At 39.7% G+C, this 144179-nt stretch overlaps 1 protein-coding gene across 2 annotated transcripts; it reads left to right on the top strand.

Moving 5' to 3' along the window:
• Positions 1-7024: 7024 nt before the first annotated feature.
• LOC106093197 (limbic system-associated membrane protein) lies at positions 7025-108385 on the top strand. 2 transcript variants are annotated; one of them, XM_013260213.2, is made up of 8 exons: positions 7025-7184; positions 14112-14196; positions 44342-44680; positions 67538-67807; positions 67884-67981; positions 106186-106488; positions 106559-106729; positions 106889-108385. In XM_013260213.2, exons 2-8 carry the CDS (start codon positions 14112-14114, stop codon positions 107054-107056), a joined length of 1434 nt encoding a protein of 477 aa, XP_013115667.1. In that variant the 5' UTR covers positions 7025-7184; the 3' UTR covers positions 107057-108385. The 2 variants fall into 2 exon arrangements, with proteins under 2 accessions (XP_013115667.1, XP_059216840.1); XM_059360857.1 differs by lacking the exon at positions 7025-7184 and adding an exon at positions 7270-7288.
• Positions 108386-144179: the final 35794 nt, after the last annotated feature.

Here is a 144179-nt window from a genome sequence, read left to right on the forward strand (position 1 = left end):
ATCTATATTCTGTTTACATGATGTCGTACCCTGATACGATTCAATGTTCGTCTCAAAAAGACATGATTCTACCTTTGCACAGCTCACTAATTAGTGAGTAGGTGGAAGCATGTAATATTTTCGGGCAAAATGGACTGATGATGAATATTGGTTGGCCTGCCCAATCGAATAATAGCAACTACATTTTGCCTAAAACTTTGTAAAAAGGGTTTTTATTTAGCTTTCTATTCTAAATAGAAACAAAAGAATCCTTTTGGTTTCAGCCGGACAAAAAAATCAACGGAAAAGATGAAAATTGCTTCCAACTATTGCTTTATATGCTTTTAATTTACATCATGGGATTATAAGTCCTCAAATATCCCTAATTTATTGAAGATAAAATAGGAAAAGGCGGTAGAACTAAATTTCAGAAATATGAAGAGATTTCTACGTTATTACAGTTGTAAACTTTATACTTTCTTTTTCAATTTTATTTGCGAAAGCAAATTATTTTCAAATATATTCTCAAACAGCAAATTCTCTAAAAGCAGCTCGCCCAAGATGCCTTAATTGATGTTAAATGTCCTAGCGGCAAATGTAAGTGTAACATAGAACTTACTCTCACAGAAAAAAGTCTGCAATAGTAGTTAGAATATGTATACCACTTAAGGAAATCATTATTCGCAAAATCTTTTCATTGTAAACAGTTTTTCTTGGAAGAAAATTCAAAGCGTAAACGTTGACCAATTTTTAAAAAATATTTCACTGAGGTAATTCTACAGTCAAAGAGGCTACAGAACTAATAAATACTAGAATCGACGCTGCTTCTATTGACTGACAGGTTTCGGCCCTTAATCATTATGAACACCGTACTAATCTCTTAAATACTGAATTGTGAATTATGGAAATCCAAGAAAATATCGAAAATGTTTCATTTGAAGTAATTATTTTAAAATGTAAATTAATCAGGGTGATCATTTCGGGTGTTTTGAATTTTTGTTTCTAAGTCTTAAAATTTTTCATTTCATTGATGATATACTTCAAATAAATTATAATTAAATATTATTAATAAATTTTAGGAAACCATATTTATTAATACCTAAAGTTTTTCAGATGAACAAGCAAACATATTTTATTTAAAGACAATTTTTAAATAATATTTTTCTGCAGATAAAATTCAATTAAACTAATAAAACTATAATTAAGAGAAAATGCATGTAGAATTATGTGTTAGAGAAATATTTGTTAAATGTTTGTCTTTCGGAACAATTTTTATTGAAAAATTCCATGAAGATTCTGGCGTTAAGAAAATTTTAACAAATTTTTATCTAAAAAATGTCATCTTTTGAAAAAATAATAAATTTCATGAAAATTTTGTCTATAAAAATTTGTATTGAAATTTGTCTTTAGAAAAATGTTGTTGAATGGAAAGATGATATTGAAATATATTGAAATCTTTCTTTTAGAGCAAATAATTAAGAGGAGGCCAAGGCCTGAGCAACATTTTGTCTTTAGACAATATTTCATAAAATTTTGTCTTTAGAAAAAAACTTTTTGACATTTTGAAAAAAAAGGTATTAAAACTATGTTTTCAGAAAATTTTATTGAAAAGTCTTTAGCAAACATTTCATGAAAATTTTGTCTTAAAAAAATTGTCTATAAAGTTTTATCTTAACATAGAAAACATTTAATTTTTTTATTGAAATTGTGTCCAGATTAGACCAATTGGTTTGGTTTTCGTTTCTATTTATAATAGAAAAGCAAAATAAAATGACTTCAAAAAGTTTAAACAAAATGCAGTGTAGTAAAATGCATTGAGCAGGCACACAAAATTTCATTGAAATGTTGGCGTTTAAAAAAAAATTTGAGTTATGCACAGGAGTGGCATAATCTTGTCTTTGGAATTTTCGCCTCCTCTCCTTTATCTGACGCGTTGCTACTGATTGCAGGGTTGCTCTAAATGCCGCATTCTTGGCTTCAGTAGCATCTCGGCACTCTTGGTCGTACCATAGGTTTCTTGGGGGAGGCTTGCGGTACCCATGTACGGAATTCGCTGCATTTTCCATGGAGTGGGCAACGGTTTGCCACTGCGCCATTATATTATCGGAACAATGAGTGCTTTCATCAAGCTGTTGAGTCAGTTGAGTGGAGTATGCCCCTACCATCATTTGTGTTTGCAGCTTTTCAATGTCGAGCTTCGTGCAGTGCTAGATCGTTCTTTCCTCGCCATGTGCGGGTGCGATCCTTTGCTGCAACAAGGTAATGATCCGAATCTATATTCGCTCCACGGATCGATCGTACATCTAAAACGCTGGGTGAATGCCTTCCATCGATCACAACGTGATCAATTTGGTTCGTGGTGTTTTGATCGGGTGACAGCCATGTGGGTTTGTGAATGTTTTTATGTTGAAATCTGGTGCTACTAACACCATGTATTTTGCCACGGTGAAGTCTATCAGCCTCAACCCATTACTAGACGTTATCTCGTTGGACCAAATATGTCTCCCTTTCCTATATCCGTTTTTACTACTAATTTGTTTCTCATAGTTTTCCTGGGGCGGGTTACTGGACCAGCGCCCCATCCATATGGGTTTTGTGGGATTGCACATGTATCCCTCGTTGTGACGAGCCGCTTGGTCCATGATCCGACGCTCACCTCGCCTTGGAATTGACGCTTATGTTGGCCATTGGTTATTTGTAGGGAAATAACTCGCCTTGTCATCTCGAATATCATTGGCACTCAGTATTAAATTAAGAGCCAGTGCCACCGGACTCCTCACTGAGACTTTCCTCTCGAAAATCGCTGACTGCCCGCTGCCGCATTTGCAGCTACTCCGCATAAAAACAGAGCTTTCCACCATCCGCCAACCTGTGGACGCTTTAAGTATATGATAAATTTTTACTACATTATACCATACCCTATTTTTCAGTGAAATTGTTCAAAAGAACTTGCGAGATTATATGTACATAATTAACGGAAGTGAGTAAATTTCATGTCAGAGCAATTAAACAAGAGCGTGGTTTTAAACTACAATATGTTTAAGTTGCCGAGTTCTTTCAGCGTTTGCGCAACACAAGAATGTAACTCGCTGCTTTTCAGTATTTTTCTGCCAGGAGCTGTTTTTTCTAATGAAGACATGTATGTCTTTTGTGGTAACAGTTTTCAAACATTTCGGATTTGTTAACGTTATAGATCTGATCATTGACTAATCCAAGCTCTTAAATTTTCATCTTAAGCTTCATTTTGAAAGGATCCACTAACTGGGGCTGCGAGAAAGTTTTTCTTCAGATATTTTAAGTAAGTGTACGCCTTGTCTCTTTTTGAAGTTTTGAAGCCATGCATTGCTGTCATTGAATTCCAAATATTTTCTTTAATACAATGCACTCGCGATAATATAAACTAATTAAAGGCAAGTCAGTTAACTTTTGTAAGATTGTTCACATTTGCAAATGGCTTTTAATTCCTCTTTAAAAACTATTTTCCCATAAAAATACGAGTGTTTTATTTATTTATTTTTTTTAGTAGAAAATTTAGAAGTAAGCATTTATTTTTGAACAAAAGGTTATTATGGGACAATTTTGTGATTTTTCGTGACAAAAAAAAGTGTTCCTATTTTAAAGCTATTCTGTACTGAGTTCGTATCTTAGAGTAGTCAATGGAAGAAAAAGTGCACTATTCCTTTAACATAAGTCCGCAAAAAGGAACCTTTTTTAGTATAATGCATTTTTGGGTAATCGGAAGCTCGCACAGTTTTTCTTCTTCAAGGTCTTATAAACGTATTTTTAATACATTAAATAATAACTTTCTTATTATCTTTTATATATTTGCTAAATGTGTAACACCTATTTTTAAATGCCCTAAAATATCTGATTTTTCTTTCAGAAGTTTTAGAATTAAAAGCTAATCTTTTTATAGTAAATGTTCAACTTATTAGAACTCCTCGTAGACTTCTAAGGAATATAACTACTTCTGGTGTTTAATCGCCACTGTATTTCTAAATTACTTGATTATGGAAGCTGTTTTTACGCGAAATATTTAAATAGTATTGAATTGAATTCCCAAGTCTTGACTTTTTAATGGATGCCAAATCTTTTTTTCGAGGTCATATCGCAGAACTAGGTCAACTGGTTCTATTTCGAAATACGAAAGATTGCGGGGTCCAGACCGAATAACCAAACAAGAAACCTATGTTCCAATGTAAATGTATTCTGCTGATAGAATTGTAAATGAATCAGTGAAAGTGCCATAGATTGTAATAATGGTCAAATGGATTTTCTGGGCTTTATGAATGCTCGGAAGTTAAAATTAAAATAAATTTAATTGGCAGGTCCTACTTCTTCAAATTTTCAATTGAGAATCGAAAAAATTTAAATTGGAAAATTAATTGTATGTATTGAAAATTTTGTATATCTATGGCAACATAACAAGCACTGAAACAAATAGTTTTCATAGAAACAAAAAAATTCAACACAAGGTTTCTGTTTTTGTGAACTACTAGGACCATCATAGTTTCTTGGACCCAATTTTGTATATCATGCTCGCTCGCATTATACTCTCCAATACTTTTCATTTGATACCCATATTGTCCCGATCCGTCAACCTTGATTTTAGGTGGTGTTCTTGTTTCTCCCGTTGCCAGTACTATTTTTTTATATTTTCACCCTCATCCTTTGGCACCAGATGTAGTTTAAGTTAAATTTCAAAATTCTGCCTATATCCATCCGCCCTGCATAAATTTCACCCATTTCGTACCTTTTTGGTACATTTTTTAAAGTACAAATTTCCAAAAACTGTTATACGGTTGCCATAGAGTACAAAAGTTCGAAAATTCAGAGTTCTAGTTTAATTTACAATGAAAGTACCAATTGCGGTACTAAAGTACTATTTCTCCCACTTCCGGTGCGATTTTCCAATTTTTTTGCCAAACTTTCTGTTCGCGCCTTATCCAGCCTTATCCCGTGCTTATGACCCAAGACCAACATTCATGCAAAATTTCATGATTATAGCTTTGTAGCTTGGGCTGGGCGATGATCAGTCAGTCACACAACTCTTTGATATATATATACAAGCTGAACCGGTCCCGCTCCGCTGCGCCTCCTTTTACTTTATATGGATCAAAATTATCCTTAGAATATTTATTTTCGACAATAAAATAGTTTTTAGTGAAATACCATGCTACGAAAATAATATATGTATATCGCAAAAGCATAACAATATAAACGCCTTTATCTGAATCCCATATGATCTTTACTGGTCTATGAATTCGCTCGCAGGGTTTAGGGTCATTAACGTCTGGGGTGTTAAATATACTCCATTATTTAAAGTCTTTATTTCAGCTCGATATTGTCATGATGTCCGATTTAGGGGTGTTTTCGAGGGTTAGGTGGTCCCTTTGGCCATTTGGCCCCAACATTTGTACTCTTTGGGGGGTGTTTTGGAAAAAGGCGGTGCCCCAAATACATGGTCCCACATTTGAATACCAGATTCGTATTCTACTACCAAATACCTTTATTTGAGGCCCATATTGCGATGGTCAGTAAATAATTGTTGTTTGTGGGGCGTTTTAGGGAAGGGGTAGACCCCCAATACCTTTCATTTGAGCCCCACATTGACATGGTTGGTATATATGCCCGATTTAGGGGTGTTTTGGGGAGTGGGGTAGTCACTTAAACATTTAGCCCTATAAATATATCCGCATATATACCCCATATTGCCATTGGCTTCAAAATTGGATATCAAATTCGTTTTCTAATCTCAAATACCTTTCATTTAAACCCCTAATTGCAAAAGTCAGCAAATATGTCTGATTTAGAGTATGGGCCCTAAAAACTATCATATCGAGATCCACTCCCTTTAAGACCCAAAATTGTCATTGATATTTGGGCGTTGTTATGGGGGTGGGACGTCCCCTAGGGAGTTGGTCCTGAATGTTGATATCAGATTCGTTGTCTACTCCCAAATACCTTTCATTTGAGCCCCATATTTCCATAGTCGGCAAACATGACAGGTTTCGGGGGTGTTTTCGGGGATGGGGCGGCCACTTAGTGACTTGGCTTAATGACTTGGCTTTAGGGGTTTTTGGGGGTTGGGGTGGTCCCCCAAACACTTAGTCCGACAATTGGATAGTAGATACATTTTCTACTATTAAATACCTTTCATTTGAGGCCCATATTGTCATGATTGGTCTATATATATATTTGGTAGGTTTTGGTGGGTGGGGTTGCCCCCTTAGGTACCCCATCCGAAATTTGGATACCAAATTTTTATTTTCAGATTACTTTAAGAGAGGACACAAAATTTTGCTTAAATCGCACCACCCATCACCGAGATCTGGCGTTTCTGAAAATTAGGGTAAGGAGAGGGTCCGCCCCCCCCTCCCTTATTTTCACCACGGTATCATTATACATCATCTGTGAAAATTTCAAGAAAATAGGTTCAGCCGTTGTTGAGCCTATATGGAACACACAAACAAACAAACACAAATTGATTTTTATATATAAGAGGATAATGAGGATATGATACAGTGGCAATGGCAGCTCCCTAAACTGAGAGTCACGTAATTAGGATATGATATAACCATATAAAATTTTGCGAACAATAACGGTGGTGGCCATGGAGAACAATTTAGCAATATTCGATAGTTGGCGGCAAAACTTTTTCGTATATAAATTTCGCTTTATAAAAAGCATATTGTGAGTGGGGAATGTAGACTTTTCTATATATTATAACAATACATCTACAATGTAATTATAAGATCATCATCTTGTGGTGTAGACAATAAATCCATTAATGAATAAAAAATGCCTGTTCTTTATAACAATGTTGAAATGGCTCAAAGTCCAAAACATTCTTCAAGTACCTCGCTTCGAGTGAATTCAACGATAACATTTAATTCGACCAGCCGACTCTGTGTGGTAAATGTTCAATGGTTTTTGTATTTACCATACTATATGTCATAGCAGAGCAAATGTTCCTTATATAGGGGTTGTATATTCAAACTATATGTCTGAATATTCGAAGCTTTTTCGAGCATGCGCAATTAACAGCATGGCAAATTTTAGGACATTATCGTGAATGTCTACTCAAAGTCCTGTAGTTGTAATAAATAAATAGCTGTTTAAAATTTTCCGAGAAATATTCAAGTCTGAAATATATAACTAAATTTGTTTAAAGCCATATCGCTGTGCATATCAGTATTCTCAATGTAAGTGATTGAAGTGGTAGATTGTACAGAAATATTAATGAAGCAACATTCCTTCGTATGCGAGTATACATATTTTATTTCAATTTGCATTTGCATAGCAAATAGTAAGTAGTAGCTCGAAATCTGGTAGCAAGATTCTTTAAATTAAACGACAATAGACAAATTCCTTGAATTTATGAGATTTTTCCGGGACGCATTTGTTTTGGTATGATCCTACCCTCTAAACTTTGGTCAAATTGTTGGGCAACAACATCAGTTTGGTATTATATCAATATGAGAAAGTGAAAATTAATAAATTTGCAATCCAGAAAAGTGTTTTTTGCCCACTTTAGGCCATAATTGCTTCAACGGTGTTATCACTGAATGAAGATCTGTGTATGTGAATCCCTTAGAATCAAAATTAAAGTATGTTAAGGTAGAAATTAAAAAAACAACCAAAAGCACTAGTTGTACGTAGAAAGGTTTAGTTAGACAAGTGTAAAAAAAATATCAATGAAGGTCGCCACTTTAAGGCTTCCAATAGTGTTGTTTCGAATAATAAAGAAACATCGAGCAAACATTATCTTGTATTTTAGTCACTGTGTGCGGCGGTACTTGAATGATTTAAACATTTTCAAAAATTGATGTCGATGCACAGAGCGTCCCAAATTGAGGTGTCATTTTAAATTTTGACAAAAAACAAAACATTTTGGTGGGTATATAAACATTTTTATTTCCGGTTAAAAATAAAGAAGTATATCGATGTAGTGAGTAGAGGTACTTGCTCGACAGGCTCCGAATATTTTATCTAAATTATCATTCACTTGTTTGAAATCTTGAGAGTGCTTGGATATTTTAATTTCTACAGATTGGGTTGGTCTTTGATATATTTTCGGCTTAAGGTCTATATGAAGTAGCTAAAAGCCAAATTTATAAACGCAAACGCAAAATTTTGCATTTCTAGTTTCATTTACCTGTAAGTGCGAAGATCATTATTTCCTAATTTTTCGACGAAAGCGAGCTTGATGATAGATAATTTTTTTAAATGTATGGCGTTCTACGCATCCAAAGCTGTATTTTACAAGATTGTGAATGCTAGGATAGGCACAGATTCTAATATTGAGACATCAGGCAGTGTAGGGACAGGAGACTTAATACTGCCTAACGAACAGGGAGCCGATGACGAGGCCATCACCACTTTTCTCAAGATTGGGTAGATTAGGATAGGCAAAAATACTGACATTAAAACATCAAGAAGTGCTGCAATAGGAGATTTAAAAGAGCCCAACGAATAAATCCCATTTACTGGAGGACCAATGATGGAGGCCATCCAGATAAACCTTCACCGGCGCGAAACCGCTACACACGTTATGATTGAGAAAATCAGCGAAAGTGTAAATTATTTCTTCCCAAGGGTAGGTTAGGTTAGATTTAAGTGGCAGTCTGCCATCAGGCTCACATAGACGTTATCGTCTATTGTGATACCACAGGAACTGGAGAAGGAAGATGCCTTCTAGTTCCAACCGTTGAATCATCTAGATCGCTTTAAATAATCCAATAACTTGCGAATGTTCACATCAGCTAAATTAGACATGTTTTCAAAGAAATGAGAACCTCAAGTGGAACTCCTTCTGACTGCCAGTGCGGGACACACACACACGGACGTTCTGCAGAAGTCGTCAATTGCAAACTTCAGTCGGTCAGCATGTTTTCCGATCAGAAAGTGACCTGTCATGACGCCCATAATGACTGATACGTCTGTTTTAGTCTATGAGCAAAGCGGTAGACCTCTTCAAGCCTAGATTAGGCAGAATAATTTTGGTATGCTCACGGCCCCCCATTGTGACCATTTATTATTCGTTGCCCTTGGGGTCTGATACTGAAGAGTTAGCTTCCATATTGCTAGAGGCATACCCACTTCCCCGAGAATGTGTAAGGTAGTTTCTAGTCTGCTTTACAATTCCCTGGCATATTTCTGTGGCCCGGCACCCAGAACAGGTGAATATTGAACGGTTCAGCCATTTCGTTGAGAGATCTGCGACAGTCGAGGGTGGTGTTTGAATTCAGAAATACGTTCTCAAGGCATTTAATGGCTGACTGAATGTCTGAGAAGCGGTGTGTCAGGCAGAAGTCACTGCCTGGAACATCGGGCGTTGTATCAAGGATAACACAGTGTCCGTAGCTGCCGCATGACTAAAGAGAAAGCTCCCTTAGCCTCACGGCAGTGGTCGCAGCAATTTGTCTAGCCACAATGTCCATCTCGTTGAGAGATCTGCGACAGTCGAGGGTGGTGTTTGAATTCAGAAATACGTTCTCAAGGCATTTAATGGCTGATTGAATGTCTGAGAAGCGGTGTGTCAGGCAGAAGTCACTGCCTGGAACATCGGGCGTTGTATCAAGGATAACACAGTGTCCGTAGCTGCCGCATGACTAAAGAGAAAGCTCCCTTAGCCTCACGGCAGTGGTCGCAGCAATTTGTCTAGCCACAATGTCCAGAGGCATTAGATGTAGCAATGAATACAGTGCATCAGATGGCACCGTCCAACAGATGACAACACCATATAGCATTATAGGTCTAACAACTGCAGTATATACACAGTTCATCGGTTTAAACCCCAACTTTTGCCAATGGCTCTCTTGCAGGTGTATAGTGCAAGAGTTGCATTTCTTGCCCTTTCCATAATGTTTGATTTAAAGTTCAATTTCAGGTATTTTGAGCTCTAAGTAAATGGAGCATTCTCTCCTCCCAAGGAGATAGATGCCACTGTAAGTATAAGTAGCTTGTATCTCCTGCTGAAAAGAACTACTTCTGTCTTGCACGGATTTACGCCTAGTCAATTTTCGGTAGCCCACTTTGCTGTGGCACGGAGAGCTTCCTGGATTATATCTGTAAGAGTGCTGGGAAACTTTCCCTTAACCACAATGGCCACGTCATCCGCATAAGCTATAACTTTTAGATGTTTTTCTTCCAGAGACAATAATATATTGTTAATGGATATATTCCACCATGAGGTATTCTTCTGCTGACCCATCTCTTTAGATCCCCAGATCCCAAGCCTACCGTAATGCATCATTTAGTAAGTAAGTTATTTATAACCTTTCTTATGGTAGTGTTGATGCCTAGAAACTCCAGCCCCTTCATGATTGACGTTGGTTTTACAATATTGAAAGCACCTTCAACTTCATGAAATGATACCATTGTATATATCTTGACAGCGAGAGAACCTCTATGTAGCCGACTAGATCGTGAAGGACTGTTTCAGTGGACTTGTCCTTACTTTATGCATGCTGTTGACGAGACAGACGATCTACAGCGACCTTTGCTGTAAAATATGTTTCTATCAACCTCTTAAGAGTCTTCAGTATGAAGAACGACATGCTAACAGGGACCACGATATTCGACAATTGGACCTGGATATTCGACAGAATCAAGCAGATAAAAGTAAGAACACAACATACTGCTACAACAACAACAGCAAGTATTGTTCAAAATTGGACAAACATATGTATGGGAGCTAAATCCAAATGTGAGGAGCCAACGTGGAGCTAAGTTTTGCATGTCCGCTTGTGATCCTGAACACCTGGATTCGCACCCTGGCGAGAATATCAGAAACAATTCTTCACCAGTGGTTGCCCCTTCCCAATGCTGGCGACATTCGTGCAGTATTACCAACGGACAAAGTGGCGCCAAAAGAGGTTGTCATTGATATGCATTCGTCGCAGTTTGTTGGGAAATTGTGTCTGAGTCGAAAATCTATTGTGTGATTGAATGTGTAGACTCCTGTAAATCGTCAGGACCTGATGATGTATAACCGTTTGAATAACAATCTATGTCCGATAGACTGGCACCTTGGCTTAGCCACATATACTCTGTTTGTATCAGCATGTCGTTAATGCCTGTGGGATGGAAAATTACAAAGGTAATTTCATCCAATTAGTCTGTCTTCGTTTATACTGAAGACTGTAGAGAGATTGATAGAAACATATCTTAGAGTAGAGATCGCTGTAGATCGTCTGTCTTGGCAACATCATGCATATAGTGAGAGCAAGTCCACTGGAACAGCCCTTCAAGGAATACACAATGGTAGCATTTTTTGCCATTGAGGGTGCTTTTAGTTATGATAAACCGACGTCAACCATTTAGAGCTGGAGTTTATATGCATCATTGTTAACGTTAGAAAGTTTGTAAATAACTTTCTTACTAAAAGAAGAATTACGGAGGGTCTTTAGATCTAAAACAGATGGGTCAGCAGAGGAACACCTCAAGGAGGTGGACTGTCTCCCCTACTTTGGAATATAGCCATTCACAATATATTATTGTCTCTGGAAGTAAAACCTTGAAAGTGGCCGCGTATGCTGATGACGTGGCTATTGAGGTTAGGTGACAATTTTCCAGCACTCTTGGAGCTATACTTCAGGAAGCTCTAAGTGCGACAGCGAAATGGGCTACCGAAAGTGGTCTAGGCAAGAGTTAACGAACGAATTTGGCGTTGATGTTAAACAAGATCTCCTTTATTATTGATCAAGCATTGAGTATTTATACCCTTGCTTGGTCATAATTTTGCTTATGCTAAAATTCTTATTTCCTATGGAATTTGAGATTGCTCATTCTTGCACATTCGGCCATATAGAATTATATCATGTAATTTTATTGGTTTTCAATTGTTTTCGATGATCAGCCCTTCCAATACAAAGTTGCTTAGGCTGAGTCAAGATTGAAGACTATTTCATGCAAATGTTGACATTGACTGCGCCTCAAATGGTCCATACGTTAGTCCAATTCTTGTATACTCTTTCCAACATTTCTGCCGGTATCTCACGAATAAATGTTTCAATGTTGTCTTACAATGTGTCGATTAAAGCGGGCTTGTCTGCATAGACATAAGCTTTAATATAGCCCCACAACAAATAGTCTGTGTGGCTTGTGGCACCGTCTTGTTGAAACCACGTCTCACGCAAGTCGAGCTCTTGTATTTTAGGCAAAAGTAAGATATCATTTCACGGTAGCGCTCACGATTCACAGTTACGTTACAATTCGCATCATCTTTGAAGAAGTACGGTTCAATAATGCCACCATCCCATAAACCGCACCAAACTGTGACTTTTTCTTCTGGCTGATCTTCTCTCCAAAATCGACAATTCTGCTTATTAAGCGTACCTATTGAGCCAAAAATGAGCTTCGTCCATAAAATGGAAGAAGCGCGCGATGAACTTTCTTAACAGAGCCCGCATTTTGATGATAAAATTCATTAATTACAAAGCGTTGCTCGTTTGTAATACGATTCATGATTAAATTATAGACCAAGTTGAAAATGTTTGACAAGTTGAAATGTTGATGAAACAAAACACGAAATGTGCGTGAGCTGCTTAACGCAGTGTTGCCAAAATGATAATAGCTTAAAAATCACCCTTTATATTATGGTAAGTAAGCAATTTTTGAGGATTCGAATTACAAATTACAGTCAGTCAAGTGAAGTTTTGACTGAATAGTATATGGGACAATGCTTACGTTAAAGAGTCTATTTAATTTCATTTTCAAAGTCAATGTTACGTTGACTCAAGTCATTTTGTTGAACTACAACTGAAATAAAAGAAAAGTAAATAATGCTGACTTGAGTTTAATAGCCAGAATAAAGAATGTTGAAGGCACAAACAGTGAAGAGCAAAAGTGGGTACAGTCGTCAGAACTATAAAACCATATCGAGTTGTGGTTCGGTGGACGGCGCTTCAAAAGTCCACCTACTGCTCAATAATCAGCCGGGTCCAAAGGATGGCTTGTTTGTGCATCACAGCCGCAGTGAAGACGACACTATCTGATGCACTGAATTTTTACAACACCTAATGGCTCCGGACATTGTGGATACACAAATTGCTGCGACCACTGCTGCTAGGCTAAGAATGCTTTCTTTTTGGTCATGTGCCGGCTAGGGACACTGTGTTATTCTTGATAAAATGCCCGATGTTCCAGGCAGTGTGGGCTACACATTTCCTCAGCCGCTTCTTGATAAAAAGTATTGCACCACTATTCCTGACAGAAAGGATTGAAACATCCATATCCTGGACAAAATAAGTTCTAGATGTCATAGACTTCTATACGGATGAGTCCAAACTAGACGATTAGGGTTTGGGGTATACTTTGAAGAAGTAGGACTGGCCATATCGAGAAGGTTACCCGACAACTGTAGTGTGCATCAAGCGGAGATCTTGCTTAAATAAGTGGTGGAATGGCAAAGATATAAAGTCATAACGACAATTGGCAGAAATGTTTTCTCAGACCGCCAGGCAGCCATTAAATCTCGGGAGAACTTTTTTCTGGATTGCAAAATCGCCCTCCGCTTTTACAACCTCTCTCAGTCTTGATTTGAACTAGACTGAGCGAGGCTGGAACAAACTTCTCAGTCATTATGTCTGTCATAATAGGTCACTGTCTGATCGGAAAACATGCTGACAGACTGAGGTTTGCAATGTGTAGCAACTTCTGAAGAAGCTGTGAGGGCGGCGAGAAAGAAGAGACTTTGGAACATCTGCTGTGTGTGTGCCCGTATTGGCAGCCAGTAGGAGCTCCACTTTAGATTCTCATTTCTTTGAACACTTGTCTGAATTATGGGATGTGAACATTCGCAAGTTGTTGAATTATTTAGAGTGATCTTACTTCTTCCGTTCCCGTCTTATCTCAAAGGACGAAAACGTCTAAGTGAGTCTGAGGCCAGATTGCCACTTAAACCTATCCTAAATGTTCTAGCAACAAAAAATTTGTATTCGCCACAAATTCTTGCATGAATTTGTCATAAAGCATGTTGCAATTTTGTCGTAAACAAACTCCTAATTTTTTTTAAAAATTATGTTTATTTGTCGAGAATTTCATTTATTGCGTGTTTGATTGATATTTCGCACTAAAATAACTTGTACTTGCCGCAAATAATGCTAACATATATACATTCTTTTCAGATGAGAAATTCGTGGCTGTTTTGTCAATATTCAATATGCGGATTCCTATTGTCGCTCACAATGCTTATATATTTACCGCGAACAGGTAAGTACCACCACACTAGGGTGGTTTTATCTCGAAGGAAAAAAATTGTAAGGTTTTAAGATTCCCAAATTTTAAGTACAATTGGAGGATGTTCACACGTGCTGCTGGGGCCTCAAAGTTGTGAAAATCTCGATTTTTTTCGCTATTTGACGACTTTGATGACTTCGGCAACCCATATCACTCAAACGGCTTAAGCTGCCCGTACCATACATCAAATTAAAGGCTATACGCTTTTTAACATTTTATGTTCAATAACGAAGAACGTAAGTAGTACCAATGTCCTTAAAAACGTGATAGGTAGTCTGTCTGTTGTTTTCTGCCATTAAGATAGAGATCGCATTTATTATCCAATCATCACGAAAATTTGCATATATAACTTTCTAAGTCCAAAGACAAACGCTATGAATTTTGGGAAAAATAGGTTCAGATTTAGATATAGCTCCTATATATATAATTCGCTCGGTTTACACTTAAAAGGGCGTAGTTACAACAATTTTCGATGGATTTGCACGAAATTCGGTATGGAAAGCCTCAACCAATTTTTATCCAAATAGGTTTATGAAGGACAGCGGGGAAGGACAGAACTCAAAAAGGTACTTCGACAGCAGCAGCTAATGAAGCATCTGGGTTAGGTTAGGTTGAAGTGGCAGTCTGCCACTAGATTCACTTAGACGTTTTCGTTCATTGTGATACCACAGGAACAGAAGAAGGAAGATGCATTCTAGTTCCTACCATCCAGATCGCTTTAAAAAGCCCAACTACTTGCGAATGTTCACATCCGCTAAATCGGACAGGTTTTCAAAAAAATGAGAACCTAAAGTGGAACTCCTTCTGACTGCTAGTGCGGGACGCACACTAAGAAGTTGTTCTATAGTCTCTTCTTCTTCGATGTCCTCACAGCTACTGCAAAAGTCGTTACTGGCTACTATCAGTCTGTCAGCATGTTTTCGGATTTGACATTGTCCTGTCATTACGGATTGTGTCCGTGTCCGATTGAGGCGTCTGTTCTAGCCAGTGATAGCAAAGCGATAGAACTTATCAAGCCTAGATTAGGTCACAGTCCCTCTTTGTAACCATTCAGGAACGTTAAAGAAAATTCGACTCAAAGATAGCAAGAATCTATTTGACCATGAATAATTTAGTCAAAAACGTAATGTTTAGCATGGTTCTACGACTTTTTAATGTAGGAAGCTTTATAAGATTTAATCGGTACTCAAGGTCATACTGAAGATAACACTGTTCATGAGAGTCTCTCGTCGATCTGAAGATCTTGACATCATCTGCATACATCAAAATATTCGAGTGCTTTAAAGTTAAAGGGAGGTCGTTTATGAACAAACCAAACAGCACAGGGCCAAGATGACTACCCTGTGGAACACCTGAAGAGATAACAATTGATTTGGAAACTGCAGTACCAAATTTTCTCCTTGAGTACGTCCAGTCTGATATGATCTGATCCACTTTAGTAAAGAGGGACTGAAACCAATAAGGTATATTTTTCTTAACATGGCACTTAAATTTGTAAAAACTCAATTCGACATCAATGTTAATCTTTGATTTTATATAAAATAACATGTTTCAGCAGCGAATTTCGCTGCAAAAATAGCTTTCTTATTCGGGGCAACTTTTAGTGGTTAAGGAGTCGTAGCTTGTAGTTTGGGTGTAACTTGTGGAGTGTAAAATCTTGTTGTGCCAGGCGGTAAGTCAGAAGCACTATGAGCACTTGATGATGCAGCTGTGTTCGATGGAGTCAATGCGCCAGAAGGCGGCAGAGTGTAAAGTCTCGTGTAATCGGCGACTAAACTGGTTGATGGTTGCTGATCCATTGGAATTTAAATTTTAGACGGGACTGCGTTTATGGATTCAATGGTGTTTTTCGTTTACGCATTGAATCGATGGGTGAGTGCAGAAAATTCTCCAGGCATGATGCATTTTCGAAAACCGTTTTGTATCTTGCGAATTTTTCCATTAAGGCGATGAGTTCATTATAAATAGTTTCGAATTCACTGCGAGTATTCTTATAAAATGCATAAACTCAACATCAAATACTTTACACTTTGCACAACACCAACGAAGTCCTTTGTCTTCTCTTATGTTGTCGGCATTCCTTATAGAAAGTTTGACGCACTTTGCGTGATATCTCGTATAAGATACCATAGGTTCTTCGATTTTTTTAATTGAACATTTCGATTTCACACAGACCATGTTGAGATAAATGGTGGACAAATGATCCTATTGGGATACACTTTTATTTCAATTAATGTTAAAAAGTGAAGTATAGTTTTAGGGATAGATGGTAAATTTTGGGTCGCAATAAATGTTTACTGAAAAGCTCTATTCATTGAAATTACAACAAGGAAACTCTCTATTTATTTGTGAGAGAACTACGGCAGTTTCACTAGACACTCTTTTATTAGTGTTTTGTTGTTTTGTTTGTAGTCTTCTTTTTCCAACTTTGCAAATACTTTATATGAACTTTTATTATACCCTCCACCATAGAATGGGGGTATGCTAATTTCGTCATTCTGTTTGTAACTCCTCGAACTATTCGTCTAAGACCCCATAAAGTATATATATTTTTGATCGTCATGACATTTTAAGTCGAATTAGTCATGTCCGTCCGTCTGTCCGTCCGTCCGTCTGTCGAAAGCACGCTAACTTTCGAAGTAGTAAAGCTAGCCATTTGAAATTTTCCACACATACTTCTTATTAGTGTAGGTCGGTTGGGATTGTAAATGGGCTATATCTTGAGCCGCTTGGATGAGGTGTTTTATTATGACTTCCAACAACTGTGTTGAGTATGGTTTAAATCGGTCCATAATCTGATATAGCTGCCATATAACCCGATCTGGGGTCTTGACTTCTTGAGCCTCTACAGAGAGCAATTCCTATCCGATTTGGCTGAAATATTGCATGACGTATTTTGTTATGACATCCAACTAATATGCTTAGTATGGTTCAAATCTGTCCATAACCTGATATAGCTGCCATATAAACTGATCTGGGGTCTTGACTTCTTAAACAACTAGGAGGAGCAATTATTATCAGATTTAGCTGAAATTTTGTACAACGGCTTCTCTCATCACCTTTAACATACGTGTCGAAAACGGCATGAATCGGTTTATAGCCTAATGCACCTCCCCTATAAACCGATCTCCCTATTTTTCTTCTTCAGCCCCTAAAGTTTGCTATTCTTACTAGATTTGGCTGAAATTTTACACAATGACTTCTCTATGGTCCGAATATTAAGTTCAATTATGGTCCGAAATGAACCATAACTTGATATTGTTCCAATAACATAGCAATTGCTTTCTTGTATCCTTTGTTTGCCTTAAAAGAGATACCGTGGCAAGAGCTCGACAAATGCGATCCATGGTGGAGGGTATATAAGATTCGGCCCGGCCGAACGCTTTTACTTGTTTTTGATTTGTTATGTCATTTAATGCACTTTTCAATATATTGAACGGAAAAATTGTGTCACCAGATCGATTCAAACTTGTATTTTTATTGTTGGTCGTAGTAATCACAACTGGAACTATAAAAACTTGCGTTCTTAATGCCTGCTTTAAAAGAACACGTCCACTCTCTATGACAGCTTTCTAATGTTTGGTGATGGCAGTAGTCTACATGGGAGAAGAACAGGGCTGTATACCTAGGAATAATTGGCGTAGGGAAGTCAATGGACTGTCGTTAGTATACTCCGATGTTCTTGCGGAATTTCCTAGGTCTCCTGAAGTTTTTGACGATGCAGGCTGGTATCGGGGTCGATACAGACTATGTATCGTTGTGCGCTAAAAAGGATTGGTGAGATCTGGTCAGGTGCAGCACTAGATGTAGTCAAGAAGGAAGATATTACTTTTTGACCAAAGGCGCATACTTGGATACCAAGGATTCCCTCAGATCCTGAATCCATATTTGGAAGACTTAGGGAATGTAATCCCAATCTCTCAACCATCGACTGGAAGATTGGTAGATTGGATGAGGCTGATGGTGACCGGAGACATGCAGTATTCGTACTAAACTCCGGCTGTCTCGCAGATCACAACAAGTCTGAAGGAGTTGTATTCTACGGATTCCCTTCTCCTTCCCTTTTTCTTATTATCATCAACGAACTGTTGAGTCAGACATCGAATCCGATCGACTCATTTGCGGATGACAGAAATCTCTGTCATTCGTGCTCATTCAACCATAGGTCGAGACACTCTGCCGGGATTTACTGTCCATTTCTAAGTGGAGTCAAATGAATCGAGAAGATTATAATGCACGGAAGACTCAGCGCTGCTTGTTGTCACACAAACGATTCGCTGACCCATTACGATCATCTTTGCCTACCAACGGTATAAATGTTGAGCTATTGATGTCCTGAGCATGAAAATACAAAGTGATGTCCGTTAGGCTAAACATGTATTTGAAATGTCGAAAGAAGCATTCGTATTGGTGGAATTAACTTCCGGCTAATGTTTTTCCCACCCACTATGACATCCAGAGATTTAAGACAAATGTCAAAAAACAATACATCCATACTTACTTTACTTAAATCGGCTATGACAAAACATTTGTTCCACTAGCCGAACGTAGAATAGCGTTCCAAGCGCCTCGATCTTCTGTGCTCATTCTGAAATCTCTGACACCAAGTTTCAGATGTCTTCCACCACTTGATCTTTCCATCGGGCTTTTGGTCTTCCCGGTTTGAGTGTATCACCGTGTTTGCCTTCAAAAGACTTTTTTGCTGCAGCTTCTTCATCCATTCTGACAACATGACCTAGCCAATGCAGCCGTTGTATTTTGATACGCGTAACTATGCTATCGTCGTCATACAGCTCATAGAGCTCGTGGTACATAGGACGCCTATATTCTCCATTAACCCAAACTGGTTCATATATTTTACGAAGAATCTTTTTCTCAAATACTCCAAGCACTGCCTTCACAAGTACCCGTGCCTCAGAACCATATAACAACACTGGTGGTATCAGTGTCTTCTATAGAGTACTAGCTGACCAGGGCCCGCTCCGCTGAGCCTTCTTTTACTTTATATAGATCAAAAGTTTCCTTGGAATATTTATTGCCGACAATTAAAGAGCCTTTACTGAATTAACATGCCACGAAAATAGTATATCGCTCGACAAACAGTTTAACAATATAAGTGCCTTTATCTGAGTCCCATAAGATTTTTATTGGTCTACAAATTTAAGTTTGGATGTATGGTGTACTCCATTCTTAAAATACTTTATTTCAGCCCGATATTCTCATGATGTCTGCTGTAGGGGTGTTTTCGTAGGTGAGACACTTGGCCCTGAAAAAATATCAGCATCGTGCTCTTCTCTCAAATATCATTTATTTAAACCCCATATTGCCATTGGTTTAGGGGAGTTTACAGGATGAGGCGTCCCCCAAACACATGGCCCCAAAATAGGTTGTCAAATTTGTTTTCTAATCTCAAATGCCTTTCATTTGAGCCACATATTGGCATGGTCAAAAAATGTTTACCCTTTGGGGGGTGTTTTGGGGATGGGGTGATGCCTTAGATACATGGTCCTACATTTGGATATCAAATTTGTTTTCTACTCGTTTATTTGAGCCCCATATTGCGATGGTCAGTAACAAATTGCTGTTTGTGGGGTATTTTGTCCCGAAAGTGGGTATCAATTTTTGCTCTACCACCCAATACCTTTCATTTAAGCTCCATATTGACATGGTCGGTAATTATGCCCGGTTTAGGGGTGTTTTGGGGATTGGGGTGGTCCCCCAAGCACTAAGCCCGGAAAATATATCAGCAACGTGCTCTATTCTCATATAACTATATATCATTTATTTGAACCCCATATTGCCATTGGCCTCAAAATTGGATATCAAATTCGTTTTCTAATCTCATTTAAACTCCTTATTTGGCCCTAAAAACTATAAATATTTACTTCCACTCTCTTTAAGACCCAAATTGTCTTGGTGTGCAAATACGTCGAATGGGGGTTTGTTATGGTGGTGGGACGTCCCCTGGACAGTTGGCCCCTAATGTTGATATCAGATACGTGGTCTACTCCCAAATACCTTTAATTTGAGCCCCATATTTCCATAGTCAGCAGACATTACCGGCTTGGGGGTGTTTTGGAGGATGGACGGCCGATACATATATCGGATTAGTGTTCTACTCTAAAAACCCTCTTATTTGAGCCTCATATTGCTATAGTCAGCAAATACTTCCTATTTGAGCGGTGTTGTGGGGTTGGTGTGGCCCCATAAACACTTTTCCCGAATATTGATATCAAATTCGTGCTTTACTCCCAAAGACCTTTCATTTGAGCCCCATATTGCTATGGTCGTTAATTTGTCACCTTTGGGGGATGTTTTTGGTGTGAGGCGGCCCCCCAAACACTTGGTCCCATATTTTGATATCAGATTCGTATTCTACATTCAAATACCTTTTATTTAAGCCCAACATTCCCATGGTCAGTAAATAAGTCCTGTTTGGGAGGTGTTTTGGGAAAGGGGTGGACCCCCAGAAACGTGGCCCCACATTTGAATATCAGATTCGTATTCCACTCGCAAATACCTTTCATTTGAGTCCCATATTGCCATGGTCGGTAAATATGTCCGATGTAGGGGCGTTTTGGGGCTTGGGGTGGTCCCCCTAGCACTTGGTACGACAATTGGATGTCAGATACGTTCTCTCATTCTAAATACCTTACTATATACTATATACTATACCTTACTATATACTATATGAGAGCACACAAAATTTCGCTTAAATCGCACCACCCATCTCAGAGATCTGGTGTTTCTGAAAATTAGGGTAAAGGGGAGGGTCCGGTCCCCCTTCAGATATCAAAAAATGTATTTAGTACCATATTTTCACCACGGGGTCATTATGCACCATCTGTGAAAATTTCAAGAAAATCGGCTCAGCCGTTTCTGAATCTATAAGGAACACACAAACATACAAACAAACCTACAAACAAACACAAATTGATATTTATATATAGGAATTCTTCGTCTGTCGAGAGGTGGCCTTGTTTGTAAACTGCTAACTTAATCCAAAGAAGCATCTGTTTGCCAGTATTACCTTTATTCTTCGCTCTATGTCAAAGCAGGTTCCATTCGTTTCGGTATCGGCGGTGCCGAGGTAAATAAAGTTACTGACTATCTCAAAGTTGTGGTTCCCAACTTTCTCCATATTCCTTATCTGCTCGGTTGTACAAGGCGTTTTGGGAGTTGAAACCATCAATTTCGTTTTATCTCCATTACTGCCAGACCCATTTTCACTGACTCTCTTTCGATTCTTTCAAAGGCTGAAGTTAATACTTCGTCTGACAGACCTATGATGTCGATATCTATTCACTTCTGCATCTCGTATAATCTTCTCCAACAGGATATTAAAGAGGTCACACGATAGGCTGTCTCCTTGTCTGAAACCTCGTTTGGTATTGAATGGTTCGTAGAGGTTCTTTCCTATTCTTACTGAGTAACGCGTAGCAGCAAGTGTTATCCTGCAGAGTCTTATTAATTTTGCAGGGATACCAAACTCAGACATGGCTTAAAATACCTTTGAACGTAAAGAGGTATCGAAAGCGGCTTTGTAGTCAACAAAGATAAAGATTTTGCGCAGTGTGAATATCCGGTCTAGGGTGGATTTACCAGGTCTAAAGCCGCATACTTCCCTATATATGGCATACGATTCAGAGGTGCCACCTTCAATCCTTAAGTTGCTGGTGGAAGCCGCTTCTGCAGGGAAGTGATGCTTATGCACATCACCGGATATGGGAAAGTTCGGATTTCAACGAAAGGGGTGAGCTGCTTATCGAATACATTATCAGCTGCAATCTGGCGATGGTCGAGGTGTACCTGTATTCTAAATTTCAGAACTTTAGCTCAAATTGCAAAGAGCCTAGCACTTTGTACGTGCCATATAAACCGATCTTGGGTCTTGACTTCTCGAGCCTCTAGAGGGCGCAATTCTCGTCCAATTTGAAATTTGAAATTTTTTTTTTGAAATTTTGCACGTAGTGTTTTGGTGTTACTTCCAACAACGGTTTATAGTATTATTAAAATCGGTTAATAATTTGGTATAGCTGTCATATAAAGCGATCTTGGATCTTGACTTCTTGAGCCAATAGAGCTCGAAATTCTCATCCGATTTGGCTGAAATTTTGTTATGACTTTCAATAACTGTGCTAAGTATGGCGCAAACCGGTACATAACCTGATATAGCTGCCATTTGAACCGATCTGAGATCTTCACTTCTTGAGCCTCTAGAGGGCGTAATTCTCGTCCGATGTGGAAGAAAATTTCTTCATCGGCTTCTCTTATGATCTTCAACATGTTTACCCCTTTTAGCATAAACAGTCATTTGTGCCAAATCTCGAAGTTCTAGCTCAACCCGTTCGCCCTGTGCAAAATTCTCCTATTTATAAATGTCCAAACACTAATTTGGCCTCCTAATTTAGGTTGCCATAGTGTACCTAAGTACTAAAATTCAAAGCTCTAGCTCAATTAACAAAAAAGGTACCAACAAGAACCAATTTCGGTGCTAAACGGGCTATTTCGTCCACTTCTGGTACGATTTTGTGAAATTGTTGTTAGTTTTTCGAGACGCTTTTTAATTTGATCCCAAAATCATAACTTTAGCCCTATCCGTTCGCGCTGGACGAATATTCACCATTTCGCATCTTTACTTACGAATATCATCAAGCCCGGCCTTATCTCGCGCCTCCGACCCCAGCCCAACATTCATGCAAAAATTCATAATTCTAGTTTAAGCCATTTGGGTTGGGCAGTGATTAGTCAGTCACGCAACGTTCTCTATACAGTCTTCGGCATAAGTATTTTGACTAAATAATTTTTGAACAGTTTAGCTTACAGAATTTTTTGTACCCACCACCATAGGATGGGGGTATACTAATTTAGTCATTTCGTTTGTAACACCTCGAAATACTCGTCTAAGACTCCATAAAGTATATATATTCTTGATCGTCTCCACGCTCTAAGTCGATCTAGCCATGTCCGTCCGCCCGTCTATCGAAATCACGATAGCGGTCGAACGCGTAAAGCTAGCCGCTTGAAATTTTCCACAGATACTACATACTGATGTAGGGCGTTGGGGATTTCAAATGGGCTATATCGGCTCAGATTTAGATATAGCTCCCATATAAACCGATCTCCAGATTTGACTTCTTGAGCCCTGGAACCCGCAATTTTGGCCGATTTAGCTGAACTTTTGCATGCGGTGTACTGTTACTGAGCCAACTCGTTGTCTTATCCTTTCCTAAATGGCGGCCATTGGTTTACTTAATTTTTCCAAATTCTAATTTAAAAAACATATTTTAGATATTTTGATATAAAAAATTACTTTAGCCAGACCAAAATTCATTATTTCCAAATGATAATGACATGCCCACACATTTCAAAATGCACTATGTCGAAATGCCCATGCCAACTATTATAAAGGTGACGAAGTAGTGCCTTGGGTATAAGTTACATATAAAGGGCGTGGAAACTTGGACCAAATGAATTGAAGAGTGGAAAAAGATAAAATGTTGATAAATGTTTTACAAAATTTCACTTTCCTCCAGTGATAGATTTATTGGGGGGCTATTTATTTTACAGCTAGGCACTGCTCTTTGCCATTAAGGACCAAATTTTATACCCACCACCATGGAATGGGCGTATACTAATAAAGTCATTCCGTGTGTAGCATCTCGAAATATTGATTGAGGACCCCATAAAGTATATATATTCTTGATCGTCTCGACGCTCTGAGTCGATCTAGCCATGTCCGTTCGTCCGTCTGTCGAAATCAAGATAGCGGTCATGACATAATTACAGGTAGTATACCGTAAACAGATGAGTAAAATTGTTTCTCGTTAAGTGCACTATCTGTCAAGGTGTTTAGGTTGTGTGTGTTAACAGTTAAGGTTGTGTGTCTTAACAGTTAAGAGCCATAACTCACACAAACAACGAAATATTGCACGAACTAGTAACATACTCAAATTCAGAGTTGCACTAATCACCGATTTTGACAGATAGTGCACTCAATATTTTATTGTTGGGCAACTGCCACAACCTGTAAATGAATATATCTTGATAGCGATAGAACGCGTAAAGCTAGCCACTTGAAATTTTGCACAGGTATTTAATACTGATGTAGGTCGTTGGGTATTGCAAATGGGCTATATAGGTTTAGATTTGGATATAGCTCCCTTCAGGGACGTAGCCTGGATGTTATTTGGGGGCGCTCATTTTAATTTCCTCTCATACTAGTTTTATGACCTCAACATGTAATTGTTTGTGTCGGTCAATTGGTTTTAAATGACTTTTATTTTCATAAAATTTTTCGCAAACAAATTGAAAATATAAGCAAATAAAAATGTTAATTATTTCAATAAAACAAATTTTGAATAATATTTACAACGAGCTATCTATGTTCTGCTTAAATGATGATGTTTTTACCCTTCAAACTTTATTAACATCGATCGAAAATCCGTTTTTGATGAAAAGATTTCCGTTAAGAATTGCATCCATATCCCGTAATAAAAGGTCATATTTGGGGGAAATTGGCTTGTCGAAAGTCGGTAGTTTTTTACATACAAAAATATCCCACAAAAATTTTTCCCAAAATTGTTAGGAGTGATATTTCTGGAATCCATTTTAGTGTCTTGTTGCATTTGATGGTTTCTATATAAAAAAATAAATTTACGGTGATAAGCCAGCAGGTGCTTTTTAATGTTAATGTAATGAAATTCCACCTTTTTCGCTAAATAGTGATAAAGTATTAAACATTTTTTTTTTGTTGCAAATACATAGTGACGTAGAAAATAAAATTATTTTTATATTTTCAAAATTTTTTGTAAACATTTTTTAAAAAAATGTTGTTAAAAAAAATTAAAAAAAAATGACTACGTCAATATAAATTCGGCAGAGCCCGGCAGGGATTCGAACTTGGGCACACGGAGCAAAAGCGAGAGTCGTTGCCGTTGTCTAGCGTCCGAAGCCATCAATACAGCTTCCAACAGATGCTCAGAATCATGTGCACCACGGAGGTAGTGTAATTGCCACAGAAAAAAGTCTGTCATTACACAAAAACACATGCATTGGGAAAAAGTACAGCTTATAGACAGGGTTGTCGAGTGTGGTTAATGTGGTAATTGTATCATAGATGCGTTTCGCAATAAATACGATTCAAATACAACATACCAACGCACGGTCCTTGAAGCCATCACACCTAATATGGTTGAAAAGTCTTTTAACCAAAAACGAAACGCGTCCCATAATGGTTGGTGTGAGTTGGTATCTTTGGCTTTCCTTTTCCATTTGCAATCTCCGATCATTGAGCTCTTCTCGAAAGAGAAACACACAAACAAAAATGCTCTATATAATGAATAAATGGAATTTCATCCAAACTGGACAAGGGAATCGAGATTCAAGCGCAATGTTGGAAATCATAACAGAACACTATATGCAAAATTTTAGCCAAATCGGAGAAAAATTACGGCTTCCAGGTGCTCAAGAAGTAAAATCTGGAGATCAAATTTGCAATCCCCAAAGATCTACATCGATAATAAGTATCTGTGCAAAATTTCAAGCGCCTAGCTTTACGCGTTAGACCTCTGTCATGTTTACAATGAAGAATATATATACTTTATGGGGCCTTAGGCGAATATTTCGGGGTGTTACAAAGGGAATGACTAAATTAGTAAACCCCCATCCTATGGTGATGGGTATAAAAATTCTGTAAGCTAAACTGTTCGAATATTAGTTTGTCAAAATACTTATGCCGATGACTATATAAAAGAGTTGCGTGACTGACAGATCATTGCCCAGTCCAAACGGCTAAACAAGAATCCTGAAATTTGGTAAAGTTGAAAGATTGGAAAATCGTAAGTGTTAGAAAAAGTACGTTTAGTACCGCAATTGGTACTTTCCTTGTAAATTGGACTAGAGCTCTGAATTTTGGATTTTAGGTACTTTCTAGCAACATTAATTGGGTTATTATAAGAGTTTTTGGAAATTTGTCCATTTAGATACTAAAAAAAGTATCAAAAATGTACAAAATGGATGAACTTTGCACAGGGCTGATGGATAGAGGTGCAATTTTAAAATTTCACGTACGTTTAGTACAGCAGGAAATATGTGATGGATGACTAAATGATCTAATCAAAACTCGTAAATTCTGGTACCAGAATTGGTCCCATTTGGTGCTTTCTTTAAAGATGGAGCTGGAGATATGAAAATAGGCATGTATATACAACTAGGAAAAATATAATGGGTGACTATAAGCTTTTTACAATTCATACATTTTGGTTGCAAAATTGATACCATTTGGCACTTTCTTTCAGACCTCTGGCTCCATCGGCATGTAGGTAACACTTTGGAATATATGATGGGCGACTTAATGAGTTTTTCACAATTCGAACGAAATTACTATTTGGCACTCTCTTTATAGATGGATCTATAGATCCGAAATTTGGCATGTAGGTACAACTAAGAAAGAAATGATGGATGACTTAATGATGTATTCAAAATTCGTATATTTTGGTACCAAAATTGGTACAATTTGGTACTTTCTGTGCAGATAGAGTTCTGAAAATTGGCATTGAAATATATGATGGACGACTTAACAATTTTTTCACAATTCTAACATTATGGTAGAAACCCGATTTAAGCCGTGAGGCTATCGTTTTGTCATTTCGCTCCGCAAGAAATTTCTATGTAACGCGTAATAGATCATTATTTTTGTAAGAATTAAATTTTTCACTTAAGGATAGCTACGATAGTGGTATATATTAGGCGTTTGATGATCTGCTTCTGTTTCAGTGGAGCGGCAGATCTAGTGCGCGGGAGTGGGCTTAGAATGGACTCCAAAGACCCAACAGCTGCGCTGGTGGTATCAGGCTGCAGCATGTCGTCTGTTACTAAAACCTTGACTGTTGGAGCGGCAGCTCGCTCGCCTCGCTCCACAGCTGACAGACGACTGGTCAGCAGAGGCTTTTGACGAAGACATCTGGTTCGAGTCTTAAAGACAAGGCCGAACTTATTCTATTTTCGCATGCCTACAATTTGCCTAGGCCATCAGCCTTCCCCGGCAAACCAGCACGCTCTTTAAAAGGTTGGAATAATAGACGGTTGGATTGGGCTCAAGGTGTGTGCCAGTGTGGAAGCAGGGAACTTCGACAGCTGCAGCTAATGAAGCATCTAAGGAGGAATCGTCCACATCGCAAGTGTCTAGTGTTCTGAGGGAGAGTGGTTTCACTGCTTTCTCACCTACCCCTGGATGCGTACGGAAGCTCATCATGACAAGATCTAACGAATCTTGTGAGGCTGAACTCCTGGCGTAATCAGGAGACGAGGCTAAAACAACAGTGGTGGAACTTCTGATTCCTGACTATGGTCCAGTTTCTACATATTGGTTTGCCCAAAAAGTAATTGCGGATTTTTATAAAGAAAGTAAATGCATTTTTAATAAAACTTAGAATGAATTTTAATCAAATATATAATTGTCATTTTGTTCGATAACCTTTTGCCATCTTCCTGGCAAATTTAGTATTCCACGCTCATAGAACTTCTGGCCTTTATCTGCAAAAACTGAACCAAGTGCGATTTTATAGCCTCATCATTGCCGAAAGTTTTACCATTTAAGGAGTTCTGCAAAGATCGAAATAAATGGTAGTCTGATGGTGCAAGGTCAGGGCTATATGGTGGATGCATCAAAAGTTCCCAGCCAAGCTCATTCAGTTTTTGGCGAGTGACCAAAGATGTGTGCGGTCTAGCGTTGTCCTGGTGGAATATGACACCTTTACGATTGACCAATTCTGGTCGCTTCTCCTTGATGGCTGTATTCAATTTGTACAATTGTTGACAGTAAACATCCGAATTAATCGTTTGGTTCCTTGGAAGCAGCTCAAAATATAGCACACCCTTTTTATCCCCCAAACAGACAGCATAACCTTCTTTTGGTGGATATCAGCCTTTGAAGTGTTTGAGCTGGTTCACCATGCTTGGACCATGATCGTTTTCGACTAACGTTGTTGTAAACAATCCATTTTTCATCTCCAGTTATGATTTGTTTTAAAAACGGATCGAATTCATTGCGTTTAAGGTGCATATCACAAGCGTTGATTCGGTTTGTTGAATGAATTTCTTTCAATACATGTGGTACCCATATTAAAATTGACGCCAAACAAACAAATATGAACAAAATTTTGCGCACTTTTTTTCTAAAGCAAGCTAAAAGTAACAGCTGATTACTGACAGAAGAAAGAATGCAATTACAGAGTCACAAGCCGTTGAAAAAATTTGTCAACGCCGACTTTATTACTACTATATTACCGTCAATTACTTTTTGGGCAACCTAATACAAATCTCTACCATTGTAATGATAGTGCACATCACCAGATATGGGGAATTCGGATGTCAAATAGGATAAACCGGCCTTTATTACCAGGAACAGGCAGGAGGTACTACATACTACATTTATATCGGAGGATATAAGTGAAAGAATATGCGACTGGAATGCGTTGGATGACCACAGCTTCTCTGGTCATCGTTATATTAGTTTTAACCTTGGATAAAATACTGCAGAAGTGGTCCCTCGGCTAAAGAGAATAAAGGCGGATTGAGATAAATTTCGGCACAAATTCTGCACGTCTATCCCTTATGTACCAGAAAAGGAAGATATAAACAAAATGGTCATGTAGATCACGAAGGCCCTAAATGACTCGCTTGTGTCAGCATGTCCTAGTGCCAACCCAAGGGCAAACAGCGGCCGCCATGGTGGCCCAGAGCTGGTTGGTCTAAGGAAGGACTGCAGAAAACTCTTCAACAAAGCGAAAACCGCAAGAGCTGGGACATCTAAAGGGTGATTTTTTTGAGGTTAGGATTTTCATGCATTAGTATTTGACAGATCACGTGGGATTTCAGACATGGTGTCAAAGAGAAAGATGCTCAGTATGCTTTGACATTTCATCATGAATAGACTTACTAACGAGCAACGCTTGCAAATCATTGAATTTTATTACCAAAATCAGTGTTCGGTTCGAAATGTGTTCATTCACCGTAACGTTGCGTCCAACAGCATTTTTGAAAAAATACGGTCCAATGATTCCACCAGCGTACAAACCACACCAAACAGTGCATTTTTCGGGATGCATGGGCAGTTCTTGAACGGCTTCTGGTTGCTCTTCACTCCAAATGTGGCAATTTTGCTTATTTACGTAGCCATTCAACCAGAAATGAGCCTCATCGCTGAACAAAATTTGTCGATAAAAAAGCGGATTTTCTGCCAACTTTTCTAGGGCCCATTCACTGAAAATGATTTGCAAGCGTTGCTCGTTAGTAAGTCTATTCATGATGAAATGTCAAAGCATACTGAGCATCTTTCTCTTTGACACCATGTCTGAAATCCCACGTGATCTGTCAAATACTAATGCATGAAAATCCTAACCTCAAAAAAATCACCCTTTATAAGGCTGAGCTAAGAAAATATAAGGGCGAGGTGAGAAAGGCTCAGAACAAATCTTGGGTGGAATTCTGCAGCTCCGTGGAGAATACATCTGAGGCCTCTCGGCTAAGAAAGATTCTGTCGTCGAGACGTATTGCGGTGATTTATATTCAGAAGTCAAGGAATGTATGGACAATGTCTAGTGGGGAAACACTAGAACTACTCGTTGATACACATTTCACGGGAAATTCTCCAACGGACAACGTGGAGCCAGAAGAGATTGTCACTGGCATGCATTCGTCGGAGGTTATTGGGGAAAAGGTGTCTGAGCCGAAAATCCTTTGGGTGATAAGAAGTTTGACTCTTTTAAGTCGCTACGTCCTGCTGATGTATCGCCTGTTGAATTACAAGCTGTGTCTGATAGACTGGTTCCTTGGTTAAGGGAGGTATAATCTGCATGTATCACATTGTTGTCGTAGCCATATTTGCATGTGGCGGTGGAGATCCTCGTCAAGCTGTGGGAACATGATGGTCATTGGTTATTTAAAGGCGACAATAACTCACCTTGTTGTATCGAGCATCAGAGGCACTCTGAATTTACGCAAGAGCCGGTGCCACTCGGCCTCTCACTGAGACTCTCCGCTCGATACCTGATTGTCCGCGACTGCCGTTGCAGCTACGCCGTATGGAGCATTCCACTATCCGCAACTTGTGGTCGCGCCCGGTAGCTCACAGCTAAGCTTCTCGTGATAGCGATGAATATCGCACAGATCGGTCCTCAAAGTTCCAGTCTGTGTGGAGCTCACAGCTATCCCGTGCCGGGTATCAGCATTAATATATACCTGTGAGATGGAGGGACACGAAGGTCATTTTTATTCCGAAAGCAGGACAACCTTACCACACGAAGGCGAAAGATTTTCGTCCAATGAGTCTGTCATCCTTTATGCTGAAGTCTCTTGAGAGGTTAATAGAATCGTATCTTAGCACAAAGATCCCTGGATGTCGCCTGTCTCGTCATCAGGATGCATATAGTAAAGGCAATTGCACTGACACAGCCCTTCTAGACCTAGTCGGCTACATAGAGGGTTCTGTCGCTGACAACGAATTTCTTGACATTAAAGGTGCTCTCAATAATATAAAACCGCCGTCAATCACTGACTCTCTTTCGATTCTTTCAAAGGCTGAAGTTAATACTTCGTCTGACAGACCTATGATGTCGATATCTATTCACTTCTGCATCTCGTATAATCTTCTCCAACAGGATATTAAAGAGGTCACACGATAGGCTGTCTCCTTGTCTGAAACCTCGTTTGGTATTGAATGGTTCGTAGAGGTTCTTTCCTATTCTTACTGAGTAACGCGTAGCAGCAAGTGTTATCCTGCAGAGTCTTATTAATTTTGCAGGGATACCAAACTCAGACATGGCTTAAAATACCTTTGAACGTAAAGAGGTATCGAAAGCGGCTTTGTAGTCAACAAAGATAAAGATTTTGCGCAGTGTGAATATCCGGTCTAGGGTGGATTTACCAGGTCTAAAGCCGCATACTTCCCTATATATGGCATACGATTCAGAGGTGCCACCTTCAATCCTTAAGTTGCTGGTGGAAGCCGCTTCTGCAGGGAAGTGATGCTTATGCACATCACCGGATATGGGAAAGTTCGGATTTCAACGAAAGGGGTGAGCTGCTTATCGAATACATTATCAGCTGCAATCTGGCGATGGTCGAGGTGTACCTGTATTCGAAATTTCAGAACTTTAGCTCAAATTGCAAAGAGCCTAGCACTTTGTACGTGCCATATAAACCGATCTTGGGTCTTGACTTCTCGAGCCTCTAGAGGGCGCAATTCTCGTCCAATTTGAAATTTGAAATTTTTTTTTTGAAATTTTGCACGTAGTGTTTTGGTGTTACTTCCAACAACGGTTTATAGTATTATTAAAATCGGTTAATAATTTGGTATAGCTGTCATATAAAGCGATCTTGGATCTTGACTTCTTGAGCCAATAGAGCTCGAAATTCTCATCCGATTTGGCTGAAATTTTGTTATGACTTTCAATAACTGTGCTAAGTATGGCGCAAACCGGTACATAACCTGATATAGCTGCCATTTGAACCGATCTGAGATCTTCACTTCTTGAGCCTCTAGAGGGCGTAATTCTCGTCCGATGTGGAAGAAAATTTCTTCATCGGCTTCTCTTATGATCTTCAACATGTTTACCCCTTTTAGCATAAACAGTCATTTGTGCCAAATCTCGAAGTTCTAGCTCAACCCGTTCGCCCTGTGCAAAATTCTCCTATTTATAAATGTCCAAACACTAATTTGGCCTCCTAATTTAGGTTGCCATAGTGTACCTAAGTACTAAAATTCAAAGCTCTAGCTCAATTAACAAAAAAGGTACCAACAAGAACCAATTTCGGTGCTAAACGGGCTATTTCGTCCACTTCTGGTACGATTTTGTGAAATTGTTGTTAGTTTTTCGAGACGCTTTTTAATTTGATCCCAAAATCATAACTTTAGCCCTATCCGTTCGCGCTGGACGAATATTCACCATTTCGCATCTTTACTTACGAATATCATCAAGCCCGGCCTTATCTCGCGCCTCCGACCCCAGCCCAACATTCATGCAAAAATTCATAATTCTAGTTTAAGCCATTTGGGTTGGGCAGTGATTAGTCAGTCACGCAACGTTCTCTATACAGTCTTCGGCATAAGTATTTTGACTAAATAATTTTTGAACAGTTTAGCTTACAGAATTTTTTGTACCCACCACCATAGGATGGGGGTATACTAATTTAGTCATTTCGTTTGTAACACCTCGAAATACTCGTCTAAGACTCCATAAAGTATATATATTCTTGATCGTCTCCACGCTCTAAGTCGATCTAGCCATGTCCGTCCGCCCTTCTATCGAAATCACGATAGCGGTCGAACGCGTAAAGCTAGCCGCTTGAAATTTTCCACAGATACTACATACTGATGTAGGGCGTTGGGGATTTCAAATGGGCTATATCGGCTCAGATTTAGATATAGCTCCCATATAAACCGATCTCCAGATTTGACTTCTTGAGCCCTGGAACCCGCAATTTTGGCCGATTTAGCTGAACTTTTGCATGCGGTGTTCTGTTACTGAGCCAACTCGTTGTCTTATCCTTTCCTAAATGGCGGCCATTGGTTTACTTAATTTTTCCAAATTCTAATTTAAAAAACATATTTTAGATATTTTGATATAAAAAATTACTTTAGCCAGACCAAGATTCATTATTTCCAAATGATAATGACATGCCCACACATTTCAAAATAAAAGAAAACGAAACATTTAAATGCACTATGTCGAAATGCCCATGCCAACTATTATAAAGGTGACGAAGTAGTGCCTTGGGTATAAGTTACATATAAAGGGCGTGGAAACTTGGACCAAATGAATTGAAGAGTGGAAAAAGATAAAATGTTGATAAATGTTTTACAAAATTTCACTTTCCTCCAGTGATAGATTTATTGGGGGGCTATTTATTTTACAGCTAGGCACTGCTCTTTGCCATTAAGGACCAAATTTTATACCCACCACCATGGAATGGGCGTATACTAATAAAGTCATTCCGTGTGTAGCATCTCGAAATATTGATTGAGGACCCCATAAAGTATATATATTCTTGATCGTCTCGACGCTCTGAGTCGATCTAGCCATGTCCGTTCGTCCGTCTGTCGAAATCAAGATAGCGGTCATGACATAATTACAGGTAGTATACCGTAAACAGATGAGTAAAATTGTTTCTCGTTAAGTGCACTATCTGTCAAGGTGTTTAGGTTGTGTGTGTTAACAGTTAAGGTTGTGTGTCTTAACAGTTAAGAGCCATAACTCACACAAACAACGAAATATTGCACGAACTAGTAACATACTCAAATTCAGAGTTGCACTAATCACCGATTTTGACAGATAGTGCACTCAATATTTTATTGTTGGGCAACTGCCACAACCTGTAAATGAATATATCTTGATAGCGATAGAACGCGTAAAGCTAGCCACTTGAAATTTTGCACAGGTATTTAATACTGATGTAGGTCGTTGGGTATTGCAAATGGGCTATATAGGTTTAGATTTGGATATAGCTCCCTTCAGGGACGTAGCCTGGATGTTATTTGGGGGCGCTCATTTTAATTTTCTCTCATACTAGTTTTATGACCTCAACATGTAATTGTTTGTGTCGGTCAATTGGTTTTAAATGACTTTTATTTTCATAAAATTTTTCGCAAACAAATTGAAAATATAAGCAAATAAAAATGTTAATTATTTCAATAAAACAAATTTTGAATAATATTTACAACGAGCTATCTATGTTCTGCTTAAATGATGATGTTTTTACCCTTCAAACTTTATTAACATCGATCGAAAATCCGTTTTTGATAAAAATATTTCCGTTAAGAATTGCATCCATATCCCGTAATAAAAGGTCATATTTGGGGGAAATTGGCTTGTCGAAAGTCGGTAGTTTTTTACATACAAAAATATCCCACAAAAATTTTTCCCAAAATTGTTAGGAGTGATATTTCTGGAATCCATTTTAGTGTCTTGTTGCATTTGATGGTTTCTATATAAAAAAATAAATTTACGGTGATAAGCCAGCAGGTGCTTTTTAATGTTAATGTAATGAAATTCCACCTTTTTCGCTAAATAGTGATAAAGTATTAAACATTTTTTTTTGTTGCAAATACATAGTGACGTAGAAAATAAAATTATTTTTATATTTTCAAAATTTTTTGTAAACATTTTTTAAAAAAATGTTGTTAAAAAAAATTAAAAAAAAATGACTACGTCAATATAAATTCGGCAGAGCCCGGCCGGGATTCGAACTTGGGCACACGGAGCAAAAGCGAGAGTCGTTGCCGTTGTCTAGCGTCCGAAGCCATCAATACAGCTTCCAACAGATGCTCAGAATCATGTGCACCACGGAGGTAGTGTAATTGCCACAGAAAAAAGTCTGCCATTACACAAAAACACATGCATTGGGAAAAAGTACAGCTTATAGACAGGGTTGTCGAGTGTGGTTAATGTGGTAATTGTATCATAGATGCGTTTCGCAATAAATACGATTCAAATACAACATACCAACGCACGGTCCTTGAAGCCATCACACCTAATATGGTTGAAAAGTCTTTTAACCAAAAACGAAACGCGTCCCATAATGGTTGGTGTGAGTTGGTATCTTTGGCTTTCCTTTTCCATTTGCAATCTCCGATCATTGAGCTCTTCTCGAAAGAGAAACACACAAACAAAAATGCTCTATATAATGAATAAATGGAATTTCATCCAAACTGGACAAGGGAATCGAGATTCAAGCGCAATGTTGGAAATCATAACAGAACACTATATGCAAAATTTTAGCCAAATCGGAGAAAAATTACGGCTTCCAGGTGCTCAAGAAGTAAAATCTGGAGATCAAATTTGCAATCCCCAAAGATCTACATCGATAATAAGTATCTGTGCAAAATTTCAAGCGCCTAGCTTTACGCGTTAGACCTCTGTCATGTTTACAATGAAGAATATATATACTTTATGGGGCCTTAGGCGAATATTTCGGGGTGTTACAAAGGGAATGACTAAATTAGTATACCCCCATCCTATGGTGATGGGTATAAAAATTCTGTAAGCTAAACTGTTCGAATATTAGTTTGTCAAAATACTTATGCCGATGACTATATAAAAGAGTTGCGTGACTGACAGATCATTGCCCAGTCCAAACGGCTAAACAAGAATCCTGAAATTTGGTAAAGTTGAAAGATTGGAAAATCGTAAGTGTTAGAAAAAGTACGTTTAGTACCGCAATTGGTACTTTCCTTGTAAATTGGACTAGAGCTCTGAATTTTGGATTTTAGGTACTTTCTAGCAACATTAATTGGGTTATTATAAGAGTTTTTGGAAATTTGTCCATTTAGATACTAAAAAAAGTATCAAAAATGTACAAAATGGATGAACTTTGCACAGGGCTGATGGATAGAGGTGCAATTTTAAAATTTCACGTACGTTTAGTACAGCAGGAAATATGTGATGGATGACTAAATGATCTAATCAAAACTCGTAAATTCTGGTACCAGAATTGGTCCCATTTGGTGCTTTCTTTAAAGATGGAGCTGGAGATATGAAAATAGGCATGTATATACAACTAGGAAAAATATAATGGGTGACGATAAGCTTTTTACAATTCATACATTTTGGTTGCAAAATTGATACCATTTGGCACTTTCTTTCAGACCTCTGGCTCCATCGGCATGTAGGTAACACTTTGGAATATATGATGGGCGACTTAATGAGTTTTTCACAATTCGAACGAAATTACTATTTGGCACTCTCTTTATAGATGGATCTATAGATCCGAAATTTGGCATGTAGGTACAACTAAGAAAGAAATGATGGATGACTTAATGATGTATTCAAAATTCGTATATTTTGGTACCAAAATTGGTACAATTTGGTACTTTCTGTGCAGATAGAGTTCTGAAAATTGGCATTGAAATATATGATGGACGACTTAACAATTTTTTCACAATTCTAACATTATGGTAGAAACCCGATTTAAGCCGTGAGGCTATCGTTTTGTCATTTCGCTCCGCAAGAAATTTCTATGTAACGCGTAATAGATCATTATTTTTGTAAGAATTAAATTTTTCACTTAAGGATAGCTACGATAGTGGTATATATTAGGCGTTTGATGATCTGCTTCTGTTTCAGTGGAGCGGCAGATCTAGTGCGCGGGAGTGGGCTTAGAATGGACTCCAAAGACCCAACAGCTGCGCTGGTGGTATCAGGCTGCAGCATGTCGTCTGTTACTAAAACCTTGACTGTTGGAGCGGCAGCTCGCTCGCCTCGCTCCACAGCTGACAGACGACTGGTCAGCAGAGGCTTTTGACGAAGACATCTGGTTCGAGTCTTAAAGACAAGGCCGAACTTATTCTATTTTCGCATGCCTACAATTTGCCTAGGCCATCAGCCTTCCCCGGCAAACCAGCACGCTCTTTAAAAGGTTGGAATAATAGACGGTTGGATTGGGCTCAAGGTGTGTGCCAGTGTGGAAGCAGGGAACTTCGACAGCTGCAGCTAATGAAGCATCTAAGGAGGAATCGTCCACATCGCAAGTGTCTAGTGTTCTGAGGGAGAGTGGTTTCACTGCTTTCTCACCTACCCCTGGATGCGTACGGAAGCTCATCATGACAAGATCTAACGAATCTTGTGAGGCTGAACTCCTGGCGTAATCAGGAGACGAGGCTAAAACAACAGTGGTGGAACTTCTGATTCCTGACTATGGTCCAGTTTCTACATATTGGTTTGCCCAAAAAGTAATTGCGGATTTTTATAAAGAAAGTAAATGCATTTTTAATAAAACTTAGAATGAATTTTAATCAAATATATAATTGTCATTTTGTTCGATAACCTTTTGCCATCTTCCTGGCAAATTTAGTATTCCACGCTCATAGAACTTCTGGCCTTTATCTGCAAAAACTGAACCAAGTGCGATTTTATAGCCTCATCATTGCCGAAAGTTTTACCATTTAAGGAGTTCTGCAAAGATCGAAATAAATGGTAGTCTGATGGTGCAAGGTCAGGGCTATATGGTGGATGCATCAAAAGTTCCCAGCCAAGCTCATTCAGTTTTTGGCGAGTGACCAAAGATGTGTGCGGTCTAGCGTTGTCCTGGTGGAATATGACACCTTTACGATTGACCAATTCTGGTCGCTTCTCCTTGATGGCTGTATTCAATTTGTACAATTGTTGACAGTAAACATCCGAATTAATCGTTTGGTTCCTTGGAAGCAGCTCAAAATATAGCACACCCTTTTTATCCCCCAAACAGACAGCATAACCTTCTTTTGGTGGATATCAGCCTTTGAAGTGTTTGAGCTGGTTCACCATGCTTGGACCATGATCGTTTTCGACTAACGTTGTTGTAAACAATCCATTTTTCATCTCCAGTTATGATTCGTTTTAAAAACGGATCGAATTCATTGCGTTTAAGGTGCATATCACAAGCGTTGATTCGGTTTGTTGAATGAATTTCTTTCAATACATGTGGTACCCATATTAAAATTGACGCCAAACAAACAAATATGAACACAATTTCGCGCACTTTTTTTCTAAAGCAAGCTAAAAGTAACAGCTGATTACTGACAGAAGAAAGAATGCAATTACAGAGTCACAAGCCGTTGAAAAAATTTGTCAACGCCGACTTTATTACTACTATATTACCGTCAATTACTTTTTGGGCAACCTAATATAAATCTCTACCATTGTAATGATAGTGCACATCACCAGATATGGGGAATTCGGATGTCAAATAGGATAAACCGGCCTTTATTACCAGGAACAGGCAGGAGGTACTACATACTACATTTATATCGGAGGATATAAGTGAAAGAATATGCGACTGGAATGCGTTGGATGACCACAGCTTCTCTGGTCATCGTTATATTAGTTTTAACCTTGGATAAAATACTGCAGAAGTGGTCCCTCGGCTAAAGAGAATAAAGGCGGATTGAGATAAATTTCGGCACAAATTCTGCACGTCTATCCCTTCTGTACCAGAAAAGGAAGATATAAACAAAATGGTCATGTAGATCACGAAGGCCCTAAATGACTCGCTTGTGTCAGCATGTCCTAGTGCCAACCCAAGGGCAAACAGCGGCCGCCATGGTGGCCCAGAGCTGGTTGGTCTAAGGAAGGACTGCAGAAAACTCTTCAACAAAGCGAAAACCGCAAGAGCTGGGACATCTAAAGGGTGATTTTTTTGAGGTTAGGATTTTCATGCATTAGTATTTGACAGATCACGTGGGATTTCAGACATGGTGTCAAAGAGAAAGATGCTCAGTATGCTTTGACATTTCATCATGAATAGACTTACTAACGAGCAACGCTTGCAAATCATTGAATTTTATTACCAAAATCAGTGTTCGGTTCGAAATGTGTTCATTCACCGTAACGTTGCGTCCAGCAGCATCTTTGAAAAAATACGGTCCAATGATTCCACCAGCGTACAAACCACACCAAACAGTGCATTTTTCGGGATGCATGGGCAGTTCTTGAACGGCTTCTGGTTGCTCTTCACTCCAAATGTGGCAATTTTGCTTATTTACGTAGCCATTCAACCAGAAATGAGCCTCATCGCTGAACAAAATTTGTCGATAAAAAAGCGGATTTTCTGCCAACTTTTCTAGGGCCCATTCACTGAAAATGATTTGCAAGCGTTGCTCGTTAGTAAGTCTATTCATGATGAAATGTCAAAGCATACTGAGCATCTTTCTCTTTGACACCATGTCTGAAATCCCACGTGATCTGTCAAATACTAATGCATGAAAATCCTAACCTCAAAAAAATCACCCTTTATAAGGCTGAGCTAAGAAAATATAAGGGCGAGGTGAGAAAGGCTCAGAACAAATCTTGGGTGGAATTCTGCAGCTCCGTGGAGAATACATCTGAGGCCTCTCGGCTAAGAAAGATTCTGTCGTCGAGACGTATTGCGGTGATTTATATTCAGAAGTCAAGGAATGTATGGACAATGTCTAGTGAGGAAACACTAGAACTACTCGTTGATACACATTTCACGGGAAATTCTCCAACGGACAACGTGGAGCCAGAAGAGATTGTCACTGGCATGCATTCGTCGGAGGTTATTGGGGAAAAGGTGTCTGAGCCGAAAATCCTTTGGGTGATAAGAAGTTTGACTCTTTTAAGTCGCTACGTCCTGCTGATGTATCGCCTGTTGAATTACAAGCTGTGTCTGATAGACTGGTTCCTTGGTTAAGGGAGGTATAATCTGCATGTATCACATTGTTGTCGTAGCCATATTTGCATGTGGCGGTGGAGATCCTCGTCAAGCTGTGGGAACATGATGGTCATTGGTTATTTAAAGGCGACAATAACTCACCTTGTTGTATCGAGCATCAGAGGCACTCTGAATTTACGCAAGAGCCGGTGCCACTCGGCCTCTCACTGAGACTCTCCGCTCGATACCTGATTGTCCGCGACTGCCGTTGCAGCTACGCCGTATGGAGCATTCCACTATCCGCAACTTGTGGTCGCGCCCGGTAGCTCACAGCTAAGCTTCTCGTGATAGCGATGAATATCGCACAGATCGGTCCTCAAAGTTCCAGTCTGTGTGGAGCTCACAGCTATCCCGTGCCGGGTATCAGCATTAATATATACCTGTGAGATGGAGGGACACGAAGGTCATTTTTATTCCGAAAGCAGGACAACCTTACCACACGAAGGCGAAAGATTTTCGTCCAATGAGTCTGTCATCCTTTATGCTGAAGTCTCTTGAGAAGTTAATAGAATCGTATCTTAGCACAAAGATCCCTGGGTGTCGCCTGTCTCGTCATCAGGATGCATATAGTAAAGGCAATTGCACTGACACAGCCCTTCTAGACCTAGTCGGCTACATAGAGGGTTCTGTCGCTGACAACGAATTTCTTGACATTAAAGGTGCTCTCAATAATATAAAACCGCCGTCAATCACGAAGGGGTTGGAGGGGGTTTCTAGGCATCAACTCTTCCGTAAGAAATATTATTAATAACATACATACTAAAATATGCATTACAGCTGGCTTGGGGTCTACGGATCTAAAAAGATGGGTCATCAGAGGAACACTTCAAGGAGATTTATTATTGTCTCTGGAAAAAAACGTGTAAAAATTGGTCGCGTATGCTGATGACGTGGCAATTGCGGTTAGGGGAAAGTTTCCCAGCACTCTAAGAGAAGCTCTACGCAAAGTGGGCTACCAAAAGTGATCTAGGTATAAATCCGTGCAAGACAGAAGTAGTTATTTTCAGCTGGAGATACAAGTTGCCTACAGTGGAACCTGTCATTTTGGGAGGAGAGAATGTTCCATTTACAGAATGAACAGGAAATATAACTTAAAATCCAACAAGAGTTGACTTTCTTGCCCTTTATACTAGGAAGAGAGCCATTGGCATAAGTTGGGGTTTTAGACCGCGCGTCATGCATTGGGTATATACTGCAGTTGTCAGACCTATAATGCTATATGGTGTTGTGGTTTGGCGGACGACGCTTCACCTACTCCACCTACTGTTCAATACCCAACCGGATCCAAAGGATGGCTTGTTTGTGTATCACAGCCGTACTGAGGACGACACCATATGATGCACTGAATTTAATGCCACATCTAATGCCTCTAGACATTGTGGCTAGACAAATTGCTGCGTCCACTGCCGTGAGGCTAAGGGAGCTTTCTCTTAGGTCATGTGGCGGCTACGGACACTGTGTTATCCATGACAATGTACTGTACCATTATTCCTGTTAGAACCGATTGAAACTACGATATCCCTGGTGAGATCCATGGCAATTAAGGAAACGGTAGAATGGCTAAGATATAATGTCATAACGACGATTGGCATAAATATCTTCTCAGACAACCAGGCAGCCGTTAAATGCCTGGAGAACGTATTTCTAAACAAGAAACCGCCCTCGACTGTCGCAAATCTCTCAACGATATGGCTGAACAGTTATAAATTCACCTGTTTTGGATACCGGGTCACAGAGATATCCCAGGAAATTGTAAAGCGGACGAGCTTGCAAGACTAGGAACTACCCTACCCATTCCAGGGATAATGGAATCTGTGGGTATGCCTTTAGCGACATGTAAGCTAAGACCAGAAGGATAACGAATGATAGATGGTCACAAAGAGGGGGCTGTGAGCATTTCAAAACTCTGTGGCCTAATCTAGACTTGAAGAGGTCTACTGCTTTGCTGTCTTTCGCTAGAACAGACGTCTCAGTCTTTGTGTCCGTCATAACAGATCACTGTCTAATCGGAGAACATGCTGACAGACTGAAAATTGCCAGTATCGACTTTTTCAGAAACTGTGAGGACATTGAAGAAGAAGAGACTGAAGAACACCTTCAGTGTGTGTCCCGCACTGGCAACCGGAAGGAGCTCCTCCAGGTTTTCATTTCTTTGAGAACCTGTCTGATTTAGCGTATGTGAACATTGGCAAGTTGTTGGGCTGGATGGTTCAACGGTAGGAACTGGAAGGCATCTTCCTTCTTCTGTTCCTGTGGCATCGCAATGAACGAAAACGTCTAAGTCTGATGGCAGACTGCCACTTTAACCTTACCTAACCTAGCTATATCCTTATTATGAGAGTTTTAGCTCAATCCGTAAATAAAAGTAGCAAGTTGTACGATTTAGTACCTAGATATACTAAATAATTTCAAAAAATTTTCTAGTTGCCCAATAAATACTGTCTAAGTTTAACTGCATCCAAATTTTGAGAGCTTTATCTCAATTCGCAAAGAAAGTACTTTTGTACGTTTTAGTACCTACATGTACGCATTTCAAAACAATCTTCAAGTTGCCCGATATATTCTGTTAAGGAGTAACTGTATACCAATTTCGTTTTAGTACCTAAATGTATGAATTGCAAAAAACTATTCTTGTCGTCCAATATATTTTGTTACGGTGTACCCGTTTTCCAATTTTGAGAGCTTTAGCTCAATTCATTAGAAAGTACCATGTTGTACGTTATAGTAAAGGGTGATTTTTTTGAGGTTAGGATTTTCATGCATTAGTATTTGACAGATCACGTGGGATTTCAGACATGGTGTCAAAGAGAAAGATGCTCAGTATGCTTTGACATTTCATCATGAATAGACTTACTAACGAGCAACGCTTGCAAATCATTGAATTTTATTACCAAAATCAGTGTTCGGTTCGAAATGTGTTCATTCACCGTAACGTTGCGTCCAACAGCATCTTTGAAAAAATATGGTCCAATGATTCCACCAGCGTACAAACCACACCAAACAGTGCATTTTTCGGGATGCATGGGCAGTTCTTGAACGGCTTCTGGTTGCTCTTCACTCCAAATGCGGCAATTTTGCTTATTTACGTAGCCATTCAACCAGAAATGAGCCTCATCGCTGAACAAAATTTGTCAAAATTTGAACACATTTCGAACCGAACACTGATTTTGGTAATAAAATTCAATGATTTGTAAGCGTTGCTCGTTAGTAAGTCTATTCATGATGAAATGTCAAAGCATACTGAGCATCTTTCTCTTTGACACCATGTCTGAAATCCCACGTGATCTGTCAAATACTAATGCATGAAAATCCTAACCTCAAAAAAATCACCCTTTACATAAATGTACGAATTTCGAAAAATCATCTTGTCCCCCGATATATACTGTCAAAGAGATACTGTATCCCGATTTTGAGAGTTGTAGGTCAATCTGTTAAAAAGTGCCATTTCGCACCTAATGTACGAATTGCAAGAAATTCTTCTAGTCGGCCGGTATATATATTTTCAAGGTGTACCCGTATTCTATAGTTCGTAGAAAAAGTACAATTTTGTACTTTCTAGTACCTAAATGTACGAATTTCAAAAATATCTCCTAGCCTTCCAATATAGACAGTCAAGGTGTTCCTGCAGCTCAATCCCTAATTATTCGAATTAAAAAAAATCACCTTGTTTCCCGAAATATACTGTCAAGGAGTAACTGCATCCCGATTTTAAGAACTTCAGCTTAATCTATTAAGAAAGTAATCTATTAAGAAAATTTTTCCAAAAGCTCATATCCTCACCCATCGGAGGCCACCGTAGCGCAGAGGTTAGCATGCCCGCATATGACGCTGAAAGCCTACGTTCGAATCTTGGCGAGATCATTAAAAAATTTTCTCAGCGGTGGTTTTCCCCTCCTTATGCTGACAACATTTGTAAGGTACTATGCCATGTAAAAACTTCTCTAGTTGGAAGTGTCGCACGTGGCACGCCGTTCGTACTCGGGTATAAAAAGGAGTCTCCTTATTATTGAAATAAACTGAAATCGTACTGCATTCATTGATATGTGAATTTTTCCCGAGTTCCTTAGAGGAATGTTCATGGACAAAATTTGCAATTTTGAAAATTGTCACCCAATTTAGTTTGGCATAGTATGCCTAAGTACCAAAATTCAGAGTTCCAGCTCAATTCGTAAAGAAGGTACCAAATGTACCAATTGCGGCACTAATCGTACTTTTTCTCCTACTTCTGGTACTTTTTTGGAAAATTGTTGTTTTCAAAACTTATTTTTTTGAGACGTTCTTTAATTTGACCGCGAATTCATTCTCCTAGCCCTTCCCGTCCGCGATGGTAAAACATTCACCATTTCGTACCATTCGGTACTTTTTAGTACCTAAACGTACGAATATCACAAAATCCCTTCAAATCTTATTTTTAGAGACGCTCTTTAATTTGACCGCGAATTCATTCTGCTAGCCCTTCCCATTCGCGATGGGCAAAACTGGGACTGGAACAAAATTGCATCTCAATATCTCGAAAACTAAACAGAAAGTTTGTACTAACTCAAAAAACTCGAAAATGGCTTATGGAACAATGACTGACGATATCCTTCAACTTATTTTGCATGCATTATAAGAAGAATTCATTAGGTTAGGTTTAAGTGGCAGTCTGCCATCAGACTCATTTAGACGTTTTTTTTCCAATGCGATACCGCAGGAACAGGAGAAGGAAGATGCCTTCTAGTTCCTACCGTTGAACCATCCAGATCGCTTTAAAAAGCTCAACAGCTTGCGAATGTTCACATCCGCCAAATCAGACAAGTTCTCAAAGAAATAAAAACCTGAAGTAGAACTCATTCCGAATGCCAGTGCGGGAAATACACACAACCGATGTTCTATAGTTCATTAACATTACTTGCTTATGTATTTTCAGATTCGCATACCGATGGAACATATAAGGGAGCGGAAAACGAAACACCGTCTGTTGCACCAAAATTTTTATCCCGAGGCCACCTGTACAAAGTAATAGTAGGTGAAACAATTGAGTTGCCATGTAAGGTTCAAAATCTTGGGTCATTTGTTCTTTTGTGGCGGAAGGGTTCTTCGGTATTGACAGCTGGACATCTAAAGATCAGCAGAGATCCCAGATTCAAAATTGTTGGAGATTATAATTTACAAATAAATGGTGTTAAAACGCAAGACGCTGGTGATTATATCTGCCAACTAGGTGATCAGGAGAATAGAGATCAAGTTCATACGGTAGAAATTTTGGGTAAGTAAAAGCGGCACAAGTTATAATTTATATGTACAATATATGGTTACTTGTTCTTTCAAATCACACGTGTGATTTGTATCACTAAACTTAATAGTTGTTGAGTTCAAATCCCAAACTCATAAAGGTGTAAAGTTAAGGTTGTAGTGCTCCTTTAAAATGAAATGCAATTTCTTTTTGCAAATTTTTCCCATTAGAAACGCAACGAGATGGCTTAAGAGTTCAAAAGTCACCGGTTCTGAGTGCCGGGCCACAGAGATTTACCAGGGAATTGTAAAGTCGACGAGCTTGCGAGACTCACATTCCAGGGAAACTGGAATATGTGGGAATGCCTCTAGCGATATGTATACATATAAGCTATGCTTTCAGACCACAAAGAGGGGGCTGTGAGCATTCCAAAACTATGTGACCTAATATAAACTTGAAGAGGTCTACTGCTTTGCTGTCTAGAACAGACGTCTCAGTCATTGTGTCCGTCATGGCAGGTCACTGTCTGATCGGAGAACATGCTGACAGACTGAAGATTGTCATTAACGACTTTTGCAGAAGCTGTGAGGACATCGGAGGAGAAGAGACTATAGAACACATTCTGTGGGTGTGTCCCGCACTGGCAGTCAGAAGGATTCCGCTTAAGGTTCTTATTTCTTTGAGAACCTGTCTGATTTAGCGGATGTGAACATTCTGGATGGTTCAACGGTAGGAACTAGAAGGCATATTCCTTCTGCCGTTCCTGTGGCCAGAATGATCTATTCAAAATCAGTACATTTTGGTACCAAAACGTGCAAAATAGTACGAAGTAGCTTAAATTCACCTACAGCGAACGATGTCTGATAAAATTAAGCAATTTGACAAATATTTTTCCAGTCTTGCCTTGAAAGAATATATTGGGCGACTTAAAGACATTTTTTATTCGTATGTTTAGGTACTCAAACGTACAAAATGGTACTTTCTTAACGGAGTGAACTAAAGCTCAAAAAATTGGGATACAAGTACACCTTGACTATAAATTTTGGACAACCAGAAGATTTTTGTTTTTCAAAGTCATAGCCTCCTAGCCCTTTCCGTTCGTGCTGGGCAAATATTCACCACTTCGTACTATTTGGTACTTTTTAGTATCTTAATGTGAGAAAATCACCAAATCTCGCATTATCACGAGCTTATGATCCAAGACCAACATTTGTGCAAAGCTTCATGATTCTAGCTTTAGCCGTTTGGGCTGGGCCATGATCAGTCAGTCAACAATAAGTCAGTCACGCGTCTCTTTTATGTACATAGAGATGAACAAATTTCAAAAACAAAACTTCCAGGTGCCCACTATATACGGTTAAGGTCTACCTGTATCCCTATTTTAAAGCTTAAGGTCAATTTGTACAAAAATTACAGAGCTCTAACTCAATCCATAAAGAAACAACAATTTTGTACATTTTAGTACCAAAATCTACGAATTTCAAGAAAAACTTCCAGTTGCACAATATATACTGTCGAGTTGTTGCAAATTGCAAAGAGATTACAACTTTGTACGTTTTAGCACTTTAATGCACGAATTTCAAATAAATCTTTTAGATTATGTTAAAAAGAGGGTGCACATATTAATCGCCCCATGCCACTATGGACATTTTAATTGTTTTCCATGCCACGCCCCTAAGTTAGTTCATATCTGGTATTGTTTCCCACCTAAGTGCAGCTATCTGTTAGACGCAAAAGCCGGGCAAGGTTAGGTTAAATAAGAGTGGCAGTCCTCTACAGACTCACTTAGACAATTTTAAGCCCATTGTGATACCACAGCAGAGACAGACCAAGGTTTCTGGCGAGAATCGAATCCACGACTCCTGCACTGGTAATCCAAGCACGCTACCAACACGGCTACCGGGGCGCCCAAAAGCCGCGCAATGACAAGGGAAATGTCCCAACGTCTCATCATCTTCCCCGCACGGACTACACATGCAATCACTTGTCGCACCGATTTTGCATAAGTGATCTCGTAGTCCAATGTGTCCCGTCATGATACCACTATATTTACTGACCGCCTTCTTACTTCTTTTCAGTAATAGTCTCATCTTCTCACGATCTGGATCCTCCGTCCTATCGACCGTTTCGCCATTCCACAGGGTTGCATGCGCATTCGTCGCCCACGCCCTTAACTCGGACTGCGTCGACCCGAAAGGCTTCGGGTTAACCAAGTTTATTGATGGCAGTCCTCTGGCTTTCACCGCCAAATCGTCTGCCCTTACTCCTCCTTACTCCGTTATGGTCCGGCATCCAAAGGATGCGGATTTTGCCATTCTCAGAGATGGCGTTAATCTCCTTCCTACACTGCAAGACTGTTCGTGATGTCCTGGTTGCTATTGCCCTTACGGCAATTTTACTGTCGGTAAAGTTGTTCGCACTCGACGTCCTCGCGTTAGCACCACACCACCTCACTCATTCCGTGATCGCCCTGATCTCCGCCTGCTGGACCGTATTATGGTCAAGCAGTCTAAAACAGATCTCAGTCCCTGGTGTTCAAAATGTAGACCCCCAGGCCCACTCTGTGCTCCAGCTTTGATTCATCCGTGGAACATGATCTTCTAGATTGAAATACTAGGGTTCCGTTAATCCAAGACTGTGCTGACGGCAGCAGTGCCTCGCACTCGACCTCAAGGTTCATCGGATATATAGAATAGTCTCCAGTGCCCTAGCGGGCGTGGTCCTCATCGCTCCGCCTAGAGAAGACAACATGTTCTCTGAACCTGTTGTATTGTCCTTATGTTGCACTTTTTCTCCATAGCAATCCACCAAACTACTGAGGCGTAATAAAGTATTGGTCTAATCACGCTCCTGTAGAGCCAGTGGACTATCCTCGGATTCGGACCTCATTTCTAGCCTACGGCCCGTCTACATAGTGCCCAACATCTGAGTGCCTTCTCAGTACGCTCTTAAATGTGACACTTCCAATTTAGTGTCCTGTCCAAGATCACACCTAAGTTTTTGACTTTGTCGGATATCGAAAACGTCTTATTGAGGAAATGTGGTGAGTTAAATTGGCCCACCCTCATCTTCCTCGTGAACAGGCATATTTTCATAAATCTTTTAGTAGCATTCTCATAAACATTTTCTAGTTGCACAATACATGTTTCAAGGTGCACCTGTAGCCTTATTTTCAGACCTCTAGGCCAAGAAAGTACCATTTTGTTAATTTTAGTACCTAAATGTACGAATTGCAAAAAATTTTCTGGTCGCCCGATAAATACTGCCGGCATGTAACTGTATTTCAATTTTGGCAGCTGTAGCTCCATACATAAAGAAAACATTTTGTACGTTTCAGTTAAATGTAAGTTTAAAAAAAAACTTCTGGTCACCTAATAAAAACTGTCAAGAAGTACTAGCCCAAATTTCAGACCTCGAGACCAGTCTGTAAAGAAGTACCATTTTGTATGTTTTAATACCTCAATGTACGACTTTCAAAAAAATAGTCTAGTCGCCCAATATATACTGCCGGTGTGTAACTGTATTGCAATTTTGAGATCTTTAGCTCAATCCGCAGATAAAGTGTAATTTTGTACGTTTTGGTACCTCAATGTAAAAATTTCAAAAAATCTTCTAGTTATCCGGTACATACTGCCAAGATGTACCTGTATCCCAAATTTCAGAGCTATAGCTCAGTCTGCAATGAAAGTACCATTTTGTACTAAAAGGAACAAATATCGAAAAATCTTTTAGTCGCCCGGTACATACTGCCAAGATGTACTTGTATCCCAAGTTTCAGAGCTGTAGTTCAATCCGTAAATAAGGCACCATTTTGTACGTTTTAGTACCTAAATGTACCAGGCCTTATCTCGCGCCTCCGACCCAAGACCAACATTCGTACAAAATTTCATAATTCTTGTCTTAGCTGTTTGGGCTGGGCAGTGATCAGTCAGTCGGACTGGATTTGATGATTTTCGTACGTTTAGGTACTAAAAAGTTCCAAATAGTAAGAAATGGTACATATTTGTCCAGCGCGAACAGAAAGGGCTAGAATTATGTTCTTGTGTTCAAATTAAAAAGCGTCTCAAAAAGAGGTTCGTTAAAAAAAATTGGAAAATCGTACCGGAAGTATTGGGAATAGTACTTTTAGTTCCGCAATTGGTACTATTTGGTACTTTCTTTGTAAATTCAACTAGAGCTCTGAATTTGGAACCTTAATTGGGTGACTATAAGAGTTATTGGAAATTTTTACATTTAGATACTAAAAAAGAGCCAAAAATGCACGAAATGGATGAACCCTCATCATTTTGCACCAGACATCTGGTGCAAAATGATGAGGGTGAAAAGAAAATATGGACAAATAGTACTGGTAACGTGAGAAAACGTACGTTTAGTACCGCAGGAAATATATGATGGGCCACTAAATGATCTATTAAAAATTTGTAAATTTTGGTAGCGAAATTGGTACCGTTTGGCACTTTCTTTAAAGATGGAGCTAGAGGTCTGAAATGTGGCATGTATGTACAACAAGGAAAATTATAATGGGTGACTATGAGCTTTTTACAATTCATATATTTTGTTCCAATTTTGTACTTTCTGAGCAGATGGAGCTAGAGGTCTGAAGTTTGGCATATAGGCAAAACTTTGAAATATATGGTGGGAGACTAAATAATTTTTTCACAACTCTTACATTTTGGTTGCAAGCTAGAGGAGCGAGAGGTCCGAAATTTGTCATGAAATAAATGATGGATGACTAAATGATCTATTTACCATTCGTTGGTACCATTTTGTACTTTCTTCATGTATGGAGATGGGGGTCTGAAATTTGGCATGTTGGTACAACTGAGAAATATATGATAGGTGACGAAATGATCTATAAAGGGTTCATATATTTTGGTACCAAAATTGGTACCATTTGTTGCTTTCTTACAGATGGAGCTAGAGGTCTAAAATTTTGCATGCAGGTTCTACTAGGAAAAATATGAAGGGTGACTTAACAATTTACTCACAACTCGTACATGTTACCACTTGGTACTTTCTTTACAGATGGATCTGGAGATCTGAAATTTGGCATGTAGGTACAAAAAGGAAATATATAATAGGTGGCTAAATGATCTATTCAAAATTAGTAACTTTTGGTACCAAAAAGTGCAAAATAGTACGAAATAGCTTAGCTTCGCCTAAAGCGAACGATGGCTGATAAAATTAAGCAATTTGACAAACATTTTCCCAGTCTTGACTAAAATACGTCATGTGGAAGAAAACGTTCTAATTGTGGTGTAATTGGTGCCTTGAAGGAATATATTGGGCGACTTAAAGTAATTTTTTATTTGTATGTTTAGGTACGCAAACTAACAAAATTGTACTTTTTTAAGCGAGTGAACTAAAGCTCTTAAAATTAGAATACAAGCACACACTTGACTATAAATTTTGGGCAACCAGAAGATTTTTTTTCAAAATCGTATATTTAGTTACTAAAACATTCAAAATGGCACTCTCTTTACGAATTGAGCTAAAACGCTCAAAATTGGGATTCATTTATACCTTGACAATATATATTGGGCGACTTGATAATTTTTTGATGTTTTGTAATTATTGGTACTTACAAAATTCATAATTTTATAAATCGAGTGTCTAGCTAGGTTTTGGAAGTCCAACACTAAAAAGCGGATATCAAAAACAGGGGCAGCGAAACGGACCACCGGGATGCTAGTTTATATATAGAGAAGACTAGCATATGCCCCGTCGCTTCGCTCCCGCTGATGGTACACCCAATACCAAGGTGTAACTGTACCATAATTTTAGTAGCTTTAGCCAAACCCGTAAAAAAGTAAAATTTTGAAAGTTTTAGTGCTTAAATGTACGAATTAACAAAAAAAAAATCTCTAGTCGGCCGATATATACTGTAAAGGTGTGGCTACGCCTTCATTTACACCATAGCAATGTTGAGATCTTTAGCTCAATCCGTAAATAAAGTACCATTTTGTACGTTTTAGTATCTAAATGTACAAACTTCAAAAATATCTTCTAGTCACCCGGCACACACTGCCAAGATGTACCTGTACCCCAAACTTTAGAGTTGTAACACAGTCTGCAATGAAATTACCATTTTGTACGTTTTCGCCAAACATATACCGTCAACGTGTAACTGTATTCCAAATTTCATATTGTCAAGGTGTACCTGTAGCCTTAATTTCAGACCTGTAGGAAAGTCTTTAACGAAAGTACCATATTGTTCGTTTTAGTCAATATAAGAATTTCAAAAAAATATTCTGGTTGCCCGATAATTACTGCCGGTATCGTCTAGTCGCTCAATACATATTGCCGTGATGTAACTGCATCGCAATTTTGGGATTTTGAGCTCAATTCGTAAATTATGGTGCATTTAGTACCTTAATGTACGTTTTAGTACCTTAATATCAAAAGGCTAGTACTATATTCGGTTTTCGCGTTGAAACTCTATATAAAAAAAGGAGAAAAATTTGCGGAAATGTGTTCGTTTCATCATAACTTGTTTTTTCATCTAGGGAAAATTTACTTTTCGGGACGCCCATTGAGAGCACAACTACAGCCGCTGTGCAACAAGTCATTTTCTCACGCGATTGCCAAACTTCTAATTGTAACTGAGTGTTGGTTAATGTTAGTGATGTTGCTCACATGTTTTTACTCTGGGTGGAAAAAAAGTAAAGTGTTTGTGGATGCATAAATAAGAGAGTATTTTTTAAATATAAATAAATATACTCGAAAGAAAAATTAACACATCTTTCACAACCAGCAACTCAAGCAATCTGTACGAAATAAAAAGGTTTTTGAAAGAATGTGTTGTGCTTTTGGTCTGCAATTACAACAACAATATTTCGATAAAAGTGGACGATGCTGACAAAGGCTTTTGGAAAGTTGCGCTTATATAACTTATAACAATGAAAATACTACAAAATCTAATTATTTGTACAAATAAATGCTGAATTTGTCTCATTTTAACTTGTTTTGTGTTTCATTATTTATTAGTTACGAAGGGGTGGGTTTTGGTTGTAAAATACAACAACATACATGAATTTCAGTACGACCCAAACACTCTAATTTGTGTGTACACATGCACGTAAGCAGCTGATAAATTGTTTGTTGCCATATTAATTTTTTTATATAAATAGCAACATTTTGGTCAAAGAAACCCAAAAAAACTCAAATATGGTAACCTTGTCAAACCACAGAAAGAACGATTTTCGAAAATTTTTCCACATAAAAGACCGTAGTACCAGCTTTAAACCTGAACCGATATAGCCCATTTGCAATCCCCAACGATCAACATCAATAAGAAGTATCAGTGCAAAATTTCAAGCGGCTAGTTTTGCGCGTTCGACCGCTATCGTGATGTCGACAGACAGGCGGACATGGCTAAATCGACTTAAAACGTTAAAACGATCAAGAATATATTTACTTTATGGGGTCTTAGACGAATACTTCGAGGTGTTACAAACGTAATGACTAGATTAGGTTACTCTCATCCTATTGTGGTGGGAATAAAAATTACGCCCGTATGGATGCGCTGAAGAAATTCATTGTACAGGAATGGGCCAATATACCGCCAGATCACATTCGAGCTGCTTGCAATTGGTTTCTTTAACTACTCAGAACAAAAGTTAAGGGAAAATGTGTTCATATCGAGCAAACGTGGATGTGTTCAAAAATATAGGTTTACTAGCTGACCCGGGCCCGCTCCACAGCGCCTTCTTTTACTTTATATGGAACAAAAGTTTGCTTGGAGTATTTATTTTCGACAATTAAAGATCTTTTAGTGAAATACAATGCTAACTTGACTAACAATTTAACAATATAAGTACCTTTATCTGAATCCCATATGATCTTTATTGGTCTACGAATTTAAGTTTGGATGTAAGGTGTACCCATTCTTAAAATACTTAATTTCAGCCCGATATTCTCATTATGGAGAGGTGTATTCCCCAGATACTTGGCCCTGAAAAAATATCAGCATCGTGCTCTCCTCTCAAATACCATTTATTTAAACCCCATATTGCCATTGGTTTTGAGGGGAGTTTACAGGATGAGACGTCCCCCAAACACATGGCCCCAAAATAGGTTATCAAATTCGTCTTCTAATCTTAAACACCTTTCATTTGAGCTACATATTGGCATGGTCGAAATTTTTTTCCCTTTGGGGGTGTTTTGGGAAAGGGGTGATGCCCTAAATACATGGTCCTACATTTGGATATCAAATTCGTATTCTGCTCCCAAATACCTTTATTTGAGCCCCATATTGCGATGGTCACTTAAAAATTGCGTTTGTGGGGTATTTTGGAAAAGGGATAGACCCCTAGAAAATTTGTCCCGAAAATGGGTATCAATTCTTGCTCTATCCTCCAATACCTTTCATTTAAGCTCCACATTGACATGGTCGGTAAATATGCCCGATTTAGGGGTGTTTTGGGAATCGGGGTGGTCCCCCTAGCAATTGGGCCGACAATTGGATATCAGATACGTTTTCTTATCCTAAATACCTTTCATTTGAGTCCCATATTGTCGTGATTGGTCTAAATATATGTTTGGTAGGTTTTAGGGTGGGACAGCCCCCCTAGGTGGGTACCTAATTTGGATACCACATTTTTATTTGTAGGGTACTATATGAGAGCACACAAAATTTCGCTTAAATCGCACCATCCATCTCCGAGATCTGGCGTTTCTGAAAATTAGGGTAAGGGGGAGGGTCTGCCCACCCTACAGATATCAAAAAATGTACTACCCTATTTTCACCACGGGATTATTATGCAGCATCTGTGAACATTTCAAGAAAATCGGTTCAGCCGTTTCTGAGTCTATAAGGAACATACAAACAAACCTACAAACAACCTATATAAAGAAGATTTCTTTACATTATTGTGTTTTGAATTAATAAAAAAATATAAAACACAAAACAAACAAGAATGTGGGCGTTTGAGTGTTTCCACTTTATTATATTAATAATATAAATGTGTTTATTTAGATTATTTATGTACGCATTAATCGGAATGACATTGGATCACTTGTATCATCATTATTTCTATTAGCAGAAAGTTATTGTCCGCTTCAGAATTAGATGTTTGTTTTTTTATTTATAAATTCAGGTTTGTTTTCAAAAACTGAAATAAATACACACTTTGTACAGAAGCTGGGTAGATGTTGTCATTTGAGTGTTTGTGTTGCTTTGTTTTGCCACAAACATATGTTCAAATCAACTCTGATTTGCAAAACTAATCGGTAAATACTAGAAAATTTTCGATACAAAAGCGTACTCAATCACGTATGCGGTAATTCGGCATCCGACATTCCAGGCACTTCAACGGAAGCTGGAAATAATCAGATCTCCCGAAGAGCACAACACTGCTTTGACGCTGAAGAAGAAAAAGAGTTCCCCGCTTCCCCGCAATGGAGACTCCAGCCAGTGTCCTGCGACTGCTGCATAACTTACCACCGACCGGTCAATTGCTTTGTATGTGGTCAAAATTCAGCTCCCTACCCACCTCATGAGTGTATGTAGTGAACTATGCTGCTGAAGATTTGGTGGTAGATATCTTCAGATCTCTTGCTGTGAAATAAGAGGCAATTTCGTTGAGGTAGACGCTTAACCTATCACAGATGTCACCAATGGGCCTGATGCCATGATCGTACAACCGTCCGCATATGATACGATCTCTATACCGTTCGTAGGTATAGTGTGGAGCTTCCACCGGGGCACAACGCTGTGGATGATTTGGCTCCACGGATGACATTCGTAACTTCGTCCACGGTAAGTTATGATAGCCTCCAAGCCGTGGCCAGGTATATGACGTATGGCTCTTCTCCTTGCTTTGTCACTCTCGGGATGCTCAATAAATTGACGGTCGAACAACCTGGTGCATCTCTTCAGGCCAGTTACTGTAACGTCGCCAGGTCCTATCATCCGCTTTTCCAGGGTTCGAGAGTGTCTTAACGGTAGACCACAGCTTGCCTAAACCGGTACCTACGTTACATTGCTCCAAGTGTTCCAGCCACAAATTCCGTTCATTGACCTCCCTGACTGAGGAGGGATATTAATCCGTCTGCAAAGCAGATGATATTATAATACTTCTAAACGGTAAGGGTCCGAATCAGCTATGCAGCAACGACGAAAAAGTCTTTGAGATGGCATACGACTGGGAAAGAGAAGACTGAAAGCATGTTCACGAGGAAAGGGAAAGTGGGCCAATTTGACGCATTACGTTTCCTTAAGAGAACGATTTCGATATCTGTCAAGGTAAAATACTTATGAGTGCTTATGAACAGGAAACGACTTAAGCCTTAGTCGGCAACGTACCGAGAAGGGTCACAAATGTTGGTCACTCTTTTGATGGGTCGTAGGATCGAAATGGAGACACACTCCTGAGAATAGTTCAATGGCTCTACAGCAGAATTATTAGACCAATGCTCACTTACGCCTCAGATGATAGATTGATGGAACTTTGGAATTGCCATCTGCATATTCATAGTACACTTATTCATGGATGGGACAAAGCAAGAAGACAGAGTGGGACCGAGGGTCAACATTGCAATCCGGGGACTGCGATCTGATACCGACTATCTGCTCATAAAACGGTTCTGCAAGTAGAGGTTTGGGCGATCAATGAATGTGTGAGGTTGTATTGTGTTACCCCGAGGACGTCGAGTGTACACGCAAAAAATGGTGCACCTCAACACTAGTTAAACGAACTAAATTTGGAAAATAATGGCTAAAGAATTATGTGTTCATTACGGGTTTAATAATTTCATAACAGCTACTACTCACACGTAAAATATGAACTAACGAGAATTGAAACTAAAAGGTAAAATTGTTGAAAAAAACTTGGAGTTTCCGAACTCTTCGGAGCATCCAAATGGAGAATGGCGGACACATTTTAATTATACAACCCTCTTAGGTCACCCAGCCTCTCACCCACACGCTATCAGCGTCGGAACAGGAACGAAATAAGCGCGCACGGCCCCTAAGTCTTCATGGAGGACAGTGACTGCCAAAAGGCTGCCACAGCCATCACGGAAGGAGAATATGGTCGCCTCTTACGCCAGAGTGGCAAGGAAGAACAACAGAGATGAGATGACTTATGCAGTCATCCATATCGGCAATGCATCCAGTAGGATTCCACCAGTTCATCGGTCCCAAGTTTAACATCTAACACAAACGGGTTTTCAAACATGTTTGAACAGCCATCACGGAAGGAGAATATGGTCGTCTCTTACGCCAGAGTGGCAAGGAAGAACAACAGAGTTGAGATGACTTATGCAGTCATCTATATCGGCAGTGCATCCAGTAGGATTCCACCAGTTCATCGGTCTCAAGTGGAACATCTAGTAAACAAACGGGTTTTCAAACATGTTTGAACACTGAAGGGAGTCCACCCATACGAATTATGAGCTACGTGTATAGAGGGGACATCTCAACGCTGGACTTTGCGTCAGCAGAATGTATTGATTTAGTGGAAGTCTCCAACTCTCGCTGGGGCGCAAAGCTCGACCTTGTGAGAAAGATGGACATCCCACAGATCACAAAGGCGACGGTCTTCATCAAGGGCGAGGGCGGCGAAATCGCGACGGAACGTATGATGGAAGTCTTAAACAAGCAAAACTAAGATTTGGCCGTGGAGAAATGGGAAGTATTCCACAGGAAGGAGAAGGAGGAAGGAATTCTCTTTGCGATGGGCATTGATCAAGTGTCCGTGACAAGTTTGGCTAAGACTGATGGCATGGCGTACTACGGGCCAAGCCTAGGAAGACTAGGATAGGTAATTATTGCCATACTGAGCCACCATCAGGCAGTGCAGTGGCATAAGAACCAATAACGAATAATGAAAAGATGTCGACGACGAGACAATAACCGACTCTCTCAATATTGCGAAGACTAGGATAAGCAAAGATCCTAATACTAAAACATCAGACAATGCAGAGACGAGTGATTCAAAACAGCCACAGATAAAGATCGTTATATTGAAACATCAGGCAGTGCAGTGATAGAAAACTCAATGCAACCTAACGAACAGGGAGCTGACAATGATACCATCATTTACTCCCAAGAAACCCATTTACTCACGATTGGGATGACAAGTATAGGCAAAGATTATAATATTGGAACATCAGGCAGTGCAGGGACTGTAGACTCAATACAACCTAACGAACAGGAACCCGACAATAGAACCATTACCAACGTTTCTTAAGATTGGGAAGACTTGCATAGGCGAAGATCGTAATATTAAAACATCAGGCAGCGCAGTGACGGGAAACTCAATGCTGTCTTAAGAACAGGGAGCAGACGATGAAAACACCATCCACTCCCAAGATGCCCATTTAGTGGAGGACTAATGATTTAGGTCATCCAGATAAACCTCCACCTGAGCGAGACAGCTACACACGCTCTGATGGAGAAATTCAACAAGGGCAAGATTCATATTGCCTTAATTTAGGAGCCATGGACGACCCGGAACAAAGTTTCTGAACTGAACCATATCAACTACCAATTATTCAATGCTTACACTGGTACTCGGCCGAGGACCTACGTTATTTGTCATAAAAATTTAAATTACATATCTTTAAGTCGGATGCAACAATGATGATACAGGGAGACGGTAGAGCATACCTGGCATCACTTTATCTGCCTTTCGACTCTCCGGCACCGCCACGCGTCGAAGCTGCAACGACTGGTGAGGAAAGCAAAACAAACAGGGAATGAGATACTAATAGGGGTGTGATGCGAACTCTCACCACATTTCGCGAGGTAGCACCAACATTAATAAAATGACTCATTCCCTGGCAGAATTCTTGAATACTAAGGACCTAATAACACTAAATATTGGTAACACCGTTGCCATTGTTAATAGGGGATTAAAGAGGAGGTTTTAGATGCGACAATATATGCGGAAAATCTGATCGAAAAGGTTCAGAATTGGAGGGTCTCCAAGGAGCACTCCATCTCCGACCATCCCCACATTAGGTTTAGAATAGCACGGCCAGGGCCGAATCTGATGACCTTCCGCAATAAATTGAAAACCAACTGGACAAAATTCGGAATGCTAATCAGAAGAAGACTTGGCCAAGCATAGAAGATATTGACGACAATGGAAAGGAAATCAGTCCAAGAAAAATCCGGTATGACCGGGGAGATTGCAACATTGGGAAATAGGTATGTAGACTTTACAACAGAGCACGTCGTTAAAAAAGAGTACGTTTATTGGTATGTGTACTACACATGGCTCAAGGAGTACAATAAGACTACGAGAGAGGCAAAATGTGCCTCATGGAAGCTTTTCTGCTAAAAGGTCGAAAGCGTTAATGACGCCACCAAGATGAAAAAGTTTTACTCAAAAACCCATGTTCAGACTAAAACGTTAGAAGACGACATTGGAATTTGTGCAGAGACAACCGAGGACTTGTTGAAGTTTTTGATGAAAATGCATTTTCCGCAGCACAGGACTCAAGGAGACACCGGAATTTCGGAATAATGTGGTTGATCGAAGGCTTATCATAGCGGAATTTATGGTGATGGAAGTCTTGAGGAGCGTCAAACAATTGAAGTCAGGCGGGCCTGATGGAATCCGGCGATACTACAAAAGGAACTAAAGAACTATCTGGCGCCCCATCTGGCCAATATAATCACAGCGTTCCTAGAACTTGCATAAACTCCGAAAGCCTGGTAGCAGGCAAGGGTGGTGTTTATACCCAAAACATACACCTTGGCGTAGACCAGTACCGTTTGAACCGGGTCTGTAGGGTCTGGATAAACCATATGCTAAGGTACAGGTGGATAAATTGTGGGTTCCATGACATAAATATAAGGGAGAAAGTGGCACATGGCACACCAAAGGGGGGCATTTTATCGCCACTCCTATGGCTGACCACCATTAATGACCTATTATGGATGCTGACTGAGGAGGGATTTGAACTCGTCTGCTATGTTATAATATTTCTTTGGGGTAAGGGTCCGAACCAGCTATGCAGAAGGGCCGAAAGGGTCTTGCAGGTGGCAAACGACTGGGCTAGACCCAGGGATCTCAATGTTAATCCAGAGAAGACTGAAATCTGAATGTTCACGAAGACGAAGGTGGGCCAATTTGACGCACTACGTTTCCTCAATTGAACGATTTTGATATCTGACAAGATCAAGTATTCATATTCAGGAGCGTACTAAGAAGGCTTACAGATGTTGGGAACTATGCAGACGGGTGCTCAAAATGGGGCTCGAATCCGAGAATAGTCTACTGTTTTTACTGGAGTGTGAATAGACCAAAACTTATTTATGCCTCTGTAGATTGGTGGACTGCTATGGAGAAAAAGTGCAACGTAAGGCTCATGCAGCAGGTTCATAGAATATGTTGTCTTGGAATGAGGACCACGCCCGCTAGGGTCCGACCAATTGACATAGAAACCTGTTGGGTGGAGGGACACAAGGGCCATTTTCATTTCAAAAGCAAGTAAACCTTACCACACAGCATGTACATAGTAAGGGCCTTAAATGACATAGTCGGTAGCCGTCCTAGTCGACTACATAGAGGGATCTCTCGCTGTCAAGGAACATACAATGCATACAATAGCATTTATTGACATTTAATGTGCTTTCAACAATGCAAAACCGACGTCAATCATAAGGGAGTTGGAGTTTCTAGGTATCCACACTACCGTCAGAAAGTTTATTAGTAACTTACTTACTAAATGATGCTTTACAGATGGCTTGGGATCGGTGGATCTAAAAGATCGGTCAGCAGCAAGGAGGTGTGCTGTCTCCTCTACTTTGGAAAGTATCTGGAAGAAAAGAGTGTAAAAGTGGTCACGTATGCTGATATCGTGGAAATTGCATTTAGGAGTAAGTTTGCCATCACTCTTAGAGACATACTTCAGGATGCTCTACGTACCACAGCCAAGTGGACTGCCGAAAGTGGTCTAGGTGTACATCAGTGTAAGACAGACGTAGTTCTTTTCAGCGGAAGATACAAGTTACCTGCAGTGGCACCTGTTTTCTTCGGAGGAGAGAATGTCTTATTTAGTGAAATAAATGAGCGTTTTGCTGGATAGAAAATTAAAGTTCAAATCGAACATTTTGGAAAGGACAAGAAAGGCAAATCTTGCCCTATACACATGCAAGGGAGATTTTGGCCAAAATTGGGGGTTTAAGCCGCGTATCATGCACTGAGTATATAATGCAGTTGTTGTTTGTGCAACTGAAGCCGACACCATCTGATGCATTGAATTTAATGCTACATCTTATGTCTCTGGACACTGTGGCTAGACAAATTGCAGCGACCACTGCCGTGAGGTTAAGGGAGCCTTCTCTTTGGTCATGTGGCAGCTACGGACACTGTGTTATTTGTAATTTATTTATTTACACCCGCACAACAAGAATATAAAATTCTTATAATTAAAGTGCGGGTAATATCTCCACCAATTGTGCATAGTAAACACTTAAAACTAAGAATCTATAGATATGCAATACATCACAGATTTTGAATGAATAACTTACTAACGGAAAAAAACTAACTTTTGTGGCTTTGTAGATTTGAATTTAAAAGAAAAAAACAAAAAATGAATTTATCAATTAAAAAGGAGTTAATAGACTTAGTTGATCCGAAAAAAAGAAATTGAGTTAAGATGTAAGAATAAAAATAAATAAATGAGTCTTAACATTCATCAACTTAATGCAGTGAAATGTTTCCAAAGGCTGGTTTTAAATGTTGCCGAGTTACTGAGTAATTGCAGTTCGGGAGTGAGTTCCAGAGACGTACAGCGAATATGAACATATGCCATTCAGAAACAAGCCTCCGATAAATTTTGGGAATGATTATTTTACCTCTAATTGATCTGGCGAAATCAATAAATCCATATCCAAACAACTCACATCCGTAGAGAATGCCAGGAACAAGATAAGTCTTTGCCAAGAGAGACCTAACCCGCAGCGGAGTAACCGACTGAGTGGCCCAGAGAGCACGCAATTTTAAATATCCATGACCAACGACAGAGTCGATATTATTACTCCAAGTCAGAGTGCTGTTAATAACCACGCCCAAGTTCTTTGCATGAGGAACGATTTCTAGAGTCGTTAATGAATATACGACATCACATGAAAAACGAGACAGCCTGTTTCTGATAACAACACACTTGGACTTTACAGGGTTGAGACACAGGCCATTGGGTTTCGCCAACGTGCTGACTCTTGACAGATCATTATTAAGCAGATGTATGTTTTCAACAATCTCATCCCTCGGACTGCTGATATATATTTGTACATCGTCAGTGTAAATATGTACCTCACAATAAGACAATTGACTCGCCAAGTCGTTACTGTACAATGGTCTATATTCCTTGGAATTATTAGGCAGTGGGATGACCTTGTCATGCTTCCACGCTAATGGAAAATAACTCGTGATCAAAATCCTATTGAAAACAAAGGTTACATAAGGAATAATAAGTGGGAGCAAAAGTCTTATAAATCTAGGATCAATGCCATCAGATCCGACAGCGTTAGACTTTACAGTCGCGACACACTTAAGGACATCGGCAGGACCAATACAGCTGAAACCAAAACCAGAGTCGTCATCGAGAGAGGGGAGATATTGAAGCTATAGAAATTGGGATCAAATGGGATCTGTGGGACATTAACAAAGGCATCATTAAGCCCATTGATGCCCAAGTTTGTTGAACATCTATTAGTATCTTTCCCAATTCCTATGTCTCGAATAACCGTCCACGTTTTCTTGGAGCCTATTGCAGAAGTAAAGCGCCTGTAATAGTAGTCTTTCTTCGCTGTCTTAATCAACTTATTGACGTGGGCTCTTGCTGAGCGAAAGGCATCATATAATTTAGGCGTTTTGAAACGTCTCCACCTGCGATGCGAAATATTCCCCTCGTGAATAGCCGAACGAATATCCCGGGAGAACCACGGTTTCGATCTGGAGGACACTTCTCTAGTCTTGAGTGGAACCGTAAGTTCCTGTAGTATACGGATATTCCTCTGTAGAAAGTCAGTTTGTTCGTTGATAGTTTCCATACGAAATATCAGATCCCAGTCGATGAGCACAGCACTCGAAAGCAAAAAATCATGGTCGAGACTGGCAATATCTCTATATGAATAAGTTTCCCTAGTCCTGGTGAGCTCAAATTCATAACATAAAAATATCAAGTCATGGTTCGAAAAACATGAGGCTGACAGTTGGTCGTATAGGAGGACTTTAGAAGTGTCACTAAAAAAGTACAGATCGAGAAGCGTGCTGGAGGATGCGGAAAAATGCGTGGGAAATGATGAATTGACAGGCAAAAGCCCCAAGGAAAACATTTCAAACGTCAAGCCCATGTCCTGTAAAACTTTAGAGTTTAAGTCCTTGCTACAATGCCCGATGTTCCTGGCAGTATGGACTACCCATACCCTGAGACGCTTTTTGATATGATAGTACTGTACCATCATTCATTAAAGGACCGATTGGACCTACAGTATCCCTGTTAGTAGAAGTTATTTATACTTCCATACGGATGGTTCCGAACTAGACGGCCAGGTGGGCTTTGGGATGTACTCTGAAGAGCTAGGAATGGTCATATCGAAATGGTTACCCGACCACTGTAGTGTGTAACAAGCGGAGAGGAGATCCTTATTATTAAAGAAGTGGAGGAATGTCTAAGATATAGGCTGACTTTCAAAATATTAGTTGCTTAGTATTCGAACAATGCATCATGTTTCAAAATGCCGCGGTACTAAATTTTAGCATTGTATACTATTTCAATATGTATCGGTAAAGAATTTTTTTTAACGCAACAAAAAAGCAGCCAAGCATTAGTTTTATAGTTGATGCTTTCAATTATTTTAGTTTTTGCGCATACTATGGATAACAAACGACGAAGAAACATGACCGGGTAACAAATTTAGACACGTATTTGATATTTTTAATATCTTCTTATTTATAACAAGTAAAAGCGTGCTAAGTTTGGCCGGGCCGAATCTTAAATAGCCTCCACCATGGATCGCATTTGTCGAGTTCTTTTCCCGGCATCTCTTCTTAGGCAAAAAAAGGGTATAAGAAAAGATTTTCTCTGCTATTAGAGCGATATCAAGATATAGTCCGGTTTGGACCACAATTAAATTATATGTTGGAGACCAGTGTTAAATGTCAGCCAAATCGAATAAGAATTGCGCCCTTTGGGGGCTCAAGAAGTAAAATAGAGAGATCGATTTTTATGGGAGCTGTATAGGGCTATAGACCAATTCGGACCATAAACCCGTATGTTGATGGTTATGAGAGAATCCGTCGTACAAAATTTCAGGCAAATTGGATAATAATTGCGACCTCTAGAGGCGCAAGTAGTCAAGATCCCAGATCGGTTTATGTGGCAGCTATATCAGTTTATGAACCGATTTAAACCTTATTTGACACAGTTGTTGAAAGTAAGAATAAAATACGTCTTGCAAAATTTCAGCCAAATCGGATAGGAATTGCGCCCTCTAGAAGCTCAAGAAGTCAAGTCCTCAGATCTGTTTATATGAGAGCTATTGGGTTGCCCAAGTTCATTCTAAGCTTTATTAAAAATGCATTTACTTTCTTTTAAAAAATCCGCAATTACTTTTTGGGCAACCCAAAATATCCGGTTATGAACCATACTTAACACAGTTGTTGGATATCATAACAAAATACTACGTGAAAAATTTCATTCAAATCGGATAAGAATTGCGCACTCTAGAGGCTCAAGAAATCAAGACCTAAGATCGGTTTATATGGCAGCTATATCAGGTTACGGACCGATTTGAAACATACTTGGCACAGTTGTTGGATATGATAACAGAACACGTTGTGCAAAATTTCATTCCAATCGGATAAGAATTGCGCGCTCTAGAGGCTCATGAAGACCCTCCCCCTTACCCTAATTCTCAGAAACGCCAGATCTCGGAGATGGGTGCTGCCGTTTAAGCGAAATTTTGTGTGCTCTCTTATAGGAACTGGGGGGACGCCCCATCACCAAAACCTACAATATATATGTATATATATATATATATGTATATACATATATATACTAGCTGACCCGGGCCCGCTCCGCTGTGCCTTCTTTTAATTTATATGGATCAGAAGTTTCCTTGGCATATTTATTGTCGACAATTAAAGAATGAATTAACATGCCACGAAAATAGTATATCGCTCGACAAACAGTTTAACAATATTAGTGCCTTTATCTGAGTCCCATATGATCTTTATTGGTCTACAAATTTAAGTTTGGATGTATGGTGTACTCCATTCTTAAAATACTTTATTTCAGCCCGATATTCTCATGATGTCTGCTGTAGGGGTGTTTTCGTAGGTGAGACACTTGAAAACCCTTGACACCCTGAAAAAATATCAGCATCGTGCTCTTCTCTCAAATATCATTTATTTAAACCCCATATTATCATTGGTTTTGGGGAGTTAACAGCATGAGGCGTCCCCCAAACACATGGCCCCAAAATAGGTTATCAAATTTGTTTTCTAATCTCAAATGCCTTTCATTTGAGCCACATATGGGCATGGTCAAAAAATGTTTACCCTTTGGGGGGTGTTTTGGGGATGGGGTGATGCCTTAGATACATGGTCCTACATTTGGATATCAAATTTGTATTCTACTCGTTTATTTGAGCCCCATATTGCGATGGTCAGTAACAAATTGCTGTTTGTGGGGTATTTTGGGAAAGGGGTAGACCTCCAGAAAATTTGTCCCGAAAGTGGGTATCAATTCTTGCTCTACCCCCCAATACCTTTCATTTAAGCTCCATATTGACATGGTCGGTAATTATGCCCGATTTAGGGATTGGGGTGGTCCCCCAAACACTAAGCCCGGAAATATATCAGCAACGTGCTCTATTCTCATATATCTATATATCATTTATTTGAACCCCATATTGACATTGGCCTCAAAATTGAATATCAAATTCGTTTTCTAATCTTATTTAAACTCCTTATTTGACCCTAAAAACTATAAATATTTAGTTCCACTCTCTTTAAGACCCAAATTGTCTTGGTGTGCAAATACGTCCAATGGGGGTTTGTTATTGTGGTGGGACGTCCAGTGGTAGTGGCGTGGCCCCGTAGACACTTTTCCCGAGTATTGATGTCAAATTCGTGCTTTACTCCCAAAGACCTTTATTTGAGCCCCATATTGCTATGGTCGTAAATTTGTCACCTTTGGGGGATGTTTTTGGTGAGAGGCAGCCCCCAAACACTTGGTCCCATATTTTGATATCAGATTCGTATTCTACATTCAAATACCTTTTATTTAAGCCCCATATTCCCATGGTCAGTAAATAAGTCCAGTTTGGAGGTGTTTTGGGAAAGGGGTGGACCCCCAGGAACGTGGTCCCACATATGAATATCAGATTCGTATTCTACTCGAAAATACCTTTCATTTGAGTCCCATATTGCCATGGTCGGTAAATATGTCCGATTTAGGGGTGTTTTGGGGCTTGGGGTGGTCCCCCTAGCACTTGGTCCGACAATTGGATATCAGATACGTTTTCGTGTCCTAAATGCCTTTCATTTGAGTCCCATATTGTCGTGATTGTTCTAAATATATGTTTGGTGGGTTTTTGGGTGGGGCAGTCCCCTAGGTACCCCATCCGTAATTTGGATAACAAATTTTTATTTTTAGGGTACCACCCATCTCCAAAATCTGGTGTTTACGAGTAGAATATAAATTTGATATCCAAATGTGGGGCCAAGTATCTGGGGGCCCACCCCTTCCCCAAAACACCCCCAAACAGGACTTATTTACGAACATAGCAGTATGGGACTCAAATGAGAGGGAGTATAGCTCGAATTTGATATCAATATTCGGGAAAGTGTCTGTGGCGCCACCCCGCCCCCATAACACCGCCAATATAGTTAGTATTTGCTGACCCAACAATAACAGGTATTTTAATGTAGAACACGAATATGATATATAGTTTCAAGTGCAAGTAAATGAGTGGCCGCCCCATCACCAAAACACCCCCAAACCGGTCATGTTTGCCGACTATGGAAAGATGTGTCTCAAATGGAAGTTATTTTAGAGTAGACCACGAATCTGATATCAACATTCAGGACCAACTGTTTAGGAGGACGTCCCACCACCATAACAACCACCAAAAAGGACGTATTTACAATACTTAGCAAGACAATTTGGGTCTTCAAGACAGTAGAGCTCGATATTGATAGCTTTTTGGGGTCCATACATACATATATGCCGACTTTGCAATAAGGGGTTTAAATGAATTTTATACCTAATTTCGAGGCCAACGCTAATATGGGATTCAAATAAATGATATATTGGGCTGCCCAAAAAGTAATTGCGGATTTTTTAAAAGAAAGTAAATCCATTTTTAATAAAACTTAGAATGAACTTTAATCTAATATACTTTTTTTACACTTTTTTTCTAAGGCAAGCTAAAAGTAACAGCTGATAACTGAAAGAAGAAAGAATGCAATTACAGAGTCACAAGCTGTGAAAAAATTTGTCAACCCAATAGATACATGAGAGTAGATCACGATGCTGATATATTTTCAGGGCTTAGTGGCCCAAAACACCTCTAAATCGGGCATATTTAACGACCATGTCAATGAGGGGCCCAAATGAAAGGTATTGCAGGGTAGAGCACGAGATTGATATCCACTTTCGTGTCTACCGCTTTCAAAAAATGGACTACTAACAGCAATTATTTACTGACCATGGCAATATGGGGCTCAAATAAAGGTATTTGGGAGTAGAATACGAATTTCCAAATGTGGGACCATATATTTGGGGCACCGCTCTTTCTTCAAAAACCCCCCAATGGTAAAAATTTGCCGAGCATGCCAATATGAAAGGTATTTGAGCCAAGTGTTTGGGGGACGCCTCATCCTATAAACTCTACTTAATCCAATGGCAATATGGGGTTAATTAAATGGTATTTGAGACAAAAGCACGATGCTGATATTTTTTTCAGGGCTAAGTGTCTAGGGACCACCTCATCCCCGAAAACACTCCTAAATCGAGTATCATGAGAATATGTCCGATTAATGGCATTAAAACCCTCCGAGCGATTTCGTGGTCCAAAAAAGATCATATGAAATTCGGATAAAGGCACTTATATTGTTATACTATTAGTCAAGCGATATGCATATACTATCTTCGTAACATGGTATTTCACTAAAAGCTCTTTAGTTGTTAGTTGTCGAAAATAAATATTCAAAATATAATTTGGTCCACATTAAGTAAAAGGAGGCGCAGCGGAGCGGGCCCCGTTCAGTTAGTATCTAATAAAAATAAACTATGCTTCAGTATGTTTCATATTGTATAGTTGCTTTGTTTAGGTACTCTATATGCGTACGAAATGTACGCAGAACGGTTTTCAAACCGCCGTAGACTGTCGCAGATCTCTCAACGAGATGGCGGAACAGTTGAAAACTCACCTGTTCTAGGTGCCGGCACACAGAGATATCCCAGGGAATTGTAGAGCAGACAATATTGCGATACTAGGAACTAGAAGAGGTCTACCGCTTTGCTGTCGCTAGCTTAATCAGACGTTGCAGTCATTGTGTCCATCATGACAGCACAATATCTGGTCGGAAAACATGCTGACAGACTAAAGGTTGCAAGTAACGGTTTGAGTTTCTTGCAAATTTATCGTAGAAGTTTGTTTCAAAATAAGTATACTTGTCGAAAGTTTCGTCACGAAGAGATGTTCCTTTTACGAGATGAATGGATATCCTAGGGGAGCGAAATTAAAACACATCGAATCCACTCTACTTTGTGCGAAATGCTCAGATCAAAAAACAGATTTGATGAAGTGTTGTTGCCCAATTCTATTGTTAAAGCAGCTAAATTCACTGTTATCGAAATTTATGAATTAAAGAATCATTATTTTGAATTAATTTGATCCATTCCTTAATGCAATTTTAGTGCCACCTACCCTTCGAGCCCTTCCGCATAATGGCCAAGTAACGGCAAGGAAAGGAAGTACAGTCACATTAGAATGCAAGGCATCCGGAAATCCAGTGCCAACTATTTATTGGTTTAAGAAAGACATGTTTTCTGGCCCAACGCATTTATCAGATAGCTCAACATTAATTTTGGAAAATGTTGATAGGCATCATGCAGGAATATATCAATGTTCGGCGGATAATGGAGTAAAGGAAAGAGTGTCCATGGATATTCAATTAACCATTTTGTGTAAGTCATGATTACATACAAATTTCTGCGTAGCTTTTACTGTTCAATATATGTATATCGATTTATTTATTTACAGCACCTCCAGAGATAACTGTAGAGAAATCTTGGGTTCATGCAGCGGAAGGCTACGATGTTGAACTAGTTTGTATAGTTCATGGGGATGTTAATTCAGAGGTTTGTATTTCAATTTTGTCGCACAGTAAGAATTTTCGACTCCACAAATTTTTGTCCATTGAACGATATAAGAAACTACCACCCTAAGGCTGAAACTGTTATAACTCTGCCGGCATCTAGCCCGAAAATCGCACACATTCGATACACAGGGAAAACTTCTTGATTTTCTTTTACTGGTAGAATCTGTACACTCAGGGAAATTTGTTAGCAAAATTTGTTCTTGTAACAGCAGAAAGTGTGCTGAAAATGGGACAGCAGTCATTTTTTGCTGAAACAGTAAATATTTTCTGCTGCTTTCAAATGTGAACAAGTTGAAAAATCTCAAAAATGTCAATGCTAAATTCCATCTCATATATGTAAACTTGTTTCCAATTTTCTACAATTTGCTTATTTTTGAACGAATTTAACAAAATATATACTACTATAATATTTATACTCTTAAACTAAAAATTAACGCCTAAAATTGACAATTTTTTATTATTATTTAGCAAACGTCTCAATTGTTGGCCCCATCACATTATGTATTTTTTTATGGGGGTTTATTTATTTAAACCCCATATTGCCATTGGCTTAAGAGGAGTTTACAGGAAGAGGCATCCCCCAAACACATGGCCCCAAAATAGGTTATCAAATTCGTTTTCTTATCTCAAATATGGTCGAAAAATTTTTTCCCTTTGGGGTGTTTTGGGAAAGGGGTGATGCCCTAAATACATGGTCCTACATTTGGATATCAAATTCGTATTTTACTCCCAAATACCTTTATTTGAGCCCCATATTGCGATGGTCACTTAAAAATTGCTGTTTGTGTGGTATTTTGGGATAGGGGTAGACACCCAGAAAATTTGTCCCGAAAGTGGGTATCAATTCTTGCTCTACCCCCCAATACCTTTCATTTAAGCTCCATATTGACATGGTCGGTAACTATGCCCGATTTAGGGGTGTTTTGGGGAGTGGGATGGGCCCCCAAACATTAAGTCCTGAAAATATATCAGCATCGTGCTCTATTCTCATGTATCTATATATCATTTATTTGAATCCCATATTGCCGTTGGCCTCGAAATTAGATGTAAAATTCGTTTTCTAATCTCAAATACCTTTCATTTAAACCCCTTATTGCAAAGTCTGCATATATATATGTATGGGCCCCAAAAAGCTATCAATATCGAACTCCACTGTCTTGAAGACCCAAATTGTCTTGGTAAGCATATACGTCCTATTTGGGGGTTGTTATGGTGGTGGGACGTCTCCTAGACAGTTGGTCACGAATGTTGATATCACATTTGTGGTCTACTCTCAAATACCTTTCATTCAAGCCCCATATTTCCACAGTCGGCAAACATGACCCGTTTGGGGATGTGTTGGGGGATAGGGCGGCCACTTATTGACTTGGCCTTTAAAGTATATATCATATTCGTGTTCTACTTTAAAATACCTCTTATTTTATCCCCATATTGATTGATATGGTCATAAATTTGAACTCTTTGGGGATGTTTTTAGGGAGGGACGGCCTCCCAAATACTTGGTCCCACATTTGAATATCAGAATCGTGTTCTACGCTCAAATAGCTTTTATTCAATCCCCATATTGCCATGGTCAGTAAATAAGTCCTCTTTGGGGGGTGTTTTGGGGAAGGGGTGGGCCCCCAGAAACTTGGTGCGACATTTGGATATCAAATTCGTATTCTTCTCGTAAATACCTTTCATTTAAGTCCCATATTGCCATAGTGGGTAAATATGTCCGATTTAGGGGTGTTTCGGGGGTTGGAGTGGTGCCCCAAACACTTGGTCCGAAAATTAGATATCAGATACGTTTTCTAATCTTAAATACCTTGCATTTGAGTCCTATATATATGTTATTTGTCTATATATAAGTATGTTTTGTAGGTTTTGGTGGTGGGGCGTCCCCCCACGTACCCAATCCAAAATTTGGATACCAATTTTTTTAGGTTACTATAAGAGAGCAAATTAAATCGCACCACCTATCTCCGAGATCAAGCGTTTCTGAAAATTAGTTCAATATATATAAAATTAAATTTGTGTTTGTTTGTCGGTTTGTTTTTTGTTCCATAAAGACTCAAAAACGGCTGAACCGATTACCTTGAAATTTTTACAGATTGTGTGGGGTCGTCTGGAAGGAAACATAGACTGTAAAATTTTTTGATATCGGAAGGGGGCGGACCCTCCCCCTTACCCTAAAAGTACAACCCAAAATAAAAGTGGACCGATCGGGACAATATGGGACTCAAATGAAAGGTATTCTGGAGTAGAGTACGAATTTCATATTAACAAGTATAGGCGTGCTAAGTTCGGCCGGGCCGAATCTTATATACCCTCCACCATGGAGCGCATTTGTCGAGTTCTTTTCCCGGCATATCTTCTTAGGCAAAAAATGATGTAAGAATAGATTTGCTCTGCTATTAGAGCGATATCAAGATATGATCCGATTTAGACCACAATTAAATTATATGTTGGAGACCTGTGCAAAATGTCAGCCAATTCGAATAAGAATTGCGCCCTTTGGGGGCTCAAGAAGTAAAATAGAGAGATCGATTTATATGGGAGCTGTATCGGGCTATAGACCGATTCAGACCATAATAAACACGTATGTTGATGGTCATGAGAGGATCCGTCGTACAAAATTTCAGGCAAATCGGATAATAATTGCGACCTCTAGAGGCTCAAAAAGTCAAGATCCCAGATCGGTTTATATGGCAGCTATATCAGGTTATTAACCGATTTGAACCATACTTTGCACAGTTGTTGGATATCATAACAAAACACGTCGTGCAAAATTTCATTCCAATCGGATAAGAATTGCGCTCTCTAGAGGCTCAAGAAGTCAAGACCCAAGATCGGTTTATATGGCAGCTATACCAGTTGATAGAAGTGATACTAAAACACTATGTGCAAAATTTCAGTCAAATCGGATGAGAATTGCGCCCTCTAGAGGCTCAAGAAGTCAAGACCCAAGATCGGTTTATATGGCAGCTATATCAAAACATGGACCGATATGGCCCATTTACAATATCAACCGACCTACACTAATAAGAAGTATTTGTGCAAAATTTCAACAGACAGACGGACGGACGGACAGACGGACGGTCATGGCTAGATCGACATAAAATGTCGCGACGATCAAGAATATATATACTTTATGGGGTCTCAGACGAATATTTCGAGTAGTTACAAACAGAATGACGAAATTAGTATACCCTCCATCCTATGGTGGAGGGTATAAAAATTGGGTCCAAGTAACTGGGAGCAGTCCCATGCCCAAAACCACCTAAAATAGGTTTTTTGGACAATCATGACAATATGGTACTGAAATGAAAGTTATTTGGGAATAGATTGCGAATTTGGTCAGGAAGGAGAAAAAGGCTTTATAATTTGTTGATTTCGGAAGGGGACGGACCCTCCCCCGTTACCCAAAAACTCCACTCAAAATCAAAAGTGGACCGATCGGGACAATATGGGTATCAAAAGAAGGGTTTTGGAAAATAGAATACGTATATGGTATTAAAAAATTTAAGTCTAAGTAAAATATGGGCCTTAAATGAAAGGTATTCTGGAGTAAGAATCTGGCATACAAAATCAGATCAAAATTCTGATTAAGATATCAGATGGGGGCGCTCCCTCCCCCCTACCCCAAAAACGCCATCCAAAACCGGACCGATAGGCACAATATGGGTATCAAATGAAAGGTGTTGGCCATTTACAATCCCAACCGACCTACACTAATAAGAAGTGCTTGTGCAAAATTTCAAGCGGATAGCTTTACTCCTTCGGAAGTTAACGCGCTTTCGACAGTCAGACGCACGGACAGACGGATGAACATGGCTAGATCGACTTAAAATGTCATGACGATCAAGAATATATATACTGTATGGGAATACAGTATATATACGAATATTTTGAGGAGTTGCGAACAGAATGACGAAATTAGTATACCCCCATCCTGTGGTGGAGGGTATAAAAATAACTTTGTCAATATAAATGCTCTAAATTATGAATATATGAAATTTCATCCAAATTGGACAAGGGAATCGAGGGTGGTTACAATTTCTCCCTCCTATAGGTGTGGGTGCCTTGACACCTGTAGTCGAGAGTAATGCTTCAAGCGCACAACTAGTCGTCAGACTAATTAATGAGGAAGGGACGGATAAACCAGAGTGATGCACAGTTCGTCCCCAGCCTTTAAGTGAAGGTGGTGTTTTCGACTCGGATTCAGACAGCGAAAGTGTCAATGAAACAGTCATCGCAGCCGAATCGAGAGATGAGGACAGCTGGATGACGGCAGAAGTGAGCGTTGGCTTTGCTAAGCTCACAAGCAGACCGAGAAAGCGATCCGGCGCATGACGAAGAAGACAGAGGAGTGCGTATTGGCAGCGCAATCAGGCGAACGCGCAGAAGGGGATAGAACTGACATTCCAGCCACTTCTACGGAAGCTGGAAAGAGAATCAAATCTCCCGGAGAGCATAGCATTGCCAAGACACTGAAGAAGAAAAAGACCTCCCCGCTTTCAAGTACTCTGGTAAAAAACTAAGCCAGCCGTCCCGCAATGGAGACTCCAGACAGTGTCCTGCGGAGGTATACAAAGTCGGAACAGGAACGAAGGAAGCGCGGACGGCCCCTGAGTCCTTATGGATTATTGTGGCTTCCAAAAGAAGGCCACCGCCATCACAGAAGGGGGATATGATCGCTTAGAATGGTAAGAAGCCGCCCTCTTACGCCAGAGTGGCACAGAAGCACAACAGAGATGTGCTGACTAAGCAGTCGAACATGTGTGGAACTCTGTAGAGCGTCCACCCATAGAAATGATGAGCTCCGAGTATAGAGGGAACATATTTACGCTGCGTTTTGTGTCAGCGGAATCTATTGATACCGTCAAACAGCTCGTCAGAGGTATTCACGCTCCCAGGGAGGGCGCAAAGCTCGAGAAAGATGGCGACGGTCATAAAGCCGATGGTTTTCATCAAGGGATCGAGCAGTAAATTTGCGATGAAACCCATGTAGGGCAAGCAAAGCCAAGGTTTGGTCGCAGAGACGACCCATCACCGACCTCAAGATTCGGAAGACTAGGATAAATAAAGATCCTAATATTGAAACATTAAGCAGAGCAGCGAAAGGAGTCTCAATGCAGCCTAACGAACAGGGAATCGACGATGGTACCATCACCTACTCCCAAGAAGCCAATTTACATAAGATTTGGAAGACTACGATAGGCAAAGATCCTAGTATTGAAACACTACTGCCTGGTGTTTCAGAGAATGGAAACTCAATGCAGCCTAACGAACAGGGACCCGACGATGGAACCATTAACGATTTTATAAAGATTCGGAAGACTAGGATAGGTAAATAACCTAATACGATGTCATCAGGCAGTGCAGTAACAGGGAAGTCAATGCAGTCTAAAGAACAGAGAGCAGACGATGAGATCATCACCTACTCCCAAGAAGCCCATCTAATGGAGGATCAATGATTGAGGAAGCTTGATTGGAAGCTTTTCTGCGTACAGGTCAGTAGCGTTAATGACCCCGCCAAGATAAAAAAGTTTTATTCAAAAACCCATGTCCAAATTGAAACATTAGTATCCGACGTGAGAGTGAGAGCAGAGACAACGGAGGACATGTTGAGGCTTTTGATGAAAACGCATTTTCCACAGGATACGACAGGACTCACGGAGACATCGGAACTTGGAATAATGAGGTTGATCGAAGGTTTATCATAACGGAATTTATGGTCAAGGAAGGTTTGAGGACCTTCAAACCAATTAAGTCAAACCATTAAGACCTGATGGAATATTTCCAGCGTTACTACAGAAGGACGTAGACTATCTGGCGTCCCATCTGGCCACTATTTTCACAGCGTGTCTTAAACTTGCATATACTCCGAAAGTCTGGCAGGGACAAGGGTGGTGTTTATAACCAAGCCCGGCAGGGCAAGTTATGCAACACCAAAGGCCTACAGGCCTATAAGCCTTACGTCCTTTCTACTCAAAACCATGGTACATATTGATATGCGATATGCATTGACATCGAGGGGCGATATGCATTGACATCGAGGGGGCGATATGCATTGACATCGAGGGGGCCTTTAATAATGTGCTGACCGACACACTAATCTAATCCTTAGATCAGTACCGGGTGGACCCGGGCCTTAGAGACTGGATAACCCATATACTAAGCAACATGTGGATAAATTGTGTGTCCCATGGCATAAATATAATGGAGAAAGTGGCTCAAGGCAAGCTGAAGGGACGCATATTATCGTCACTCCTATGGGTGACCACTATTAATGACCTATTGTGGATGCTGACTGAGGATTGATTTGAACCCGTCTGCTACGCAGACGATGTTATAATACTTCTTAGGGGTTGGGACCCGAACCAGCTGTGACTGGGCTAGACCCATTGACCTCAATGTTAACCCAGAGAAGACTGAATTTGCATGTTCACGAGGGAGACGAAGTTGGGCCAATGTAACGCACCACGTTCCCTTAACGAAACGATATCAAATACTTAGGTGTGATCTTGGACAGGAAACTGAATTCGTAGTGCCACATTCAGGAGCGTACTGAGAAGACTCACAGATGTTGGGCGTAATGTAGACGGGCCGTAGACTCGAAATGGGTCATGAATCCGAGGATAGTCCACTGGCTCAATAGGAGCGTCATAAGACCAATACTTATTTACGCCTCAGTAGTTTGGTGGACTGCTATGGAGAAAAAGTGCAACATTAGGACCATACAACAGGTTTAGAGAACATGTTTCTTCTCATAGGCAGAGCGATGAGGACCACGCCCACTAGGGCACTGGAGACATACAGATTAAGTATGAGGCAGCAACTACGGCTATGAGACTTAAGGCGATGGGAGAATGGATTGAGGATGGGAGCAGCTCATACCATTGCGGTATAATCGAGGCGACGATAGGAAACCTGGAAGGAAGGAAAGGGGTTTCCGATCGGATACTTCAGATGAACCTTGAGGTCAAGTGCGAGGCACCGCTGCCAGCGACACACTTTTTGATTGACGGAACCATAGTATTGACATCTGGACGATCAGGTTACACGGATGGATCAAAGCTAGAGTACAGAATGGGCCTGGAGGTCTACATGGAGAACCCAAGAATTGAGATCTGTTTTAGTCAGCCTGACCATAATACGGTCCTACAGGTGGAGATCCGGGCGATCACGGAATGCGGGAGGTGGTGTGGCGCTAACGCGAGGACGTCGAGTGTGAACAGTTTTATGGACAATAGAACTGCCATAAGCGCTATAACATCCAGGATGGTAAGGTCATGAACAGTCTTGCAGTGTAATAAGGAGATAAACGACAAATGCGATCCATGGTGGAGGGAATATAAGATTCGTCCCGACCGAACTTACCACACTTTTACTTGTTTTAATATAAAAACACAAAGCATTTTTTCCAATAGGTAAAATATCAATGAAAGTTTTTCTAACGGTAAAATTTGAGCGAAATATAGACAACACATAGCCCAGCCTCCAAAATTAAACGAATTTTTAAGAATTTTTTAAAGATAAAATCTCAAGGACATCGTAACTTCAATTACATTTTTTCTGAAGGCAAAATTTTATCATTTTTCGATATATGTTGTTTTCTAAAATTTTTGTTTTTTCTAAAGAGAAAACATCAATTAAAATTTTTTAATGGAAACAAATCAGTGAAAAATACTCTAATGATATTCACTAGAGCGACTCACATCGAAACTATCGAATTAGGATCAGACCACCTCCCCAAAATTCTCACAATCGACCGCCCGACTTCTTTACCTCCGAGCGCAGGACGTTTATCAAGAAGGCCGATTGGATCGGCTTCAGAGTGTACACCAATCGCCGCTAAGTAAAGAACAACACCCCATCAAATTTGCGAGTTGCCGAGTGGAAATTCCGAGACATCATTAACGCTCGCTTTATACCAGCCGGTCGAATATTCCAAGTGCGGCCCGATTTCCTGGCGTAGGCAGTAGTACTCGCAGAATAGCGTAATGGGATTCGTTGCGCGGACCCCGCTAACCCCAGAAACGGGGGGCTGAATGTGGAAATTAACACTATAGTCAATGAACATAAGCAGAATTTGTGGCTGGAACAATGAAACTTAGGTAGCGGTTTAGGCAAGCTGTGGTCTACTGTTATGCCACTCTCGAACACCGATAGACGGGACGAAAGGACCTCAGTCACTTTTGTCAACGTAATCGTGAATGATCCGAAGAGGTGCGCCAGGTTGTTCAACCGGCAATTTATTGTGCATTCCGAGAGTGGCACGGCTAGGAGGAGAGGCATACGTCGTATCTGTGGTCTTCGAGCCGAAGAACAGCCATTACAATTTAACTCGTACGAAGTTACGAATGCCATCCGTGGCGCCAAATCATCCAAGGCGTTGGGCCCTGACAGAATTTCTACACTGATGCTGTAGAATATGGATTTACCTGGAGTTGAGTACCTAACGACCGTCCTCAACCTGCCTTTGAACACTCTTGTAGTATCAGATGTCTGGAAGATGGGCAGAGTGATCCCGCTACTGAAGCCTGGAAAGCACCCGAATAAAGGGGAGTCGCACAGACCGATTTCCCTACTCCCACCAGTAGCCAATACGCTTGAGGCACTACTCTTCCCGAGCTTCGTTGGAGAATTTCCATTCGCCGAGCATCAGCATGTATTTCGAAGACTGCATAGCACAACAACTGCTCTACATACCATCACCGCACACATTTGCCGTGGCTTCAATTAGCCCAGGCCATCTGAAAGGACGGTCCTCGTGGCACTGAACCTATCGAAGGCCTTCAACACAGTCAGCTATGCCAAACTATTTGAAGACATCGCCTACGCGACCCTCCAGCCAGGCCTGAAACGCTGGGTCGCAAATTATCTGTGTGGTCTCCAGTCATTTTTGGAATTTAGGGATACGAAATGGAAACATCGTAGAGTGAAACATGGAGTTTCCTGTTTCTGATATCTCCAGGACTGTTAAACACCTAACTATTCTCCATTCCACCCGCTGCAGACGGTATAGAGATCGTATCATATGCGGACGATTGTAGGATCATGGCATCAGGTGCCCATTGATTAAACGTCTACAACGAACTTGCAAGAAACCTGAAGATATCTGCCACTAAATCTCCAGCCACATTGTTCACTACATACACGCGTGAGGTGCATAGGAAGAAGAAAGTGATGATCTACGGAGTGACAATTCCGACCATCAAGTGTCCCAAAATACTTGACAGCTCTTACAAATTCTCCCAACATGCTACAGCAATTTGCGATAAAGTCAAAAGTAGAAAGAAGGTCCTCAAGAATTTAATAAAAATTGGCAGGTGGTTTCAGATGGGTAATACAACATTCCATGCCGAATTGGGGTTAGAAAGTGACTCAACTCTGGCTGTCTCGCAGACCTGCACAAGTCTGAAGGGGTTGTATCCTACGGATTCAACAAGTGGAAACTGAAGGCCTATAGAAGCGGTGGGGTTGGGGAATCAGGAGACGACTCAGCTGTTGTTGCTGAACACTTGCCTGAGGAACTATCAGCCGCATCGCTAAAGTCTGGCGGATTGCAGGAGACTGAAAATCCCCCTGTGTCAATCGAGACAGGAGGAGAAGGCATCGAATCGGAACCCGACAAGCCCTGTGTGGGTGTGTCATCTAGTTGGACTGGGCTCAAGGTGTGCGCCAGTGGGGAAGCACGGAACTCAAATAGTACTTCGACAGCAGCAGCTAGTGAAGCTTCTAAAGAGGAATTGTCCACACCGAAAGTTTTCAGTGTCCTGAGGAAAAGTGGTTCCACTGCTTCTCACCTGTCCCTGGATGCGTACGGAAGCTCATCATGACAAGATCTAACGAATCTTGTTAGGATGAACTCCTGGCAGAATCAGAAGACGAGGCATACGCAACAGTGGTGAAAGGAGACGACTCAGCAGTTGTTGCTGAAACCTTGAATGAGGAACTATCGACCACTTCGCTAAAGTCTGGTGGATTGCAGGAGACTGAAAATCCCCCTGCCACAATCAAGACAGGAGGGGATGGTATCGAATCGGGACCCGACAAGCCCTGTGTGGGTGGGTCATCTAGTTGGACTGGGCTCAAGGTGTGCGCCAGTGGGGATGCAATGAACTCAAAAAGTACTTCGAAAGCAGCAGCTAGTGAAGCATCAATAGAGCAATTTGATTGCTGCGACCACTGCCGTGAGGTTAGGGAAGCTTTCACTTTGGACATGATTCGGTGTTATCCGATGTTCCAGGCAGTGGGGATTACAGCCCGCCTAAGCTGCATTTTTAATAAGAAGTACTGTACCACTATTCCTGATAGAACCGATTGGAACTACGATATCCCTGGTAATAGAAGTTACATAGACATCTATACGGATGGCTCCAAACTAAACGACCAGGTGGGCTTTGGAGTGTACGCTAAAAATCTAGAAGTAGTCATATCGAAAAGGTTACCCGACCACTGCACTGTGTATCAAGCGGAGATTCTTGCAATTAGGGAAGTGGTGGAATGGCTATGATATAATGTCATAACGACTATAGGCATAAATATCTTCTCAGACAACCAGGCAGCCATTAAATCCATAGAGAACATATTTCTGAACATAAAAACCGCCCTCGACAGTCGTATATTCAGGGGCGATCTTGAGTGACTAGGAAATACCTTACACATTCCAGGGAAACTGGAATCTGTTTTTTTTCGGGATCAGACCCGAAGGGTATTGAATTATAAATAGTTACAAAGAGGGGGCTGTGAGCATTCCAAAACTATGTGGCCTTATCTAAACGTGAAGTGAAACTGTGAGGACGTCGAAGAGGAAAAAACTATAGAACACCTTCTGTGTGTGTGTTCCGCAGTCAGAAAGGGTTCCACTTTAGGTTCTCATTTCAATGAGAACCTGTCCGATTTAGCTGATGGGAACATTCGCAAGTTATTGGGCTTTTTAAAGCGATCTGGATTGTTCAAAGGTAGAAACTAGGATGCATCTTCCTTCTTCTGTTCCTGTGGTATCACAATGGACGAAAACGTCTAAGTGCGTCAAATGGCAGACTGCCACTTAAACCTAACCTACTTGTTGTTAATTTACTTGTGCTTTGTTAAGGGAGCTAGATCAACTCAAAATAATCATCTTATTCGATTGGCCAGGTCTTTCTATATATTAACCCCTGAAAGCCTAGTGCTGACCTTGAGTTTTCGTCCGAACAACTGTCAAAAGGAACTATAAAAAAATATTGCGAAATGATTACGAAATTTGTTCAAATAAGTTGTTCTAAGTTCTTTTTACGAAATGATTTCAACATGTTGCTTTGTCAAATTTCGTTGATTTTAAATGTACATGTATGTATATAAATTCCAGCGAGCAATAACAATCAGCTGCTTAAAAATCTGTTAGTTTCAAATGTTGTCTTTTTAATTTGTTTTGTTATTGTGTAGAGATAACATGAATAATGAAAGGCACTGCACCCGTCCAAAATTCTATGTGACTCCATAAACTCTATGAATTCAACAAAAATCCCTGCTCCAGTGCCCCCATTCAACTTGGATCCATCCATGCAAATAGAGGGACCGGAGAAACTCGGGACACTCCCAGCCAAAAGCTCCTTGTCCGGCAAGACAAATTTTAAGTCGCCATCGAAGAAAGATCCAAAGCCACGTAATCGTTCCACTCCAGGGCCTTTCGCAGAACAACCGAATGCCCGAAATCGGAAGAACGTCATGTCCCTGACACCCTCAGTTAGAAGGCAGACCTCAACGCCACGACCTCTACATAAAAGTGCAAAGGCAATGGCCCATAGATAAGGATCAGCCAAACCAAAGAAGTGTGCATCCACTGGCTCTAAAGGCTCTAGCGACGAACTATGTGAAGTCGAGCCTGGCTAGAAGATGTAAAGAGCTTCTTTGAACCATAGGAAGGGCTGTCAGTCTCAGGACTGCGGAGTCGAAGTTAGCGTTTAGCAGTTGAGCATGCTTGCCCTGACTTCCATTCGACTTCGGCCTGAGGTCGGAGAAAAAAAAAGATAGATGCTGGGTTTCGTGTGTTCGCAGGTCGCAGGTCATAAAGAGCTTCTTTGAACCATAGGAAGGGCTGTCAGTCTCAGGACTGCGGAGTCGGAGTTAGCGTTTAGCAGTTGAGCATGCTTGCCCTGACTTCCATTCGACTTCGGCCCGAGGTCGGAGAAAAAAAAAGATAGATGCTGGGTTTCGTGTGGTCGCAGGTCGCAGGTCACAATCACAACACACATCCATCCATCCACAACACACACATGGCATTAATCCTAGCTCTGTAAGAGTTAAGGCAGCTGTATCTGCCATAAAGCAATTGAACCAGAAATGCTCTGGTTTTCCTTTGAACTTTTTCACATAAAAATATGCAAGTTTTCAGAAAAATTTGTTTTAATATGACAGACATGTGGTACCAATGATGTCAACATGCAACTGTTTACTACCAAAACAACGCTTTGCATGCCAAATAAAAAAGTTTAATTACAACTTAACAAATTAGAAACATAATTGGAAATTGATTTCAAAAAAATTTTATTGATGATTATCAACATTTTCTGTAGAATCGAAGGCTTTAATGGCCTCAGATTTTAAAATCGGGAGATCGGTCTATATTAATACTATACATATATATATGGTATTATTTCATGAGATCACAAAGCCGGTTTTATATAAAAAATATTAAATTAATAGAAACTTTTACCAATATTTTCGATTGCGAAAAAAATCTACAAAATAATAAATACCCAATTTTTGGGTAAATATGGATAAATACCCGGGTATTAAGCCAAGATAACCGGTATATAACTTTCGCGCAATGGCGGTCGCAATTTACCCGATGTCATTTTCAAGACTGCATATTCTCATTTAAAACAAGTAAAAGCGTGCTAAGTTCGGCCGGGCCGAATCTTATATACCCTCCACCATCGATCGCATTTGTCGAGTTCTTTTCCCGGCATCTCTTCTTAGGCAAAAAAGGATATAAGAAAAGAGTTGCTCTGCTATTAAAACGATATCAAGATATGGTCCGGTTCGGACCACAATTAAATTATATGTTGGAGACCTGTGTAAAATTTCAGCCAATTCGTATAAGAATTGCGCCCATTGGGGCTCACGAAGTAAAATAGAGAGAACGATTTATATGGGATCTGTATCAGGCTATAGACCGATTCAGACCATAATAAACACGTTTGTTGATGGTCATGAGAGAATCCGTCGTACAAAATTTCGGGCAATTCGGATAATAAATGCGACTTCTAGAGGCTCAAGAAGTCAAGATCTTAGATCGGTTTATATGACAGCTATATCAGGTTATGAACCGATTTGAACCTTATTTGACACAGTTGTTGAAAGTAAAAATAAAATACGTCATGCAAAATTTCAGCCAAATCGGATAGGAATTGCGCCCTCTAGAAGCTCAAGAAGTCAAATCCCCAGATCTGTTTATATCACAGCTATATCAGGTTAAGGGCCGATTTCAACCATACTTGGCACAGTTGTTGGATATCATAACGAAATACTTCGTGCAAAAATTCATTCAAATCGGATAAGAATTGTGCCCTCTAGAGGCTCAAGAAGTCAAGACCCAAGATCGGTTTATATGGCAGCTATATCAGGTTATGGACCGATTTAAACCATACTTGGCATAGTTATTGGGTATCATAACAAAAGACGTCGTGCGAAATTCCATTCCATTCGGATAAGAATTGCGCCCCCTAGAGGCTCAAGAAGTCAAGACCCAAGATCGGTTTATATGGCAGCTATATCAGGTTATGGACCGATTTGAACCATACTTGGCACAGTTGTTGGATGTAATAACAAAACACGTCGTGCAAAATTTCATTCTGATCGGATAAGAATTGCGCACGCTAGAGGCTCAAGAAGTCAAGACCCAAGATCGGTTTATATGGCAGCTATATCAGGTTATGGACCGATTTGAACTATGCTTGGCACAGTTATTGGATATCATAGCAAAACATGTCGTGCAAAATTTCATTCCAATCGGATAAGAATTGCCCACTCTAGAGGCTCAAGAAGTCAAGACCCAAGATCGGTTTATATGGCAGCTATATCAAAACATGGACCGATATGGCCCATTTACAATACCAACCGACCTACACTAATAAGAAGTATTTTTGCAAAATTTCTAGCGACTAGCTTTACTCCTTCGGAAGTTAGCGTGCTTTCGACAGACAGACGGACGGACGGACGGACAGACGGACGGACATGGCTAGATCGACATAAAATGTCACGACGATCAAGAATATATATACTTTATGGGGTCTCAACGAATATTTCGAGAATGACGAAATTAGTATACCCCCCATCTTATGGTGGAGGGTATAAAAAGAACTAAACAATAGCGGGAGTACTAAAAATGGATTTCTTTTGAGAGCGACAAATAAAGTACACTCTGAGAAAATTGTTCAAAAACAGCAAAAATTTTTACTGTAACTGCAATTATATATATATATATATATATATATATATATATATATATATATATATATATATATATATATATATATATATATATATATATCTTATATACAAATCTGTTTGTGTTTGTTTGTTTCTATGCTTGTTACAGCTGAACCGATTTTCTTTAATGACCCCGTGGTGAAAATATAAATTTTTAGAAACGCCACATCTCGGAGATGGGTGGTGCGATTTAAGCGAAATTTTGTGTCCTATCATATAGTACCCTAAAAATAAACATATATTTAGAACAATTACGATGATATGGGACTCAAATGAAAGGTATTTAGGACACGAAAACGTATCTGATATCCAATTATCGGACCAAGTGCTAGGGGGACCACCACAAGCCCCAAAACACCCCTAAATCGGACATATTTACCTACCATGGCAATATGGTACTCAAATGAAAGATATTTGCGAGTAAAATACGAATCTGATATCCAAATGTGGGACCACGTTTCTGGGGGGTCCACCCATTTCCAAAAACACCCCCCAAACAGGACTTATTTCCTGACCATGGGAATATGGGGCTTAAATGAAAGGTATTTGCGAGTAGAATACGAATCTGATATCAAAATATGGGACCAAGTGTTTGGGGGGCCGCCTCTCACAAAAACATCGCCCAAAGGTGACAAAATTACGACCATAGCAATATGGGGCTCAAATGAAAGGTCTTTGGGAGTAAAGCACGAATTTGATATCAATGTTCGGGAAAAGTGTCTATGGGACCACCCCACCCCCACAACACCGCCCAAATAGGAAGTATTTTCTGACTATTGCAACATGATACTCAAATAAGAGGGTTTTTAGCGTAGAACACTAATCCGATATATATTTTCAAGACCAACTCACTCAGTGGCCGCCCATCGCCCAAAACAACCCCCAAGCCGATCATGTTTGCGAACTATGGAAATATGGGGCTCAAATTAAAGGTGTTTGGGAGTAGACCACGTATCTGATATCTACATTAGGGGCCAACTGTTCAGGGGACGTCCCACCACCATAACAAACCCCCATTAGACGTATTTGCTCACCAAGACAATTTGGGTCTTAAAGAGAGTGAAAGTAAATATTTATAGTTTTTAGGGCCAAATAAGGAGTTTAAATGAGATTAGAAAACGCATTTGATATCCAATTTTGAGGCCAATGGCAATATGGGCTTCAAATAAATGATATATAGTTATTTATATGAGAATAGAGCACGTTGCTGATATATTTTCCGCGCTTAGTGTTTGGGGGACCACCCCAATCCCCAAAACTCCCCTAAATCGGGCATAATTGCCGACCTTGTCAATATGGAGCTTAAATGAAAGGTATTGGGTGGTAGAGCAAGAATTGATAACCACTTTCGGGACAAATTTTCTGGAGGTCTACCCCTTTCCCAAAATACCCCACAAACAGCAATTTGTTACTGACCATCGCAATATGGGGCTCAAATAAACGAGTTTGATATTCAAATGTAGGACCATGTATTTAGGGCATCACCCCATCCCCAAAATACCCCCATGCTAATATGTGGCTCAAATGAAAGGCATTTGAGATTAGAAAACAAATTTGATAACCTATTTTGGGGCCATGTGTTTGGGGGACGCCTCATCCTGTAAACTCCCCTAAACCAATGGCAATATGGGGTTTAAATAAATGATATTTGAGAGAAGAGCACGATGCTGATATTTTTTCAGGGCCAAGTGTCTCACCTACGAAAACACCGCCAAAGCAGACATCATGAGAATATCGGGCGGAATGAAGTATTTTCGGAAGATATTTTTTCAGAGATGCGAAGAATATATACGAAAAGTTATTTTTCGAAAAGAAAAACCGGGAAAATTAGCAATTAATTTTCAATAAAGGAAGAAGAAGCAGAAACACACAAATTGTTGTTGGCATCCGTTATTTGTGTGAATGGCATTGCATATTGTGGGAGCATAAGTGATTGTAAGAGAAGCAACTGGTATATGTGCGTGAGAAAGAATATAACTATTTAGGTGAGGATGCTATGGGAGTGCAATGTGTGTGGCCTACTTGACATGAATGTATAGACTTGGCATGGTTGGCATTTGGATTTTTGTTGATGTTTGCATATCTGTTTGCGAGCATAACAAGACAAAAAATTGTATAATTACAGTACAGGTCGTATGGAAAATGTAAGAGCAGAGGTTGGTGGGTGTCATTTATTTGTAATTAAACCAGGAAGTAAAAATTAGATAGATGCCCAGTTATGAATGATTCGGCTCAGCCAAAGAAAAATTTTTTATGGCTGTACTATGCACTTAATGAATGAAATAGTTGGTGGACAGTTGAAAGAAGTAAAGAAAAGTATGCAGTTTTTAGCACTATGTGATGTGTTCATAGCTTTTTTATGTAATAAAATCAATATATTTTTGTTTGTATGACCATATCGACGCAAAAACGATGTAACCGATTCTCTTCAAATGTTCGCAGTAAATAATGATTCTGTGATGAATAACGAGATATATGGGCGGCAGAGAACGGCTGTGGTGCACCACAACCGCGATGAGAAAATACTAAATGATAAAAAGAATTTGAACCGCCGACACTAACTGCAACCGCTTGCTATTGGAGTTAATAGGTATGAGTGTTGGTCTCTCCAAACCAACGGAATAAAACAACCACCATAAGTATTTACCAATGTTTACACCAGTGTTATGAAGCAAACTCTCTTTTCTTTGAGGGTGAGGCATACTGCTCGTAGTTATTATTTTATTTTCAGCGTTTTTTGCATTGAAGTTAAGAATAGCGTTATAGCACCCCCGTCGGAACCATCCTGTTCCTTCAACAAACATCAGGAGACATACAAGAGGTACCTTCGCAAGTTCTCCTAGATCACAGAAGAAACGGCTCCCCCGAAAGGAGAGCCTACGTCTCTGCAGACAGGGACAAGAACGCAGCAAGTGCTCAATAGTCTCCTCCGCATCCCTATCGAGGCAACTCCTACAGAAGTCATTGTGCGGTATCCCCATGCGCGTCGCCATGCGGCCTATGGTATAGTGTCCGGTTATGACCCCTGTCAAGGTTCTCATCGACTTCTTATCGAACGCCATCAACTCCCTCGTCCTCCTCTGGCCGTAGCGGCTTTGCAGTCCGGCAACCATCCACCGAGTCTCACCTCGCCACCGACGCCGTCCTATCCATCCCATCCACTGTGTTCAGTAGCCCGGCGCAGATGAACCCTCCTGGCGAAATCGCCTGCCCTCTCATTTCCTGGAATCCCCTCATGACCTGGAACCTATGTCAGCGTCACATCGTGGGCCCGGAGCCAATCCAGGGACTCCAATCAGTGTTTTCAGCAAAAACGATGACAAACTTATAGGCCTATAATCCTTCGTTGTACTGTGGTTTATTATTCCCGCCTTGAGGATAAGACAACCTTGACTTCTCTCCTTGCCCTCGGTACGTAGGACCATGTCAGGCTTGCTCGGAAGATCCGCCCAAGCCAGGGCATGGTGACTCCTGCAGTGCCGGGATAATTCCGTCAGGTCCGACAGACTTAAATGGCCGGAAAGTGCGGACCGCCCACGCTATCTTCTCCTCGTCGACGATGTCCAATTCTCCACAAAATTTCGCCCAGGAACACCTCTTCGCCTTCCTCGTCTCCTTCTTGAACTTGCCAAGGGCGTCACGATACTCGTCCCAGCCCTCTGCCGTGTTCTCCCTCTTGGCCTTATTAAAAAGTCTTCTGCTCTCCCTCCTGAGCACCTTCAGTTCCGGTAACCACCATGACTGGCTGGTTTTACGTGGCGGTACTCTGCCTCCAACATGCAGGACATGCCTTCAAACAGGACTCGTTCAGACATCCCGTAACAAGGTCGACTGCGGTCTCCAGTTCCAGTGGGCTCCAATTTCTGCATCTGTTCCCTGAGCTTCTCCCAGTCGGTCCTCCTTGGGTTTCTGTATGGTAGCCTTCTCCTCCTCTCGTGCTCGACCCGAAAACATATCCGATAGTGATCCGAAAAGAAGCACTCGGTGGAAACGTTCCAGTCCTAAACCTTCACCCAGTCACTATTCGTCACAAGGAGGTAATGACGGTTCTTGAACGAGGCCACATCAGTTCTATATCTCCCCATAGCTCTCAGCAGCTCATCAGTGACTACCTCCGAGTGGTGCAGGTTAATCTGCACTAGCTTCAAGCAGTCCATGTTCCCTAATACCCTGAGTGGCGTCGTTTTCATCCTATAGTTGGATTTACATGATTTTTTCTTGAAAAAAGCCCTTAACATGGACTGCAAAATATAAATTTAAATGACTACACCATCTCACACCGATTCAGACCATACTTAGCACATATGTATGTTGAAGGTCATAGCAGAAGTCATTGTCCAAAATTTTAGCCAAATCGGATGAGCATTGGGGGCTCGGGCCCCCGTGGAATTTCAATAAAATATTTTCTAGAGACAAAATTTGGCTCAGGCTCGGGACCTTCTTAATTATTTTTCTAAAGTCAAAACTTAAAAGAAATTTTTTCTGAAGAAATTTTTTGGAGATTTTTGACATGTCTTCTAAAGACAAAAATAAAATTTTTTATTGACAAAATTTCCTAATGACTTAATTTCAATGAAATTTTCGCTGAAATTACAATTTTTTAAAGACTGTTAGAGGATTAAAGTAAAACTAAGTACTTCTTGGCATATAAACTTTATTAACTGCTATTGATACTTAGGCTTGAACTTTTTCTATAAATATATACAATGGGTTCTTTATGAGAAGAAGCTACGCCTCCTGCGATATGTTCTTTATGTGGATCCTTGTTTCATTGCGCTAACTTGGAGACCGAATGCTGTGAATCCGACCTAGACGTTATTGCCAAATATGTCAAAATACCAATTATGGGTTGATATTCTGTTTCGTCTATTTTACGCAGTCATTTATGTTACATGCGATTTGAAATCCTGAATCAAATGGCGTAGATATAGTTTTAGAATATCTTCGATGTGCTGTCTTTGGTGTAGAGATATCAATGCAAGTTCGCCTTCGCATTCAATCTGCATGCCAAGGAAAAAATGTAGTTGGCCTTTGTCCACACAATCGAATTCATCTGCTATTATCGCCTTGATTTTAATAATGTCTTCCTTCCTTTTGCAAGCAAGAATAATATCATCAACATAGATAGCAATGCAATTAAACTCAAAATACTAGTGCATGGTTCACTTTGGCAAGGAATATAATCCATTGAACGCAGAATATCCCCTAACTTGGTATTCCATTTTCGTTCTGCTTCAAACTATATATCAAATTTTTTGCAAATTGCAAATTTTGCCCATGAACATTCCACTAAGGAACAGAGGCAAACTTCTCTCGTATCAATGAGTGCAGTCTGATTCAAGTTTAAGCTCAATGATAAGGGGCCTCCTTCTTATAGCCGAGTCCGAACGGCGTGCCGCAGTGCGACACCTCTTTGGAGAGAAGTTTTTCATGGCATAGTACCTCACAAATGTCGCCAGCATTAGGAGGGGAAAAGCACCGCTGAAAATTTTTCTCATGGTCTCGCCAGGATTCGAACCCAGACGTTCAGCGTCATAAGCGGACATGCTAACCTCTGCGCTACGGTGGCCTCCAAACCATATATCGCTTTGTTTAATTTTAGAACGCCTTGTGGATATTTTGAAAGTGTAAATCTTTCTGGCTGCTGTATGCAGCTCGCTATTTAAGTATGCAGTGCAAACATCCCTCACTACTGACGAAAATATTTTTAGGAAATTCAAACCATACTGTTGAGAACATCCCTCTGCAACAGTTCGAACTATTTATGGCCTACCTGTGTCGATTATTGGTTGCATTTTGTGGCCAGCTTCATTGCTTGAAACGTATGGCTTTTCGATACTTTCGAATTCGCTCTCACTTTCACTTGAAACTACCTCTTCACCAGTTTGCTCCTCCTGAGTTTCAGCATTTCTGTCTTCTTGATCATCTAATTGTAGTGTGATGGCTTATTTTTCATTTGATCCAGCTAGCTATTCAGGTTGTCTCATTCCTACTTCTTCATCGAACCGTACAAATCGCTTTTCCACCACTTGCCTTGTTGTTGGGTCGATGGCTTCGATGTAACGGAATATCTAACCATGTTGTACACCTTTCCCTTTGGACGGAACTTCTTATGCTGCTGTTTTTCTAGCGCCACAGCCTTTACATAAAATTTTCTTAGATTGCTTATATGTGGTTTACGACCTGTCCATGCTTCATATGGTGTCTTGTCTTTTACAAGCTTCGTTGGTGACCGGTTTCTGTTGTATGCTGCATAAGCTATCTCCTCAGCCCATTACGACTGAGGCAAATTTGAATGTAAAATCATGCTTCGTGCCATTTGAAGCAACGTACGATTTGCGCGCTCAGCCACGCCATTTTGTTGTGGAGTATACGGAGTCGTCAATTGCCTTTTAATGCCATGTTCGGCGAGATACTTATCAATTCACTTTTTAATGAATTCTCTCCCATTGCCACTCCGAATTGACTTAATTTTTCGCTCAGTTTGGCGCTCTACCAAGGTTTTAAATTCGGCAAACTTTTCGAATACTTCATCTTTTGTGTTCAGGAAGTATACGAGGATGCGTCGGGAATGGTGTACTGAATGGACCACAAACATCAGTGTGTATTAAGTTTAGTACATTTGACGCCAACTTTTCGGTGGCTTTCTTAAATGGCTGCACGTGAATCTCGCTTTTCATGCAGGTATCACAATTTACCTTGCCCTCGAAAGCTATTTTTTCTAGGCCGCATACCATTTGCTTATTTTTCAACTCTCGCACATATAATAAATACATTTCCTACAACCAAACTGTCTTATTTGGTTAATATATCTGTGTCGCCGATGCCTTCTTTCGCTGTGTGTTTTCAAATGGGAAAATATTTCCTTGATGCCACACATGTGCGCAGTCGCACCGCTGTCTATGCACTATAATGATGGATCTGGCTCATTGGCGTCTGGCGCCGAAAAAAACTCAAAATGATTGTTGTTCCTTTTTATTCCACTGTTTATTTGCATAGCAGTTCTCAGCAAAATTCTGTTTTGATGCCTACCTTTAATTGTTTTATTGCGCTTCCTGAACAATGGTTTGTTTTGGGCTTTAAAGGCTTGCTGGGACGTAGACGGCTGCTCATTCGGAACCTTTTTGGTCGGCTTCTTCCAGGATCATTATTTTTAATTAAATTTTGCAGTGATGACAACGCATTCCTCGTTTCCATTGCAACAACATATTGCTCGAATGATGACGGCAGACTCAAGATCAAAATTATTTCCAGCAGCTCGTCGCTTATATCAATGCCTACCTGCACCAGCTTGTCTGCAATTGATGTGAAAGCATTGATATTTTGAGACATTTCACTATACTTGATCATCCTTAGATTTGACAGCTGCTTGTAGAGTTAAAATTTTTTTCACGGGAAACCCTCTTGAAGCATTTTCCACGCCTCTGCTGACGATTTCGCATTTTAATGTATTGTAGTTACGATGCATAAACACACAAAGTAATCGTTGCTAGGACCTTTTCATCGGACTTCTCCCACAATTAGCTGTCAGTGTCCTTCTTGGCAGTGCCATTCACCACATTCCACAGGCCAGAGTGTATCAGTACACTCTTTATGAATGCATGAATCGTAACTACTCTCATCAAGCCGATCTATTCAGTAAAGGATTGATTTGAACACCCTGCTTCTCCTCTTATAAAACATTTCGCTCTCTTATAAGCGCTTTGGGCCCATAGCTATTGTCAGAGGATCAAAGAAAAACTAATTACTTTTTGGTATATACACTTTATTAACTACAGTTGATACTTAGACTTTTTCTATACCTATATTTATTTTCAGAAAACACTTATAGCTAATACAATTAGAAACAATCTTATAGTAATGTTGTCTGTATACGTATTACTTATCTAAATAAATATATTCACTTTTTCAAAAGGGTGCTACATAACTATTACTTTATTCTATAAACTACAGTACCTAAAAGGAAAATTAATATCTAATAATACTTATAAACTAAATTAAAATAATGACACTTAAAAACTAGAGACTATATACATATTTACAAAAGGAGCCCAATGCACCCACAGAAGACTGCCTATTGGACAGTGTTGTAGACCAGGTCCTCAATACCGGTGTATCCCAACCTCCTATTATAGAACAGGAGCCTGTCAACCCTAGAGAGCCGGCCCTGTTCCTCCAAATCCGCAAGGAACACCGGCGGCCGGTGCGGCACCTCCAACAAACGCTCAGGACTTATACCGCCCTGCAGACATCCTCTCACCAAATCATTGTCCACAGTGGATGCTTTCCCCAAAAAACCCAGCGCGCACCTGACAAGGAACACATCGTTCCTCTCTCTCAAGACCTATTTGCCGCCAGTGGGGTTTAAACATGGGTTCTCTCGTTTGCTAGACAGATGAGCTACCAACTCAACCAACCACTTGTTTATAATGTGCTCGGCTAAAGGTAAAAAAATAAAATTGGTCATTTTTTGAAAAAACACCATCGTCCTTTGCTCTCGCCGATATTCCTTATTTTTTTTTTGCCTACTCTTGGAAATTAGCTCTTACTCTTTGTGTTTGGGTCGCACTCACACCCAACATATCCTTCATGTGTAGATTACTGAACGCATTTGTATCCGATTTCGATGAAATTTGGAACAGTGAGTTTTGGTAGACCCCTACACCTTTTAGTTGAAGGTGGTCGGACAATATTTGGATATAGCAGCCATATAGACCGATCTCCCGAAATAGAGAATTGAGTCCATAAAAGGAGCATTTTTCATCCGATTTCGGACCATATTTATATAGTGATGCCATATAGACCAATCTATATTCTCCATGGGTAGGTAAGGTTAGGTTGAAAAGAGGGTGCGGATGTTAATCCGCCCCATGCCACTATGGACATTCACCTAAGCCAGTAATCAGCTTGGTGTGCGCTCTCAATACTAAACAAGTAAAAAGGTGTTAAGTTCGGATACCACCAACTCAGGTATATATGTAAACCACCTTTCATCAAATTCCAGTGAAATGATCCGATATGGACCAAATACTAATAAGTACAGGTCATTGTTCAATTGTGTAGAACAAAATATTGGTATTTTTAGTAGCTATATCTAAACATAAACCGATCTGAGCCATATACAACATGGATGTCGAAAAGCCTTACATAAGTCACTGTGTCAAGTTTCAGTTAAACCGGATTGTAAAAGCGCCTTTTTTGGGGCCAAGATTTTAAATCGAGATATCGGTCTATATGGCAACAATATGCAAATCTTGGAGGGGCTTAACTTAACTCCCTGTCCCAAATATCTGCAACATCGGAAAATAAATGAACCTTTTATGGGCCTAAGACCCCAAATCGGAGGATCGGGCAGCTATATCCAAATCTGGACCGATCTGAGCCAAATTGACTAAGGATGTCGAAGAACTTAACACAACTCACTGTCCCAAATTTCAGAACAATCACAAATAAATGTGGTTTTTAGTGGCCTAAGACCCCTAATCGGCGGATCGGTCTATATGGGTGCTATATCAAGATATAGTCCGATATAGCCCATCTTCAAACTTAACCTGCTTATGGAAAAAAAAGAATCTGTGCAAAGTTTCAGCTCATTATCTTTATTTTTGAAGACTGTAGCGTGATTTCAACAGACAGACGGACAGACGGACGGACATGTCTAGATCGTCTTAGATTTGTACATTGATCAAGAATATATATACATTTTATAGGGTCGGAAATGGATATTTCGATGTGTTGTGTTGGGTGTAAAAAAGTAACCTCTACTTACAAAATCCTTAATTGTTTCCATGACAAACCCTTAAGTTGGTTCATGTCTGGTATTTTGTACCCACCTAAGTGCCGGAATCTGTTAGACGCGTGAGACGGACAATGACAAAGTAAATACACCAACGTCTCATTATCTTCCTCGCATGCCCTACACCACTTGAAGCACCGATTTTTGTATAAGTGAGCTCGTAGTCCTTCGTTTCCCGTCATGATACCAATAGCTATACTGACCTCCTTCTTACTTCCTTTCAATAATAGCCTCGTCTTCTCACGATCTGGATCCCACAATAGGATTTTCACCGTCCTACCGACGGTTTCGGTATTCCACAGTGTTGTCGGCGCCCACGCCCTTAAATCAGACAACGTCGACCCAAAAGGCTTCGGGTTAACCAAGTTTATTGACGACAGTCCTCTGGCCTTTACCGCCAAATTGTCTGCCCTTCGTTCCCCCTTACTCCGCTATAGCCCGGTACCCAAACGACGCGGATTTTGGCAGCCTCAGAGAAGGCGTTCATTTCCTTCTTACACTGCAAGACTGTTCGTGACCTTATCGTCCTGGTTGCTATTGCCATTATGGCAATTTGTAAAGATGTTCACACTCGACGTCCTCGCGTTAGCACCACACCACTGCACGCATTCCGTCATCGCCCGGATCTCCGCCAGCAGCGTCAGTAAGTCTAATCACGCTCCTGTAGAGCAAGTGGACTATCTTCGGATTCAGGCCCCATTTAAAGCCTACGGCCCGTCTACATAGTGCCAAACACCTGTGAGCTTTCTCAGTACGCTCCTGAATGTGACACTTCCAATCCAGTTTCCTGTACAAGATCACTCCTAAGTATTTGACCTTGTCAGATATCGAAATCGTTTTATTGAGGAAACGTGGCGCGTCAAATTGGCTCACTTTCGTTTTCCTCGTGAACAGGCATATCTCTGTCTTCTCTGGGTTAACATTGAGACCCGTGGGTCTAGCCCAGTCATCTGCCATATGCAAGACCCTTTCGGCCCTTCTGCATAGCTGGTTCAGATCCTTACTCCTAAGAAGTGTTTTAACATCGTCTGCATAGCAGACCAGTACAAATCCCTCCTCAATCAGCATCAGTAATAGGTTATTTCTTGTGGTCACCCAAAGGAGTGACCATAAAATGCACCCCCTGTGGCGTGTCCTGTGCCACTTACTCCCTTGTATTTTGACATGGAACCCGCAATTTATCTACCTGTTCCTTAGCATATGGTTTATCCAGATTCTAAGGACTGGGTCCACCCGATATTGATTTAAGGATTGGATCAGTGTGTCGGTCCGCACATTATAAAACGCCCCTACGATGTCAATGCATACCGCCAACGTGTACGTCTTGGCATCGAAGGATTGTTTTATTTTATGCACAACCTCGTGCAGGGCAGTTTCCACCGACCTTCCCTTGACATAGGCATGCTGTTTGTATTCGAGCAGTTCACTGGATGTCCTACTCTCTATCATGGTATCCACAATACGTTCCATGGTTTTGAGTTGAAATTACGCAAGGCTAATAGGCCTGTTGGCTTTAGGTGCCTTGCCGAGCTTGGGTATAAATATCACCCTTGCCAGGCTTTCGGAGTATATGCAAGTCCAAGGCACGCTGTGAAAATAGTTGCCAGATGAGACGCAAGATGGTCTGCCTCCTTCTGTAGTAACGCAGAAAATATTCTATTAGATCCAGGTGACTTAAATGGTTTGAAGCTTCTCAAGGCTTCTCTGACCATAAACTCTATTATGATAAACCTTCGATAAACCTCATTATTCCAAGATCTCGGTGTCTCCGTGAGTCCCGCCGTATCCTTTGGAAAATGGGTTTTCACCAAAAGACTCAGCATGCCCTTCCTTGTTACTGCTCTCACTCCCATGTTGTCTACTCATGTTTCAGTTTGGACATGGGTTTTTGAAAGAAACTTTTTAATCTTGGCGGCGTCGTTAACGCTATCGACCTGTTAGCTGAAAAGCTTTCAGGAGGCACGTTTTGCCGCTCTGGTAATCTTATTGTATTCCTTGAGCCTTGTGTAATACACATCGCATTTACCTTCCGCTTTTGTATGACGTGCTCTGTTAAAAAGTCTGCGGACCTCTTTCCCAAAATTGCGAATCTCCCAGGTCATCCAGGGTTTTTCCTGGGCTGATTTCCTTTCCCGAAGAGGACAACTATCTTCGAAGGATCCCACCAGTGCAGCCGTAATCCTGTTGACATCTTCGTCAATCTCTTCTATGCTTAGACAATCTCAATTATCTTGCCCAAATCTTCTTCTGAGTAGCCTTCCGAATTTTGTCCAGTTGGTTTTCAACTTATTCCGGAAGCTTATCGAATTCGGCGCTGGCCGTGATATTCTAAACCTAATGTAGCGATGGTCAGAGAAAGAGTGGTCCATGACCCTCCTATCCTGAACCTCATCGATTAGATTTTCCGAACACATCGTCACATCTAATACCTCATCTCTAATCGTATTTACAAAGGTAGCGGTGTTACCAGTATTAAGAGTTATTAGCTCGTTAGTATTAAAGAACTCTGCCAGTGAGAGTTCGCATCGCACCCTATTAGTACCTCGTTTCCTGTCTGTTTTGCTGCAGCTTTCCAGCCGTTGCAGTTCCGACGTGGGTGGCGATGTCGGAGATTCGAAAGGCAGATAAAGTGATGTCAGGTATCCTCCACCGTCTCCCTATCTCACCACTGCCGCATCCGACGTTGACATCTCGAGGAATATATATAATTCAAATTTGCATGACAAATAACGCAGGTCATTGGTGTTACCATAGACTGATTGGTAGTTGATAGGGTTCAGTCCAGAAACTTTGCTCCGGGTCGTCCATGGCTCCTGAATTAAGGCAATATGAATCTTGCCCTTGCCGATTTTTTCCATCAGAGCGTGAGTAGCAGTCTCGCTTCGGTGGAGGTTTCTCTGGATTACCTCAATCATTGGTCCTCCAGTAAATGGACATCTTGGGAGTAAGTCATGATCTCATCGTCTGCTCCCTGTTCTTTAGTTTGCATTGACTTTACTGTCACTGCACTGTCTGATGTCATCGTATTAGGTTCTTTGCCTAGTCTTCCGACTCGTTATAAAGTCGGAAATGGTTCCATCGTCGGGACCCTGTTCGTTAAGCTGTATTTAGTTTCATTCCCTGTACTGCCTGATGTACCAATACTAGGATCTTTGCCTATCTTAGTCTTCCAAACCTTAAGTAAATGGGCTTCTTAGGAGTAGTTTATGGTACCATCATCGGCTCCCTGGTCGTTAGGCTCCATTGAAACTCCTGACGCTGCGCTGCCTAATATTTCAATATTAGGATCCTTACCTATCCCATTATTCCATTTGTTGAAGTCGGTGATGGGTCCATTGTTGGGTCCCTGTTTGTTACGCTGTGTTGGGTCTCTCGCCACTGCCCTGACTGATGTTTTAGTATTAGGACCTTTACTTATCCTAGTCTTCCCAATATTGTCCGTTAAGCGTTATTGCGTGTCCTGCCACTGCACGTCCTGATGTCTCAAAATGAGAATTTCTGCCTATCCCAATCACCAACCACCAGGAGAGTTCTTTCCTCCTTCTCCTCCCTGTGGAAGACCTCCCACTTTTCTGCGACCAAACCTTGGATTTGCTTGCTCAAGAATCCCAACATGCGTTCCGTCACAAATTTACTGCCCTGTCCCTTGATGAAGACCGTCGACTTTGAGAGCTGGGGAATATCCATTTGCGCCCTCCCAGGGAGCGTGGATACCTCTGACAAGCTGTTTTACGGTATCAATACATTCCGACGACGCAAAACGCAGAGTAAATATGTCCCCTCTACACTCGCAGCTCTTCACTTGTACGGGTGGACCCTCTACAGAGATCCACACATGCTCGAAAATCCGATCGTTAACCACTTGAGACCGATGATCTGGTGGAATCCTACCGGATTCACTGCCGATATTGATGACTGCATAAGTCAGCTCATCTCTATGTGTTTCCTTGTCACTCTGGCGTAAGAGGCCAGCTCCTTGCCATTCTTAACGACCATCTTCCTTTCCGTGATGGCTGTGGCTTCAGTTTGGAAGTCACAACACTCCATGGAGACTCAGGGACCGTGCGCGCTTCCTCCGTTGCTGTTCCGACTTTGTCTACCTCCGCAGGACACTGTCTGGAGTCTCCATTGCGGGATGGCTGGCTTGGTTTTCCCAGAGTACTTGAAAGGGGGGAGTTCTTTTTCTTCTTCAGCATTAGCAGTGTTATGCTCTTCGGGAGATCTGTTTTTTTTTTCATTTTCCCTAGAAGTGGTTGGAATGCCAGTTCGATTCCTTCCAGCATCCTGCACTTTCGCCCGATTGCGCTGCCGATACATACTCCTCTGTCTCCCTCGTCGTGCATCGGATCGCTTTCCCGGTCTGCTTGTGAGCAAAGCCATCGCTCACTTCTACCGTCATCCAGCTGTCCTCATCTCTCGATTCGGCTGCGATGACTGTTTCATTGACACCGTCGCTGTCTGAATCCGATTCAGAAACACCGCACACTAGTCTGACGACTAGTTGTGCGCTTGAACCATTACTCTCGACTACGGGTACCAAGGCACCCACACCTATAGGAGGGGAGGACAACAAGCTACGGTCTGACGCCACCACCGCTGATGTTGAGTCTTTGGAGTCCATTGCTAGCCTACTCCAAAATGGTTTAAATTTTTTTTCCTAATAGGTAGTACCTATTCCAAGATACGGATATATATTTTTCTTCTTTGAGGAGCGAAATAAAAATATGTCCGCTCCACTACACGGCTACAATACAAGTTCCTTAAAAATTGTGTGTTTTTTTGAAAATCGAAAAAAGTCAATTTTGAACGGCCGTATCTCCCAAACTAAAAATCTGACATTTTTGGGGACATTTTTGAAATCGTTGGAGTATTTTACAAAAGATAGGTTCTTTCAAAATTTTGTAGACTCACACGAAAATTTTGATTTTTGCGACCTGTTACCTGAATCTGCGCCATAGTGCGTTGATTGTTTGATATAACAAAGCAAACCCTACTACATCTACAAAAAGTATTTAAGAAGAGTTAAATCTGACTATAGGTTCTTTAGGTCCCACTATAGCGATCCATTGTTAGAAGGTTACTTAATCGAAAATAGTCCAAAAATGGTACTATTACTGACAATGAAACAGTCAGTTTAGTTTGCTAAAGGACGTATCGATTGGCGGGTTAAAAAATTGAGGAACATACTGCTGACCGACGAATTTTTTAATTTTATTATATGCTGAAACATGGCCGAGACATTTTTCCGCCGGCCTTCCCAAAACAATACATAAATCACAATTTACAGAAAAGGCAATCAAACATGGTGGGCCAAAAGTAATGATACGATGGAGCTTTTTGTACAACGGTTCACAACGTTGTGGTAAGATACAGTGGGAAGATGGATATGTTACAACCTCGGAGCAAGTAATAATCTAGCATAGTAGACAGAAAATGCTTCTGAAATCGGTATGCTAACAAGATAATGATAGGAACCATACTGGTAAGTTGGCAAGGGGTGGTTTTAGATCAATGGGTTTCACGTTAAGCTGTGACCTGCTCAGTCTCCTGACCTCACTTCCATAGAACATTTAAAGGGAGACATTGGGAATATGTTACATGCAAATGTAATTAAAACTATTAATTTTTTTTTTAATATTTTTTACATTCTGTAAGCATATTACATTGGAAAAATAAAACTCCCATACACCATATATTACCAATTATTAACACCAACTACCACATATTGATCAAATAAGTATGTGGTAGTTGGTAATATGCCTAATACTTAAGAATTACTAAAGTAAAAATATTATTATTTGCTGTATAATTTTAAATGAAAAATAAGCATTTCTACTTTAGAACACAGGAATAGCAAAATTCGGTTATTTGCAGAGCAAGATATACATATATATAGCCCAAAATATATATCTCTTTATATTATTATTATATGTAGCATCAAATATAATTATATATAATTGGATGTGGCCGAGCGATTTGGATCTAACTAGATCCAACTTTATCTTATCCCAGATATATTTGGATCTGACCATATTAATTTTATTACTCAGGAATGTAGACTCTGAAAAATCTATGAAGCCTTCAATATATTTTGTCTTTAACCCACAGAAATAAGTTTTGTGATAACAGCAAACACTCTTTGCTGATTTAATATTAAAAATGTTTAACCTTGGAAGAAACAGTTTCACATTTTTATTATAACATATTAATGTACATTTGTGGCAATTTTAAACGTATATTTTTTACTTTATGGCTTGTTCTGCTCCAGGCCATTAAAACAATTGCTTAAGGTTAGGTTGAAAAGAGGGTGCAGATATTAATCCGCCCCATGCCACTATGGACACACACCTAAGCCAGTAATCGGCTTGTTGTGCGCTCTAAAAACTATAAAGTAACCTCTAAAAAGAAAATTTTAAGTTAGGAATTCCGTGCTACTTACAAAATCCTTAATTGTTTTCAATACCACTCTCCTAAGTGGGTTCATGTCTGGTATTTTGTCTCCACCTAAGTGCCGGTATCTGTTAGACGCGAAAGCCGGTCAATGACAAAGGAAATGCTCCAACGTCCCATCGTCTTCCTCACATGCCATCACTTGCCGCACCGATTTGACATAAGTGAGCTCGTAGTCCTATGCGTCCCGTTATGATACCAATAGCTATACTGACCTCCTTCTTGCTTCCTTTCAGTAATAGCCTCGTCTTCTCACGATCTCGATCCCTCCATAGGATTTTCGCCATCCTACCGACCGTTTCCCTGTTTCACAATGTTGCATGCGCATTCGTCGCCCACAATTGTTAAAAAACTAATGTTATTCATCTTTCTCAGAGGGGAACTGAGGTTATTGTATTTGAAAATTGTTTTATTGTTGGAAAATCCGATTTTGCGAAAACCACCGTATATTTTTTGTTTAAAATCACTAATAAAATAAATTTGATAAAATCGAATTCTGAATCTAAATATCCGATTGCATGTACTATTTCAAGACCGCAAGCAGTGTAGGCATAAATATGCTTGCACTGAAATCTTACCCACCCCCTTACCCTAATTTTTAGAAACGCCAGATCTCGGAGATGGTTGGATGCGATTTAATTTGGTCTCTTATAGTAACCTAAAAACAAAAATTTTATATCCAAATTTTGGATGGGGGACAATTGGGGGACGCCCTACCCCCAAAACCTACAATATATATATATATATATATATATATATATATATATATATATATATATATATATATATATATATATATATATATATATATATATATATATATATATATATATATATATATATATATATATATATATATATATATATATATATAGTCCAATAACGGCAATATGGGACTCGAATGAAAGGTATATAAGATCAGAAAACGTAGCTGATATCCAATTTTCGGACCAAGTGTTTTGGGGGACCATCCCAACCCCAAAACACCCCAAAATCGGACATACTTACGCACCATGGCAATATGGAGCCCAAATGAAAGGTATTTACGAGTAGAACACGAATTTGATATCCAAATTTGTGATATTCAAATATGGGACCAAGTTTCTGGGGGCCCACCTCTTCCCCAAAACACCCCCCAAACAGGACTTATTTACTGACCAAGGCAATATGGGGCTTAGAACCATAGTAGAACACGATTCTGTTACCCAAATGTGGAACCAAGTTTTTGCGGGGCCGTCCCTCACCAAAAACATCCACTAAAGAGGACAAATTTACGACCATGGCAATATGGAGCTCAAACGAAAGGTCTTTCGGAGTAAAGCACGAATTCGATTTCAATTTTTGGGAAAGTGTCTGTGGGGCCACCCCCCCCCCCCCATGCAATAAGGGGTTTAAATAAAAGGTACTTGATATTGAAAAACGAATTTGATATCTAATTTCGAGGCCAACACCAATATGGGATTCAAATAAATGATATATAGATACATGAGAATAGAGGACGACGCTGATATATTTTCAGGCTTAAATCGGGCATATTTACCCACCACGTCAATGTGGGGCCCAAATGAAAGGTATTGGGGAGTAGAGCACGAGATTGATACCCACTTTCGGGTCTACCCCTTTCCCAAAATAGACCACAAACAGCAATTATTTACTGACCATCGCAATATGGGGCTCAAATGAAGGTATTTGGGAGTGGAATACGAATATCCAAATGTGGGACCATATATTTGGGGCACCGCTTTTTCCTCAAAAAACACCCCAAAGGGTTAAAACTTTGCCGACCATGCCAATATGTGGCTCAAATGAAAGATTAGAAAATAAATTTGAAAACCAATTTGGGGCCAAGTGTTTGGGGGACGCCTCACCATTAAACTCTACTTAATCCAATGGCAATATGGGGTTTAAATAAATGGTATTTGATATTTTTTTCAGGGCCAAGTGTCTAGGGAACCACCTCACCCCCAAAAACACTCCTAAATCGAACATCATGAGAATATGTCCGATAAATGTCATTAAACTCTCCGAGCGATTTCGTGGTCCAATAAAGATCATATGGAATCATATGGTCCAATAAAGATCAAAGGCACTTATGTTGTTATACTGTTTGTCAAGCGGTATGCATACACTATTTTCGTAGTATGGTATTTCATTAAAAGCTCCTTAGTTGCCAAAAATAAATATTCAAAGGATAAGTTTGGTCCATATAAAGTAAAAGAAGGCACAGCGGAGCGGGCCCAGTTCAGCTAGTACTTACAAAATAACAAATAACATATAAACAGCGATTTCCAACAACAACATCTAACAGTGAGGTAAATATAATCTCAAGATAGCTGTTCATTAGCAGCGTTCTTCTGGTCCATAGAGGGAGTTGTAGACTAGGTGCCAGATGATCAATCGGTCTATGCAATAGGTTGTAGATTAAGAGCCAGAGCCTATGTGAGAGGCATTCAATTAGTACAACGATTCCTTAAAACTGACAAGTACTGTAAGGCTAGGTTTTACTGTAAATGCCGTCAATATTGAGCCTAGAAAGGTGAAACAAATTAGCAATTTTACCTACAAAGTGATCATTAATAAGGACAATAAAACACAATTATAAAGTAAACAAATAAACAAAACAAACAAGGCTGTTACTTTGCACACAATCTTACATTTCCAATATCAAATTCCTTGTGACGTGCAATGTTCACTTCAACATATACGAGGGCTGCCTTTCATATTTCGGAATAAGAGAATACAAAAACAAGTAAAAGCGTGCTAAGTTCGGCCGGGCCGAATCTTATATACCCTCCACCATGGATCGCATTTGTCGAGTTTACTTCCCGGCATCTCTTCTTAGGCAAAAAAGGATATAAGAAAAGACTTGCTCTGCTATTAGAGCGATATCAAGATAGGATCCGGTTTGGACTACAATTAAATTATATGTTGGAGACCTGTGTAAAATGTCAGCCAATTCGAATAAGAATTGCGCCCTTTGGGGGCTCAAGAATTAAAATAGAGAGATCGATTTATATGGGAGCTGTATCGGGCCATAGACCGATTCAGACCTTAATAAACACGTATGTTGATGGTCATGAGAGGATTTATCGTACAAACATTTCAACGTACTTCTCAGGCAAATCGGATAATAATTGCGACCTCTAGAGGCTCCAGAAGTCAAGATCCCAGATCGGTTTATATGGCAGCTACATCAGGTTATGAACCGATTTGAACCTTAACTGACACAGTTGTTGAAAGTAAGAATAAGATGCAAAATTTCAGCCAAATCGGATAAGAATTGCGCCCTCTATAGACTCAAGAAGTCAAGACCCAAGATCGGTTTATATGACAGCTATATCAGGTTATGGACCGATTTGAACCATACTTGGCACACTTGTTGGATATCATAACAAAACACGTCGTGCGAAATTTCATTCCAATGGGATAAGAATTGCGCACTCTAGAGGCTCAAGAAGTCAAGACCCAAGATCGGCTTATATGGCAGCTATATCAAAACATGGACCGATATGGCCCATTTACAATATCAACCGACCTACACTAATAAGAAGTATTTGTGCAAAATTTCAAACGGCTAGCTTTACTCCTTCGGAAGTTAGCGTGCCTTCGACAGACAGACGGACGGATATATATACTTTATGGGGTCTCAGATGAATATTTCGAGGAGTTACAAACAGAATGACGAAATTAGTATACCCCCCATCCTATGGTGGAGGGTATAATAAATATTAATAAACGAAAATGGCTTTATTGTTTTTCAAAATATTGGCCATTAAGATCTATACACTTTTGCGTGCGTTTGAACCAATTGTCCAAACATTTTTGCCACTCTGATTGAGGTATCTTCAAAAGATGCATGCTGAACGTACGTACGGGAATAAAGAGAAGTCATTCGGTGCCAAGTCAGGACTATACGTTAGATAACTCATCAAATCGATGTTTTGAGTGCTCAAAATGCAATTGATTCGTATTTTTTTAGCGATTGACAAATTGTGTGGGATCCAACACGAACAAGTCTTTTTGATGGTCAAATGTTCATGAAATATTGAATGTATGCTGGTCCCACTAATGCCTAAGGTTGTCTCAATCATGCGATAGGTCACATGACGATCTTGTAATATCATTAGGCGCAGAGCATGAATTGTAAAAGTATTGGCTGGGATCTAAACAAAGGCAATTTCTTAAACTTTTTCAAATAAAGGGCCATTCCATTTACATTGAACCAATTGACAAGAGAGTGTAGATCGTACTGCAAGTAAGTTGTATCGACAAGTTTGTTCGTATGAGTAAAAAGTTTCACATCATCAGCAAACATTAGTATTTTTGAAAAACGAATAACATCAGGAAGATTATTAAGATAGAGAACAAAAGGTAATGGACCCTTCGAAAAAGATCCATTGAACGGTATCCTCTGGGTATGGCCCTCTAAGTCGAATGATATCCAATCAAGAAGAGCGGCCGGAAAACACATAACATCGAGTTTAAGAAGCAAAAGCCTCTGTATCATAGTATCAAAAGCCTAAAATCGGTATAAAAACGTCTGTCTGTTTTCTATCCACAATACCCTTGTGAACATGGCATACAAATTCCATGAGATTAGAAGATGAGGATCTACCCTTTAGAAGAGGTTTCGAGAAATCAGAAGTTCGAAAAGCTTAGGAATGACACTCAAATTTGCCATACATCTATAATTATCTAAAAAATAACAAAGCTCGATAACAAAGCTCGATCTCCAATAGCGTGGGAAATATGCTTTATCTAGTAAGTTATTAAATAATCTATTGAGAGGCAAATAATGTTCACTAGCACAAGATTTCAGCTTAATGTCCTTAGCCCTGTTAAGCCTCCCCTTTCGTTAAGATTTGAGTATCAACAAACATGAAAAAGTCCTTTGGATTGTGAAAAAGGTCCTGTCCCAAACGGACTAAAGGTTGAGAATAACATCTGGAGTTCTCAGTATTAAACCTGCTTCTCGCCATTGAATACTTCAAATATTCGATCTCTTAAAACTCCTGAACAATCTAGTTCCAATATTGCGTAAAGGCCTAAGTGCAGATGTAAACCAAGCAGCACCCTGTTCTGCAGCCTGATTCACGATAGGTACAGAGTCTGCCAAAGCAGAATTCAGTTGTTCGTAAAATCCCAAGACACAGGTATCGATGTGACCACCAAGACAACACGAAGAATAGACAAACGAGAGCGTAGTCTAGTCAAGTTAGTCTTCGTATAGTTACGCCCACCAATCGAAGTCCTAGCGGAACTAGTATTGGGCAAGGGTGACACAACTCGAGATATATAAAGAGTGTAGGATGAAAAAAAGAGGCAAGATTCCCACTGTCCTATTGGTGGAACGTTCTCCAAAAACAAACTCCTTTACCAAGATACCATTGGGCCAAAATGATCTATCAGTTATAATGTCCAAAAACATGCTCGGAACTATTATCTTAAAAGAAGACATACCACGAGATTTAGAGAAACTAAATTTAAAGACTTTTAATTCATAATCGGGTAAATCCACAATCTTGGATTTCACGTAACTCCTAATGTTGTCAGTTGAAGTATCAACCAGCTAAAAATACTATGATCCGCGGAGCCACAACAATTCGCTCATTAGAAGGACCATCACCATTATTTACAGCCGCTAAATCCATTTTAGAGTAGGGAATGAATCAGATTAATATTTTTAAGGCCGAGTCACTGAGTGGTCGCCCCATCCCCCAAACCGGTCATGTTTGCCGACTATGGAAATATGGGGCTCAAATGAAAGGTATTTGGGAGTAGACCACGAATCTGATATCAACATTCGGGACCAACTGCCTAGGGGACGTCCCAACACCATATTTTCAGACTATTGCAATAAGGGGCTTAAATGAAAGGTATTTGAGATTAGAAAACGAATTTGATATCTGATTTCGAGGCCACTGCCAATATGGGGTTCAAATAAATGATATATAGATATATGAGAATAGAGCACGTAGCTAATATTTTTTCAGGGCTAAGTGTTTGTGGGACCACCCCACTCACCAAAACACCCCTAAATCGGGCATATTTACCGACCATGTCAAGGTGGGGCTCATATGAAATTGATACCCACTTTCGGGACCAATTTTCTGAAGTCTACCCCTTTCCCAAAATACCCCACCAACAGCAATTTTTAAGTTACCATCGCAATATCGGGTTCCAATAAAGGTATTTGGGAGTTGAATGCGAATATCCAACTGTGGGACCATATATTTGGGCTACCGCTCTTTCCCTAAAAACCCCCAAATGTAAAAATGACCATGCCATTATGTGGCAAAAATTTAAGGTATTTGAGTTTGGAAAACTAATTTGAAAACCAATTTTGTGGCCAAACATTTGGGGGACGCCTCTACTTAAACCAATGTCGAAAATTAAAGTTCTGGACAATGGCAATATGGGGTTTAAATAAATGGCATTTGAAACAAGAGCACGATGCTGATATCGGGCGGAAATAAAGTCTTTTAGAATGGCATTAAACCCTCCGATCGAATTCGTGGTCCAATAAAGATCATATGAAATTCAGATAGAGGCACTTATATTATTATATTGTTAGTCAAGCGATATGCACATACTTTTTTCGTAGCATGGCATATCACTAAAAGCTCCTTTTTTGTCGAAAATAAATATATAAAGGATAATTTTGTTCCATATAAAGTAACAGCAGGCGCAGCGGAAAAATTTTAAGAAAATTGGTTCATCCGGATTTGTGTCCATCCGGAACACACAAAAAAACCGAAATACATTGATTTTCATCCCCTTCACCATAGGATGGGGGTACTTTAATCTAGACATTGCGTGTGCCGCACCTCGAATTATTTTTCGCCTTGACATTCTGAGTCGATCTACCCATGGCTGTCCGTCCGTTCGAAATTTTGCACAGATACTTCTTATTGACTTCAGTCATTGGGAATTGTAAGTGGTTCATATCGGTTCAGATTTTTCAGCCTCTAGAGTTCGGGTTTAGTCGGTTCATAACCTGGCAAGGCTTCCATAGAAGCCGATCTCGTAGGAGTACTTCTTCAGTCCCTAGAGGACGCGATTTTTTTCCGATTTGGCTGAAATTTTTAACATTTACTTTACCAACGATCTTCAACAGTATGGTCTGAATCGGTCTTTAGCCTGATATAGCTCCCATAGAAACCGATCTCTTGATTTGACTTCCTGTGGTCCTACAGGAGGCAATTCTCCATTTATTCATGGTGGAGGGTATATAAAATTCGGCTTGGCCGAACTTAGCACGTCTTTACTTTAGAATTTGCAAAACGAAAAAATTGATCAGTTGAGGGGGCCCTTACTATATAGAATTAAAAAAAGTATACACTCCAATTTTTTATGGCAAAGTTGGCAAGAGTTAAGGTTAAGTTAAAGCAGAGAAGGCCCTATAGCGATATATATACATATGGATAAAGTATACATTAACCGCATTTTTGAATAATCATTTTTCTTTCTAGATGCTTTGGTATCAAAACTCATTCCTATTGGACCCAACAGATAGACGATCTATGTATCCGAGGGATGATCGCTATAGTTTGATAATAAGAAATTTTCAACCTTCAGATTTTGGGAATTACAGTTGCGTGGCTGATAACGCGCTGGGAAGAACTAAAAAGTATATTGAAGTTTCTGGCCGGCCAGGCCCAGCGGATTTTATATCACCCGCCCTTAGTGGTTCGTTGGATCACTACAATCTTACATGGACCATTGAGTCTATTCCAGTGCTTGAAGAGATAAAGCTCTTATATCGACGACTCTTGGTAAAAAATGTTTAAATTTAGTTTTTCCTTTACAAATTACGTTTGACATTCATGTACCAATATTTACTAGATGAATGAAACTTACCAACACCCTGGGAAGTGGCATGAATTTCACATTAAGCCATCTGCCATTAGAACTGACAGTACCCATTATTTGATGTCATACGTAATAAAAAATCTAGAACATAATGCTGTATATGAGGCTATAGTGCAAGCCCGAAATAAATATGGATGGAATGAGGTACGTCAAATTGCTTATTACTTAAGTACTACATAATATGACAAATTCAAACAATCAGAACTGCCATAAATAAAACTGTTGGACTATCTTGCATATGTCACTCAGCGCGGTTTAATTCAAACTCCAATCGTATGACTCTAAAATGTTTTCTCTCCTTAGATCAGCGACATACATCAATTCTATACTCGTAATCATGACTTACTCTTGGACTTGGATATGGAATACAAGATGGGGATTGCAAGCAGTGGATCCAAAAATAGAATAATTGAGTTACTCTTCGCTTTATCAATAATGGAAGTTATGATTGTTATATTTGTAGAATTTTAAGGATATATCTTTTTGAACACAATGCTGTTTTTACTGTTGTTGCAAATATGTTTTATTTAATTTATTTGTGAAATGTGCCTTACATTAAGCGTTTATGTATAGTATCTCGTTATATTTATTTATAATCTCTTTGTGTATATATAAACTGACAATTTTGTGTATATATATGCAGACATCGGAGTGGCTCAAAACTGTATGGACTCATTTTCGATATTCGAATGAAACAATGGCAGTGCATTGTTCGTTCATGGCCATATACAAATTCCGAATTGTATGCAAAATTATTGCCGACTTCTGAACAAAAACTAGAATGTGCAATTCGCAATTTGCGTTTATTGATACAGTTTCACGATGAACTGGAAACTTTATTGCGATGCCACTGGCAACCAACTAGATCCCGTTATTATATAAAGATATCTGCTTTGCAATGGCCATATTTTGGACAACGTCATAGTTTCATTAGTCTCTCTAAAATGAACATGTGCACTCCAATACTGTTTTGACTTACTCTGGAAAACATATATACAGTATTCGAACATTTATTTTGTACTTCCATAATTTTGCACTTGATCCGTTTTGTCCCATTAACACATTTTAATTGGTATGAAGATACAACATTTCTATTTAGTGATTACGTAATTAGTAAAATAACACTTCGTATGTAATTTTCATAACTTAAGCAGAGTTTGCCAGCTCCTTGGGTGGGAGAATGTCAGACTATAGGAAGTAGAATTCACTTATACATATATAGAGTTGTGAGTACTCCTCTGTCGTACGGTTTTACGTAGGTACTGCTGCATGTACAAAATTATGAACATTTTCGTACATTAAGAGTGCACACCTGTATAGCAATATTTAAGGCAAAGATAGTAATGTATAAATATAAAATGTATATAATTTACCGAATAGATTATCAAGTATCTATAAGTTTTAACTATGTATAATTACACTATATGTATTCGATATAACCGAAACTTGTATACCCACCATAAATAGTTGATGCAAAGCCATGTATTCATAGAGTATTTCACTAAGCAAAATGACCTTAGAATGCTTTGTATACTGCAGATTTGTTTGATGCAAATTCGTATAGAGTTAGTAGTCAAACATGTCTGTTTAGCAAATCTTTTATAAGGGAAAATCTATACTAGTAACAGATGTATGTATGTATGCCAAGGTAAAACTTTATATTACATTTAGATATTGATTTTCAAGCTGTAAGTAGTAATTTTTTATTTAAATAGTTAAAAACAGATTAAGGGCTTAAAATAAAAAAAGGAGAACTAACTGTTTAAGGATTCACAATAAATGTAAATACATATTTTAAAATGCCTTCCTTCAATGAACTGGAACGGAATTGATTGGAAACATGGTTTGTATTTGTTAACTTTCTCTTTCGAGTTGAGCTTGACAAGTTCGGCTAATGGGCAAAAATGTTCTGCCATAGCCAATTAAAGTTCTGGACATGTGTGGAGGAGGACATGATGTTTCAATTAAAATTAATGGAGGTAGTGATCCTCGTCAAACTCGTCTTGTGCCATGCCTTTAGGCTCAACCAAACTTGTGAGAACTCGCATTGTGTCAAGGTCCACCACAATGCTAGTTCCCTTCTCCTTCTCCTCCCTGTAGAAGACCTCCCAATTCTCCTGATACCTAACCTTAGTTTTGTTTGCTTAAAACTTTGACCATGCTTTCTGTCGCGAACTTGCTACCCCATCATTTGATGAAGGCCGTCGCCTTTGTTAGCTGGTCGATATCTATCTTTATTTCCAAGCCAAGTTATTGGCCTCCCAGGGGGCTTTTTGGCGGATTAATGTATTCTGCTGTCGCGAAGGTCAGCATCAAGATGTATCCTCTATACTCGCGATAATCTGGCGGAGTCCTATCGGATGCACTTCTGATATCGATGACTGAATACATCAACTATTTCAGTGTGCTTCCTGGCCAATTTGGCATAAGAGAGCGGCTCCTTACCTGTTTCTTCGATCAGCTTGCCTTCCGCGATGTCTATAAAAGCAAGTAAGAGCGTGGTAAGTTCGGCCGGGCCGAATCTTATATACCCTCCACCATGGATCGCAATTGTCGAGTTCTATGCGCAGTATCTCTTTTTAGGCAAACAAAGAATATTGAATAAGAACTGTTATGCTATTGAAGCTATTGCAAGTCATATTCCGATTCGGACCATAAATGAAAGCTGAACATTGTAGAAGTCATTGTGTAATATTCCAGTTCAATCGGATAAGAATTGCGCCTTGTAGCAGGGACTCAAGAAGGAAAATCGGGAGATCGGTTTATATGGGAGCTGTATCAAGCTATTGATCGATTCAGACCATATTTGACATATATGTCGAAGGTCATGAGAGAAGCCGTTGTACAAAATTTCTTCCAAATCGCATGAGAATTGCGCCCTCTAGAGGCTCAAGAAGTGAAGATCCCAGATTGGTTAATATGGGAGCTATATCAGGTTATGTACCAATTTGCGCCATACTTAGCACAGTTATTGGAAGTCATAACAAAACACCTCATGCGAAATTTCAGCTAAATCGGATGAGAATTGCGCGCTCTATTGGCTCAAGAAGTCAAGATCCAAGATTGTTTTTATATGACAGCTATACCAAGCTATGAAACGATTTAAATCATACTAAACACAGTTGTTGGAAGTAATACCAAAACATTACGTGCAAAATTTCAGTCAAATCGGACGAGAATCGCGCCCTTTGAAGGTTCAAGCGCAGTTGTTGGAAGTGATACCAAAACACCACGTGCAGTATTTCAGTCAAATCCGATATATCAAAACATGGACCGACGTGGCCTATTTACAATCCGAACTGACCTACACTAATAAGAAGCATTTGTGCAAAATTTCAAGCTGATAGCTTTACTCCTTCGAAAGTTAGCGTGCTTTCGACAGACAGACGGACATACATGGCTAGATCGACTTAAAATGACATGACGATCAAGAATATATATACTTTATGGGGTCTCAGACGCATATTTCGAGGTGTTACAAACAGAATGACGAAATTAGTACACCCCCATCCTATGGTGAAGGGTATAAAAAGAGCAATACACATGAGAATACATGCCGATTGGGGCGAACTCCATTCGTGAAATTCAACGGCAATGCTAGGAGTTATAAGGGAAACATGTTTGCTAAATTTCGTGAGAATCGGTTGACAAATGAGCAAGTTATGGCAATATTAGTCCATATCGGATGAACATGTATATGGGAGCTATCTGAACCGATTTCGATCGAAATCCAAATATTTGGTGGTAGTCGCAGAAGAAGAAAAGGGAAGATCGGTTGATAAATGCGGTTGCAAAGGCTCTAAATGGGAAATTGGGAGATAAATATATAAGGAAGCTATAACTAAATCTCAGCCAATTTTTATAAAATTCACCATTAATATCGAGAGTCTACTTGAAGATGATCGGATATAAATTGCGATATATACTTTGTATACAAATTAACATGGCAGACGAAAAGACAGACAGATGGACATAGCTAAATATAATCAGAAAGTGATTCTGAGTCGATCAGTACACTTGTCAATGGTTCTATCTCTCTTCCTTCTGGGTGTTATAAACAAATTCACTAAATTATAATACCACAAAGTAGTGGAGTAGGGTATAAAAGTGGGTTACCTATAATGAGTAAAATAATTACATATTGGTAATACAGATTTAAGGGATGTCCTTTTTATGATTTTTGGATTTATTTTTGATTTTTTGAATTAATTATTATTGATTTATTAAACTGTCTACATCGTTTACACTTTTTACACTATTGGCATTTCCGTACTTTGCTATAAAACTCATAGATTAAGCGGCAGAGAGAAATTAGTCTTTTTTAGCCACGGTATCCCCCAGGGTCAATATGGAACAAACAAACAAATTATTAAAAATATTTATAAATGCTAGCTGTATGAATTAAAAAGAGATTCAAGACCATGTTGGACCCTTCTCGGCCTTCCTTCAAAATATTCCGCATTTTTTACTTACTCTGATTTCCTCTCATCTGAGTACCATATTGCCTAGATTGAAGGCGTTCAAAATTCTCAAAACCCGTTTGGACCCTTCCTGGACTTGCTTTCTGGGCAAATTTTTCAACTAATTTGAATTTTCCTTCATTAAAGTACCATATTGCGTAGATTGAAGTAGTTCAAAATTCTCAAGCCCTCTTACACTCTAAGGCGTGGCCTATATTTTTCTTTAACTCAACATCACCTTCAACGTTTCATCCCTATTTCCAGCATACATACCATCATCATAAAAACCATAAAAATAATCACATCATTATTATAATTACTGCCATAATAATCGTCATTTTTATCAGCATCAACTTTATTATTACTTATTACGATAACTTCCTTATCATCATCATAATTAAAACTTAATTACTCTCACAATAATTGTTACTATCGCAATAGTAATAATCATGTTTTTAGTAAAATAATCAGTAATTTGAAATACTTTTGTTTTTGAGAGTAATTATTAATTATTTACGCGTATTTATTTAAATACTCACTTCACTGCTCTTTTGAGCGTCCTAATCTGTTCGGTGATAACTATTGCCCCTTTACAGATTTATTCTTACCTGTTTGTGCGTAATTTTATTATTTTTTGTGTTTTTTTTCTTTTGAAAGACGAAAGGGAGTTTTCCTTGATATTTCTCTACATGAGTCTTAGACGAATATTTCGAGGAGTTACAAACAGAATGACGAAAATATTGTAGTATACCCCCATCCTATGGTGAAGGGTATAAAAATGAATTTGTGTTTGTTTGTTTATATGGTTTTTTGTGTTTGTTTGTTCCGTAAGACACAAAAACGGCTGAACCGATTTTTTTCAAATTTTCACAGATTGTGGGGAGTGGTCCGGAAGGAGCAAAAGGCTATATAATTTATTGATATTGGTTGGGGGGATAGGACCCTCCCCCTTACCCTAAAAGTACGACCCCACAATAAAAGTGAACCGATCGGGACAATATGGGATTCAAATGAAAGGTAGAAGACTACGAATTGAATATTAAAATTGGATCCAAGTGACTGGGGGGCCGCCCCGACCCCAAAACCCCATAAAATTGGTTTATTGGACGATAACGACAATATGGGACTCGAATGAAAGGCATTTGGGAGTAGATTACGAAAACGGTCCGGAAGGAGGAAAAGGCTTTTTAGTTTGTTAATATTGGAAGGGGGCGGACCCTCACCGTTACCCCAAAAACACCACTTAAAATCAAAAGTGGACCGATAGGGGAAATATGGGTATCAAAATTAATGGTATTGGGGAGTAGAATACGAATATGTTAAAAATTGGGAAGAAGAATGCGAGGGGTCGTCCCACCCCAAAAACTCCCCCAAACAAACATATTGAACGTTAATATCAATATGGGACTCAAATGAAAGGTATTCGGGACTAGTCTACGAATATGACATAAAAAATGAGGTCCAAGAAATTGGGGGTCGCCCCACTCTCAAATGGGAATATAATTCGATCCTAGCTAGATGAGCCTCAAATTAAAGGCATTTGGTAGCAGATTACGAATATGACATTAAACTTTGTGTCCAAGAATCTAGGTGGTGCTTCACCTCCCCATTAAAACAATGGGGGGTCAAGTGATACATATTTTTAAGTGGAGTGCGTCATTCAAATTTGTGCTCAAGTGACAGATGGAGTGTAGTGCCCCCACCAAACGGCTGTATACACCAATTATGACAATATGGGGTTGAATTCAAAGTATAAGGTTGTGGACTGTCTTTATTCTGCTCATATATGTATCTAGCGGACCATCTCACCTCAAAACAGTTGATCAATTTTAATGACCTAACAGTACACTGCCGCCGTACCCCCAAAGTTATGACGTTCAGTGTGATAGGAGCAGTTGCAAAACTTAAGTCAATGTGGCTGCCATTTTGCCAAATTAGTATGTTTAGCCATATAGTATGTTATAGACAACCACTACGTCATGATCAATATTATAGGCGCTAAGCCGCTCCAAGCGAGTAGCAGAACAGACATAGGAAATCTATAGACTCATAATATATTTTCAAAAACGCTTTAACAGATGGGAGACATGCAAAATTCTCAGTCGTTTATATGTGGTTGCGCAAGCAACCGGGGCGACATGGAAAGGAGAACTTTTGAGTTATTTTGTTAATATTTTCGGTATCAAAGTCTAAAGTCTATTCTGTTTGCCAATGAATCAACTGAATGGAGACGCCACCACGAGCAGAGAAAGGGCAGAGTAGTAAAAATTGATCATGCAGCATTTAAAGAAAGAAAAATAAAGTATAGGAATTTCGTTTTGGTTTATTGCTATATTGTTTTTTAAATTTCCCACCCTTAGATAGGTGTTTCAGGTAGTTTAAGTGGCTAGCTTTGCCATAGATAAAAATTTATTTAGTAGAGTGCGAATATCGAAGTTTGTGTTAAACTCCTAGAGGAGAAGGCTCGACGAACGTATACAGAATCAGAGCTATTTGGAGGGTAGGTTACGTTACTGAGATGACATTTTTCTACGTCTTGAAAGCGAAAGCTCAGTGGAGCGGGTTTGATTGAAAATTTAGCACAAAGATAAGAAGCCTCCTTTTTATAGTCGAGCCCAAGTGGCATGCCGATAAGCACACGTTTTTTTCGTTTTGTCACTTGATTCGTTCGCCAAGTCATTGAAAACAGCTGATTTTATAAAGGGAAAATAGCTGTTTTCAATGACTTGGCGAACGAACCGAGTGACAACAAGTAAAAGCGTGAAAAGTTCGGCCCGGACGAATCTTACAAACCCTCTACCATGGATCTCATTTGTCATTTTTTTGCGCGTTATTTCTTTATAGGCAAACAAAATATAACGGATAAAAATTGCAAAGCTCTTGGAGCTATTACAGGTTATCAAACTGTTGGAGACCAGCCCTCTAGAGGCTCAGAGAATCAAATTAGGAGATCGGTTTAAGCCGGTTTGAACCATTCTTAGCACAGATTTTGGAAGAAATAACAAAATATCTTACACAAAATTTGAGATAAATCGGATAAGAATTGCGGCGTTTAGGGGCTTAAGAGATCAAGATCCAAAATCGGTTTATATGGCAGCTATATCAAAACATAGACCAATATAACCCACTTGAAATCCCAACTCACCTACATTAATAGGAAGTATTTCGAAAGTTAGCGTGCTTTCGACAGATGGACGGACCGACATGGCTAAATCGACTTAGAATATCAAGACGATCAAAAATATACATCCAGAATTTTTTTTCTGTAGTATTTGGCATCGGTAAGCCGAAGATGCTTACCCATGGGCAACGGTGACATTAGATACGCCGACAAAATTGGAAATTCGATTGAATTTAAAAATAGACAATGTGAAGGGAATCGACAGCGAGCATCACCAACAACAAATTCAGCGCTATCTGTTGGGAGATAGAAATTATTTGAATAGCCAAGCAAACCCGAATAAAGAAAAGAGAGCGAGAGGTACAGAAGAGTGTGTTCAAAGTTGATCAAATGCTTTTCACTACAGTTTTGACAAGTTGTCTGTCCTTCGAATAAATAAAAAAGGAACTAACCTTTGACTGTTTTAATTTTTATTTTTTAACCCTCCTACCCTGAGGCAATCTTCCCCATTGTCTAAAAGTTCTATAAAAACATGGAAGCAAAATAAATATGTAACATAGTGAATGCAAATAAGAGTAATTGAAAAGAAAGTTATAATTCATATGGTGTAAAAAGAATCGCAGCGAAAGGGCCGGGTTCAGCTATCTATTGTATATATATAAAAATGAATTTGTGTTTGTTTGTTTGTTTGTTTGTGGGTTTGTAAATTTGTTTGTTCCGTATAGACTCAAAAACGGCTGAACCGATTTCTTCCAAATTTGTACAGATTGTGGGGAGTGGTCCGGAAGGAGCAATAGGCTATATAATTTATTGGTATCGATAGGGGACGGACCCTTCCCTTTACCCAAAAAGTACGACCCCAAAATAAAAGTGAACCGATCGGGACAATATGGTACTCAAATTTTTAGTTTGTTGACATTGAAAGAGGGCGGACCCTCCCCCATTACCCCAAATACACCACTTAAAATCAAAAGTGGACCGATAGGGACAATATGGGTATCAAAGAAAGGTATTGAGGAGTAGAATATGAATATGGTATTAAAATTTGGGATCAAGTATGCGAGGGGTCGTCCAACCCCAAAACAAACATATTAAAAAGTAGTAAATATCAATAAGGGACTCAAATGAAAGGTATTCGGGACTAGACTATGAATCTTATACAATATATAATATACATTTGTGTTTGTTTGTATGTTTGTTTGTTTGTATGTTTGTTTGTTTGTATGTTTGTGTGTTCCTTATAGACTCAGAAACGGCTGAACCGATTTTCTTGGAATTTTCACTGATGGTGCATAATGACCCCGTGGTGAAAATAGGGTACTTCATTTTTGATATCTGAAGGGGGGATGGATGGTGCGATTTAAGCCAAATTTTGTGTGCTCTCAAATAGTACCCTAAAAATAAAAATTAGGTAACCAAATTTCCCTAAAACCCACCAAACATATATTTAGAACAATCACGACAATATGGGACTCAAATGAAAGATATTTAGGATAAGAAAACGTATCTGATATCCAATTGTCGGACCAAGTGCTAGGGGGACCACCCCAACCCCCAAAACACCCCTATATCGGACATATTTACCGACCATGACAATATGGGACTCAAATGAAAGGTATTTTCGAGTAAAATACGAAAAATACGATATTCATATGTGCGACCACGTTTCTGGGGGTCCACCCTTTTCCCAAAATACCCCCAAACAGGACTTATTTACTGACAATGGTAATATGGGGCTTAAATATAAGGTATTTGAATGTAGAATACGAATCTGATATCAAAATATGGGACCAAGTGTTTGGGGGCCGCCTCTCACCAAAAACATTCCCTAAAGGTGAAAAATTTACGACCATAGCAATATGGGGCTCAAATAAAAGGTCTTTGGGAGTAAAGCACGAATTTGATATCAATGTTCGGGAAAAGCGTTTATGGGGCCACCCAATCCCCACAACACCGCCCATATAGGAAGTATTTGTTGACTATAGCAATATGAGGCTCAAATAAGAGGGTTTTCAGAGTAGAACACTAATCCGATATATATTTTCAAGGCCAACTCACTCAGTGGCCGTCCATCCCCCAAAACACCCCCCAAACCGGTCTTGTTTGCCTTGACTATGGAAATATGGGGCTCAATTTTGATATCCAAATGTAGGACCATGTATCTAGGGCATCACCCCATCCCCAAAACACCCCCAAAGGGTAAACATTTTTCGACCATGCCAATATGTGGCTCAAATGAAAGGCATTTGAGATTAGAAAACTAATTTGATAACCTATTTTGGGGCCATGTGGGGGACGCCTCCTCCTGTAAACTCCCCTAAACCAATATGTGGTTTAAATAAATGATATTTGAGAGAATAGCACGATGCTGATATTTTTCAGGGCCAAGTGTTTCACCAACGAAAACACCCCTACAGCAGACATCATAAGAATATCGGGCTGAAATAAGATATTTTAAGAATGGAGTACACCATACATCCAAACTTAAATTTGAAGACCAATAAAGATCATATGGGACTCAGATAAAGGCACTTAAATTGTTAAACTGTTTGTCGAGCGATATCTTATTTTCGTGGCATGTTAATTCACTAAACGCTCTTTAATTGTCGACAGTAAATATTCCAAGGAAACTTTTGATCCATATAAAGTAAAAGAAGGCGCAGCGGAGCGGGCCCGGGTCAGCTAGTATGACATAAAAAACGAGGTCCATGTGATTCGGGGTCTCCCCACCATCAAATGGGAATTCGATCCTAGCTAGATGAGCCTCAAATAAAAGGTATTTGATGACAAATTACGAATATGGCATTAAACTTTGTGTCCAAGAATCTAGGTGGTGCGTTACCTCTTAAAGTCGCCTCCAATACTTTATTGGAGTGAGGTGCCCCCACTAAACGGATGTATACACCAATTATGACAATACGAGGTTAATTTCAAAGTATAAGGTTGTGGACTGCGAATATTATATCTTTATTCTGCTCATATATCTATCGGACCACCTCACCTCAAAACAGTTGATCAATTATAATGACCTAACAGGACACTGACGACATACTCCCAAAGTTATGACGTTCAGTGTGATAGGAGTCAAGTGGCAGCCATTTTTAGCTCATCGACAAGGCCTTCTTTTCCTAGAAAAGTCCAAACAACGTGCTGCAGGGAAACACTTTCATGTTCAAAAGTTTTATTTGGTTTAATTGCTAAGCACTATCGCCACCGCGCATAATATAAAGACCGGCGAATTAGTTATTTACCTCTGAGAATAGTTTAATATGGCAATTTGATTTGATTTAAAAACGACTAAATTTATTACCATTCAACAGGTAGCCATATAGTCAGTTATAGACAACTAACACATGATTATCAATGTTATGTGTATGTTCAAAAAAGCTCTAACAGATGGGAGGAATGTCAAATTCTCAGTCTTTTATATATTGCGCAAGCATCCGGGGCGACATGGAACGGTGAACTTTTAATTTATTTTGGGATAAGTCTAAACCTTTTCCTTATCGATGGCAGTACTAACATTTAAATAAGCGCCATTTATCATCTGAATGGATCAACTGAAGGGAGACGTCACCACGAACAGAGAGAGGGCAGAGTGGTTAAAATTTATCATGCAGCATTTATCTGTGTTATGGCAACCTATCGGTCTGTAAAATAAAGAAAAGTAATGTATAGGAATTTCGTTGCGGTTGTTTGATGTATTATTTTTTAAATTCTCCACCCTTAAACGGGCCTTAACAATAGGTGTTTCAGGTAATTTAAGTGGCTATCTTTACCATAGATGAAAATGTATTTAGTAGAGTGCGAATGTCCAAGTTTGTGTTAAACTGTAAGAGGGGAAGGCTCAACGAACGGACACAGAATCAGAGCTATTGAAGAGTAGGTTACCTTACAGAGGTGACATTTTTTTATGTCTTGAAAGTGAAAGCTCAGTGGAGCGGGTTTGATTGAAAATTTAGCTCCTTTTTAAAGTCGAGCCCAAGTAGCGTGACGATAAGCACACATTTTTTTTCGTCATTGAAAACAGCTGATTTTATAAAGGCAAAATAGCTGTTTTCAATGACTTACCGAACGAATCGAGGAACAACAAGTAAAAGCGTGAAAAGTTCGACCGAGCAGAATCTTACATACCCCCTACCATTGATCTCATTTACCATTTTTTTGCCGATATCTTTTTGTAGGCAAACAAAGGATAATAGATAAAAAATTCAAAGCTATTTCAGGTTATCAACAGTTCGGACCATGTTCGGTTTGGCTGTCAGAGACCATAATAGATGTCATTGTGCAAAATGTCAGCCAAAATTGGATAAGAATTGAGCCCTATAGTGGCTTATGAATTAAAATCGGAAGATCGGTTCATATGGGAGCTATATCAAGTTATGGACCCATTCAGACCATATTTGGCACGTATGCTTAGCCAAATCACATAAAAATTGCTCAAAGAGTGAAATTAGGAGATCGGTTTATATGGAAGCTATATCAAGCTTTAAACCGGTTTGAACCATACTTAGCACAGATGTTGGAAGACATAACAAAATATCTTATAGAAACTTTGAGACAAATCGGATACGAATTGAGACGTTTAGGGGCTCAAGAGGTCAAGATCCAAAATCGGTTTATATGGCAGCTACATCATCACATAGACCAATATGACCCATTTAAAATCCCAACTGACCTACACTAATAGGAAGTATTTGTGCAAAATTGCATGCGCCTAGCTTTATCTCTTCGAAAGATAGCGTGCTTTTGACAGATGGACGGACCGACATTGCTAAATCGACTTAGAATGCCAGGACGATCAAAAATATTCATATATACTTTGTTGGGTCTCAGATGAATATTTCGATACTTTACAAACGGAATGACAAAACTAGTTAATGAAGGAGGGTATAAAAAAACAAAGTTACTGGTCTCGGCCGTAAGTTTTTGTACTGAAGTCTTATATGGATAATGATTATTGGCGCAACTATTATTGAAGGAATATCCAGTGCTGAAAATTTTTTCGGATATTTATGCCATGGGTAAGCCGAAGATACTTACACCTGCGCAAGGGTGACATTAAATAGGCCGACATAAATGGAAATTTGATTGAATTCAAAAATAGAAAAAATGATGACAATGTGATGGGAATCAACAGCGAGCATCACCAACAACAAATTCAGCGCCATCTATTGGGGGGGTGAAAATTATTTGAAAAGCAAAGCCAACCCGAACAAAGAAACAGATCGCGAGAGGTACAGGAGAGTGTGTTCAAAGTTGATCATATGCTTTTTACTTCTGTTTTGACAAGTTGTCTGCACTTCGAATAAATAAAAAAGGAACAAACCTTTTTCTTTTTTCGGTTTTATTTTTTTTACCCTCCTACCCTGTGACAAGCTTTTACAATAGTCTAAAAGTTCTATAAAAGCATAATAATTGAAAAGTATGTTATAATTCATATGGTGTAAAAGGAAGCGCAGCGAAGCGGGCCGGGTTCAGCTAGTATATATCTTCTTATATATACAAATCAATTTGTGTTTGTTTGTAGATTTGTTTGTTTGTTTGTTTGTATGTTTGTGTGTTCCTTGTTCTCAGATGGTGCATAATGATCCCATGGTGAAAATAGGGTACTACATTTTTTGATATCTGAAGGGGAGGCGGACCCTCCCCCTTACCCTAATTTCCAGAAACGCCAGATCTCGGAGATGGGTGGTGCGATTTAAGCGAAATTTTGTGTGCTTTCATATAGTACCCTAAAAATAAAAATTTGGTATCCAAATTTCAGATGGGGTACCTAGGGGGGCCGCCCCACCATAAAACCTACCAAACATATATTTGGACCAATCACGAGAATATGGGACTCAAATGAAAGATATTTAGGATAAGAAAACGTATCTGATATCCATTTGTCGAACCGAGTGCTAGGGGGGCAACTCCAACCCCCAAAACACCCCTAAATCGGACATATTTACCCACCATGGCAATATGGGAATTAAATGAAAGGTATTTGCGAGTAGAATACGAATCTGATATCCAAATGTGGGACCACGTTTCTGGTGATCCACCCCTTCCCCAAAACATCACCAAACAGGACTTATTTACTGACCATGGAAATATGGGGCTTAAATAAAAGGTATTTGAGAGTAGAATTAGAATCTGATATCCAAATATGGGACCAAGTGTTTGGGGGGCCGCCTCTCCCCAAAAACATCCCCCAAAGGGGACAAATTTACGACCATAGCCATATGGGGCTCAAATAAAAGGTCTTTGGGAGTAAAGCACGAATCTGATTTCAATATTTGGGAAAAGTGTCTATGGGGCCACCCCACCCCCATAATACCACCCAAATAATATGTATTTGCTGACTTTAGCAATATGAGGCTCAAATAATAGGATTTTTAAAGTGGAACAAGAATCCGATATATATTTTAAAGGTCAACTCACTGAGTGGCCGCCCATCCCCCTAAACACCCCCCAAGCCGGTCAAGTTTGCCGACTATGGAAATATGGGTCTCAAATTAAAGGTATGTGGGAGTAGACCACGTATCTGATATCAACATTAGCGACCGACTCTCGAGGGGATGTCCCACCACCATAACAACCCCAAATAAGACGTATATGCTCAACAAGACAATTTGGGTCGTAAAGAGAGTGGAACTAAATATTCATAGTTTTTAGGGCAAATAACCCAAACCGGACATATTTGCTGACTTTTGCAATAAGGAGTTTAAATGAGATTTGAAAACGAATTTGATATCCAACTTTGAGGCCAATGGCAATATGGGGTTCAAATAAAAGATATATAGATATATGAGAATAGAGCACGTTGCTGATATATTTTCCGGGCTTAGTGTTTGGGGGACCACCCCAATCCCCAAAACACCTCTAAATCGGCCATATTTACAGACCACGTCAATGTGGAGATTAAATGAAAGGTATTGGGGGGTAGAGCAAGAATTGTTACCCAATTTCGTGACCAATTTTCTGGGGGTCAACCCCTTTCCCAAAATACCCCACATGCAGAAATTTTTAAGTGACCATCGCAAAATGGGGCTCAAATAAAGGTATTTGGGAGTGGAATACGAATTTGATATCCAAATTTAGGACCATGTATTTAGGGAATCACCTCTCCACCAAAACACCCCGCAAAGGATAAAAAATTTTCGACCTTGCCAATATATGGTCTCTAAGATAAGAAAACGAATTTGATAACCTGTTTTGGGCCATGTGTTTGGGGGACGCCTCATCGTGTAAACTGCCCTAAGCCAATGGCAATATGCGGTTTAAATAAATGGTATTTGAAATAAGAGCACGATGCTGATATTTTTCAGGGCCAAGTGCCTGGGAGACCACCTCACCCCCGAAAACACCACTAAATCAGATATCATGAGAAAAGCGGGCTGAAATAAAGTATTTTAAGAATGGAGTACACCTTACATCCAAACTTAAATTCGTAGACAAATAAATATCATATGGGATTCGGACAAAGGCACTTATATTGTTAAATTGTTAGTCAAGCCATATACTACAATATTTTCGTAGCATGGTATTTCACTAATAGCTCTTTAATTGTCGAAAATAAATATACCACGGAAACTTTTGTTCCATATAAAGTAAAAGAAGGCGAAGCGGAGCGGGCCCGGGTCAGCTAGTATCTTATATATAAAAATCAATTTGTGTTTGTTTGTTTGTTTGTATATTTGTGTGTTCCTTATAGACTCAGAAACGGCTGAACCGATTTTCTTGAAATTTTCACAGATGGTTCATAATGATCCCGTGGTGAAAATAGGGTACTAAATTTTTTGATATCTGTAGGGTGGGCGGACCCTCCCCCTTACCCTAATTTTCAGAAACGCTAGATCTCGGAGATGGATGGTGCGATTTAAGCGAAATTTTGTGTGCTCTCATATAGTACCCTACAAATAAAAATTTGGTATCCAAATTTCGGATGGGGTACCTAGGGGGGCTGCCCCACCCTAAAACCTACCAAACATATATTTAGGCAAATCACGACAATATGGGACTCAAATGAAAGGTATTTAGGATAAGAAAACGTATCTGATATCCAATTGTCGGACCAAGTGCTAGGGGGACCACCCCAACCCCCAAAATACCCCTAAATCGGACATATTTACCGACCATGGCAATATGGGACTCAAATGAAAGTTTTTTGCGAGTAAAATACGAATCTGATATCCTAATGTGGGACCACGTTTCTGGGGGTCCACCCCTTTCCCAAAACACCCCCCAAACAGGACTTATTTACTGACAATGGTAATATGGGGCTTAAATAAAAGGTATTTGAATGTAGAATACGAATATGATATCAAAATATGGGACCAAGTGTTTGAGGGGCCGCCTCTCACCAAAAACATCCCCCAAAGGGTACAAATTTACGACCATAGCAATATGGGGCTCAAATGAAAGGTCTTTGGGAGTAAAGCACGAATTTGATATCAATATTCGGGCACGTTGCTGATATATTTTCCGGGCTTAGTGTTTGGGGGACCACTCCAATCCCCAAAACACCCCTAAATCGGGCATATTTACGGATCATGTCAAAGTGGAGCTTAAATGAAAGGTATTGGGGGATAGAGCAAGAATTGATACCCACTTTAGGGACCAATTTTCTGGGGGTCTACCCCTTTTCCAAAATACCCCACAAACAGCAATTGTTTAGTGACCATCGCAATATGGGGCTCAAATAAAGGTAAAGGTAAAGTAGAATACGAATTTGATATCCAAATGTAGGACCATGTATTTAGGGCATCACTGCTTTTCCAAAACACCCCAAAGCGAAACAATTTTTTGACCATGCCAATGTATGGCTCAAAACACCCCAAAGGGAAACAATTTTTCGACCATGCCAATGTATGGCTCAATTGGGGCCATGTGTTTGGGGGACGCCTCATCCTGTAAACTCCTCTTAAACCAATGGCCCTATGGGGTTTAAATAAAAAGTATTTGAGAGAAGAGCACGAAGCTGATATATTTTCAGGGCGAAGCATCTGGGGGACCACCTCTCCCCCGAAAATACCATCAAATCGTGAGAATATCGGACTGAAATAAAGTATTTTAAGAATGGAGTTCACCTTACATCCAAACTTAAATTCGTAAACCAATAAAGATCATATGGGATTCAGATAGAGGCACTTATATTGTTAAACTGTTAGTCAAGTTAGCATGGTATTTCATTAAAAGATCTTTAATTGTCGAAAATAAATATTCCAAGGAAACTTTTGTTCCATATAAAGTAAAAGAAGGAGCAGCGGAGCGGGCCCGGGTCAGCAAATCTAGAATCATGAAATTTTGCATGAATGTTGGTTTTGGATCATAGGCTCAAGATAAATCGGGGTTTTGTGATATTCGTACGTAATGGTACTTAAAAGTTCCAAATAATATGAAAATTGTGACCATTTGGCTGGGGAAAATTGAAAGGGCTAAGATTAAGAGGAATTATTTGCTCCCAAATTAAAGAGCGTCTCGACGAAATATGGTTTGGTGAAAAAATTTCACAAAAACGTACCAGAAGTGGTATAAATAGCATTTTAATGACGTAGAGCTCCAGCCCAATTAAGGAAGAAAGTACCGATTCTTTCTTAATTGGGTTGAAGCGCTGAATTTTGTTACTTAGGCACACTTTAGCAACCTTAGTTGGGAGGCTTAATGAATGCACCAAAATGAATGCAAACAAGTAAAAGCATGCTAAGTTCGGCCGGGCCGAATCTTATATACCCTCCACCATGGATCGCATTTGTCGAGTTCTTTTCCCAGCATCTCTTCTTAGGCAAAAAAGGATATAAGAAAAGATTGGCCTGCTATTAGAGCGTTATCAAGATAGGGTCCGGTTTGGACCACAATTAAATTATATGTTGGAGACCTGTGTAAAATGTCAGCCAATTCGAATAAGAATTGCGCCCTTTGGGAGCTCAAGAAGTAAAATAGAGAGATCGATTTATATGGGAGCTGTATCGGGCTATAGACCGATTCAGACCTTAATAAACACGTATGTTGATGGTCATGAGAGGATCCGTCGTACAAAATTTCTGACAAATCGGATAATAATTGCGACCTCTAGACAGACGGACGGACGGACATGGCTAGATCGACATAAAATGTCGCGACGGTCAAGAATATATATACTTTATGAGGTCTCAGACGAATATTTCGAGTAGTTACAAACAAAATGACGAAATTAGTATACCCCCCATCCTATGGAGAGTATAAAAAGGCGGTATGATAGAGATAGAACTCCAAAATTTGGAATCTAGTGCGGAATAATAAGGGTGGAGAAATATCAAATATAGTATAGAAAGCGGGATGAAATTCATGTTTAGTACCACAATTGGTACTGTTGTTACAGATTGAGCTAAAGCTTTGAAAATTACCAAACCTAGAAGAAATATGATGGGTGACTACATAGTTTTTTCAAAATTCGTACAAAAGTGAAAATTTAAATAATGTGCAGTAATTAAGCCAGAGCTCTGATTGGCGACCAGAAGATTTTTTTAATTCGTACATTTAGGTACAAAAACGTGCAAAATGGAACATGGATTTTGGATTTTGGGATGCAGATACACTTTATGGATTTTGGGATGCAGATACACTTTTACAGAATACAACGGGCTACATGAAGATTTTTTTGAAATTCGAAAATTTAGTATTGAAACGTACAAACGGGCAGAATATTTTTTAAATCCTACATTTAGATTCTACAACGATATACTCGTAGCTGGTAATTTTTTTAACTAAAACTTTGTTATTTGGGATGCGCGTACGTAAACTTTGGCGTATAAAGCGGGGAACATAGAATTTTTTTCAAAATTGGACATTTAGGTACTAAAACGTACAAAATGGTACTTTCGTTGCGGATTGGGTTAGAAATCTGAAATTTGGAATGCAGAAACGCCTTGACAGTATGCTTTACGGGTACAATTTTACTATCTGCTATATCGGGCGGCTAGAAGATGTTTTTGAAATTGGTACAAAAACGTAGAAAATGGCACTTTCTTTGCGGATTGAGCCAGAGCTCTGAAATTTGGAATGCAGATACACAATTTGGGATGCAGATGACAGAATATATCGGGTGACTGTAATGTGTTTTTGAAATTCGTACTACAACGTACATTACATTCCATTACGAATTGAGTTACGGCTTTTCAAATTGTGGCACATTTACGCCTTGGGAGTATTCATCGGACAACTAGAAGATTTTTTTGAAATTCGTATATTTACATAGGTACTTAAACGTACAAAATGGTACCTTCTGTATGGATTAATCTAAAGCGCTGAAAATTGGAAAACAGTTACAGCTTGGCAGTTGTATTGGGTGACTAAACAACTTTTTTTCTGAAATTCGTGCATTTCGGTACTAAAGCGTACAAAATGGTACTTCTTTTACAGATTGAGCTACAGTACTCAATATTGAGACGGTTTGAGCTACAACTCTGAAATGGAGGATATCTTGGGTTACGAGAAAAAGCTTTTGAAATTCGTACATTTGGGTACTAAAACGTACAAAATGTTATTTTTTACAGATTGAGGAAGACCTTTCAAAATTTGGATACAACTACACCTTGACAGTATTTATCGGGCGACTAGTAGATTGTTTGAAATTCGAATACTTAGGTACTTAAACGTACAAAAGGTACATTATTTACGGAGTAAGCTAAAGCTAACAAATTGGGATATAGTTACAGCTTGACAGTATTTATCGGGCGACTTTCGTTGAAATTCATACACTCAAACGGAGGTACTACTAAAAGTGGGAGGGTAGCGAAGGGGACCGTGGGTATGCTAGTCTCTATGCATAAAAGAATTGCGTGATTGACTGACTGACTAATCACTGCCCAGCACAAACGGCTAAAGCTAGAATCATGAAATTGTAAGACGGGAATTGGTGATATACGTCCACCCAAAAATGCGGTAAATGTTTCTATACACACACCGAAAAGATTGCTATTTAGCTATTCCATTTGCAACACATCAAATTATACATTTTCAAACATACAAAGTATACATACTAGATCGTCGTTATGTTCATCCGTTTGTTGAAATCAAAATCAAAGATGGCTTATATATTGATAAACAAATATTTATACCGATCTCCCGATAAGTTCTTGAGTTCGTAAAAGTCGTATACATTTTTGTATCGATTACAATAAACAACTGTTCCGAGTTTGGATAAACCAATCTCCCAATTTGAGGGTTTGTTCCCAGAAATACGCTTTTACTACCCATTTTCACCGTACTTACGGTAGTTGCATACGCCCCTCAATATCTGAGTATGTACAAGATCTGAACATATTTCTGAAATTTAAAGCAGTGAGACGCCATGAAAAGTATATGGCCCAATCCATTTGTTTTTTTTCTGTACTCTTACCGAATATACACACAGATAAAAATAATTTTGAAAAAAAAAAAACTTTTGTCGATAAACGACGACGAAAATTGTTAATTTTCCTGCAACAATTTATTTTATTACAACGACCCAAAGTACAAAGTGGTTGTTGAAAGGCAATCTTTGCCAGCCAACATATAACAACAACAATATATCCACTAGCAAGATAAAAAACCATTTGACCAGCCACCACATGTACTTTGCTGCACAGCTTCGTTGTGGTGGTTTTTTATTCGGCTCGCGCTGCTTGTCTCCTTCGTTTACTACATTGCTTTCGGGTTTTTTCTCTGTCTCTCTACTATTACTCTAAAATCCCATTTTATTAATTTTGCTACCGCGTGATTTGAGAACTCAGGATTTCATGTTCGGTAGTCTTACACGCATCCTCTAGCCTACCGAAATCACTTTATTCATGATGAAATAACACTATAAGATTATTGCACAGCAATGTCAAAATCAAATTCAATTCTAGAAGAATTTAAAAACAACTTAAAAAATTTTTGCGATTACGAAATACATATTTTTTTAAGCCGAATTTTCAAAAATAATAAGTTTATAAAAAAAATTACAAAAAAAAAACAACATTTTGGCCGGCCGGGAAATTCGAACCTTGGTTTTCAAGTACTTAATGGCATGGGAGTCTTGTGTACAACGTGGTAGTACGCGTATTTTAACAATAACTGTAAGGTCTCTACAAAACCTATTTCACCAAATATAGTCTTCAAAACAATGCTAAAATTTGTTGAGAATTTAGAGTTTCACATTCAAATTCTTTAGTTGGATTTTCTCAGAGTTATATTTTCTATGACAAATCGATAAGAAGTGAAATAATTTTGAGTTATCCGCTCCAATTTTTCCAGTAATTAACTTGGTATTTATATGTTGGAAAAATCTACTAAATATTGAGGCCAGCCTTCCAACCTACCAAGAGAATAGAAACCTAAAAACGGCCACACTGGTTAGGACGTCGCTGGGTTGTTCGTTATCGGGTTGGCTCAGAAAAGACAGGTAAATTGGAGAGTGGTCAGAACTAAGCACATGCCCTTCTTCTATGACACGTTTGCTTTTCTGGATCTTTCTAGTAATAAAACAAGTAAAAAGGCGTTAAGTTCGGCCGGGCCGATCTTTGGATACCCACCACCTGGGGTATATATGTAAACCACCTTTCATCAAAATCCGGTGAAAATTGCATACCTTATGTCCCATAGCAGTTATATCGAAATATGATCCTATTTAGACCAAATACTAATAAATACAAGTCACTGTTCAATTGTGTATAACAAAATATTGGTCTTTCTGCAACATCTGCAACAACGAAAAATAAATGCGCTTTTGTGAGTCCAAAACATTAAATCGAGAGATCGGTCTATATGGGAGCTATATCCAAATTTGGACCGATGTGAGTGAAATTGAAAAAGGATGTCGAAGGGCCTAACACAACTCACTGTCCCAAATTGTGGCTATATCGGACAATAAATGCGCTTTTTATGGCCCCAAAACATTAAACCGAAAGGTCGGTCTATATGGCAGCTATAACCAAATCTGGACCGATCTGTGCCATAATGCAGAAGTTTGTCAACGGGCATAACTCAACTCACTGTCCCAAATTTCGGCGACATCGGACAATAAATGCGCCTTTTATGGGCCTAGGACCCTAAATCGAAGGATCGGTCTATATGGCAGCTATATCCAAATCTGGACCGATCTGGGCCAAATTGACGAAGGATGTCGAAGGGCCTAACACAACTCACTGTCCAAAATTTCAGCACAATCGGTTTATAAAGGTGGCTTTTATGGGCATAAGACCCTAAATCGGCGGATCGGTCTATATGGGTGCTATATCAAGATATTGTCCGATATAGCCCATCTTCGAACTCAACCTGCTTATGGACAAAAAAATTAATCTGTGCAAAGTTTCATCTCAATATATCTATTTTTGAAAACTGTAGCGCGATTTCAACAGACAGACGGACGGACATGGCTAGATCGTCTTAGATTTTTACGCTGATCAAGAATATATATACTTTATAGGGTCGGAAATGGATATTTCGATGTGTTGCAAACGCATCCTTCGGTGGTGGGTATACAAATTAATCAGGTCAGGAATTTTAGAGACATCTGTCGGCCAGTAAGTTGGATTCCCCGTAGAAATAGCTGCACACCCCGTATGCTGCAATGCATGGTAGAATTCTTTGCCCTTAGGAGTAATTAATCTTGAGCCCCACAGAATATTCTTCGCATTGAAGTCATCTCCCATGATGGACTTATGATTGTGTGCTTTAAGAAGTTCTTCATATTGTCAAGATTTTATGTTGTGTCTAGGTGGACTATATACAGATGTTATAGGCATCGAACATTTGTTTACGATAATTGTAACCGTTGTAGTTTGAAACTCCTGTATACTTATTTTATTTTCGAGCCACTTCTCAATCGTATTTTTAACAATTAGATAAACTGTGTGATATATGTCATAATGTTTATACCCTACACAACTAATGTGGCACAGGGTATTATAACTTAATGAATTTGTTTGTTACACCCAGAAGGAAGAGAGAGAGAGAGAGAGAGAAAGAGACCCATTGATAAATATACCGATCGACTAAGAATCACTTTCTGATTCGATGTAGCTATGACCGTTTGTCTGTCTACAGGGTGGCTGATGAATATTGCTACAATGATGAATATTGCTACATTTTTTTTTCGGTGTATGGAATACATTTTTCTTTTATTCATGTTAAATTAAATTATTAAATTAATTATTAAATTATTATTAATTAAATTAATTAATTAATTAATTAAATTAATTATTAAATTATTATTATTAAATAGAAAAAAAGTTATTACATTTTTTTTTGGTAGCGGCTTTCATCAGCCACCCTTTATGTTAATTTGTGTACAACGTACAGATCGCAATTTTCATCCAATCGTCTTCAAATTTGGCACAACCATTTTTTTGGGCCTAGAGCCTATTGAAATTGGAAAAAAATCGGTCCAGATTTGGATATAGCTCCCATATACATGTTCGTCCGATTTGGGCTAAAATTGCAATTATATCGTCATTTCTAAGCCGATCTCCACGAAATTTTGTACGAGGTATTATTTTATAAATTTCGACATTATTGGTGAATTTCAAAGAAATCGGTTCAGATTTAGATACATCTCCCATATGTGTATTCATCCGATTTGGACTAAAATTGCAATTATATCGTCATTTGTCAACTGATTCACATGAAAATTGGCACAAAGGATTTCCTTATGACTCCCAATTTTGCTATGGAATTTAATAGAAATCGGTTCAAATTAAGATAGCTCCCATATATATTTTCGTTCGATTTTAATTTGTTATAACTCTTCTGGTGACTGATGAATTTCATAGAAATTTGTTCAGTTTTAGTTCCTTATCTTCTCCAGATCTTCTCAGAAACAATATGTACGGATTTGGATCGAAATTCTACATATCAAATTTAAGCACATAGCCTGCATATCCAATGTGTTGATTCGCCACATTTTGAAATATGATCGCATTATCTTCGTCACCACTTTTTTTTATAGTGCGTTTTGACAGATGGTCGTGTGAAAAGTCGAAGTTAGTACTAGGGTTTAATACGAACTCTAGTTAATTTTTGTGCTTTTGTATACCATTTGCACTCCACTTCATTATTTTCGATATCATTTGCATTAGCTTTGTGTAAGTGTACTAAAGAAATTTTCTTCGAGTATGCTCAAATGCATGTCTTACGTTTTATTGAAGGAATCAGTGGGTTCTAATTTAGAAGAGAGGTTGGTGAGTGTGTTTTCATAATTGGACTTACCTGCATTCATCTGTTGATTACCATTTGATTTCATTGTTGCAGAGTATACTTGGGTAGGATGTGGCTGTTGTTGTTGTTGATGGGTTCTGTGTGGAATTGGTATGGTATTTAAGGAAGTACAATGACATAAGAAATGCTCCAACGTCTCGTCATCTTCCCCACATGCTATCATTTGCCGCACCGATTTCGCATAAGTGAGTTCGTTATGATAACAAAAGCTATATTTACCTCCTTCTTACTTCCTCTCATTAATAGCCTCGTCTTCTCACGATCCGGACCACCCCATTGGATTTTCGCAGTCCTACCGAATGTTTTGCTGTTCCAAAGTGTTACATGCGTTTGTCGCCCACTCCCTTAAATCGGACTGCGTCGACCCGAAAAGCTTCGGGTTAACTAAGTTTATCGACGGAAGTTCTCTGGCCTTCACTGCCAAATCGTCTGCCCTTTCATTCGACCTTAATCCGATTTGGCCCCGCACCCAAACGATGCGGATTGTGCATCTTACACTGCATTGCCCTTATGGCCATTTTATTGTCCGTAAAGATGTTCACACTCGGCGTCCTCGCGTTAGTACCACACCACCTCACACATTCCGTGATCGCCCGGATCTCCGCCAAGATTACCGTTGTTGTAGCCACATTTTCATGTGAAGGTGGCAATTCTCGTCTAGTTCCTGTAGGCCAAAGTCCAAAGGACTCATCGCTGCGGTTCCGTCAGTCCAAGGCTGTGCCGTTAGCAGCATTGTCCGAGTATCCTATCGGAAACCTCTTCCCTTCCTTCCAGGTTTCCTATCGTCGCCGCGATGGAATGAGCTGCTCCCAACCTCAATCCATTCTTCCATCGCCTGAAGTATCATAGCCGCAGTGGCTGCCTCACATTTAATCTGTACGTCAATGGGTCGGATGTCTAGAAGAGTCTCCAGTGCCAAAGTGCGCGTGGTCCTAATAACTCCGCCTTTGCCAAGAAAACATGTTCTCTGAACCTGCACTTTTTCTCCATAGCTGTCCACCAAACTACTGAGGCGTAAGTAAGTATTGGTCTAACCAAGCTCCTGTTGAGCCAGTGCACTATACTATCTCGAAATGAGACCTGAATCCGGCCCGTCTACATAGTGCCCAACATCTGTGAGCCTTCTCAATACGCTCCTGGATGTGACACTTCAACTTAAATTTCCTATCCAAGACCACTTCTAAGTAGTTGACTTTGTTAGATATCGAAATCGTTTTATTGAGGAGACGTGGTGCGTCAAATTGGCCCACCTTCGTCTTCCGCGTGAACAGGCATATTTCAGTCTTCTCTCGGTTAACATTGAGACCCCATATGCAAAACCCTTTCGGCCCTTCTGCATAGTTGGTTCGGATTCTTATCCCTAAGAAGTATTATAACATCATTTGCAAAGCAGACGTGTTCAAATCCCTCCTCAGTCAACATCCGTAATAGGTCATTTACGGTGGTCACCAAAAGGAGGTGTTCCCCTGTGACGTACCATGTGCCACTTTCGCCCCTTATATTTATGTGATTCAATCTATAATTTATCCACCAGCATATGGTTTATCCAGTCTCTAAGGACCGGGTCCACCCAGTACTGGTCTGAGGATTGGATCAAAGTGTCGGTCTGCACATTGTTAAAGCCCCTCGATGTCAAGGCACGCATAACCTTGTGCAGGCAGCCTCCACCGACCTTCCCTTGACATAAGAGTGGAGTTTGTATTTAAGCAGCTCGCTGGATGTCCTACTCTTTATCATGGTATCCACAATGCGTTCCATGGCTTTGAGTAGAAAGGACGTAAGGGTTATCGTCCTGTAGGCCTTTGGTGATGCATAACTTGCCTTGCCGGGCTTGGGTATAAACACCACCCTTGCCTCCTTCCAGGCTTTCGGAGTTTATGCAAATCCTAGGCACGCTGTGAAAGTAGTGGCCAGATGAGACCCCAGATAGTCTGCCTCCTTTTGTAGTAATGCCGGAAATATTCCATCAGGTTCGGATAACTTAAATGGCTTGAAGCTCCTCAAGGCTTACTTGACCACAAATTCCGTTATGATAAGCCTTCGATCAACCTCATTATTCCAAGGTTCCGGTGTCCCGTGAATCCCATCGTATCCTGTGAAAAATGAGTTTTCATTAACAGCCTCAACATGGTCTCCGTTGTTTCTGCTCTCACTCTCATGTCGTCTACTAACGTTTCAGTTTGGACATGGGTTATTGAAAGAAACTTTTTTATACCCTTCAGAAGGCACGTTTTGCCTCTTTGGTAATCTTTTTGTATTTCTTGAGCAGTGTATAATACACATCCTGATATACTTGCGCTTTTTTATGACGTGCTCTGTTATAAAGATTGCGAACCTCGTTCCCAATGTTGCGAATCTCCCCGGTCATCCAGGGTTTTTTCTTGGGCTGATTTCCTGTGTTGAAGAGGACAACTATCTTCGAAAGACTCCACTAGTGCAGTCGTAATCCTGTTGACATTGTCGCCAATGTCTTCTATGCTTGGACAACCCAAATTATCTTGCCGAAGTCTTCTTCCGAATTTTAGGCTGTTGGTTTTCAACTTATTACGACGGAAATTTATTGGATTCGGCGCTGGTCGTGCTATTATAAACCTAATTTAGCGATGGTCTGAGAAGGAGTGCTCCTTGGAGACCCTCCAATCCTGAACCTCATCGACTAGATTTTCCGAACATGTTGTCACATCTAAAATCTCCTTTCTTATCCTATTAACAAACGTAGCGGTGTTACCTTTATTAAGTGTCATTAGCGGCTTGGCCCCGCTTAATAATGTTGGCACTACTCCACGAAATGTGGTGAGAGTTCGCACCGCACCTTATTTGTACCTCATCTCCTGTCAGTTTTGCTTTCCTCTCCAGACGTTGCAGCTCCGACGTGGGTGCTGGTGTTGGAGAGTCGAAAGGCAGATAAAGTGATGCCAGATATGCACCACCGTCTCCCTGTCTCATCACTGTTGCATCCGACGTTGACAACTCGGGGGTAAATACATAATTAAAATTTTTATCACAAATAACGCAGGTCCTCGGCCGACATGCGTTAGCATAGAAGAATTGGTAGTTGATATGGTTCAGTCCAGAATCTTTGTTCCGGGTCGTCTATGATTCCTGAATGATATAAATATTTCCCTAGCTGATTTTCTCCATCGGAGCGTGAGGAGCTATCTTGCTCCGGTGGAGGTTTATCTGGATGACCTTCTTGGGAGTGGGAAATGGTCTCATCGTCTGTTTTTTAGGCTGCATTGAGTTTCCCGTAACTGCACTGCCTGATATTATGATCTTTGCATATCCAAGACTCCCGAATCTTGAGAAAGTCGGTAATGGTTCCATCATCGGGTCCCTGTTCGTTAGGCTGTATTGAGTTTACGGTCCCTGCTCTGACTGATGTTACAATATTAGGATCTTTGCCTATACTGGTCTTCCAAATCTTGAGTAAATGGGCGTCTTGGGAGTAGGTGGTGGTCTCATCTTCGACTCCCTGTGCCTTAGGCGGCATTAAGCTCTCTGTCACTGCACTGCCTGATGTTTCAGTATTACGATCATTTTCCATCCTTACTTTACTTTACATACTTTATTTGGGTATGACAGAACATTTGTTCTACTAGCCGAACGTAGAATAGCGTTCCAAGCGCCCCGATCTTCTGCTTCTGGCTCCAAATTTCTAGGTGTCTCCCACCAGTTGATCTTTCCATCGGGTTTTTTGTCTTTGCTGGAGCTTCTTCATCCATTCTGACAACATGACCTACCAAACACAGCCGTTGTATTTTGATACGTGTAACTATGCTATCGTCGTCATACGCTCATACAGTTCGTGGTTCATACGACGCCTATATTCTCCGTTAACGCAAACTGGTCCATATATTTTAAGAAGAATCTTTCTCTCAAATACTCCAAGCACTGCCTCATCTGCTTTCACAAGTACCCATGCTTCAGAACCATATAAAAGCACGGGTACTATCAGTGTCTTGTGCAGTGTAATCTTGTACGAGTAGCTTGTGTTTTCTTGTGATTAATGTGCCATATCTATTCACATCTGCATCTCGTATAATCTTCTCTAGCAGGATATTAGAGAGATCACACAATGGTTCCGAGATATTCTTTCCTCTTCTGACTGGGGAACGCGTATCAGCAGGTGTCATCCTGCAGAGTCTTATTAATTTTGCAGGGATACTAAACTCAGACATGGCTTGAAATACCTTTGAACGTTAAGGGGTATCGAAAGCGGCTTTGTAGCCAAGAAAGAAATGGTAGGTGTTGATTTGTCCATCTCGGGTCTTTTCCAGGTTTGGCTCAATGTGAATATCTGATCTAGGGTGGCTTTACCAGGTATAAAGTCGCATTGATAGGCCCAATTGTCACATTGACTTTAGACTTTAATCTTTCAAACAGTACGCTTGTGGGTAACCCGTCGGCTCCTGCTGCCTTGTTGTTCTTCAGTGGGATCACTGCTTCTTGAACCTCATTCTGACAAGGAGTTAAACATTCTATACCATCATCGGGGATTGATTCTGCGGTATCCTCTTCGCCGCAATCGTCGTACACTAGCAGTTGGGTAAAATGTTCTTTCCATATCCTCAGCATGCTTTCTGTGTCAGTTCTCAATTTGTTTATTTGTCTCTGCAGGAGAATGGGCCTACGTCAAAGCCATCGGTTTGATGTTTGATTATTTGCTAGAATTTCCGGACTTCATTCTAACTCCTGTGCATCTCTCGTCTTTCTATTTACTTTTTCTTTGTGAGAAATATACGTTTCTCTTCTCTCCCTTTCTCCCGATACCTCTCCTTCATCTGGCGCTTTGCTATTGATTGCAGGGTTGCTCTAAACGCCGCATTCTAGGCTTCAGTAGCATCTCGACACTCTTGGTGGTACCATTGGTTTCTTGGGGAGGCTTCCAGTACCTAAGTACAGATTTCGCGTCATTTTCCATGCAGTGGGCAATGGTTTGACACTGCGCCTTTATATCATCGGAAAAAGAAGCGCTTTCATCAAGCAGTTGGGTCAGTCGAGTTTAGTATACCGTTGCCATTCGTTGTGTTTGCAGCTTTTCAATGTCCAGCTTCCGTGCAGTGGCAGATCGTACTTTCCTCCCCATGTTCAAACGATAAGGTAATGATCCGAATATACATTCGCTCCACGGATCGAATGGGTCGTCAACTTTAGAGTGGTCCGTTTCTACTATTCCTTTATTTCTCATGGTGATTCTCATAGTTTTCCGGGGGCGGGTTACTAGCACAGCGCCCCAACCACATGGGTTTTATAGGATCGCACATGTATCCTTCGTTGTCGCTTGCTGTTAGCTCCTAGATCTGACGCTCACATCCAGCCGCCCCTAACCTGGGAACAGACGCTGATGTTGGCCATTGGTTAAAGGCGCCAATAACTCACCTTGTCATCTCGAGTATCATTGGCACTTAGCATTTAATTCCTCTCGAAAATCGCTGACTGCCCGCATTTGCAGATAGTCCTCATAAAAACGGAGCTTTCCACCATCCGCAACCTGTGGCTGCGCCCGGTAGCTTTCAGCTAAGCTTCCACACAAGTCGGAGCTCAAAGTTGCAGCCTGTATGGTGCTCATAGTTATCCCGTGTCGGCCGGGCCTTATTTACATTTATCCATTCTAGTCTTCCTAATCTCGAGAAATTTGTTGATGGTTCCGTCGTCGGGTATCTGTTCGTTAGACTATGTTGGGTCTCTCGCCCCTGTACTGCCTGATGTTTATTCTAGTCTTCCCAATATTGAGAGAGTCGGTGATTGTCTCGTCGTCGGCCCCCTGTCCGTTAGGCGTTATTGAGTGTCCCGCCAGTGCACGGCCTGATGGCTCAATATAGGGATATTTGCCCATCCTAGTCTTCACAATCTAGAAAACGACGGCCATGACCCTGTAGTACGCCATGCTTTTAGTCTTAGCCAAACTTGTCACGCAGACTTGCTCAATGCCCTCCACTAGGAGAGTTCCTTCCTCCTTCTTCTCACTATGGAAAATCTCCCATTTATCCACGACCAAATCTTGGTTTTGCTTGTTTAAGACTTCCATCATGCGTTCTGTCGCGATTTCGGCGCCCATATCCTTGATGAAGACCGTCGCTTTGTAAGCTGTGGGATGTCCATCTTTCTCACATGGTCTTCCCAGAGTACTAGAAAGCAAGGAGCTCTTCTTCAGCATTTTATCAGTGTTATGCTTTTTGGCAGATCTGACTCTCTTTCCAGCTTCCGTAGAAGTGCTGGTTATGTCAGTTCTATATCTTCCAGCATTCTGCATTTTCGCCCGATTGCGCTGCTCTGTCTCCTTCGTCGTGTCCCCGATCGATTTCCCGGTCTGCTTGTGAGCTTAGCAAAGCCTTTGCTAACTTCTGCCGTCATCACGCTGCCCTTATCTCTCGATTCGGCTGCGATGTCTGTTTCATTGTCGGAATCCGAGTCGGGAACACCACCTTTACCTAAAGGCCGGGGACGAAATCCGGAGGGACGGACATCCCTCTGGTTTATCCGTTGTGCACTTGAAGCATAACTCTCGACTACAGGTGTTTAGGCACCCACACCTATAGGAGGGGAGGAAAACAAGCTGCGGTATGATGCAAACACCACAGCTGTTGGGCCTTTGGAGTAAAAATTTGAGCCTACTCCAAAAAGGCTTTAAATGTTTTTTGTAATGGGTAGTACCTATTCCGGGATACGAATATTTTTCTTTGTAGCCCAGTATGAACATATCCTAAACGAAATTTTCGTGACCGGTACCGTTACTGAAAATTTCACTTGCAGGTACTCTGCTCAAATGAAATTTTCGTTGCGTAACAGGGATACATAATAGTCTTTGGTGTATTTAAAATGTAAAAAAAAGTCATTTGCAAATATAAACGCTTGCTTACAGCACATTTGTACTTTCTTAGCCACAAATGATCCCAATTCAGGCAATTTTATAAATTGATGTTTGTCGCCATCTTGTATTGTCCACAACTATTTTCTGTAGCGTCATAAATGTCGTGGTCGCAACCGAAAATTTCGCAAGAGGTGCATACCCAGCTTGAGGAGCGAAATGAAAACACGTCCGCTCCACTCAACAGCTACTTTGAAAATCAAGGACACAGTAGGTTTCTCGCAGTTTTTAGTCTCATGGTTGCCAGCACTTCTGGCACATCTCGGTTGTTTAGAATAATAATTCTTCGTATGATATAATCCAGACAATTTTTGCATTGGGGGTGTGTTTTGGTAGTTTTGTAGTTTAAATTTTTACTATAGTATTTAAGATTTGTTTTATTTTATAAAGATTATCTAAATTTTCCAAAGGATCAAAACTAAAGACAAAAATATCAATCGGATCTTTTGTATAGTAGTGGGTCTTTTTAAAAGCATTCAAAATTTTGAAACCTTGATCTTTCAGGTCAGTTACAATCTTAATGGAGTCACATGTATGATGAGGATTCTTTGCAGTGGGTCGTTTATGGCTATTTTCAAAGGAATGCCATGGAATATTAGAGAGTCGTAGTGACTTGTAATCACTGGCTTCGAAGGTAGATATTTTTTGGGAGTGCTTGTCAATTTGTTTTGTAAGAAATCCTTTCACTGCTTTCGGCTTAATTATATTACGAAGTGCTCCGAAGTTTTCGACAGCACCAATAAAAATAGGTGCTCAATACTTAACTGGATCCAAAGGATAGCTTGTTTGTGCATCACAGCCGCATTGAGGACGACACATTTAACGCATTTAATTTAATCCGATGCATTTAATTTAATCCTACATTTAATGCCTCTGGACATTGTGGCTAGACAAATTGCAGCGACCACTGCCGTGAGGTTAAGGAAGCTTTCTCATTCGTCAAGTGGCGGCTAAAGACACTGTGTTATCCTTGATATTATATCCGATGTTCCACGCAGTGTGGATTATAACCTACCTGAGCCGCTTTTTGATAAAAATTACTGTACTATTGTAATACTATTCCTAATAGAACCGGATATCGTAGTTCCAATCCCTGGTAACAGAAGTTACATAGACTTCTATACGGATGGTTCCAAATTAAACGACCATGTGGGCTTTGGGGTGTACTCTAAAGATCCAGAAGTGGTCATATCAAAAATGTTACCCGACCATTGCAGTGTATCTCAGGCGGAGATCCTTGCAGTTAAGGAAGTTGTGGAATGGCTAATTTGTAATTTGTAATTTGTAATTTATTTATTTTCACTCGCACAACAAGAATAAACAAGTAAAATCGTGCTAAGTTCGGCCAAGCCGAACCTTATATACCCTCCACCATGGATCGCATTTGTCGAGTTCTTTTCCCAGCATCTCTTCTTAGGCAAAAAAGGATATAAGAAAAGATTTACTCTGCTATTAGAGCGATATCAAGATATAGTCCGGTTTGGACCACCATTATATGTTGGAGACCTGTGTAAAATGTCAGCCAATTCCTCAGGCTCAAGAAGTAAAATCGAGAGATTGATTTATATGGGAGCTATATCGGGCTATAGACCGATTCAGACAAAATTTCAGGCAAATCGGATAATAATTGCGACCTCTAGAGGCTCAAGAAGTCAAGATCTCAGATCGGTTTATATGGCAGCTATATCAGGTTATGAACAGATTTAAACCTTATTTGACACAGTTGTTGAAAGTAAAAATAAAATACGTCATGCAAAATTTCAGCCAAATCGGATAAGAATTGCGCCCTTTAAAAGCTTAAGAAGTCAAGTCACCAGATCTTTTTATATGACAGCTATATCAGGTTATGAACCGATTTGAACCATACTCGGCACTCTTGCTGGATATCATAACAAAATACTTCGTGTAAAATATCATTCAAATCGGATAAGAATTGTGCCCTCTAGAGGCTCAAGAAGTCAAGATCCAAGATCGGTTTATATTGCAGCTATATCAAAACATGGACCGATACGGCCCATTTACAATACCAACCGACCTACACTAATAAGAAGTATTTGTGCAAAATTCTAGCGGCTAGCTTTACTCCATCGGAAGTTAGCGTGCTTTCGACAGACAGACGGACGGACGGACATAGATCGACATAAAATGTCGCGACGGTCAAGAATATATATACTTAATGAGGTCTCAGACGAATATTTCGAGTAGTTACAAACAGAATGACGAAATTAGTATACCCTCCATCCTATGGTGGAGGGTATAAAATTTCTTATAATTAAAGTGCGGGTAATATCTCCAACAATTGTACATAGTAAACACATAAAGCTAAGAATCTGTACGTCTACTTACCGAGTCGCAATTAGCAAACAAGTCACAACCGTAGAGAATGCAAGAAACAAGATAAGTCTTTGCCAAGAGTGACCTAACCCGCAGCGGAGAAACCGAATGAGTGGCCCAGAGAGCACGCAATTTTGAATATCCCTGACCAACGACAGAGTCGATAAGATTACTCCAAGTCAGAGTGCTGTTAAAAACCATGGCCAAGTTCTTTTCATGAGGAACGATTTCCAATCTAGAGCCGTTAATAAATATACTGACATCACATGAAAAACGAGACAGCCTGTTTCTGATAACCACGCACTTGGACTTTACAGGGTTGAGACACAGGCCATTGGCTTTCGCCCATGTGCTGACTCTTGACAGATCATGATTAAGCAGATATGTTTTCAGCAATCTCATCCCTCGGACTGCCGATATATATTTGTACATCGTCAGCGTACATATGTACTTCACAATAAGACAATTGACTCGCCAAGTCGTTACTGTACAATGAAAAGAGAAGAGGACCCAGAATTGATCCCTGAGAAACACCTTTTAAAACAAGTAAAGGAGACGATAAAGAACACTTATAACTGACGGACTTAGTGCGGTATGACAGGTACGACAAAATAAGACGAACGGGCGTAGAAGAAAAATTTTAAAGATGTCTCATCTTATCACATAACAAGGAATGATCCACAGTCTCAAATGTCTTAGAATGGTCAAGAAGAACAAGGAAATTTATCTTGTCATTCTCCGAATTTACCCTGATCCTCTCAGTGACCTCTGCCAAGGCAGTTACGCAGCTGTGGTTAGGTCGAAACCCGGACTGTCTCACATATAACAAAGAGTTCTCGTTGACAAAAGACGACATTTGGAAATACAACAATTTCTCAAAGACCTTTGACAAGTAACAAAGAATCGCAATTGGTCTATATTCCTTGGAATTATTAGGCAGTGGGATGACCTTGTCATGCTTCCACGCTAATGGAAAATAACTCGTGATCAAAATCCTATTGAAAACAAAGGTTACATAAGGAATAATAAGTGGGAGCAAAAGTCTTATAAATCTAGGATCAATGCCATCAGATCCGACTGCGTTAGACTTTACAGTCGCGACACACTCAAGGAGATCGGCAGGACCAACACAGCTGAAACCAAAACCAGAGTCGTCATCGAGAGAGGGGGAGATATTGAAGCCATAGAAACTGGAATCAACTGGGGTCAGTGGGACATTAACAAAGGCATCATTAAGCCCATTGGTGTCCAAGTATGTTGAATATCTATTAGAATCATTCCCAATTCCTGTCTTCGTCCAAGAGACGAAGCCTATTGAAATTGGAGAACAATTACTTCAGATTTGGATATAGCTCTCATATATGTGTTCGTCCGATTTGCAGTAATAATGCAATAATTCGCTTATTTGTTAACCGATTCTTGAAATTTGGCGGTAGGGATATTTTTATGACTCTCGACATTACTGGTGAATTTCATAGAAATCGTTTCAGATTTGGATATAGCTCCTATATATACATATCGCCCGATTTATACTTCTAGGGCCACCGCAAGCACATTTATTCACCAATCTTCCCAAAATTTGGCGCAATGCTTTTCTCGACGACTACCACATAACCTTAAGAGTTTGGCCACAATCGGTTTAAATATAGATAAAGCTCCCATATAAATGTTTGTACGACTTCAATAATGGGGTCATTTGTTATCCGATAACTACGAAAATTGGCATACGATATATAAATCTCTTATCAAAATACAACAGAAAAATTGCAATAAGGGTAGCAACAACCAGGACGTTAAAGTCACGAACAGTCTTGCAGTGTAAGAAGATTAACGCCTTCTCTGAGGATGGCAAAATCCGCAATGATTGGGTGCCGGACCATAACGGAGTAAGGGTGAATGAAAGAGCAGACGATTTGGCGGTGAAGGCCAGAGGACTGCCGTTAATGAACTTGGTTAACCCGAAGCCTTTCGGGTCGACGCAGTCCGAGTTGAGGGAGTGGGCGACGAATGCGCTTGCAACCCTGTGGAACATCGAAACGATCGGTAGGACGGCGAAAATCCTATGGCGGGGTTCCAGATCGTGAGAAGACGAGGCTATTACTGAAAAGTAGTAATAAGGAGGTCAGTATAGCTATTGGTATCATAATGGGACACATAGGACTACGAGCTCACTCATGTAAAATCGGTGCGGCAAATGATAGCATGTGTAGGGCATACGGGGAAAATGACGAATTTGCACGTAGTGTTCTGTTGCAAGTTCCAACCACTGTGGCAAGTACGGTCCAAATGGGTTTATAACCTGATATAGCTCCCATATAAACCGATCTCTCAACTACCCTTGTTCAGTTCCTAGATGCTTTAATTTTTCCCTGGTTTGGCAGAAATTTGGTATGTAGAGTTAAATTTTGCCCTTCAACTTAATTTATTTTGTGTATCGGAGACTTTTTTCGAATTGATACATTCATATGGTGGGGGCCACCGTAGCGCAGAGGTTAGCATGTCCGCCTAACTTCTAGATTCAAATCCAGGCGAGACCATTAGAAAAAAAATTTCAGCGGTGGTTGTCTCCTCCTAATGCTGGCAAGGCTTCATAAACTCAGTAACTACGTGGGTTTTCGGTAGTCTCACACCTAAACTGTGGTACTGCAAAAATGGGGGTGGTAAAGCGGAGCGGGGGTATATTATTGTTGTAGTATGTTAATATATTGCATGGCCAAACTATTGCACCAGCACCAGTAGGGTTATATTGTATTTTTCTTCTTTGGATTTAATAAAAGACAATTTGTCTCAATATGTAATTGACGTTAAAGGTACTCCACGTATATAAATGATAAACTTAACAAGAAAACAGAAAAAATGTTGACTTCAATTTGACCAATTAAACATGGTATTGATTTATAAAACATTTTTAAGAAAGTGGTTAATTGCTTTGATAATTATTGACATTGAAAATATATTTGCCATTGAATCATGACATGTGATTGGTTAAAAGACTAATGTTCAACAAAATTTTAGTTGCACGAACATAATAACATAACCGGTAGGTAAGTATTTGTTTCTACAAAAAGGAAAATGGTATTGTTACTCTTGCACACAAGTGTAATGCGAATAGAAGTCCAAATGGGTCAAAAAAAATTTGTATGAAAAAAAATTTTGCAAATTTTTACTGAAGCTTATTGCCATATATTTTGAGGACATGTCAGTATGAAGTCCACCACGTTGTAAAAGCTATTGGGTTGCCCAAAAAGTAATTGCGGATTTTTCATATAGTCGGCGTTGACAAATTTTTTCACGGCTTGTGACTCTGTAATTGCATTCTTTTTTCTGTCAGTTATCAGCTGTTACTTTTAGTTTGCTTTAGAAAAAAAGTCTAAAAAAAAGTATATTTGATTAAAGTTCATTCTAAGTTTTATTAAAAATGCATTTACTTTCTTTTAAAAAATCCGCAATTACTTTTTGGGCAACCCAATAGTTTGGTATACAACTTTATATTTAGTGGAGAATGAAATATGGTATACATGATCCTAAAAAAATGTAAATGCACTTTTAAGACATTTTCATAATCTTCTTGTAGAAGATATACTCCTTTACAAAACAATCAAAAACTTTTTTCATAAATTTTCAGTAACGAAAGTAATTTAGTTTTCGGAATCTCTAACACACATAAAAAACAAAATTCATTTGAGTATAGTGTATTGTGTACGATTAAATTCATATGGTGGCATACGATGATCACAAAAATTCTAACTTAATATTTTTTAACAAGATTTCAGCAAAGTAGATGACAATTTCAAGTCAAAAGATGGTTGATAAATTTGTGTATTGCTTTAAAAATGTATGTGTGGATATGTTTTGTCTGCCTTTCTATTATTGGTATATTTCGGCAGCCGCCGCGGTTGTGGTTTTTTCTTAAAATTTTATTTCGGGCAAATTTGAGAGTTAGTATGAGTGTGTGTAAGTGCTTGATGTGTCCACGCCAGCAAACCAAATGTCTGACAAGATCTTATCAAATTCATTCTAAATTCTGTTCGACATTCTGATCCAACAGTTCTGAAAGAATTCTTAAAGATTTTGACCGCCTTTTCGAGTTTTTTTTTAATTTTTCTTCCGCCAATTCGTATGAGGTTTTTTGAATTTTTCTTCCAACAGATCGGAAGGAATTCTAAAAGAGTTCTGGACGATTTGTGTTCCGACAGTTCCGAAAGAATTCTGAACGTCTTGTCGAATGTTTTTTTCTTCCGACAGTTCGGAATGAATTATGAATTGCGTGTTTGATATTTTTGTTTTTTGTTCTTGTTTTTTACAATTAATTTGTTTGAACTGTTAGGAATTTTTAATTCCGACATTAATACATTTCCGATCTTGCTCTGGCCTCACTTTACTACGGTAGTATAGTCATACTGGATATGTCGCAAGGTGCTGTGCGAACAGAGCGAGCAGTGGATAACAAGCGTCCTCGTCGTCGGATTATGTGACCCACCCCGACTTCTCCCGTGCGGCAATATACGCAACGGCAGCATTCCAGCCCAGGCCAGTGCGTGAAATGTATCATTTTTGCAACTAAACTGCAACGGTCTCCGTGACAAGATCGATGAGATTGTGGATTTC

The sequence above is a fragment of the Stomoxys calcitrans genome, chromosome 1 (assembly GCF_963082655.1).
Source record: "Stomoxys calcitrans chromosome 1, idStoCalc2.1, whole genome shotgun sequence".
Lineage (NCBI taxonomy): Eukaryota > Metazoa > Arthropoda > Insecta > Diptera > Muscidae > Stomoxys > Stomoxys calcitrans.

Excerpts from the sequence above, each read along its gene's own strand:
- LOC106093197 (XM_013260213.2), top strand. The coding sequence starts at position 14,112 with ATGAGAAATTCGTGGCTGTTTTGTCAATATTCAATATGCGGATTCCTA. Across the intron at positions 14,197-44,341 it reads TATATATTTACCGCGAACAG|ATTCGCATACCGATGGAACA; the intron begins GTAAGTACCACC and ends ATGTATTTTCAG. Across the intron at positions 67,808-67,883 it reads TATTCAATTAACCATTTTGT|CACCTCCAGAGATAACTGTA; the intron begins GTAAGTCATGAT and ends ATTTATTTACAG.